At 41.8% G+C, this 103,752-nt stretch overlaps 3 protein-coding genes across 3 annotated transcripts; all 3 read left to right on the top strand.

The window, feature by feature from the left end:
* Positions 1-471: 471 nt before the first annotated feature.
* LOC139444228 (xanthine dehydrogenase/oxidase-like) lies at positions 472-35,607 on the top strand. Its single transcript, XM_071225150.1, has 34 exons — positions 472-510; positions 4,715-4,772; positions 5,261-5,357; positions 8,720-8,828; positions 8,932-9,058; positions 11,498-11,559; positions 11,739-11,804; positions 14,558-14,632; positions 15,094-15,232; positions 15,759-15,926; positions 16,760-16,836; positions 16,949-17,042; positions 17,448-17,560; positions 17,647-17,834; positions 18,010-18,157; positions 18,656-18,836; positions 18,960-19,138; positions 20,436-20,555; positions 22,617-22,847; positions 23,556-23,619; positions 23,755-23,824; positions 25,526-25,613; positions 26,097-26,183; positions 26,807-26,998; positions 28,365-28,510; positions 29,017-29,098; positions 29,792-29,887; positions 30,513-30,641; positions 31,068-31,142; positions 32,983-33,035; positions 33,512-33,629; positions 33,932-34,018; positions 35,090-35,257; positions 35,422-35,607. The coding sequence occupies exons 1-34, from the start codon at positions 472-474 to the stop codon at positions 35,605-35,607; spliced, it is 3,912 nt and encodes a 1,303-aa protein (XP_071081251.1).
* A 10,424-nt stretch (positions 35,608-46,031) lies between these two features.
* On the top strand, positions 46,032-76,799 carry LOC139444227 (xanthine dehydrogenase/oxidase-like). The gene is made up of 34 exons (XM_071225149.1): positions 46,032-46,105; positions 48,112-48,169; positions 48,321-48,417; positions 51,078-51,186; positions 51,290-51,416; positions 53,356-53,417; positions 53,671-53,745; positions 54,411-54,482; positions 55,402-55,540; positions 55,840-56,007; positions 57,260-57,336; positions 57,798-57,891; positions 58,186-58,298; positions 59,046-59,233; positions 59,728-59,878; positions 60,127-60,307; positions 60,627-60,805; positions 61,667-61,786; positions 62,795-63,025; positions 63,664-63,727; positions 66,653-66,722; positions 66,988-67,075; positions 67,650-67,736; positions 67,852-68,043; positions 68,914-69,059; positions 70,423-70,504; positions 70,683-70,778; positions 70,922-71,050; positions 72,035-72,109; positions 72,764-72,816; positions 73,258-73,375; positions 74,336-74,422; positions 75,229-75,396; positions 76,514-76,799. Exons 1-34 carry the CDS (start codon positions 46,067-46,069, stop codon positions 76,688-76,690), a joined length of 3,912 nt encoding a protein of 1,303 aa, XP_071081250.1. The 5' UTR covers positions 46,032-46,066; the 3' UTR covers positions 76,691-76,799.
* A 5,302-nt stretch (positions 76,800-82,101) lies between these two features.
* On the top strand, positions 82,102-89,391 carry LOC139444259 (proton-coupled folate transporter-like). Its single transcript, XM_071225182.1, has 5 exons — positions 82,102-82,180; positions 82,918-83,979; positions 86,394-86,477; positions 87,894-88,050; positions 89,355-89,391. The coding sequence occupies exons 1-5, from the start codon at positions 82,102-82,104 to the stop codon at positions 89,389-89,391; spliced, it is 1,419 nt and encodes a 472-aa protein (XP_071081283.1).
* The last annotated feature ends 14,361 nt before the right edge of the window (positions 89,392-103,752 follow it).

Below are 103,752 nucleotides of genomic sequence, written 5' to 3'. Positions count from 1 at the left end.
TTTATCAATAAGTATTATTTATCAGCGAGATGTTGTGATGGGACATATTGTGACATTGTATGGTTTAAAGATGATCGCAGTCCAGAGGTTGAAATGTTTACAACAGATGCTAACGTTACCCTGCTCCAGAAATAAGCAGGAAACACGGGGAGCTTGCATTGCACACTGTCCACGTGGGGTCTGAAAGCGACACTCTTCTCAATTACTCTATTAATGTAATAGAAAGACAATTGATGTACACCATCTGCTTTGATGAGAATAGATAATACTTCAATGGCAAGCAAGTATTGGTCATACAATAGATGTGTTGGTTTGAGGAACCAATAAGTGCATAGTATCATGGTAACTGTAATTTCTCGATTATTTACGTGTAGAACCCAATCGTGTAAATGGGCCTGTTGGCAGCTCACTCTGCAATCTGCGTCTTGAATTCATGAGCGCCACCACACGACGGGAGCACATCAGTACGTCATGGAAAGCACACTTGTATTGTTTGTCAATGGCATCAAGGTGAGTGCATAGCGAATACATACAGTACAGGGAATTCCCGTGCATGCAGTAAATTCACTCAATCCTCGCCCACTCGGCTCACGGCAGTACACTGTCGCTAGATATTAATACGAGTCGTGTGTCATGGTGATACAAACTACCCGTAAGCCAAATACTGGGTGGTTGGGTTGTCTGGAGGTGGAAACGCTCAGACCTGGCTCGTCATTGCGAGGATATGGCGTCGGTGCCACATGGGCAAAATGTGTGAAGCAGATTATTGGCGTACCCTACTTCTTTTGTACTGGACAAAATAGTAATTGCGGCGTAATCACCCACAATCCTTCACCCAGTTACCGGACAGGTGACCTGCCTTTTTGCATGCTAATTATTGCATGTTGCTACATGTGCTTTGTATGGCAGATAGCACTGACTGTATTACACTCAACAGCATTGCAGATCTTTAAAACTGTCAAAAGACGAATCACTTTTGACACAAATGCAAAAAATGTAACTTCGATGTCATTAAACATTTATCACAGGGGAGGCATGGGTGACCAAAGGGTCTTAGGTTAAAAAAATCGATACCCGGAGTTATGACCCTTAATCGTGACAGGATCCTGATCTTGGGTTCGAATCCAAGTTTCGTTCCGATTATGATGCCTGGCTTGTCTCCAAAGCTGGTGGGTTTCAGCAAATCTGTAATCATTCATGACCTGCCGAGTTTTGAGATTTTACCACGTTTAGGTGAGGCGAAACGGGGTTTAACTTCGCGTCCAAGATTATTTCACTTATATAGACGTGCATGAACGTGTGTCTGTGTACTGCTGCCTGTACAAGTCCAGACTGATGCCGATTTATAGTGCTCGCCAACTGCGATACCATACCAGTTTAACATGGATACCCCACTTAGACACCCCATACTGCATCCTCTCCGATCAGTCCTTGTTTTATCCTTTTATGCCGTGTTTGTGGTCGAATCCCGGATAACCCCGATTATGTTTCTAGGATTGTGAGCACCATACTCGTGCTCGTGGGTTTCACAGAAGTGGTAAACGTCACTTGGGGTTTATGGGGTTTTATGCATTGCTCGTCAAGTTAATGGTATAAAACCTCACGCGGGACGCATAAAACCACATATCATACCTCCATGTCAATATGATAAGATCTGATTGGTTCACCTGAACTTGATAAAATACTTTATCTCAAATTACATTATAATACTAGCTTCTGATTCGCAATTTTTTTCCATGCAGCCTGCTCATGTAGGCCGCTCATGTACCCCGCTGTGAAATAAATCGGATCACATCTAATGTAACCCGCTTGGGAGGGAAATGCATTTCTGAGCGGGAGAATAAATCCCTTATACCCCATCATGAAGAAGACAGGCTGCACGTGGATTTCGGAGCGGGAGAATAAATTTCCTCTACCTCGCTTCGAAGCGAAAGGCCGCACGCTTCCCAAATTTAAAATTGGTATAAAACAGCTGTTCGATTGATTTGAGGATAACTTTCGCTCAGTCAATAGACTTGAAGTTTTTTGTTCCGTAGCGGGCTTCAATAAATGTATTTTCCTGGTCAGATATCCACGTGCAGCATGTTTCGTTTGTGGCGGGGTATAAGAGATTTATTTATTTATTTATTTATTTATTCCCACCCCCCACCCCCACCCCCCACCCCCCCACCCCCCACCCCCCACCCCCCATTGTGAGCGTTCACTTTTAGGTGACAAAGATGTGGTACTGATAAACCATGATTCATAATCAGCGCAAATATAAAATTCTAACCAATTATCCCTGGATCATGGGATGTCTAATGGACGTAACTCTGCACTACTAATAAAGTAGTAAACTCGATATGAGATATACACTTTGACATCAGTTATTCAGCGAGAGTCCATTATTCCTGGTTGAAAATAATGTTTCAATAATTGAATAATGTTTTATCACTGTCGACACCTAATTGCTAAACAAGATAAAACTTTACAATGACAGTGGGCGGTTAGTGGCGTAACACAACAGTCACTCGCATAGAAATCTTCTATCCGCTGGTCGGTGTTTCAGATCCCCATAATGCACCGATTAAGATCTTTGATCTGTCATAACATTACCTGTGTTTTTTAATCTGGCACAAACCACGCACCAAGGCTATCAACTTCGCCCTTGGCATTGGATTCCACAGCTGCGTAAAATCCGTTCAGAGAGAGAGATGTATTGCAGGGTACATCGAATACGCTATTCTCCCTGTCTTAAAGATAATTATTAATTCAATCAAGGTGTGGTGAGATGAAGAGTGCGTGCGTGCGTGCGTGCGTGCGTGCGTGCGTGCGTGCGTGCGTGCGTGCGTGCGTGTGTCACGTGGCCGGGGGATTGAACCACCGACCTTCGCCCTCAGGACAGACGCTCTATCCACAAGACCATAGGGGTCAATTCTGTCAAAACATTTATTTTTTTAACAATCCAAAAATTGAATTAAATGTCTGAAGTTTATAGAGAATACAATATGTCTGGGGTACGATACTTGGAGGTAGGCATCTTCAGGGGCACCAACTGTACTCCCATCTGTAATGGTCTGTTTCTTTATGCCAATGAATCGGGAGTTACTTTTCGGATTGGAAAAAACAAAACGCGGAATTTGGACAAGCATTTAATTAAAAGTACAAGTCTCATGGAGATATACAATTTTGCAGAATTGGATAGATTGTAATTTCGTTAATGCAGCGCGTAAGCGGCGCGTAAATAAGATTGTTTTTTTTACTCCTGTCTATCAGTTTCAAAGACTGAAACGAAAATACAGCAGAGGTGGATATAAAGGCTACATATATGGTGATTTCCTCCAAAATTACACGCTTCAGTCGCACAACAACCCCTAAAGGAGGTATACACCGACTTGCAGTCAAATATATGGAGTCACAACTGACACCTTTCACAAAAACAGATGATGAAACTTGATGATGAACGCTTGCTTATCATGTCGGTGTTGGCATCAATAACTTCATTATGTTACCTCTTCCAGCGCCCAGACAGGCCCGGACACGACGCCTCGTCAGTTACGTAAGCCTCATGATGACGCAATTTGATATTCGGCCGGCACGTTCCAGCTGCTGTTCGGCAGTTCGGACGTTGTCTTTTTCCAAGATGGTCCTAGAGATGTTCTATGGGCGAGATGTCGGGTGAGCGTGGCGGCACAACTGCTACGTTATTGACGTTGAGAAAGTCTTGGATTCTCCGGGTTGGGTGAGCCTGGCATTGTCGTATTGTGGCGGTGTTCTGAGAAGGAGAACTGGCTGCAGAATGACATCACTGTACCGTTGGGTGTAGACATTTCCATCTCTCTGGAGACGTTATATACAGCAGGGCAACACCCAAGACCTGCACCTGGCCTGTCGTCCACGTGTGACGTCACATCAACAAGACAACCGAATTTGGTTGACACATCTACGGAATTGATACGACACCGTGACATAAATAGCTCTGACAATTCAAGGATTGAGACCAATTAGTAGCAGAACCGCATGCAACCGGTTGAGGGAGCACAACATCGGCTACCAGCGATACACCCAATTTTGCTTCCATGTCACCGTCAGGCACGCCCAGCTTGGTGCAGACAGCATCTGAGGTTTAGACAAGACTAGGACAGTATACTCTTCTCAGTTGAGTCTAGGTTTCATCCCGACAGCTCTGAGATAATCGTGCAAAGGTCCATGGACAACCAGGAGATCGTTTTTGCAACGCTTGCGCTGCTTACCGTCGTCAGTTTTGGGGTAGGAGTGTAATGGTATGGGGCGGCATCACAACTCATGAGAGAACACAACTCATTATTGTTTAATGGCAATTTGAATGGCGTACGCTAGCAGGACGACGTCGCTCGAGATCATGTTCCACCCTTTATACAAATGCAGGGAGGTAACGTCACGTGGTCCTCGGATAATGCCCGCCCACACGTTGCATGTGTTGTAGCCGACAACTTGAGGCAGCATAACATTGCTGTACTGCCACGACCGCCTGTTTCTCCAGTCTTCAGCCTCATAAAACATGTCTGGGATGAGATAAAGTGACGCCTACCGCAGGACCAGGGCCAGCCGGTAACATTAGCTCAGTTGGACAATCGTTGGTTGACATTTGGAACAACGGTTTCATTATTGCAAAGCTTTCATATTTAGCTTAACTGGTTGGATTAAATCACTTTCACTTATATGTATGTTTTACATAAAGATTCTCCTATTCCAGGTGACGGAGCCACGTCCCGACCCCGGGGCCAACCTCCTCCAATACCTCAGACGAAGACGTATCCTTCCTCAGACTGCCTCTGTTCACAGAGACACGTGTTTCTGTATCTGTGCCTCCTCTCTTAGTGCAAGCGAATAAGAAACAGCGACATGAATTAAATTCGAAAGCTCTCTTTGACGAATGAACGGCAAATCGTCAGACACATTCTTTGCAACATCTAGTCCTCGTTTTATCTTTTAGTGAATGACAAATAGACTTATCGAGAGGACTTTGGCAAATGCGTACTCTCGAGATGCAATTTTGGGATGTCATTGGGACTTGGCTTGGATACCACATTTTTATTTAGATGTCACGTTTGATAATTTTTTATCAGTCGAGTTCAGTTGTTACGGAATGGACGTGGTAGTCATCATATTCGGGCCTTTAATGCATGAATGGAATGGTGTTTACTTCTAACGACTATAAAATCTATGACAGTGTAATCATATATTTCAACCAGTATTAAGTGTCAGTATGAAACAGTTTGGGTTCCTCGACGATTGTCAGTACGTCTGACAGGTTCCAAGGAAGGATGCGGAGAAGGGCGGTGTGGATCTTGTACCATTATGCTGTCCCGTTATGATAGGAGGGAGAAGACTATCAGGTATGTAAGGACATTGCAGAGAAGTTGATATGTTTATTATTTGCACACACACACAGATGCACGCACGCACGCACACACACACACACACATCGCCAGACTCTTACCCCTTAAAAGACTTCATTATCTACACATGCGCTTTCACACACTCAACTAACTGTATCCCTCAATTAGAATTCTGCGCTTAAACAAAGGCTATGGCAATGTAACCTCACAGACACATTGAAATACAGGCTACCGCTATGCCTGTTGTCATCCTGCAGACATTTGGAAACATGCAATCTCTGAAACAACTCTGCAGAACCAGTTTTATGGTAGGCCTCTTTTGTCAAGCTGCAAACACACCATCGAACGCTATGCCCTCTTGTTATTTTGTTGATAACCATGTTAGCGATAATCGCCAATTGCTATGCCGTAGCCACACATTCTATATATACTCACACGCAAAAGAAACGCAAGTGGTTTTAAGCAAATAGGTAACAAACACGGAACCATAAATTGATACGAGTTTTAGCATGTAGTGAAGCCTGATGGTGTTATCAATATTGTTGGATGCATTTTGGAAGCCCCGAGTAAAAACGCAACATAAAAAACGAATCGCCAAAACGCACCATTTCAATGAATATGTGGGTATCATGCACCCATTTCTCGCGAAATCGAAAATGCACGAACTGTCACGAACTATAGTGGGTATAAAACTGGGGCCGATTCTTGGACCTACCACTCCTTGGTCAACAATGCCAGGCCTAACTCAAATTCAGAGAAACCAGGCTATCGGACGTTTGGAAGCTGGAGAGTCATCTTTGTCCAAGATGTTGCCCGTCATTTCAACGTTAACATAACCACAATTTACCGTCTCTGCATCGATACAATGCTACACAGACCACAGATGACCTTCCTCGGAGCGTTCGTCCTAGGGTCACCACACCTCGACAAGATCGGCAGATTACCCGTCAACACCAGCGACATCCGTTCCTAACTGCGAGTGAAAGTGCTCGACAGACCATAGGGACACATAATCGACACATGAGACGGGACACTGTGATCCGACGTCTCTGTTCCAAGAACCTCAGATGTCGCCGACCAGCACGTTGTCCTGTTCTCCATCCACGGCATCGACAAGCACGACTTCAGTGGGCACAGGGTCATCACAATTGGCGTCATCGTGAGTGGAGGCGGGTCATCTTCTCTGATGAAAGTCGCTTTTGTGTCTCCCATGCAGACGGAAGAGCCAGAATTTGGCGTCGTCGAGGTGATCGTTTCGCTGATAGAAACGTTGTGGAAAGGGATCCATGGGGTGGACCTAGCGTCATGATATGGGCAGGGATTGGACTTTATGCGAGACTTGGACCCATGTGCTTTTGAATGTTGGTCAAGGTCGGGGGCACGGCGTCACTGCTCAGTGGTATATCGACCAAGTGATCAGACCCCATGTTGTTCCATTTTTTGCACAACATCAACAACACATTTTCCAGCAGGACAACGCTCGTCCCCATGCTGTCAGAGCTACCATGGCCTTTCTGCAACAACACAACATCCGTGTTCTACCGTGGCCAGCCCTCAGCCCTGATCTGAACCCCATTGAACACTTGTGGGATGAGGTTCAAAGGCGTCTGCACAATGTGCGCCCAATCCCTACAACTGCCGATGAACTAAGAACAGCTGCTCTGAATGTGTGCAGGATGATACCTAGGGCCTTCACAAATCGTCTAATCCACTCAATGTACAGGAGATCAATGGCAGTGGCAGCGATCAATGCTATTGGTGGTCACACCAGGTATCGACTGACATTTTGGGTATCGAAGCCCTTAACATTTGAAAAAAACAATTATGTCATCTGCCTTTTAATCCATTAAACTGTCTTCGGTCAATTTTTTTTGTCAATCTTGCCCTATTAGTATTTCTTGTCTTTACTGTCGAAAATAAATAGCATGTATACTGTATACTCGATTTGCGTTTCTTTTGCGTGTAAGTATATTATAACGCGATGACTCTCTTACTATTTTGCAATCTACTAATATAACGCTATGGCTCTATTGTTTTTCTGCAGACAACCAAACTGACGCTGCGTCTCCCCTGTTATTCTGCATACAACCGAGCTATCTCTAGTTTCTCTTGTTATTCTATAGAAAATCAATATAGCACTTTAGCTCGCTTGTTATTCTGTGATATGACGCTCTTCTTTTTTCTGCGGACATCCCATCTAAAGCCAGATTTCCCTTGTTATTCTGAAGACACAATTTAACACTGTGATCTTTTTTATTCTGCAGACAACCATTCTCACGCGATGCCCCTCTTGCTCTTCTCCAGTCTAACGTTTTGTTATTCTGCAGACACACAATCTGATGCTATGCCCTATGTCCTCTTGTCATTCCGCAGATACTATATAAAGCTATGTGCTCTTGTTAACCAGCAGGCTCACTATATACAGCTATGTGCTTTTGTTAGCCTGCAGGCTCACTATATACAGCTATGTGCTTTTGTTAACCTGCAGGCTCACTATATACAGCTATGTGCTCTTGTTAGCCTGCAGGCTCACTATATAAATCTATGTGCTCTTGTTAACCAGCAGGCTCACTATATACAGCTATGTGCTCTTGTTAGCCTGCATGTTCACTATATACAGCTATGTGCTCTTGTTAACCTGCAGGCTCACTATATACAGCTATGTGCTCTTGTTAACCTGCAGGCTCACTATATACAGCTATGTGCTCTTGTTAACCTGCAGGCTCACTATATACAGCTATGTGCTCTTGTTAGCCTGCATGTTCACTATATACAGCTATGTGCTCTTGTTAGCCTGCATGTTCACTATATACAGCTATGTGCTCTTGTTAGCCTGCATGTTCACTATATACAGCTATGTGCTCTTGTTAACCTGCAGGCTCACTATATACAGCTATGTGCTCTTGTTATTCTACAGACGCAATATGAGGCTATGGCTCTCTTGTTATGTCCTGTCGTTATTCTGCAGGCACACAATCTGACGGTATGTCCTGTTGTTACTCTGGAGACGCAATATGAAGCTATGCCACTCTTGTTATTCCTCAGACACACAATCCAACGCTATATCCTGTTGTTATTCTTCAGACACACTATCTAATGCTATGTCTCTCTCGTTATTCTGCAGACACACAATCTAACGGTATGACCTGTTGTTATTCTTCAGACACACTATCTAATGCTATGTCTCTCTCCTTATTCTGCAGTCACACAATCCAACTCTATGTCCTGTTGTTATTCTGGAGACACACAATCTAATGCTATGCCTCTCTCCCTATTCTGCAGTCACACAATCCAACGCTATGTCCTGTTGTTATTTTGGAGACACAATATGAAGCTATGACTCTCTTGTTATTCCGCAGACACATGGCCGTGAACGCCTGTCTACTGCCGCTGTGTTCCCTGCACAACATGGCGGTCACCACTGTGGAGGGGGTTGGCGACACGAGGCGGGGACTGCACAAGATCCAGGTAGGTGATGAATGATATACTTCATATAACAAGTTATATTCGCATCAAACACAGTCAATGTAACCATTCCCGAGTTTCACCTCTAAGTCTCCCTGCATTCCAGGAGTGTCTCGCTGAGGCTCACGGGGTTCAGTGTGGATTCTGTACATCTGGCATGGTGATGTCCATGTACACACTGTTGAGGAACATCCCTCGGCCCTCCCAGGAGGACATCCAGTTGGCCATAGAAGGTATGTGGCATCCTGATCCTAAAAGAATGGTTTTCAAAAGTCAATTCAAGCTAGGTAGTCAAGCAATGTGATCTCTATGAACTTTGAAGAGGCGCCATTATTAATCCAGTCTTACTACATTGTACATATATAATATATATATTATAAAATATACTCTCCCAAATATAGGAGATCATGAAATAATTTTTTTGTTATCGCTCGTCAGAACAAAGAACAGCTTTGAAGAAATGACTGCAACAGATAGAACGGTAACCTATTAAACGCCCCCAACACACCCAAATCAAGTTTTTCACATTAGCTATACAGAATCATATCCTTGGATGCAACCCGTGCACAGGCAAACTGTTGAGTACAATGATTTCCCAATAAAAACTAATTGAATTTATCGTTACCTTTTATACCTTTATTTATACACTATTCATTTGTTTAACTAATTGGTCACTAATTTGATTTGGCGCAAACAGCCATTGAACCCAATTTCCGTGTAACATAAAACACTTTATTGTTTCGCTTTCGTGATCTAACATTTCAGGTTATAACTATCATCTCATACACAACAGCTGATGCCTAGACATGTACTCTCCCAAAATGGTAGGGGGACATGAAATATAAATATTATGATCCGTCGTCAGAAGATAGATAACATTTGAAGAATGACTGCCAGCGGTAGAATGGTTTCGGAACCAACTCTCCAACACATCCAAAACATTGCACGTGGGCCATGAATGTCCTACGGAGGGGAGGGGGAAGGTCATTCGTGACATGTCCGTCAAATCACTCTGAGCCAGTAATATTGTTGAAGTGTCTTATCGCCAGTAGCACGTAAGCTTTCATAGGATACCATTCAGTATTTGTTTGTTTGTTTGTTTGTTGTTTAACGCCGCACTCAGCAATATTCCAGCTATATGACGGCGGTTCTGAAAAAAAATCGAGTCTGGACCAGATAATCCAGTGATTGACACCAGGAGCATCAATCCACGCAATTGGGATGCCATGACATGCATCAACCAAATCAGGAAGCCTGACCGTACGATCACGTTAGTCAACTCTTACCACAAGCATAGTTGCCTTTTACGGCAAGCATGGGTTGATGAAGACCTATTCTGTTCCAGACCTTCACGGGTTGTCCCATTTAGTGATTTGCAGACTTTGTAACAGCTTTCTGAAGACACACGATGTTAATGGTCACAAACAAGGCTTTAGGACATCGGGCCCAAACAATCAATCAAATCACTGTTCACTTGCAATAGGCCAGCTGAGTTACCGACCCGACGATGACAAATCATCTGCATGCTCGACGACCACCGTTAGCATATCGACACATTTTAGCCCGATGCCTATGGTGTTACTGCGTAGAAACTGGGGAAATCGCCGATGATCTCGTATAATGTTTTCCAGATTCACTCTGGGCTTTCTGGATAGGTGTGGGCGTGTCTGGAGGCGTCCTAACGAACGTCATGTGTAAGGAAACATGGCAGATTTGGGCTTGGGGTCTGTAATGATACGGGGCAGGAAAACTATGACTGCACTGAAAGAGGGGAGGACGAGACTCCCTGAAATTGTCATTGGGATATTGATTCGGACCATACCACGCAGTATAAATGAAGGTTTGACAAATCGTGAGGGCATATAAAATATATTTTTGTCAAATCATCTCGAACGTTATTTTTGTGACTAAAGCTCCACCCCCTTCGTTTTTCACGGGGTAACTCCCACTCAGAGGTATTCAGGCACCTGCCAGGTGAGGTAATTCCCACTCAGAGGTATTCACGCACCCGCCAGGTGAGGTAACTCTCACTCAGAGGTATTCACGCACCTGCCAGGTGAGGTAATTCTCACTCAGAGGTATTCACGCACCTGCCAGGTGAGGTAACTCTCACTCGGAGGTATTCACGCACCTGCCAGGTGAGGTAATTCTCACTCGGAGGTTCTTACGCATAGTTCTCAAACGTTCTTTTTGTGACTACATCTTCTTTCTTGATTGTTTTCATCCTCATTCGCCAACATGTTCTGTACGTTGATAGTCATGTTACACCTAGTCCTTTTTCTTATCCACGCATAACCACTCGATACCTGCTGGTATTTCTGTAATCCTATGGGTTTTTCGAATACCCCCTACTATGTTTGGAGAGTATTATAATGTAATGTAAGACATTCGATTGTGCTGAATACGATATCCGTGAAGATCCGGGTTAAAATTGGTCTTCAGCAACCCGTGTTTGTCGTAAAAAGCGATCCGGATCGGGATCCGATGGTCAGCGTCGCTGACGTGGTTGTTGCATGTCATCGTATCCAAAATGGATAGATCGATGCTTAAGATGTCAATCACTGGATGTTCTGTTCCGGACCCGATTATTTACAGACCGCCGTCATGTGGCTGGAATGTTGCTGAGTGCTACGTTAAACAACTAGGTACAATGTTTGTGCGATTTTCATTAGGCAACCTCTGTCGATGTACCGGGTATAGATCAATCATAGACGGATTTACAAAGGCAGCACAGGTAAGTCCTTCCTCATATTTGCACACTGTGCCATCCATTGTAACTGCATACTGTTTTTTTCGAGATAATACGGCTTTTAAGATCACCTGTATTGAAACCACCAACTTGACTTAAGTATGAACATTCAAATTTTCCCACGCTGTGTTTGCACAATGTACAGAATGATGGCTCTTTTGCAGGCCAGGTGTTGTCAAGGTGACGAAGTCACGTGTGCATGTCGGTCACATGATGCAGAAGATTATCAGGTAGGAAGCAGTGTCTTCGTGCGGGAACAAATCACCTCAAGTCATCACGGTGATGACTGCACTGTGTTCTCAAGTTTTCTCATTTTATATTTAAACAGTTAGAACGAATGTTTAAATTAGGTTAACCTCCGCTTTGACCCGTGCTTCCGTTTTATCATGTGGTGTCGGCTGTATGATTGAGGAAAACCCGAGAATATGCCGGACCTAGTTAGGCATCAAAAACTTTCGTAAAACCCACGATCAGTGACATGGCTGGTAAATTAATCATCATAATCAGGGTGAATTAGGTATTGGAACATATGAGCAGAGAATTCTGGCACATCTAAGGGACGCAACTCTTCACAAAGAATTGTGGATCCTTAGGATATCCATCCCTCTCTCCCTTGAAATATAAAAAACCTTTGATGACACAATATGAATATGGGTGCCATGTGGTTTAAGACGTTTCAATTCGCTGTCCAGGGATGCGTTGCTTGGCAGTCGTAGGTTTGACTCCTAATTCACTCTGATGATTACTCTTGGTTTATCAGTACTTTGTCATTACTGTCTACTTTGAATACCCAACTACAACCCGTGTCACGTTGGATTTTCCTCACACATGTACCTGACACGTCCTGATATAACTGAAATATTGATCAAGGAAGCGGTAAACTGCCATCTTTCTCTTAAAATGCGGCTTATTTAAAGAGTAACCCCTCTCTACAGTAGAACAAAGCACAACCATATTTCTTCACAAGATGTCATTTATGCATTCGAAAATTCTGGTTGTGGTGATTTATTTTGGTGGCAAACGTGTTTTGGGGTGGTAAAATGCACATTTTTGTCTCAAAATTAAATAAATCAAAGAAATGACCGTAAACAAGTCAGTTTGCATTTTGGAATATTTATTTCATCACAAAGTCGAAAACATGAAAAAAGGAGCTACATCTGTCATGTTGTTGTCAAATATAAGACATGTTATTATCGCAGATGTTATATACTTTAAATAATTGCTGATAATATTGACTTACTTTGAAGAGGCAGTGTGAAGTACTTACCTGCAATGGGTTCAATATTGTCTGTAATTCATTAACAAATCCATTACTGTTCTCCAATATTGTAAGATACATTTAGTCACTGCCACAGTCACTGTCACTGTCACTCAAGTCTTCATGAATGCAAGTGGTATATCCTTGTAATTATCCATGATATGTAAGTTTCCCTGTGAGGCCAACAAACTCTTGAAGGTCTAGTTGTTATCGCCACTTTCACTACTGGTAGTTCTACTAAACAGTTCAGTGTAACTTTATCATTCATAGGATATAAAATGTCAACACCAGAAAACAACCGGTCTCGATTATCCGCCGATACAGACTACATTTGGCGTAACAGCAAAATAGCGGTGGAAAACTCAACATTACTACAGATTACTACAGATCACTACAGATCACTATAGATCACTGTAAATCAGTGGAAAATGCACGCATGTCATGCCTTACCGATAACACCTGCCGCTCGCACAATTTGCATAACAAGTAATCGTTTGTATGTTGTCTTCAAACAAACCAGAGAACGAAGTGATAGACCGGAAGAACATTCAGTGACCCAGTAGCGCATTTACTGTTAATTTTGAATTACGTCTATCGTGTACAAGTGCAGAAGTGTGTTTGGAAACGCAGCATGGCTACAAAGCCACAATATTCTTTTATGCCATGGGTAAATATATTTCTCGGTTATATCTCGGTCATGTTCATTTGTTCATTTCACTACCTTTGACAGTCTTGTCATACCTAACTGTACCCGTCGTGTGGTTTAAATGACTTTCTCTTATGAAGAATCAATGTAATTACAAATATAATGACCATAGTAGTGCATTCCTTGGGTATTGAGAGTGATAGTGTATTCATGTGTATCATCTGCTTCTCCATTTGTGATGTGGAGCAGTTATTATTTCGTTGTGCACATTTTTTCCCCCGTTTAATCTATATGGCTTTACCAAGCATACCCAGAACCAGTAATGATAGATGTAGGTGCATTTGTAGCATGTTTTATACTGTTTATGTGTTATTTTTAGAAGTTGGCCTTCAAAGGGATATTGACCTTCAAATTGACCTCTACGGTGGTTTGAAAAAATCGTTGATATTAGGCAAACCTTAACAATATCCTCTACATAAATAGTATTTCCAAACGGGCTAATAATTGGAAAACGAAAATAAAGCGTAAAATAAATTTCCTTGTTTTGGGCTTAGTCTCTCTAATAACTCAATTTGTGCAAGGCTGCATGTTTTAAAAAATGCACTAACTACCTTATTAGGGGGGGGGGGGGGGGTTATTTGATTGTCTCTATTGTTACAACAGAAATGTGCATTTTGAACAAGAAACAGTATCTGCCACCAAAACATTTGACCACAAACTACTATTTCGAGACTGCTGAATACAAAAATACAAAAAAACATCTATTTTATTTGTTCTACTATGGGGAGGGGTATGTCTGCAGTTTCGGGGTCTTGCAACTACTCACAACTCAATACACCCTCATTTCAAATACTGCTAATAGTACCACAACCTGCACATTTCCTCATAAACGCTTCCATATAAATGTGGATCTACTGTTTGCTTGTTGTTTGGCGCATTAGTTGGCATTATTCCAGCTATATGACGTCGGCCTGTGAACGATTCAGTCTAAACAGACCTGATCTAGCCTATCCATGTAGCAGGCTTATACACATGTACTCCTATTGTAACTGTTGGGCCAAACGTCATTGTATTGCCAGAAGGCCCCGGATGATCAGCACGCGTTCTGTACTCGAGAACCAACCCAGGATGTCATCTTCCCTCCACAGCTGATGGTTAGTGGTTGTGTTGCATGCAAGTCTACTTGATAAATCAGCAAACATTGTCACTTGATAAATCAGCAAACATTGTCACTTGATAAATCAGCAAACATTGTCACTTGATAAATCAGCAAACATTGTCACTTGATAAGTCAATTTGTTGATTGCTGGATAAATCAGCAAACATTGTCACTTGATAAATCAGCAAACATTGTCACTTGATAAGTCAGCAAACATTGTCACTTGATAAATCAGCAAACATTGTCACTTGATAAATCAGCAAACATTGTCATAAAACAATGGGCATCTATTGAATGTACGCATCCATTCAGTCATGTTATCATGTATATTATAGTTGATTTTAATTTAGCTATTTCTGTACTGTCTTAACATGTAACGTATAAATGTCGGGAATAGATTCAAATTTACTGTTAACTTACTGACACGGATGTTGTTTTTTAACTCATTAATGGCAGCTGGGTGAAGACAATGAACAATCCCTCACATTTGAGCACGAGGGAACCACGTGGATCCGGCCTCGTAACATGCACGCTTTGCTGCAATGTCTTGCCGAGAATCCCACAGCGAGGCTCGTCGCTGGAGGAACAACTATCTGTATGTTAAAACTTAAACACCTGTCAGTTTTGTGAATGAGTATGGGTTTTACGCCGCTTTTAGCAATATTCCAGCAATATCACGGAGGGGGACACCTAAAATGGGCTTCACACATTGTACCCATGTCGGGAATCGAGCCCGGGTCTTCGGCATGACGAGCAAACACTTTAATCACAAGGCTACCCGACCGTCCCGTCAGCTTTGTAAAGTGAAGCACTATTACTTCAGACAGAAATCTTGTTGTCGATTACTGCTAAGAAAGTATGTAATTCACAAATGGACACAACTCGTACTCATCATACCTTAATCTAGACACACTATTTCAATCTGGACCGTAGAGTCCTGATTAACTGGGTACAAGTACAGATTAAATATAGCATCTGATTCCGACGGCTATTCTGTCAAGTGAAGATTTAAAGAGATGAAATGGTATGATCTTGTTTAACGCCTGTTTCCCTTTGCTGTAATTTCTAATGTCATGAGAAAATCACCGTGAGCAGGGTAAATATCCATTATTGTTCTTCAGTTCTTGACTTGAAGCTGAAACACAAGCTGCCCCAGACCTTGGTGTCGACCAGTCACATCCCCGAGTTGACCAGGCTGACGGTGGAGGATGACCATCTGGTCGTTGGGGCCGGCATCACATTGGAGGAACTCAGGACCAGACTTCCGGGACTCGTCTCGCACCTGCCAGGTGAGGCAACTCTCCCTCGGATGTATTCACGAAAGTAACAGGTGAAGTAATTCTCACTCGCAGGTTTTACCCCACATGCCAGGTGAGGCAACACTCCCTCGGAGGTATTCACGAAAGAAACAGGTGAAGTAATTCTCACTCCCAGGTTTTCCACCACATGCCAGGTGAGGCAACTCTCCCTCGAAGGTATTCACGAAAGAAACCGGTGAAGTAATTTTCACTCCCACCTTTCCCCCCACATTCCAGGTGAGGCAACCCTCCCTCGGAGATATTCACGGATGTTCCAGGTGAGATGTACAGGTAACTCTCAATCGGAGGTATTCACGCACCTGCAAGGTTTGGTTACTCTCAATCGGAGGTATTCACGCACCTGCAAGGTTTGGTTACTCTCAATCGGAGGTATTCACGCACCTGCAAGGTTTGGTTACTCTCAATCGGGGGTATTCATGTGCACCTGCAAGGTTTGGTTACTCTCAATCGGGGGTATTCACTTGCACCTGCCAGATGAGGTAACTTTAACTGAGCGGTATTCATTGACCTATTAGTTGACATGTAACTCGGGTTACATTGTAAGATTCACTTGTGTGCTGCGTAACATTAACGAAACAAAGACAGACTGATATTCTATAAGAGTCCCAGGTAAGAGGTTATTCTTCGGAAAACAATAGTGTGACGTCACTAGAAGTTTACAATTCATATACCTGGCAGATGCATGTTATCATAGCCAGACATGGTACCATCAACAGATAACCCATGAGGATGGGGTCATATTTGTAAACGTAAATGTTCCCTTAAACAATGCTTCTTTGCTAATCTAAGCATGACTTTTGCAGGCTGGAGGACCCGGTCTGTGAGGGTTCTGGGGGATGCTCTCCGCTGGGTGGCCGCAGGACAAGTCAGAAACGTGGCGGTGGGTATCACTAAGTCGGTATCTACAGTATCATTGTTGGCCCATTACGTATTGAGACAGGGTAGATTTGGGCGTGAAGAAATGTTACTTATTATTTTCACTGTTGCTGCAGAGTGTTGGGGGGAATCTTCTCAACCCGGCCACAGTTTCGGATCTTCAACCGGTTTTCTTGGCCATGGACGCCATGCTGCACATCGACAACGCCTGTAAGATCCTGGTATCTCTGATATATTATCCAAAAGAATTACCAGTTCACTATTTAAACGGCAAAAATGAAAGTCACAACGACAACGTTTCCTTGTTCAGTTACGGACCGACCACATAATACTCCCAGGGAGAATGGGATTGTTTAAAAAAATATCTTATTGCCGAAGATCTTTGAAAAAAATACTTTTGCCTCGAGATTTACCTGAACAAATTTGACACTGGATATAACTGATATATAGAGAGGTTTTTGTTGGTCGCGAAAGAATGGTTTCGCTCCTACTGTCCAAAAAAAGAGTTTTATGTCTTGGAAACTGGAAAGAAAATGATAATGTCTCTATGAAGCCCAATCCCACTGACGCTTTGCTGTCAATATTTTGTTTTAACCCCAAACTTTCTGCATGCAGACAGCGGCGAGAGGACCATCCCGTACCGTGATGCAGTGATGACCTCACCACCACAGCAATGTCTGGCACCTGGCGACGTCCTCGTCTACACCAGCTTCCCATTCACTAAACAGGTGTGTCTTTGCTTGATCTTTTACGTCGGATATTTGTATTGTGATGAGGCAGACTTGACTTCCAAAACTCCTTTTCCTTTTCACAGGATGACCACATGATGTTCTTCAAGCAGCCAGAACGTCAAGGTTTTGATACAGCTGTTGTCAACACAGTTCCAAAGATAACCTTTAAACCTGGAAATAATACCATCGAGGAGCTTCATTTCACTTTCGGTGGCAAATGTTTCCAACCAATTGTGAAAACCCAAAACTGTATGCAGCACGTAGTTGGAAAGTATGTATCAGTGCTGATATTGAGTATATATACAGTGTTCACTCGAGAAGCAAGTTTTCTACATGTAAACTGTATGCTATTCAATAATTGATTTTTAATTTAGTTTTGTTAACTACCCATTGGCGGTTAATGTAATGTCTTAAATGGATATGCCCACTTTTCCGTTTATGCTCAGGATCTGGTCTTTGTCACTGGTGCCAACCGTTCTTGCCTCCCTTGAAAACCTCCTTGACAAGTCAGCCATCACTGACGACACCCGGCATGTCGCGATGGCCCAGGCTTTCAAATTCATGTTTGCTGTTGAGGAGACCCTCAGTGGACAGGTAGTCTGTTTGGATCAACCTTTGATATTGATGATGTATATTATTGAGTACATCCTAGCATAGATATTCAGTCACCCGTCATCACAAGTATTTGTGCAGTCCTGCACCTTGTCGAACATCTGTTTATTATGAAAACAAAACAAAACTAGATTCATGTAAAAGCAAGTCTATCAAGCTCTATTATGGAATCAGCATCAAGAAATTGTATTTCTAATAGCAATTAGGGGCGGTCGGGTAGCCTAGTGGTTAAAGCGTTCGCACGTCACGCCGAAGACCCGGGTTCGATTCCCGACATGGGCACAATGTGTGAAGCCCATTTCTGGTGTCCCCCGCCGTGATATTGCTGGAATATTGCTAAAAGCGGCGTAAAACCAAACTCACTCACTCACCCACTAATAACAATTAGATGAGAGAAATATATTGTGTAATAAAAACGTACATAGACTAAACGTTCGTCTAGTAATAGTGCAATCTGGATGTTAAACCTTCTCTGCCCAGACTGTCCGCAATGCTCCCTCTGCCCTGTCTACTGTCGACTTCGAGAGTACCCGATTGTTTGACAATGTCGGTCCAGGTCAGCTTCCGGAGGATGACATGCGTCGACCTATCCCACACTCCAGTGCGCTACAGATCACGTGTGGGGAGGCTGTGTACCTGGATGACATGCCGAGATGTGAAGGTAGTTATGGCAACATTTCTTCATTAACTGGAAAATTAATCACATGTACAGCAAAGATATATCTCATCTTAACCATTGCAACCATGAGAATAATTCTACCAATATGTACTCATATGATTGTAGAAGAGTTGTTTGCTGGACTTGTGTTGAGTACGAAGCCACACGCTCGGGTCGTGAATGTAGAAACGACGGAGGCTCTCGCGTTGCCAGGGGTGACAGGATATGTGGATCACCAGGATGTGCCAGGAAAGAACCTTTGGGGCTGTGTTGTGGAGGAGGAAGAAGTGTTTGCTGAAACAAAGGTTATTTCAGGATGTAAAGCGTTCTGACCAAACAAACTTAGTGATCATGAATATTTTTGGGATAGTGTTTTGCAGTAAAGACCGAACAATTTCATACATATATCCCAAAAAATATTCAAACTGTTTTTCTTGTATATATGTACATACGAATAGATATCAGAAAGTTTGAAGCCTGGTATAACTAGGTTATGGTTATGTTTACTGCATGTTTATTAGTATTGAAGTTTGAGTCATCTTTCACAATTTTGAGTGCTTCAACTGAGTGAGTGGCTGATAACTAACTTCTACTCCATGGTACCCTACTCTTTAGCATCAATGGACAAAACTGAATATAGAGCAGGCATAAATTGTTTTACCCAGGAGGGTCAATCACCAAGGATGTTTATGAACGGTTGTATACGGAGGTTGCACCATCATGTACAACAATGAATCGTTGGGTGCGACGTACGAGAGACGTACGTGAGAGATTGGAAGATGACCCTTGCTCTGGTATGTCCCCCCTCACCACCACCACAAAATAAAACATTGTTGCCAGTCATCACCTGGTACCCTAACAAGCGCACTACACACCTTGAGTAAGAAGAGACCACAGATTTCTTGTATGGATCAATGGAAACAGTCCTCCATGAACATTTTAAATGTCACGGTTTTGTGCCCGATATGTTCCTAGAATGCAAGTGATAAAATGACGGCTACGCGGGTCACTACCTTTAATGCCCTGTTACCAGATTTTAATTTCAACCCAGGAGATTTTGATTTTAGGCTAGTGTCAGGGGAAGGGGCATGGATCCATCACTGTGATCCCGGGAGAAAACATGAATCCATTGAGTGGAACCACTTTAGATCTCCAAAAACTAAGACGTTGAAATCACCCGGATCCACCTTTTTGGGACATCAATAGTACATTATACATCCGTTATTTACAACGGGAAACTGCTATGAATAATAAACATTATGCTCACATTTTGTGACTATCACCTGTTTTCAAATTTTGGGGAAAAATACTTGCGTGTCGGACATTTTTCAACGACCAAGAATTGTTTGCTGCTGTGGAAGACTGGTTGACAGACCAGTGTTCACTGTTCTGGAGGGAAGAGATTGAATAAATGTATATACTTATTATTATATACTACAAGGGACTATGTTGAAACATACTTCAATCTCACGACCATATTTAAGTTATGTTTGCAAAGTTCAAAACATTTTGATACCCCCTCATATGATTTTATGTTATCACTGTTAAAATATTTCAGTTATACAGCTTTTTTACAACCATTTCCACTGTGTAATTCTTCAGGTGAATTGTTGTGGTCAGATTATTGGCCTTGTGATAGCCGCAGACCGCCAGGTGGCCCTGGAAGCAGCAAGGTGTGTCAAGGTTCAATATGAAGATCTCCCGGCCGTTCTTACTATAGAGGTATATTCATTCAACTGCTTAATTGTAAATCTTACCAATTCAAAGTTGTGCTTGTTGATTCTACCTTTACATTCAGTGTATTTGCATTAACATTAAGACGGTAACGACATCGGTAGTTGAGTTCCAGTGCTTCAGTAATACTTACACGTTGGACAAGGTACATTCATTGACGATAAAAGGAAGAACAATAAAGTAAGGTCCTCTTTGGTCTACTGTAAATGTTATATTCCAATATTAGAAACACTCTTTATGAAAATCTTTATACGCCTCCTTATGGACATTTTATCCTTACCTATACACTTCGGGTCCTTAACATATATACTAGCCACATAAAGAAACTGTGCACGGAGAAAATATATTCTGGATTGAAATACAACACAGCAAGAACAAAATGATGCAGACGCTGTAGCAGCTGAATGATCGGACCATAAGAAAATGTCAACGGGACCTGAACAACATCTGTTACGATGACGTCAGAAGATCAAAATGGAGTAGGGGGTCAAACGACAAAGTCACAAAGTCAATAACGGGTATGACCACCCTGTGCGTGAATCACAGCAGTGCATCGGCAGGCCATGGCAGTAACATGACATTGTTATGGTGAAGGAAATCCATTGCGACCCTAGCCGTGTGAGGACGAGCGTTGTCCTGTTGAAGTGTTAATCCCGGGCCATGACGTTGCAGGAAAGGAATGACCACAGGCCTCAGAATCTGATCTCTGTAGCCAACACCAGTGTGATTGCCCTGAACAACCACCAAATGGGTTCGGTGCCGTGCTGTTATCCCACCCCAAATCATCACAGAGCCACCTCCAAAACGATTCCTCTCCACAATACAGTTGCGTGCATAACGTTCTCCCAAACGCCGGTAGACACGTTGGCGCCCGTCACTGTGGGAAATGTTGAACCTCGATTCAACTGTAAAGACAACATTTCTCCACCATATTCGAGGTTGGCGAACATGATTTCGACACCATCTTAGACGGTCGACTCGATGACGGTGTGTCAGGATGGGACGTATGGCAGGGCGTCGTGGTCGAATCCCGTACTGACGTAAACGATTCCTGACAGTGTTGGGATGGATACGGCGCAGTCCAGGAATTGTCTGGGACGTCGTTACTGCCGTTTGGAACCTGTGTCGGAGATGTGTAACTCGAATCCATCTGTCCTGTCTTGGCGTCGTTACTAGGGGACGTCCTGAACGTGGGTGGTCGGCAACGTCATTTGTGTTCTGATAACGCCTCATCAATGCCGATATCGTGTTACGATGGCATTGGAAATGTGTTGCCACCTGTTGTTGCCTCATTCCCGCTCGGATCATTCCAATGGCTTCATGACGCTGTGCAGCTGTCAATCTTGGCATGATTTGCTTGTGATATGCTTGTGTCTGCGCCTGAGAATTTTTGAATTTTTGAATGACCACAGATCATGCTTTCCAAAGTGATAGCGAATTTTGAGTTGCACATGCTATGTACAGCTGCACAGGATGCACGTGCAGTAACACATTGCACGTCCATAGGCCCCCATCAATGACGTCATATCGCATGGCACGTGCATGAGCGTTTGAATGTCTCCAGTAATTGCTGTGTTCAAACCTTTATTTCATATATGGACGGTGTGCCCTTATATCTATATTTTCTCCGTGCACAGTTTCTTTATGTGGCTAGTATAGTTGTTGAAATGAACAGTGTTTAGTTCTTATTCATAATAATTAGGATATTGTGTGATAACTGTTCATAATTTCTAAACGTTAAGCTCATTTATTAAAATTATGCAGATCCGTTGGGGCATAAATGACTCTCTTTCTACCTTGTCGTTTGTTCCCTCGGTAACGTCAAAGCAGGAAGACGAGTGTTGTTTTCTACTAAAATGTGATTTATGTAACCATCTACGGTAACTGTTCTCTCAGAATGTACCATATGTACACCCATTGAAAAACCTCATCACTCTCAACAAAAGGAATAAAGGTCGAAAATATTCCCATGTCGTTATTACCTGTCACAAGCGTGTGTACCATTCATTCATCATGCAGGTATGAATAAGACAGTAAATCGTATTCCAGGACGCCATTCGGGAGAAGGCGTTCTACACTGAGGAACCAGCCACGCCAGCCATCGTCTTCGGTGATGTTGACGCCGGGTTCGCTGCATCTGATGTGGTTATTAAGGGTCACGTGGACATCGACCCACGGGAACACTTCTACATGGAATGTCAGGGTGTTCTGGTGAAGCCAAGGGCAGAACATAACGAGGTGGATGTCTACTGCACGTCACAAAACCCATCTGGAACCCAGGTACACACTCGGAGACACACGTTGTAACAACGAGATTTTGTTTTTGAACTCTTCAAAGCAGAGCCATGATTTCCCTGACCGGATGCTCAGTTTTTGAGATGATGCGTGAATGTAAATTTTTGTTGTAATTATATAATGACTGGTCATTCTGACAACGAAACCAACAACATTACATTATTGTGCCGTTTTATAAACCATGACATAGAATTGACGTATAATCTGAACACCGTTGTGTCGGATCCTGTCAAACCGACTGTCTGGTCAAAGCGACTTCCTTCAATCTATATCATCATTTGACCTCTGATACGTTAAATCGGATGCGTCAAAAATTAGTTGTCTGAAGTTCGTGTATCGTGTCAAATGCATCAGGTTTGTTACAGTAACAACGTGCTCAAATATATGGTAACTTCTTAGCTGACATTCATGAGTTTTCATTGCTTTCACACAACAATTATCGCAACAAATGAAACATTATTCTCACACGTCAGTTTCAATGACCTAAAGGCCTGTCAAAGAAGCAAACTAAGATGTATTGAAGAAGACAGAAATGTGTATGCCATTAAATTTTGTCGCTCTTGCACACTGAACGTCTGTTTCAGTAAAAAGACAATGTACACATTTCAATATTTTTGGACACATCTCAGGTTTTCCTTTGGTAGGCTTAGAGTCGAGATGTTTGTCATCAGCCTTTTCTTGTATCACGTTCAGGGCAATGTTGCAAGGGTACTAGGGGTCCCCCTCAACCGCGTCGTGTGCCACGTCAAACGAATTGGTAAGTATAACAATGGCAACTTACTGATGGAAAGAAAGAGGGGAACGATTATGTGTCTTCAGCGGGTGTTTAGTTGATACGTGTTGATGTGCCTCTCTGTGGCGGTTTACTTAAATACATTTGTTGTACCTTCAGGTGGCGGTTTCGGGGGGAAAATATCGAGGGTTGACCTCCTGTCTCAGCCTGTGGCCGTGGCGGCGTACAAGTAAGTTGTCCAGTTGAGACTCGGACGCTAACTCTTAACCGAAGTGATAATATTATAAAGTATTCCCACACAATATTTGATTTAGAAACTCGGCAAGTGGCATCTGCAAGTCTGTACTAAATATACTACTTAAATAAATCGGGTATTCTTTTGGGTAGTGTACATAGAGTATGAGTGAATACTTTATCAGGATGTAACGGTACAACTGCGAGAACTCCTGTTTTTTCGCAGTTGTTCCTATATATACCTTTGAAGTACTGTCACGATTCCATGAAGTCGGCTGTGACGGACACTTAAAACACATCTGTGAGGTCATTCTATTGTTTGAACGCTCATTATTTTTCAGGAATGAAGAGTTGTTTGTCAACTGTACATTATTTTGAACCAACATGTGAATTAATTTCCACTTGGAACTATTTTTTATATTTATTGACAAGTGAATAATTTCATTTTCTTCCGAAAACATGTGTCGCCAGCGGCGTTCGAACCCGCATCGTTAGATGTGAGGACGTGTAATTGTCAACCTCAGCTGCGGCGGCACATGAAGGGATGGTGAGACATTAACTATTAAATATTTTGATAATTTTGCGTAATGCTTAAAAGCTCAAAACAATATGTATATATTTTGTGTTAGAGCAGGTTACCTACAACAATGTTCATATTTATTGCAATTAGATAAACCTTTGACGAGAAAAAACAAATAAGGTAATATAAATATCCCTTGTTCTGGGGTTTATATTTCCTATTATTCCCATCAGCATGTATCGACAGTGTGCAAGCGATTGATAAATATTAGTTTAGGACCAAGAGCCGTGTACCATGCATTGTAAATGTCAGCTCGTGACGGAGCTTGGGGCACGTGCAATAGCGGCAGAGACGCATTTCTCGTGCATCACGCAAAAGGGCGACTCACGCAGTATAAATATAGACAAGAAAGAGTTCTGGTTTATTTTTCAAATATATTTAACAACAGAATATTTTGTCAAAGTGTAAAAGCCGGGTTGAGTTTAAGTACGGGAATATCCTCGTAACTCTCCATTACTTACAAATAATGGGCATCGGTCCCTGCGCGGCCTCTGCTCCATTATTTGTAAGGAATGGAGAGTTACTCGGACATTCCCCTCTACGTCATCATCCAACCTTCGTGGGTCCAGTTGTACTAAACGATCTTAACTGTAAGGCTACAATAGGACCCTTACATTCACATGCTACAAACAGTGTTAGTCCTAAGATCGTCTTGTACATGTGGGTCCTGGTGGCCCTGTCAGGTCATCTCACACGTATTCCTTTACCCAATTACCAGTGATTATTGCACCTGTCTCTCTCAATCGTCATCACTGTGTTTTGTCATCTATCAAACCAGTTGAGGATTTGTTTACACCAGTTTCGCGATTAGGTGGTGATGTGCACTTCTGCCTTGAGTATGAGGCAGATCTAGTCGCCTACGCTGTAGCAAAACACTGTACAGATTTGCGTCCATTAGGCGCCTAGACGTGCCCGAAGTCTATACTCGTGAGTTGGAGTCTCAGATTCCTCCTCGTTGTGCCGACTGATTTGTCAGCACCATACCCGGGTTTGTAGGTTCACCAAAGTGGTAAACATCTTGCATCACCTCGGGCATTCTTCCATTATTATTCTGACGCCGTGATATGACCGAAAATGTCCAGACGTTGTGGTGATGCTGTGTTGTCGTATTTACAGGTACCGGAGACCGGTGAGGTGTGTGCTGGACAGGAGAACGGACATGGCAATCACGGGAAAGGCGCCCAGGTTTCACACGGAGTACAAGGTGGAGACTTCAGCATGTCAAGTTGTTAGGCAACATCTGTGAACTTCGCACATGTAGCTGTTTACAAATTATGAACCAATATTGTCCATTGGCGACGCTTGATATGAGATGTACATATCACGCACTGTATGTAACGAATCTGCCTTCTACTGTAGGTCTGACCGCCGCCTTGGTCTAGTGATAGAGCGTCCACCCGGAGAGCAAAAGGTCCGGGGTTCGATCCCCGGCCGCTTCGTATCAAAAGATGTTTTTTTGTTGTCACCCTGTCTGGCGCTCGGCATTAAGGGGCTAGAACAAGGACTGGTCGGACTTGGTTTACAGCCCTTGGACGTGACGTTAAAACCCCATTTCACTTCATCTCTACTGTAGCTCGATATTTCAGTTCAGCCCAGTAGTCGAACAAGGATCGGTTAGCATCAACGATTTTCAGAACAACGATGTGATCATACCTCCACATGATCAATGTGTCTGATGTTTCTTCAGATCGGCTACACCAAAGACGGTCGGATCCAGAGCGTTGTGATGGACATGTACGTCGACGGTGGCCATCATGCTGATGTTACCTATGACGTGAGTTGGAATGAAACGACATATGCTTACAGGAGATCTATTGAATCTAAACATTTGGAAAAAATGTTGGTCATACAAAGTACGTATTAACAACCTCAGAAAGTCATATGTGAGTTCATTGTAATCTAAAATCAGTTATCTACATGTCAATGAAGTGATTTTCCGTTATTCTCGGTGCATTGAAGATGCTTAATGGGGTATAGTGTTGCGTGTGTGTGTGTGTGTGTGAGGGTGTGTGTGTGTGTGTGTGTGTGTGTGTGTTCTAGTTCATTAAAGAATTTCCAAGCCTAAAGGAATTGAATCCGTCGGCCGTGTTTTGTGTTCTTTGCATTTTGAGACCTCTGTCTATGAGAGAGATCCAGACAAACTAAGGGAACTTGGCAACGGAAGTGCGAGAGCAAAATTGAATTTTGATATTAATATAACAATGGTTAATATTCACCACCGTAAGCATTACACACATTTTGGAGTGATGGGACGTCTTAATAGTTAAAGTGTTTGCTCATCTCGCCTTAGATCGGGTTTGATTATCTCTGCTCCAGCTATTGTAGTAACAGAAATTGTATAAAACCCATGACATAGTTTTATTACTGTTTTACGCAGCTAAATGTGATCGTTCTCAGGTTCTTCAACAATGTGTGCTGAGTTTCGGGGCCGCGTACCGCTACCCCAACTGCCGGATAACTGGCTACCTGTGTAAGACGAACACTCCCCCTAATACAGCATTCAGGGGGTTCGGTGCGCCGGACAGTTTCCTGGTGTCGGAGATGATAATGACGGAGGTCGCCAGCAGACTTAACATGACTGAAACTAAGGTATGTAATGATGCTCACTATAACGAGTCATAGATCTCTCGGACCCGTGAAGAACCGGGGTAGAATAGGTCTTCAGGAATCCATGCTTGCCGTACGAAGCGACTATGCTTCGAAAGAGGCGACTAATGGGATTGGGTGGTCAGGCTCGCTGACTTGGTTGACTTATGTCAACGAATCCCAATTGCGGGGACCGATGCTCATGACCTCAATCACTGGATTGTCTGGTCCAGACTCGATTATTTACAGACCGCCGTCATATAGCTGGACTATTGCTGGGTGCGGCGTTAAACAACAAACAAACAAACAAACAAACAAACAATAGACCTCTCGGGTTCTTTTAACGTTGAATTTGGCGTCGGGTCGCGCTTCTTAAGCGTCTGCTCGTTGTGTCAAGGAACCTGGTTCGATTCCCCGCATAGGGACAAGGTGTTAACCCCACTGGAAGATGGGTAAAGAGATTGCCAAGGGACCCGCCATGAGGTATTCTGGAGAGTGCTGGAATTGTTGTTAGAGAAGGGATATTAAATGGTCTACCCCTGTCAAAGGAGTCACACAAACATAATGACACAATGATGAGTGAGTGAGTTGTATGTACGCCACCGTTTACAATATTCCAGTGGTATCACGGCGTGTCAGCTTAATGTGAAAGGAAAACTAGAATTAATGCAGGTCTTAGACCTTTACCACTTTGGTGAAACCGATCACCATTGGAATAATGCTGACAATGTTGGTATCATAATCGGAACGACTCTTGAATTCAAACCCACCATCATCGGATCCTGGCACACCTAAGGGACGCAGCTGTAAAGTGCAAACTGCTGCTCCTCAAACGTCTGTATCCCACGTGTCGCCTTACACATCATAATATACGCGTGTGACACAAACAATTCAAGTAATCAGCATTTGGTTTGTTCTGCCGGTAATGGAAATGTGAGCTGATACAGTTGTACATTCTCAGTTGTAGCAGTATCACTTGGGGTACAAGTGGTTTTATTGGTCCCTCGTTATATTTTATGCGAGTAGTATAATACCTAACGAGTGAAGCATAAAACCACGTGTCTTACCGACAGGTTTAAATATGACATTGTAAACGAGTTAAAACAAAATCAAAATAGTTGTTCGATTGAGCTGAGGTTAACTTGTGCCATGTCATGTGACTTTCATGGACTCAGAAAAAGCGTGCGGCTGTTTGCTTAGAGGCGGGGTATAAGGGATTTATTCTCCCTCTCAGAAATCCACGTGCCGCCTGTCTTGTTCCTGACGGGGTATAGGGGATTTTTTTTCTCCCGCTGATAAACATTATTGTCCCACTCTGTCCATGAGTATGACTGTTTATGCATGTTGTGTTGCTTACGGTACCCACCAGGTGCGTGAGATGAACATGTTGAGAGAGGGAGACGTGACGGTGACGGGGATGTTGATCGACAACTGCATGCTGTCCCGGTGTTGGCGTCAGTGTCTGGAGGAAAGTCAGTATGAAGTCCGGAAAACAAAGGTACAGGAGTTTAACAGGTGAGTCAGGTGCAGGGGTTTAATAGATGAGTAAGGTGAAGGGGTTTAACATGTGATTCAGGTGCAGGAGTTTAACAGATGAGTCAGATGGATAAGGTTAACAAATGGGTCAGATGGATAAGGTTAACAAGTGGGTCAGATGGAAAAGGTAATCAAGCGGGTCAGGTGGATAAGGTTAACAAGCGGGTAAGATGGATAAGGTTAACAAGCGGGTCAGATGGATAAGGTAATCAAGCGGGTCAGATGGATAAGGTTAACAAGCGGAACAGATGGATAAGGTTAACAAGCAGGTCAGGTGGAAGAGTTTTACAAATGAGTCAAGTGCAAGATAAATACCGATGAATCGTATTAAGTGTTTAACAGATGGAGCTGTTACATGAGTTTTACAGGCTAGTTAGGTGAAGACTTGTAACAATCTGACCCAGCTGTTTAAAGTTGATCCCATTCGTTGTAAAAGTCCAACTTGAATGTACAAATAACATGTAAAGTCCTTATATGTGTTACAGACACAATGAGTGGAAGAAAAGGGGTATTGCCATTGTTCCGTATCGATTTGGAATCGGCTTCAATGAGAGATTCATGTGTAAAGTAAGTGCCGTATTTATTACATCAGTCATAATATTGTTATTGATATTTATATCGACAACACTTCTAAACATGTCTGTTGCACGACATCTATTTACGTCTTCTTCTGAAACTGTGGTGAGAATGAAATATCTACAATTCATGTATTTTCCTTCAATTAGATGAGCACAAAAATCATAACCGGCATATACTTAGAATGTTGCGCATTTGGAAGTGTTTTTGTATGTTTTACATCTCTGCACCTACACATTGACCCAAACATGTTTGCTCTTGTTTATATAGCGTGGTAGCCTATTTTGTTCATTTTCATCACCAGAACATACCTAGTCACTTTGATGTCTGCCGACATATAATGCTTGGTTGTGTATTTGCTATAGTAAAGCTTGAAAAATATTGTACATCCAAGCTGTTAAGGATGTACTATACATCCTTTGTATTTTATCCCTTTGTCGGAAAAATGTTTCAAAAATTTTGTTTTCATTTTGTTTGTTAGCTTGTAAGGGTTATTTGAGACATTATTTATATGTGATTATAATAAAATTGAGATCTATCTCGAACATAAACCAAACTGAAATATTTGTCCTATAATTAACTGATCAGTACACTAATCACGATGTATGTCATTGCGATGAGGTGTCTGTTCTGTGAGCGAGACAGCGAGGGTAACGTCTTGGAGTACGTGTGTGTGTGTTTCAGGCAGGTGCACTGGTACACGTGTACGTGGACGGCTCGGTGCTGTTGACCCACGGGGGAACGGAGATGGGTCAGGGACTCTATATCAAGATGATACAGGTGGGTCAGCACCATCATATGAACTTTTTCCTATTGATATCTGAATGTGTAATCACCACGAAGACAGAGTTCTTTATGCAACTTCTTTATTCGACGCGACGTTGCGGTACATATGCTGCTCCTACCTTTAACAGTTTATGTGTTTTAAATTCTTTATTCTTCCAATGCGACATCGGGGTACATATACTTGTACCTTTATCAACTATTTAAGGGTTTCAACGTCTTTATTCTTTCAATGCCACGTTGGGGTTCATATACTTGTACCTTTATCAACTATTTAAGGGTTTCAACGTCTTTATTCTTTCAATGCCACGTTGGGGTACATATACTTGTACCTTTATCAACTATTTAAGGGTTTTAAATTCTTTATTCGTTCAATGCGACATTGCGGTACATATACTTGTACTTTTATCAATCACTTGAAACTACAGCTTCTACAATGTCACATACGTCTAGGGGCACGGTTGGCCAAGTCGTCGAAGGTCCCTCGCTGTCTTGGCGGATTGCGGTGGAAAGGGTTTCTGTTATGAACATGTCTACTCACTGAGAGGGCGAGTTTTGCATTGCCTTCCCGATGTTATTTAATGTAACCATTCTTCAGCGTCTTGGTTCCTCAAATATACAGGTAGCATCCCATGTTCTTGGAGTGCCAGCCACCAACATCCACACCGCCGAGACGAGCACCGACAGCGTCCCCAACACCGTGGCGACAGCAGCCAGTGTATCTTCAGACCAGAATGGCAAGGCAGTAAAGGTCAATTCATATTATCACATTTACCCAACCTAATAATACAATTAATGGAGTGATAATTCGAGAAAAAAACCTGATGATAAACCTCGGACATTTTCGGCAATGTAATTTGTTTATACATCAGTAAGGAGTAGTGCAGTTTTATGGTACACGTCTCCAGGGTAACGTCATACGCATCACTATCATTTGCTGTGCAGAGTTGCGTCCCTTAGATGTGCCAGGAACAAATGATCTTGGGTTTAAATCACAGATTATGTTTCTCGGTTTGTAAGCGCCATACTCGTTCTCGTGGATTACAGGAAAATGGTAAAGGTCTTAGACATGCATAACTCTTTTTTCACTCCTACATTAAGGTGACACGTCGTGATATAACAGAAAGTGAAACATCATTTTCAAACACACTTAAACAGTCTCACCCGGTTGTTACAGGCTGCGTGTGAGGAGATAATGCGGCGGCTGGAGTCCATCAAGAAGAACAACCCCGACAAGACCTGGAAAGACTGGGTAGGTCATCCTGATCAATAATCTGAAGTTCCATATAGTCATGTAAGCGATCAAACTCGATAATGTCCTTATCGGTTTGCATCATAGACTCATACGGACATTAAACCCGCTGAGAACTTAAGCCTGCTTCAATCAAGTACGACCAACAAGGTGTCCTCGGTCTACGTTAAGCATTGTATGTTAAGCTGTTTAGTCAGGTGTACATGTTGTGTCACGTGTCAGGTGTGTGTCAGGTGTATAGTTTGAATCATGTATAAGATATGTGTCAGATGTATATGTTGTGTCATGTGTCAGGTTTATGTCAGGTTTGTGTCAAGTGTAAATGTTGTCAGGACTATGAGTTGTGTCATGAGTCAGGGGTATGAGTTGTGTCATGAGTCAAGCATGTATTGTGTCATGAGTCAGGGGTATGTGTTGTGTCATGAGTCAGGGGTATGAGTTGTGTCATGAGTCAAGTATGTATTGTGCCATGAGTCAGGGCTATGAGTGATGCCATGTGTCAGGGGTATGAGTTGTGTCATGAGTCAAGTATGTATTGTGCCATGAGTCAGGGCTATGAGTGATGCCATGTGTCAGGGGTATGAGTTGTGTCATGAGTCAAGTATGAATTGTGCCATGAGTTAGGGCTATGAGGTGTTTCATGAGTCAAGTATGTATTGTGCCATGAGTTAGGGCTATGAGTTGTTTCATGAGTCAAGTATTTGTTGTGCCATGTGTCAGGGGTATGAGTTGTGTCATGAGTCAAGTATGTGTTGTGTCATGAGTCAAGTATGTGTTGTGTCATGAGTCAAGTATGTGTTGTGCCATGAGTCAGGGGTATGAGTTGTGTCATGAGTCAAGTATGTGTTGTGCCATGTGTCAGGGCTATGAGTTGTGTCATGAGTCAGGGGTATGAGTTGTGTCATGAGTCAAGTATGTATTCTGCCATGAGTTAGGGCTATGAGTTGTTTCATGAGTCAAGTATGTGTTGTGTCATGAGTCAGGGGTATGAGTTGTGTCATGAGTCAAGTATGTATTCTGCCATGAGTTAGGGCTATGAGTTGTTTCATGAGTCAAGTATGTATTGTGCCATGAGTCAGGGGTATGAGTTGTGTCATGAGTCAGGGGTATGAGTTGTGTCATGAGTCAGGGGTATGTGTTGTGTCATGTGTCAGGGGTATGAGTTGTGTCATGAGTCAAGTATGTGTTGTGCCATGAGTCAAGTATGTGTTGTGCCATGAGTCAGAGGTATGAGTTGTGTCATGAGTTAGGGCTATGAGTTGTGTCATGAGTCAAGTATGTGTTGTGCCATGTGTCAGGGGTATGAGTTGTGTCATGTGTATGTGTTGTGCCATGAGTCAAGTATGTATTGTGCCATGAGTTAGGGCTATGAGTTGTGTCATGAGTCAAGTATGTGTTGTGCCATGTGTCAGGGGTATGAGTTGTGCCATGTGGTATGAGTTGTGATATATGTCAGGGTTTATGAGATGTGCCATATGTCAGGGGTATGAGTTGTGTCATGTGTCAGGGGTGTGCGTTGTGCCATGAGTCAGGTATATATTGCGCCATGTGTCAGGATTTATGAACTGTACCATATGTCAGGGGTATGTGTTGTGCCATGTGTCAGGGGTATGAGCTGTGTCATATGTCAGGGTTTATGAGATGTGCCATATGCCAGGGGTATGCGTTGTGCCATGAGTCAGGTATATATTGCGCCATGTGTCAGGGTTTATGAGCTGTACCATATGTCAGGGGTATGTGTTTTGTCATGAGTCAGGTATGCGGTGTGCTATGTGTCAGGGGTATGAGCTGTGTCATATGTCAGGTATGTGTCAAGTGTAAATGTTGTGTCATTCGTCAGGTGATGGAGGCCTATATGACCAACGTCAACCTGTCAGCAGTAGGACACTATGGGTAAGTACCGCTTCATGTTCTGTCAGTATTGGCATAACCAGCTGGCTGTTGCATTTCAAGATAACTGATGCCATACCATCAGGATGCTGGAGGCTTGAACCCTATGGGTGGAACCATCAAAGTTCGATCATGTGTTTTCCTGTGGGATCAGTCCAGCAGTACCGGAACATGTTGACACTTAACTTACTCTTAATAACCACGTAAATGAATTCAGAGAAACCCTTTAAAATATATGGACACATCATTCTAAAACACACATTCTTCATTTATAAAAACAATCGAACGTGTATTGCGGACCTTTTGTTTCTGAGTAGTACATGTATACCAGATACTTCAATACTTTGGACATCGATCCCGTGGATACGCCGAGATAGCATTTGGTACCCAGTAACCTATTGGCCCCGATCATGATATATCTGTAGAAGCAGGCAAACAGTGACACGTTAGGTCTTTGTGACTGTTACTCGTTTTCTCAGGTCAAGTGAACTGAATGGCTTTGACTTCAACACCCTCAAAGGGAAGTTATATGACTATACGACATGTGGTGCTGGGTGCTCCGAGGTAGAAGTGGACTGTCTGACTGGAGAATGCCAGGTATTTGTCATGCAAAAGATCATGTCAGATGTTCTTTAGAAGGGGGTCAGATATGTACTGTACAAAAGAAGGGTCAGGTATCTTCTTTACAAGGTGGTCAGATATGTTTGTTCCAGAAACTGCTGAAATTTGGTCTTACAATTTAAGAAAATAAAGTATTGTTCTCTGGGCGTGTTGGATGTTCTAATGAGTTGTGCTTAATGCACATGTTTGGCTGTCACAAAAATTTCCGGCCACATAAAAAAATATAACATGGTTAGTTCCCAACTGCCATAGTTGAACCTCATAACCTATTTGGGCAGATCCTCCAGGCGGACATGGTCATCGATGTGGGCAGGAGCCTGAACCCGGGGATCGACATCGGACAGATAGAGGGCGCTTTCCAACAGGTGAGTATGTCTCAGACGTGACAGACTGTATTCAAAGCGAACGTCTTGATAAAAGACGCTCTCACTCACACTTCCACTGGTTCTCATCTCAGCCTTAGTCATGCAAGATCCTGTGTTACTATCAAACATTGTCTCGTACAGACGTTGATAATAACTATTTGTTGACGAAAATAGGTGTGATTGTTCCAGACCGGTAGTGAACACATCAGTAATCTGTCCATGTTCCATGCTTGTTATACTGGATACATCAGTAATCTGTCCATGTTCCATGCTTGTTATATTGGACACATCAGTAATCTGTACATGTTCCGGGCTTGTTATATTGGACACATCAGTAAATTGTCCATGTTCCATGCTTGTTATAGTGGACACAACAGTAATCTGCCCATGTTCTAGGCTTGTTATGGTGAACACATCAGTAATCTGCCCATGTTCCAGGCTTGTTATAGTGGACACATCAGTAATCTGCCCCATGTTCCAGGCTTGTTATAGTGGACACATCAGTTATCTGCCCATGTTCTAGGCTTGTTATGGTGAACACATCAGTAAACTGTCGATGTTCCAGGCTTGTTATATTGGACACAACAGTCATCTGCCTATGTTCCAGGCTTGATATAGTGAGTGTATCAGTAATCTGCATATGTTCTATGCTTGTTATAGTGAACACATCAGTAATCTGCCCATGTTCCAGGCTTGTTATAGTGGACACATCAGTAATCTGCCCCATGTTCCAGGCTTGTTATAGTGGACACATCAGTTATCTGCCCATGTTCTAGGCTTGTTATGGTGAACACATCAGTAAACTGTCGATGTTCCAGGCTTGTTATATTGGACACAACAGTCATCTGCCTATGTTCCAGGCTTGATATAGTGAGTGTATCAGTAATCTGCATATGTTCTATGCTTGTTATAGTGAACACATCAGTAATCTGCCCATGTGCCAGGCTTGTTATAGTGGACACATCAGTAATCTTCTCATGTTCCAGGCTTGTTGTTGGGGGGCACATTAGTCATCTGTCCATGTTGAAGGCTTGTTATGGTGGACACACCAATAATCTGACCATGTTTCAGGGGTGTGGCCACATGTTGCTGGAGAGGGCCGTTGTGTCGGAGGATGGATGGGTGCTGCAGGGGGGGCCTGCTGAATACAAGATACCCACCGTCAGGAACATCCCCCGCAAGCTCAACGTCTCCTTGCTCAAAGACAGCGCCAACCCTCATGGTATTTTTTCCTCTAGGGTAGGTTCAGCCATGGCATACCAACATGTAATCTACCAAGTGGCGTTCTCTTTGTGACTGACTTAGTACAGAACAGTGATCAGTATCAATATTTTTAACTGTGACGCTTAATCAACACTGGCTTCTACAACATCATTTAACACTATTTTTATATTTCTCCACAGGGAATCGGCGAACCTCCAATGTGCACAGCTATGTCAGTATACTTCGCTCTGAAAGCCGCCATATTGGATTGCCGCGTGTCAAATGGCTGTAGTGGCCATTTTGACATGCACGTTCCGGCAACTGCGGAAAGGATACGCGAGGCTTGCCGCGCGTGTATCTTCAAGTTAACGGATCAAAAACATTAACTTGTTCGTATCTTCGAGAAGATACTTCGAAGGGGAACAGTATGTACTAAAGCAGGTTGTCTTCGTGGAATAATACACGAATAATGGTACACGCATGGTTGTCTACAGGTATCGTGTAATATATAAAAGATAAATCAGCAAAGACAATAGCTTGTGTCTAAATACTTTTACTTGTATATTCACTGGTTGTAGACCGCTATGGTTAATTATACATTGGTGGTGTGGTGGTCGGGCCACCGTCCTGTTTACATTGTTGGTCACCTGAGAATAACCACCACAGATTTAAAGATAATCTTTCATGACAGAAATCTGTCAACTTCTGCACTCAGCATGATCAATCTGTGCTAATAAGGAGAAATGACACAGGCTAAAGTAATCTGACACTGTAACTATTGACAAATGCAGAGAGAACATAACCAAATTTAGATTTGTAACCGATTTAAAATTTGTAAAGTGTGGTTCTGTTAAGCGGTATTTTGAGAATCAACTCGCTTCGCAGAGATACAGCTGTGCACGACCAACCCACACAAAAGACCAGGGTGAATAAACAGTGAGTTTATTCGTCTTTATTCGTTTATAATTATAAAGGATATCTTATGAATGTGATATAGGAGGGTTGACAACGTACAATAGCTACATTTGCTACAGAATAAAATATACCCGACACATTCCAGCTAATCCATTTCCCGAGTGGACATTCACACAAGATAATGCTATGTTACAGAACATATTCCAAGGTAGCCAACGTTGTACATGTATACAACAGTTTATATATGACTGGACACAATATACCCGATACTCTATAACTAATCCATTACCTGTATAGGCATTGACACAAGACAATACTATTTTAGCCACAATATATATTCCAATGTAAAGGACGTAATAAACAGAATTGACATACTGTACTCACAGCAAATTACAACCAGAATAAAGAATATACCCAAACGTATGACGTGTTCCAATTACCACATAAACTTGCCGGTATCGACAAGGGTAAAAAACAGAGTACAAGATAGTAACGTTTCTCGCCTGAGTGAGTGGGCACGGGTGGCCCAGTCGTCTAAGGCGCCGCGATTCGCTGTGCAGAGTTGCGTCCCTTGGGCATATCAGAAACCTATGATTGTGGGTTCGAATCCTGGTTCGCCCCGATTATGTTTCTAGGTTTGTCAGCACCATGTCCGTACTCGTGGGTTTTACCGAAGTAGTAAACGTCTGAGACTTGCATCAGCTGACACGCCGTGGAATACTGTTAAAAGCGGCGTTAAACCCAACTAACTCACTCACCTGAGTGAATATTATTGGTCAGCCACAGAGTGATGTGTGACTGACTGTCGTCCGTATTTATACCTATTCTAGCTACAACAGATAAAGTTATTTTCTAATTAAAATATCAATAAAGTTGTTATTGCGAAGTTTAGTGACGCTATCTCGACATGAGTACATAAACCAGTTTGACGAAGACATTGGTAATAACAATGTTTAGGAGAGAGTTTAATATGAAGAAGAATAGCTGGCCAGCTAGCATACCACCGATTGTATACGTGGTACATGTGATTTCATATGGATGGATGGTAAACATCGCCGTAGATATATCTGACCAACATGATAAGAGATACTGGTCCTGGAATATGTCCAATTAGCGAACTCAGTTTGACCCTCCTCAGCTTTAAGATACTGGACCATGGTCTGTTAGCTTAAATATTTCCTTATTTCCCAGTTTGTAATCCTTAACATGTCGCAAGTCACGTGATAAAATATTTGTTACTGTGTCTGTTTTCTTTGTTGATATATGCCGCGGTAGCAATGTTTCAGCTATATGCCACGACGTTTGGTCATTGTATAGAATAAATATATTGTTGTCAACACTCTCTTATTCTCCTTTATCTCATCCAGCACGGTCTGGTCTACTATGTTTCTGAAGGGGTCTGGGGCGGTCGCGTAGCCTAGTGGTTAAAGCGTTCGCTCGTCACGCCGAAGACCCGGGTTCGATTCCCGACTTGGGTACAATGTGTGAAGCCCATTTCCGGTGTCCCCCGCCGTGATATTGCTGGAATATTGCTAAAAGCGGCGTAAAACTCACTCATTCATTCTGAAGGGGTCTGCTCATTACCCCTGTAATCGCAGCTGGGGGCACGGGTGGCCCAGTCGTCTTAGGCGCCGCGATTCGCTGTGCAGAGTTGCGTCCCTTAGCCACGCCAGAAACCTATAATTGTGGGTTCGAATCCCGGTTCGCCCCGATTATTTTTCTAGGTTTGTCAGCACCATACCCGTGCTCGTGGGTTTCACCGAAGTGGTAAATGTCTGAGACCTGCATCACTTCGTGTTTTCCTCCCACATTAAGCTGACACGTTGTGATATGACTGGAATACTGTTAAAAGCGGCGTTAAACCCAACTCACTCACTCACTCTAATCACTGGTGCATAGCTTTGTTTTGATAGCATTGTCAACGAAACGAACAGGGGACGAAAGTGGGTGCCCCTACGATGGTCTGTAGATAATCGAGTCTGGGCCAGATAGGGTAATAACAAGTACCATCTTTTTTTACGTCTTTTGGTATGACGCTGACGAGGATCGAACCCCAACCTTCCGCTCTCCGGGATTCCACCATTCCCAAGCATCAAGAGCTGGTGACAGGCCACCTGGAGTTACTTCCCTTTATTTGAGACAGTGGTGTACATCCCGACGCACTGTATTGCAACCACTGTGGGTAGTGGCCTCCTGTAAACTTAAAGCGGGGGTGTTTCTTCTCTGTCTAGTAAAGGGTGCATGTTCACATTGGAAAAGAAATGTTTGTATTTCCTTAAGAATTAAACAAAAGCACCCAAAATTGAAACATTAACGATTAGTAATTAGATCAAATATTGTTGATTTTCTTCACCCAAATAAACTGCACAGCAAAAGAAGGTATACATCCATGTTTGACGGTAGCTAAAATGAAACAAGCAAGAAATGATTATTCGATGGTGATGTATTTGATACGGGGCTCATTGTTGTGTTTTGGAGTGTTTCGGCGACTGTTTTCGGCCTTGTAAAGCGGTTTTGGTCAAAGCCAATTTTCAGCATCTTCCTGGGGCAAGGGCGTTAACTGACTATAAAAATCCAGTTTCCACTCTTGTCGAACTTGGCTGGAATTCCGGAGCTACATTTTGGCTGGACTAACGAGTCTATCGCTTGATGAACAACATGGATTTCAACGTGCAGATTTCGATCGACTGCAAAGCATGTGTACCGCCAACTGGGCGTCGATATATATTTTGCAAATCGTTTCATGTTTTTTATCAAGGTGCTCAAGTGATTTGGTTATATGTTAGACAAGGCTGGGAACCCATGATAGCATATATCGTTTTACTGTGTATAAAACTAAGTATTCTCTTCAGATGAGTATCATTATTTGTAATGATCACAGTGTAAGTAAAATGATTTTCTTTCTCTATGGTTGTTTCACATATATAGGCAAAACCATAATATCATCAATATCACCCTATTTCCCTTCGTTTACCGTTATAAAAAGTCGTCGTAGCCATAACATCATAACATTTCGATATATTATTTCAGCAATACGAGAAGGGTTTTTTTGGTTCCATGAGACTTTTAAACTCTTCATACAAGATGTACCAAGAACTAGCATTGATGTTACTGTTCCATGTTTGATAGAACATATACACACAAGCATACTATATCAGATTCTCTTGGTCTCCTGTCTTCATCCATTTCGATCACTTTTAGCCAATACTTTACAGAACGACACATAGCATTTACCTAGAGTTGATATCGACCGCATTCCGCATACACAACTGCACTTGGTGTTTGCAAACTGACGTTAAGAAATTTCTTACAAGCCATAAAATGCACGTTCTACTTATTTCAAATCAGTCTATTCCCCGTATTTCAGCACCATATAAAAGAATAGTTTTAATTTGAGGACTAAGTATTTTAAAGAAAACGGAAGTAGATTGCGAAAGATTTCCATTAAAACTCGTTTACCGCTTGATGCTAGATGAACATACTACAATATGTCATTGTTAAAAATAAAATTGGACCCGCTTGGGGTTTCTGTCGCCGCGTCGTGTCATTCAACCCATAAACTTTTACTTATAATTTTCCCGTAATTTTTAGGGTAAAAGGCTTACAGTCATACTACCGTGAATCTTAAGGTGTACTGTTAGATGATATACCGTAATAATTACGGTTATACGTTGACAGACACGCTTCAATTACATGGGGTTGTTCATTCAAAGGCCAAAGAAGTCTTAAGCAAGTTGTGTATGGTCACTGCCATATTTCCAAATTGTCATCATCATAATCATATGTATCATTCATTGATCATGGGGATACAAACAAACAGAAAATACAACAAGTAATGAAAAGTATGTGTTGTTCACCACGAACTGAAATTGTTCAACACGTCCAGCTTACCACTACGTGATATTTATAACCTGCTATAACAAGATCATACTCCACAGGGAGCTACTTCAACAAATCAAAGACATGTATATCATCCTTTATACTTGCAGTAATGTTATCACGAATATTATATTTCAGCTTTTCTAAAATATGTTTTGTTTTCATGCTGAAATTGAAATTCCAACATGAAAACCCATCGTTTTTATAGCCCAACAAGTGACGTTGTACGTGTATGTCATGTGTTGGTGTGTTTCGGAGCCGGGCTCTCACATTGTTGTGTTCGCTCTGTCAGATATTTACGATTTTACAACTTTTGCTTTTAACACGTCCCATTTTAATTCTGGAAACCCAATAGTCCAGAAGCTCTACGGTCTTTGCCCAGTCTCGGTCAAAGGTATTTACAAAATTAAACATGCTGTTTTCATGGGATCATACTAAGGAAGAAAAAATGAAAAAGAAAATGTTTAAAAACTCAATATTTACACTGTCACCCATGGGCCTGCCCTGGTTTTGCCCAATAAAACACCTGCAACCCGACCCAGATCAAACGCAACTTACAAACAAAATCATAGTCTGGTTAATCTATATCACTCAACCAGTTGGAGTAACTTACTCTGCCCACAGTATGACAGTATTGGGCAGCTGAGTAATTAGTAGGTTAGAATATATTACGGATTATTCAATCATTGTCTCTTTCTATCAGCCGCTACGTTTGTATTGTTTGCATTGTACAAAGAAATATTTTGTCTGTCCTTTTGCAAATTTAGCCTCAGAATGTGCTCATTCGAATTAGGAACTTAAATAATTGCTTATCCTGGATGTATATGATACAGTTAAAAGTTACTTGTACACTGGAGATGTATTCACTTTAAAGTCGTATACGACCTTCGACCTTCGCAAGAGAGTTGAATTATCAAGGTTAATTGGAACGAAGTGTAGAACGGGTTATAAAGTTTTGTATTTGGTAATGTGTAGGTTTGTTAAATATGATTTTTTAATTCCTTTTATTCAAAATGTAAAAAAATTAATTATGCTCGAAAAATAGAGCTGACTTGATAGGAGATATGGCGTTAGCCACCTGAGATTGTCTGGCGGACACGGTTTAACCTTTCTGTGCCCTCACCCTGGGTGCTGGTGGTGGTGTTGTTGTTATAAGGGATTAAGAGCTACAGCTCATTGCATGATTTGGTTATAGTCTGTCTGACTAAAGTGGACATGTGCAGGTGAACTCTGTTCAATTAGTGTCTGAAATGCCCAAAAATGTGAACTAATAATAACCTAAGAGTTAATCCACGTGCGTCTGCCTTTCCCCTCGTTCACATCGTAATCCTTGACCATGCTAGAGTTCTAAAACTTGTTTGAAGACGTATGTTGACCGTAATCATTAAACATGCTAATTAAATCCATAATCATATAATTATTTTTAATAGAAACCGTATCTTAATTTCTTCTTGCACTGTATCATATCGTGTATTTCATCTGTATATGTGTAATGTGTATATATATAAATGACTACACTTATACCGCATATTCTGCAACAGATTATAATTAATCACCTTATTATTGTCTCTCCATTAACTATAGCTGACTGCACTAATACTCTTTTAACAGTGGACACCGATTACAGTACACATGGTAGGCTTTTTGTTCAAAAAGCAACATGCAGGAAATTAGATGTAACAATTCACTGTGTACTACATGTTTGAATGTGACCAGTTTTGCGTTCTGAGATACAGAGATGTACGTATCTTCTACAATTAACAATACATGTATATAATAAAAAACCAAACTCTCTGCTGGAATGTTTCGTGGAAATCATTCGATCAAGTACAAATGACTGCGTGACTAGGCGAATCACCCCTTTATACCAGATACAAGAAACTGCCTTATTTTAGGAACAGTGCTTTAACATGATATTTGAAATTTCTAACTAGCAGATACATTAGAGACAGTGACTACATGTACGTAATCCGTACCAATCAAAGGTGTATCAAACTGAAAATCATATCTGTCGGAGACCCACCAAATTACCAAGTTTTATTAATTACTATATTTATTACAATGCAAAAATGCGTTAGTGATACATTTTACAGAGGAGAGGGCATACACACAAGTATATTACTTCCGTGTGTGAATGCAGGTTATACTTGGCCTCTCAGTTCTCAGCTTCATGTCGGTTGTATATCTGAAATTGTCTATGGAAACATGCGTACAACATGACAATTACTTGTCAGTCGTCAGTCTCCAACACACAAAATACGGTCAAACAATTTTGGGCACCGCTTTTGCAAGTTGTTTAGTACAATAGTGTTTTATTAAAATCTATTTCAATTTGTTTTCACCATTTTCCCTTTTCCATTCCATGCATGCATGTTTATGTTGCTACATCATATTGCTCATATATTCCCAAGTATTATAAAACACTTTAATGTTTCCTCTTCCTAATCTAACGTTTAATAAACCTACTGGCTGTTTGTGTAACTTGATATGGAGTTTTTGAAATTGTGGTAACACCTCGCAGGATGGCTTACAATCATTATAACTTCCGTTCAGATTGTAACATGTAATGAAATGTAAAATCAAATGACAAATGTTTTCTATATATTCCCGTGGATCGAAATCGCAACCTTAATATCTGTAGCCCAGTGAGTGTACCACAAGGCTACAGAGGTGTTGATAAGTATAACTGCTTTTTAGAATGTCCTTTTCAAGGTCTGTACGCCAGCAACAGGCTGTACAATGAATGAGCGTCAGTCAAAGCAAAACGTGTTATAGTCTCAGCCTACGAGAGGCACGTGCAGATTTCGTGCCATTGCGAGACGCACGTGCAGATTTCGCACCGTTGCTAAACCCGCGTGCAGAGGTCACCGGTTTCAGTGAACCGAGTTCACGACTGCAGGCGATATTTCATCTCCGATACAGGTTATACATTTGATATTTTTTATTACAGTTATTTCATTAAAATCGTTGTCTATGCGATGAGTCGGTTTATAAGTTGGACAAACCATGACTCCGAGGGATTACCAGAGATTGTAAACCCTCACATGAGGAAACGTCCCGCTGGCCTACGGTCCCCTCGGGACGTTCGCTCATGTGAGGGTTTACAATCTCTAGTAATCCCTCGGAGACATGGTTTCTCCTACACATAACATTTCAGGTCGTTATCATCATCTAATACACAAGAGATGATACCAAGACATATTTTATTCGGTTTTATGGTCTATTAGGTCTTTAAATTGATTTTATTAGTCTTAATTAAATCTTATGTCTAGTGCATATTTACACAAACAGGGCCGTTAGCTGATATAAGTAATGTAACATCCAGTTGAGGACTGTATACGGCATGCGTTAGTCTGTTAACGAACATTTACAATTAATATTTTGAATAAGCCGTTAATACGCCATTTGTGACAGGGATGATGGTATGGTAGCTGTAGCAGACAGATTGCCTGCCGTTGTTACGTGCGTCACTAGGTTATAAGTATAGCATTGGCCTTGTTGATTGCTGCTATACTTCGAGGATTTCTGTGGCCACGTTTTCCTCAATCGCCTTTAAACATAATTCCCATTGGTCAGTTCGACACCGCATATAATTGAATAATTATTTCGAGATTTCGTCAGAATGTGAGATATTCAGCCAGATGTTATGCAATGAAAGACGAATCGGGTTTTTTTCCATTAAAATACGCGCACGCGTACGTGTATATTGCAAACCCCTGTCACTTAATTGCCCAGTGTGATGCAACAACGAGACATAAAATGGGAAATGAAAAAGAAACTAAACTTTAATGTTGTGGAAAATAACGCCAATGAATTGTAGTACACGCGCATGAATTTGTATGATAAATTAGCAAAACGTTTTGCGAGGTAAGGCCGGGTTCATAAAAGATCGTTACAATATGTACAAAAGGTGAAACATCCAACCAAAGGCCCTTTTTAAATAGTAATGTAATGATATAATATAAAGTATATTTCACATGATACGATATATTTTGCACACTTAGATAATGCTTTAAAGAGATTGACGAAAACATGGGCGAAATATTTAAATAACGCCACAAATTAGTTGAATTAAGTTAAAAAGAGTTGAATCATGTGTCGTGCTTGTAAACACACCTTTATGTATTTGGGAAACTAAAACAGTTTAGCAAAGGAAAATATTCTCGCCCATGGGCCAAGCCTTTTTCTCGCCCGTGGCGAAATATTTCAATATCGCTATAAAATTGTTGAATTTGGTTAAAATGATTTAAATTTTGTGTCAGGATACTTGTAAGAACACCTGTATGTATTTGCGAAACAAAAACATGAGTTTTAAGTACAGGAACATATTCTCGCCCATGGGGAACGTAGTGTAAACATTGAGTTTTGGAACAATTTATTTTCATTTTCTCTTCCTTAGTATGTTCCCATGAAAATAGCATGTTTAATTTTGTAAATACCTTTGACCGAGACTGGACAAGGACCGTAGAGTTTCTGGACTATTGGGTTTTCAAAATATTAAAATGGGACGTGCTGTTTCTTTTATTGAAGAGAAAAAAATATTTATATAAGCTTTTGATCACAAATTAGATAAGTCCAGGTTAAACTTAAACTCTGCATTATGCATGAGGTGCGAGGTATTTCAGACTGGCCACACATGTCAGGTAGTAACACGATACATGGCAGTCTGACAGGGGTTCACCCAGAGATCATATTATATGGTCTCTGGGTTCACCTGAGGGATAATTATAGTACGCTTTCTGTTATTGGGGACTTGACTCTCGGACAGCGGCTGGGCAGGTTGGTTGTCTGTCGCCTCCAAGATGCCGCCTGGTTATTGTTGTACTACTGTGTGGTGATATATTAGATCATAGAAGAAAGTGTTTGTGGACCCAATGCTGGACTGTGTGTTTCAAAGACAGATCTCCCAACAAAAATGTATTTTGTTTCAGGCTGACAGTGTCAAACAAGCAGCAATGGCGACCGATACTGGCAACAGTTTTCCCTCTCCTCATAAACACATGTTTACTGTTAATGAACAGTGTAAAGCTATTTAGTGGCACTGGAATACATCGCCTGCATTACACATCGGCTATATGACTCATATACTTGCGGATGACTCAGATGTCCAATGATTTACATTGAGAGATGCACTTCCATTCACACTTTGCTTTCTTATAATGCATCTATAACACGGCTAATATACGCTAAATATACTCCCAGGTTTGACGTCAGCCATTGTGTCGGATATTGTTCAAATGTGCCTGTGTGAGCCTTGCAGTAGCGTGTGATTCCTCATCTAAACATTTGAACTAAAGGTCTGACACCCTATTATAGAATAGGAAGTCAGTATACTGCGTCTGAATGGGGTATTCATTTTAAACTGCGGCTAGTATCTCAGTGAACTAGCACTAGAAAATGCCATCAGTCAGTACTAGTACAAACACGCACGCGCGCTATATAAGTGCAATAATCATGGACGCGACGTTAAACCCTATTTCCCCTCACCTCACAATTCCATCGCAGGCCGTATTGCGCAATGCGTTTCTGAGAGAGGAATCCATGTTAAACTGGGCTAGCACTGTCAAACCGGACAAGTACAAGCAGTCACACACACACAAACACACGCACACACGCACACGCACGCGGCGCTGTATAAGTGCAATATTCTTGAACGCGACGTTAAACCCCATTTCACCTCACCTCTCCTCTCCTGAGTGAGTATGGTTTTACACCGCTTTTAGCAATATTCCTGCAATACCACTGTGGGGACACCAGAAATTGGCTTCACACATTTTACCCATGTCGTGAATCGAACCCGAACGCTTTAACCACTAGGCTGGCTACCCGGCCGCCCCTCTCCTCCAATGAAACGACACATAAAGCTGCTTGAATACAGAGTAGTGAGCATTGCATCCCAACACCAAAACAACGTCGACGGGGTGAATCACTTATCAGCCCACTGAGTTATTTCACCACAGCCTACAACTTCATGTCAACCTTGACCTTTGACCTAAAGCCTGTCTGTATCAGCGGTTACAAGTTGTGCTGCAGCAGCGCCCAGTCCTCGTCATGCAGAATAATCTCATCTTTTTCGTCAATGGTGTTAAGGTAGGTGACAATCTTGCTCGATCTGTCATTTCAACCACCGTGTAACCCTATCATTGTAGAAGAGCTCTGCATTAATTGTTGACCCGGGCCTCGTGGGGCCTGTGGTAATCCTAAACAGCCCACTGAGATCAAATTTGGATTCAGGTGTTATTACTTTGCAGTTATAAATACCTAATGAAATGCCCTTCGATGTTACACGGCATGTCGGAATAAAATACAATTACAACAGACGAGATATTGATCACAGGGTTGAAAACCAGATAGTATTCGTTGAATACAAACAAAAAGACGAATTCGGAATATAAAACGAATCACGACTGAATTAAAACATCACAGACAAAGATGTGTAATATTTTCAATAATTTTCGACTATTTCGTAAAAGTCTTTTTATTTAAATATTTGTGTATTCATAGAATATAGGTCAGCGAGGAAGACTATAGACCCAACTAGACCCGTCCAGGGAGTATGTGTAAACAAGCACCGTATGAATAATTGTGAAACTCAGTCAACAAGTAGCTGTAGCCATTGTAGGGACTCTCGTGTGACCCTTTTGTGTAGGTGATCAAAATTGGATTCAGGTGTTATTACTTTGCAGTTATAAATACCTAATGAAATGCCCTTTGGTGTTACACGGCATGTCGGAATAAAATACAAGTACAACAGACGAGATATTGATCACAGGGTTGAAATCCAGATAGTATTCGTTGAATACAAACAAAAAGACGAATTCGGAATATAAAACGAATCACGACTGAATTAAAACATCACAGACAAAGATGTGTAATATTTTCAATAATTTTCGACTATTTCGTAAAAGTCTTTTTATTTAAATATTTGTGTATTCATAGAATATAGGTCAGCGAGGAAGACTATAGACCCAACTAGACCCGTCCAGGGAGTATGTGTAAACAAGCACCGTATGAATAATTGTGAAACTCAGTCAACAAGTAGCTGTAGCCATTGTAGGGACTCTCGTGTGACCCTTTTTTCTAGGTGAAGAATATGATTCAGCGTTAGCATGTGACACTACTTAAAGAGTTATAACCTTCAACGGTATCCCTCTTGATCGGTGTACTTTTTAAAACCGTCAAATTTTAATATGAATTATTTTGCAACAAATTGTACACATTCCGGACGCGATCAGTACACAAGACTTATCTAAGTGTGGAAAAGCAAAAATAACCTATAACAAAGAAACAGAACGGTATTTCTCTATCCTTCTCTAGCACACATATCAATTGGTACATGCTGAGTCACTTGGATAACTTGGATACACTGGATAACTTTGGAGCAAGTAGTTATTTAGCCCTAACATAGTAAACAAAGTAAAAGCTTAATTCTGAGTCACAGTCCGGCGTCCGGTCGACAGTGGATAATCATGTAGCACATAGCTGTCGTCGGGGCCCATTAAAAGACAGGGTGGTCACAATCACTGACCCGTAGGACCCACTTGCACAAAGCGATCTTAGCGCTAAGATGATCGTAGCTCCCATGCTTTAACATAGGCTTACAATAGTCGTAGCGCTAAGGTCGCTTTGTGCAAGTGGGCCCAGCTGGCCAATTCCTGGTCCACATTCTTTATCAGGCTGCCATAATGTATCTGAGGTTATCTTCTCAATGGATTTGAATTTAAATCTTCTCCAAAACAACTGCACATATCAAAATCATAATTAAATATTAATAAATAAGTAAAGTTAATTGTTGTGTGTTGGCAGATTTGATTAATTATTATTAATTATAATATTGTCCGTCAATACATTCCGAACTCATTTGAATTGATCAGGATGCCGTAGGTATAATGAAATACACCGTCAATCATTATATACTACTCAAAAGAAGTTAAGGAACCTCCGATTCTTTCTCATTGCCTTAGTTAACCTGTCAGAGCATGACAGTTTAACTACAGTAATATAAAATAATCTGGTGTTCTTTAACTTCTTTTGAGTAGTATATATGAAGTAAGCAAGACTACAGCAAGTCCGCAATACCACGCTATACATTCCAGGTGACAGAGTCAAGTCCCGACCCCCGGGCCAACCTCCTCAACTACCTCAGACGGACACGTATCCTTCCTCATACATCGGAAGGGGTAAGGTGTTTACGCGAGACAAGGTCAGCTTTGTCTATGCTAACGTACGTGTAGTTCGACATGAAACTTTTGATAGTTTTGAATTTGGGAATGTTAAAGATCGTAAATTCCTTGACGTTAGGCAGTGCGTCTGACAGGTTCCAAGGAAGGATGCGGAGAAGGGCGGTGTGGAGCTTGTACCGTCATGCTGTCCCGTTATGATAGCGGCGAGAAAACTATCAGGTGAGAACACTGCAGATGAGTTGAGGTTTTATCACAAAAATAAATGGATCAAGGTTCATTGGCATAATCTTGCGAATCTCCCGAAATAATCTCCCGAATCTCCCGAAATAATCTCCCGTACATTTCACCGACAAGCAATCTAACGACACCCATATCTTGTCATTTTGTTATTCTGTTATTAACCAACATGATGCTCTGAACCTCTTGTTATTCTGCACACAACAAATATAACGATATGCACCTATTTCTATTCCACAGGCACACAATATAATATTTGCCTCTTGTGTGGTTCTGCAGAGACATAATCTAAAGCTATATCTTGTTATTCTGCAGACACACGCTTTTATACTGTGACTCTCTTGTTATTCTGCAGACACACACTCTATTGTCATTTGTCCCTTGACTGGTAGTAGTCTTTATTCAAATGTATTGAGCATGTCTAAATTTCTTTTGTTTTAACATAGTGATATGTATTTCCAGGCCAAACGTTTGCTTATACAACGAATAGTTATATGATTTTGAGCTCTCCGAAAGAGATGCATGCCAGTCTTGTTCATATGATTTTAATCTACTCTTCGTCATACATTTGTGCTCCCACACAAGGCCAAAACCTGTTAGCTGAATAATACTTCTATTTATTTAATCCCAATTAATTTTATCATTTTGGAGTGCCTGAAGTTGCATGTTATAACATTTTTTTACATATCGTCAGTGTGGCATTTTCAAAATATTACACCAGTACTTAACAGCTCTTTTGTATGCATAAAAATACAGCGAATAACGTCCACATTCACCTCTCACAACATCATTTGATGTTGTGTTTCGAACTCCTGAAACTCGTTTACAAGCAATCATAGGTACGCTCTCACTTTCGTTACAAATGTCAGGACTCCAGCCCCATATTTCTGACCCTTATAACATTATAGGAGTGATTCTGGTATCAAATATTTTAAACAAAATATCAAAGGATAACGGCTTCAGTTTTGCTAAAGATTTACGTAATCCATATAACACTTTCTTTGCTTGTAGCGCTGCATCATTTACATGTTTACGCCATGATAAAGACCTGGTAAATGTTAAGCCAAAATATGTATAGGAGTTTTCACAATCGAGCTTGACTCCATCAAAAAATCATTTCTCATGCCTTGATAAGATACCACCTCTTTTAAAAACAACAACCTTGGTTTTCTCTAAATTTACATAAAAAAATTATTCATCGCCAAACAATTGTATTGTATTAATACGTTGCTTAAGTCCATACACACCATCAGAAACCAAAATGATATCATCAGCAAATAATAACAAAAAAGTTGAAGAAGATCGGGATGTAGTTGTATTTCATGCGAACATGATAACTCTATATCTCTTGATGAACATAGAAAACAACAGTGGGCTTAATGCACAACCTTGTCTTAAACGAAGAGTACAATTAAATTCCTCCGAAAAGATGTTACTGGATCTGTCACTGGCCTTGACACGTTCATAGATATATTGTAAAGACTTCACTGATTGAGGAGAGACTCCATGCTGCAATGAGATTCCCCATAATTTAGATCTATTTACAAGATCAAAAGCTTCCTTAAAATCTACAAATAGTGCCAACATCTTGCCATGCTTTTTTTGACGTTGAATAACTGCTTGTATTATGTGTATATTGTCTGTTGTACTAAACCCCTTACGAAAACCAGCTTGTGATTCAACTATCTTGTCATAGGCACTGGCCCAATACTCTGTAAATATTGGGAGAGGATACATCATCCTTTTTATACAAAGGGGTTATTACACCTAAACACCATACCTTTGGAAATTTAACAGTATCAAAATAATAGTAAACACAAGTTCAATATAAGGGAACAGAATATCCCAACAAACTATGGGATCATATTATCCAATCTATATTTCTTCTTGTGAAATAGGCGAGTCCTAGATAGAGGTAGATATATCATCAGGTTCATGAACAGCTTCATATACATAATTATCCTCCTCATCATCAACAATATGTTGCTTATCAGAAATATCAAACACATTTTTAAAGTGCTCGTAACAAGTGTCATTTGTTTTTTATCACTTCTACATACACGTTTTTTCCTTCCAGTGTACATACATATTGCGGGCTGCAATGAAGTTCTGTAGATCTTTATCAGCTTTAAAATGTCATAATGTCTTTAAAAGTCTATATCTCTCCATCCTATAAAACGCACATTCCTTATCATACCATGGCTGGTATACGTTGTGTGTGTGTATATATTTTCATATGTCTGCTGACATACAAATTGCTGAAGTAAGTATACTTAAAGCGAGTCAATATCATTCAATGCTTCATCACGTCATCCCTTGTTATTCTGCAGACACACAATCTAACGGTATGTCCTGTTGTTATTCTTCAGACACACAATCTAATGCTATGCCTCTCTCGTTATTCTGCAGGCACACAATCTAACGGTATGTCCTGTTGTTATTCTGGAGACACACAATCTGATGCTATGCCTCTCTCCCTATTCTGCAGTCACACAATCCAACGCTATGTCATGTTGTTATTTTGGAGACACAATATGAAGCTATGACTCTCTTGTTATTCTGCAGACACACAATCCAACACTATGTCCTGTTGTTATTCTGGAGACACAATATGAAGCTATGACTCTCTTGTTATTCTGCAGACACATGGCCGTGAACGCCTGTCTACTGCCGCTGTGTTCCCTGCACAACATGGCGGTCACCACTGTGGAGGGGGTTGGCGACACGAGGCGGGGACTGCACAAGATCCAGGTAGGTGATGGATGATATAATTCATATAACAAGTAATATTCGCATCAAACACTGTTAATGTAACCATTCCCGAGTTTCACTTCTAAGTCTCCCTGCATTCCAGGAGTGTCTCGCTGAGGCTCACGGGGTTCAGTGTGGATTCTGCACATCTGGCATGGTGATGTCCATGTACACACTGTTGAGGAACATCCCTCAGCCCTCCCAGGAGGACATCCAGTTGGCCATAGAAGGTATGTGGCATTCTGATCCTAAAAGAATGGTTTTCAAAAGTCAATATAAGCAGGGTGGGGATTATCCTTCACAAGTCATACAGCAGGTCATAGTAGGTTTGTTGTTGTTCTCTTGGAGCAATGTGATCCCCATGAACATTCCATGTGAAACCAGCCTGACTGGATGGTCTTCCATAGTCCAGCTAGGTAAGGAACATACTTCACATGAAATTCAGTGAAAGGCCACAGAAGGTATATGACAGCCATGACTCTAGCAAGATGTCATTCAGTAAAAGGCCACAGACGGTATATGGCAGCCATGACTCTAGCAAGATGCCATTCAGTAAAAGGCCACAGACGGTATATGACAGCCATGACACTAGCAAGATGTCATTCAGTGAAAGGCCACAGAAGGTATACGACAACCATGACTCTAGCAAGATGTCATTCAGTGAAAGGCCACAGAAGGTATGTGACAGCCATGACTCTAGCATGATGCCATTCAGTGAAAGGCCACAGAAGGCATATGACAGCCATGACTCTAGCAAGATGTCATTCAGTAAAAGGCCACAGAAGGTATGTGACAGCCATGACTCTAGCATGATGCCATTCAGTGAAAGGCCACAGAAGGCATATGACAGCCATGACTCTAGCAAGATGTCATTCAGTGAAAGGCCACAGAAGGTATATGACAGCCATGACTCTAGCAAGATGTCATTCAGTAAAAGGCCACAGAAGGTATGTGACAGCCATGACTCTAGCATGATGCCATTCAGTGAAAGGCCACAGAAGGCATATGACAGCCATGACTCTAGCAAGATGTCATTCAGTGAAAGGCCACAGAAGGTATGTGACAGCCATGACTCTAGCAAGATGTCATTCAGTGAAAGGCCACAGAAGGTATATGACAGCCATGACTCTAGCAAGATGTCATTCAGTAAAAGGCCACAGAAGGTATGTGACAGCCATGACTCTAGCATGATGCCATTCAGTGAAAGGCCACAGAAGGCATATGACAGCCATGACTCTAGCAAGATGTCATTCAGTGAAAGGCCACAGAAGGTATATGGCAGCCATGACTCTAGCAAGATGTCATTCAGTAAAAGGCCACAGAAGGTATGTGACAGCCATGACTCTAGCATGATGCCATTCAGTGAAAGGCCACAGAAGGCATATGACAGCCATGACTCTAGCAAGATGTCATTCAGTGAAAGGCCACAGAAGGTATGTGACAGCCATGACTCTAGCAAGATGTCATTCAGTGAAAGGCCACAGAAGGTATATGACAGCCATGACTCTAGCAAGATGTCATTCAGTAAAAGGCCACAGAAGGTATATGCCAGCCCTTATTCTGCCAACACGCTATTGACACATGTGACCTATACCATCCCTACCTCACGGGACATTCAATTTGGCATACTGTGTACCTCATTCAGCAATCACCTGAAGACATTTGGTTGGCCATTGAAAGTGAAGAACATCATCGTTACAAGTGGACAGTAGTTTTGTCATAGAAGACAAGGAAATTCATCAACCACCATTGGAGGACATTAATTGATTATTCAAACACCATTCAACTTTTACAGGAAAAAACGTTTACTTGGTCATTGAAAGTAATGCCACTGTAAAAGATGAAAATCCATATAAATACTAAAAAACCCATAATATTTGAACGTTTTCTGTGTCAAACTTCCGTCATAAAATTTTGATGTCTGATATCTTAAAATGGATGTCATAAATGTTAATATACTAATTTCTATCAAGTCGAAGTTACACATGAGAAGTTTCTAAATCTACATATACCTCGTATCGGATGATAGAGCTAATTCAGCTTACACCGGTGGACTAAAGTGAGATAAATTCATGTTTGTTAGGATGAATTACACTTATGAGTTCCTCAATACTACAGAATTGAAGTTTTCATAATGTTATTGACCCATATTTCCCCACTTTAACCTAGGCAATCTCTGTCGATGTACTGGGTATAGAGCCATCATAGACGGATTTACAAAGGCAGCGCAGGTATGTTGATATGTGTTTGTGTTTTTTAATCATACAATTATAACCAGAATATAGTGATTCATAGGATTCGTGTACGTCCAAGGGAAACAACCCTGCACATCGAATACAGGCGCCTTCGATGAATGGGCCTCCCATGTCTCCTCGTATAACTTCAAATACAGGGCACAAACCTGTGCTAAACTTTTATGAAAATACTATGTCCTGTAATTCTAATGCTAAATGAACTACAATGTACTTATTGTTGATCCAACAGAACACGTGTTGCCGAGGCGACAGTTCAACGTGTATATGTAGGTCTGAAGACGCCGAGGAACAACAGCCGAACAAAGTAAGAAAGAATACACCAAAAACTACATTGTAAATTAGAAATGTGTGCATGAATTAATGAAAGGATATTAATATCCATGTGACTGAGGGACGTACATAAAATATCCCTGAGACAGAGGGTCTTTATAGGATATCCCTGGGAGAAAGGGACGTCTATAGAATATCCCCGGGACAGAGGGACTTTTATTGAATAACCCTGAGAACGAGGAACTTCTATGGAATATCCCTGTGACTGAGGGACTTTCAGGGATTTTCCCTGGTAACGAGGGACTTCTATAAAATATACCTGGAACAGAGGGACTGCTATATAATATCCTGGGACAAAGGGACTTCTATGGAATATCGATGGAACCAAAGGACTTTTATGGAATATCCCTGCATCAGGGAAACTCCCATATATAATATCATTGGGGCAGAGGGACTTCTATAGAATATCTATGTGACAGAGGGATATTCTGTAGAAATATTTGCCGAGAGGGTATTCTACGAAACGAATGCTCAGTTAAACAATAGTATGACGTCACTAGAGCTTATAAGCACGATATGTAATCGGATAATAAACCTACCTTTGCCAATAGATGTGTAGGAATGTATGCTTGGTTCTGAAGTTGGAAGATATAAATCGACCATACCTGTATGTGGTTGTTAATCTGTATGTTTTTTCAGTGCAAGGATGAAGGATGCAGGTTTTCCCCTCCATCTCCCTCTCAGGATGTCATCTTTCCTCCGCAGCTCCTGGTCGGTAATCATTACAGCTGTAACATGTGAAGTGAACTTGTCCGCCGTATGTCCCTGCATCCACCCGTAAAGCTCTCCGTCCTAAACGTTTACATTTTCTGAAACAACATGAGGCTTGATGAATGACCACTGTAATTGTCCCCTTGATATTGCTCAAATAATTCCGATTTTATATATGGCCACCCGAGAAGCCAAATTGTAATAATCAATGACAAGCTATTTCTCAATATCATAATGAAATTTGATATGCAACTTTATCAAGGCCCTTGGTCATCCTATTGCGCGCTTTACATGTATATATATATATATATACATGTACCGACATTGTATTAACTTCTTAAACCTCTGGCATTATGAAACTGCAATTTTCTGCATATTATCCCAACAAGGGCGTCACTGAAAAGTGTTTTACGAATTCAGACCTAAATTCCCAAATAGCTATTTTCAAATGTCATTTTTGGTCTGTTCAGCCAATTACTATTGTGTCAGTAGATTTAGTGTACATGTTGATTAAATGCCTGAAACTTAGTTTTGCATGTTCTTAATTGCCATTATATCATGACCTTTATAATCAAATGTAGCAAATATTCCAGCCAATTCAGGTGAGCTACAGAGCAAAACTACTTGTAACACAGAACTCTTAATGGGGAAACCACAAGTCGACTAGAATAAGTAACGGAATGTAAATGCTGTGTATAGTTACGTCCCTTAAGCGCACCAGGATACACTGGTCATTCGGCCCGAATATTATCCCTAATCGTCACGTCCTGCGTGACGTGGGGATTTTATCCCATACTGACCTAGCATGCACCGACATTGACATTAGATTCAAATTTCTCACTCACAGCAACATTAAGATCATTTATATAATTTTGTATATTGATTTTTAAAGCATTATCGTTTTATAACATCACTACAGGTGAAAGAAGAAAAGGAGCTGACAGTGACATTCGAGCACGAGGGTGTCACGTGGATCCGACCTCGTGACCTGCCTCATCTGCTTCAGCTTCTGGCTGATAATCCCACATCAAGACTGATCTCTGGGGGCACAACTATATGTAAGTTTAGAAGAACCGGGGTAGAATAGGTCTTCAGCAACCGTAAAAGTTGCCGTAAAAGGTGACTGTGCTTGTCATAAGAGGCGACTAACGTGATCGGGTGGTCAGGCTCGCTGACTTGATTGATACATGTCGTCCCAATTGCGTGGATCGATTCTCATGATGTCAATCACTGGATTATCTTGTCCAACCTCGATTATTAACCCGAAGTTAATAAGCTCCGTATGCCAAGTTTGCAAATCAAGAGTCCATTATATCATCGGGAAATCTATTCATTCAGAGCCTGTTTCATTCCTCAGTTCTCGACTTGAAGCTGAAACACCAGCTGCCCCAGACCTTGGTGTCCACCAGTCACATCCCCGAGTTGACCAGGCTGACGGTGGAGGATGACCATCTGGTCGTGGGGGCCGGCATCACATTGGAGGAACTCAGGACCAGACTTCCGGGACTCGTCTCGCACCTACCAGGTGAGGCAACTCTCCCTCGCAGGTATTCACGAAAGTAACAGGTGAAGTAATTTTCACTCCCAGGTTTTCCCCCACATGCCAGGTGAGGTAACTCTCCCTCAGAGACATTCAAGCATCTGCCAGGTGACGTAACTCTCAACCGGAGATATTCACGCACTTGCTAGGTGAGGTTACTTTCACTCGGAGGTATTCACGCACCTGCCAGGTGAGTTACCATTCACTCGGTATTTACGCACTTGCCAGGAGAGGTACATCTCACTCGGGGGTATTTAGCTGCCAGGAGAGGTAAATCTCACTCCGGGGTCTCCAGACAGCTGCATCGTGATGTAAGTCTGTGTCGGATGTATTTAGCTGCCAGGTGAGGTAAATCTCACTTGGAGGCATTTAGATGCCAGGTGAGGTAAATCTCACTCGATGGTATTTAGTTGCCAGGTGATGTAAATCTCACTCGGAGGTATTTAGCTGCCAGGTGATGTAAATCTCACTTGGAGATCTTCAGACAGTTGCAAGGTGAGGCAAATCTCACTCGGAGGTATTTAGCTGCCAGGTGAGGTAAATCTCACTTGGAGATCTTCAGACAGTTGCAAGGTGAGGCAAATCTCACTCGGAGGTATTTAGCTGCCAGGTGAGGTAGCTTACTCTCACGCATGTTATTCATTTACCAGTCGGTTTAGATGAAAGTAAGGTCAAAAAGGAAACATTCTCTTATTAGTGCGATAATACCGGGTAGTTGTAGTACTGTTAATGATATAGAAAGACCAATTGACCCGTGATATAATGTCAGGGTGTTATAGTAGTGTTAATGATATAGAAAGACCACTTTACCCCTGATAATTTCAGGTTGTTATAGTAGTGTTAATGATATAGAAAGATCAATTGACCCGTGATATAATGTCAGGGTGTTATAGTAGTGTTAATGATATAGAAAGACCACTTTACCCCTGATAATTTCAGGTTGTTATAGTAGTGATAATGATAAAGAAAGATCAATTTACCCGTGATATAATGTCAGGTTGTTATGGTATAGACAGGAGGCCATCATATAAGAGGTCATGTCAACAGGGAGTATATAGGAGGCCATGTCACTATTTGTAATTTAATAGAAGGTCTTGTCACCAGGTACAGATTAGGAGGCCTTTTCACCAGGGATCATATAGGTGGTCACATCATTAGGGACTACAAAGGTTTTATAGAGGAGGCCATTTATCTAAAGACCAGTAGCTGTTACATTGTTACTACGCGTGTCTTGCAGGCTGGAGGACCCGGTCTGTGAGGGTTCTGGGGGATGCTCTCCGCTGGGTGGCCGCAGGACAAGTCAGAAACGTGGCGGTGGGTAGTCACTGCCTTATTTGTCAACAAAAAAGTCGGAAAAATACCACACTTTGCCTGTTTGTTTTTTCTTTATGTTTCATAACAAAGACATTAATTATGTAGTTCATGTGCTTTAAAATTTGAAACCTGATAGCTCGAGATACAAAGTTCCCCCTTACTTGGAATGTTAATAGGAAATTATAAGTAGAAGAATTATCATTTGTCTGTGTTGGTTAGTAATGAAAGTACTTTATACGTCAACTGTCGCTGCAAGGTGTAATCTTCTCAACCTGGCCAGTTTGGGATCTTCAACCATCTGCTTTGGTTGTATACACTCCAGGGAATTCAGAATAATAACTAGAATGCAAACGGATCCACTGGTCGGGGAACAAATAAAACCTCATTTTAGCAGACACTAGTACCTGGACACCTGCGGCATAAAAATGTATGATATAATAATACGTCAATTATCGCTGCAGAGTGTTGGGGGCAATCTTCTAAACTCGGCCACAGTTTCGGATCTTCAACCGGTCTTCTTGGCAATGGACGCCATGCTGCACGTCAACAACGCCGGTACGTTCAACTTCTGGGTACATCACACACGCATCTACACAGCTCTGGTTTACTTTGTTTGCACGTTCCCGTGTGTGAATGTCAGCCTCGAATAATACTGCCTTGGGCGAAGGTGGCCATAGTGTGTTTTAGCACTTCAGCGTTTTATGTACTATTGGATTAAACTGTTGTCATCCAAAGCTGTGCTATAACATTCTTCAACAGGCAGAGGTTGGGTTTATTTTGTGTCTAATGTAAAATACATTTATGTTTCGATTAGAGTGTATGGTATGACATCTGTATCTTCTTTCCCAGTCAAAGGTGAACGCACTTTCCCGTACCGTGAGGTGATGAAGTTTACGCCGCCTTTAAATGGCCTTGACCCCGCTGACGTCCTCGTCTATGTCACCTTGCCCTTCACAAAACAGGTGCGTGTTCATGTAGGGATGATGGTTTTGTTTATATTATTATCTCTCGCCACGAAGTGGGGCGGGGGATGTAGGGAATGAGTCCGTCCGCTTCTCAAAGAGGACAATTTTCTCAAAAACTATTAAATTAGTAGAAATGACATTTAACACACTGATATTACTGGTCATGATCTTAAATGAGTTCGAAGATTGGTGTCTTAAATTCATTTATGGTCTTTGCTCCGTGCTTTTCAACTTAGTGCACATTGTGGGAGATGGGACATGTTTTCACAGAAAATCCTTAAATTACACGAATGAAAGTTTACGTTCTTTTTTAAGAGGTACTTGTCAAGGACGAATTTTTCGAAAATTGGTGTCGTAAGTTACTTTGTATTACCCTTGCTCCATGCTTCAACTTTCGCGCATAGTGTCTGCAATGAGGACAAGTGTCCACGGAAACTTTTGAAGTTAGCTTATCAAAGAGATACTTATCAAGAGTTCGAGAATTGGAGCCATAAGTTATTTTTTCCAGAGAAGGGGCCTTTTGGGTGTATTATTTTTTACATCTAATCATTTTTGTCTGATGACATGAAACGACCCTAGTGCCAATATATTCTCAAGGATTTATGGAACTTTTTTCCTGTTTCCATTCACTACTATATTTACAAACAAAATTCTAAAGTCCTACATGGCGGGGGAAAAGTGATAACGCTCTTATGTTTAGCATAATCGCGTGTTGTCCTAATTTGATGATGTTTGTGATGACAGGGTGACCACGTGATGTTCTACAAGCAGCCACTGCGGCGAGGCTTTGACACGTCATATGTTAATGCCGTTGCGGGGATATCATTTCAACCAGGGAGTGATGTTATTGACGACATTTATTTCACTTTTGGTGGGAATTGTTTCCAGCCGGTTATGAAAATTCAGGATCTTCAGCAGGAAATGGCAGGGAAGTGAGTAGAAGAAGTGATGGCACTATCAAGCCACAGAGATATTTCTCATAGGCATCCACAGCGGACCAGCATTAACATGCTTCTGAAGGAACTATGATGAGATATTTGTAACTGAAGTCTATGTGTTGGAACGGATCTTTGGTATATAACTGGGATCGAACGTCACTGAACTTTTGTCATTTATCTGACTATTTTGATGTAAAGTATATCTGCCTTCTATTGATATTTTCCAGCGACGTATATGTTATGTGCCTTAGGTGATGAATGTTTCTGACGCCGATGATGATTGTTTCTGACGTCGATGATAAATGTGTCTGACGTCGATGATAAATGTTGCATGTTATGTGACTTAGGTGATAAATGTACCTGACGTCATTGATAAATATAAAGGACGTCTATGATTGTGTCCATATCTGACGTGAATATATAAATTCCACCTGGCATCAGTATTATTTTCATGTTGCTAATCTGACTTGCGCTTCTGTCTTTATCAGGAGTTGGTCCCTATCGCTGGTGCCAACCGTTCTTACCTCCCTTGGCAAACTCCTGGACAACAAGATGGCCATCACTGCCGACGCCAAGCATGTCGCTGTGGCCCAAGTTTTCAAATTCATGTTTGCTGTAGAAGAGGCCGTCAGTGGAAAGGTAGTCTAAAAGTGACATGAGTGAGAGTGAGTGAATTAATGCTGTTGTCAGCACAATTGACCAGGCAAAGCAGTGTCTGACATTGAGGCAGCAACATGACAGGCAATCAGATCCTGACCACCACATTCAATTTAGTTGATAGCGTGATGTATCGGGGTCCAACTGAGGGATGCTTCTGTTCTGGTTCTTCTCTCTGAACGGTGCCGAGAGTACCATTTATATGATCATACTGTTTCTTTTCTCTGAAGACTGCCCCCAATGCTCCCCCTGCCCTGTCTACTGTCGACTACGAGAGTACCCGAGTGTTTGACAATGTCGGTCCTGATCAGCCACCGGAAGATGACATGCGTCGACCTATCCCACACTCCAGTGCGCTACAGATGACGTGTGGGGAGGCTGTGTACCTGGATGACATGCCGAGATGTGAAGGTAGCTATGGCACCACATTTTACGTTCTTGATCCTAATTTCACAAAGCGATCGCGGTTCTAGGATTGCTTCGTGAAACGGGCCAGATATATAACAATGCATATGTCGAAGCTATGAAGCTATATCATTTGATGACACGCGGGGTGTGCTGAGTTGCGTCCCTTGGGTACGCCAGAAACCTATGTTCATGGGTTCGAACCCCGATTCCCCTTCACTGTGTTTCAAGGTTTGTCAGTACCATGCCATTGTTCTTGGATTTCACCAAAGGGGTAAACGTCTCTCATTCTAATGTATGGTACAAATGTGTGCATACCTTGTAGGTGAATTGTATGCTGGACTTGTGCTGAGCACGCGACCACACGCTCGAATCAAAGAAGTGGACGTAACAGAAGCTATTGCGTTACCAGGGGTAACAGGATATGTGGATCACCAGGATGTGCCAGGGAAGAACATTTGGGGCTGTGCTATACAGGGCGAACACGTATTTGCTGAAACAGAGGTTAGTTACGAAAAGTTATCTTAAATGTTATCATTAATTCACAAATGGCTATGAAAATTCGTTTATCAGGATGGTACAGTTCCGTAGAGTACAGGAAGACAGTGGTCAAGGTCAAATAAAACGTTGGTTAGAAATGCATGTGCAACTCACTCACTAACTCACTCGGAGGATAATATCAATGGTCAAATGGGCCCTTATTCAGGAATAGGATGTAGATATATTATTTGTTATGGTGTTTTTAGTTGCCGTATACGGTGTCATATTAGCTGACGCCTCGCCCAATATTTGTTCTGCTAACCACATACGACAATTAAAGACACCATTACGAATTTATTATGCCGAACAGTTTACATCTGGTATCCATATCGCACATGTCATGTTGAAATGAAAACTTGACACTTTCAACCGTTGACTTTAAGGGGCAAAGGGAGACTACTCTTTAAATCTTAGAGACCAAACCTTGTTGATAATTTTAACTATAATCTTTATCAATAAAGTCACGAAAGTGATCTAGAAAAAAATAATAATGTCCTTGCACATCAGAATTAATGATAGTAAAACACAAACAGTGTCGAATAACGAATTTCTATTCAAGAATTTTCATGTGAAATATGTGAGGTGGGTATTAGAAAATCCAAAATGGCTGTTACTGACGGTATATTCGGTCTCATATTAGGTCAGAAACAACCATCTTGGATTTTTACTGACGGTATCCGGGATCATATGGGGTTAGTTGTTCTGCTCTGATTGGTCAATCTCACTTTGAGGCATAAAAAAATACATTTAGTGTCCTGAAGTGGAATAATGATGCATATCATTCGTAGAGATTTCTTCATTAATATCATTTGAGTAATTTTTCAGGTCAGATGTTGTGGCCAGGTAATCGGCCTTGTGCTTGCTGAAGATCGCCAGGTGGCGCTGGAAGCAGCCAGACACGTGACTGTGACATACGAGGATCTACCTGCCGTTATTACTTTAGAGGTACTACGTCTGTGCCGTGGTGCACGGTAACTGGTTTTGGTTGTCTTAAGAAGAACTGTGCTTCGTGGTAGAGAACCCAATTCCAGTGTCGATCTGAACGTTGTTATTAGTTCCCGGGGTGACATTGAGACACGGGGCATCATTAACTGTTTGAGTGATAGGCATAACATAATGAGTAAGAAGCAAAACAAAACGGTATCAGACCTACTTGATTCCAACAGCTAGGACTGCCGTATTTCTCGAACGAACTCCGCCTTTAATCGTTCCGTTGTAAGGTGAGGTGAAATGGCGGTTTAACTTTATTATTGCACTTCTTATATTGCGACGTGCGTGCGTGCGTGCGTGTGTGTATGTTGGCGTGATTTTATATCAGCATTTTTTAAATGTTTTGGAAATCATTTATGTATTCCAAAATGCTCTACATATTGTTCCAATATGTTCCATTTATAGAGAAAATATTTTTTTTCTGATGTAATTCGTAACTAAATGTAATTGGAATTAAAATATTCATAATATTTTCCTTATCTACAGTATATCAAACAGTAGACGTTTACGTGTTAGACTGAACACTGACAGCTACATAGTAGGCTTTTGTGACGTAAGATAAACGTACCCATCAAACCCATCTGACATCTGAGATACCATGCCGCAGTTCAACATGACACAGATTCAGACACAGTATACTGACTCCGAGACGACTAGTCCCTGTTTAAACCCCTTAACAACAAGTAGCACCTTTTTCCGTTTGGTATGACTCGGCCGGAGATCGAACCCCCGACCTTGGTACTGTTGTACGAACATCCCGTCATGGACGAAAGAATTATCGCACTCTGAAGATTAACTTGCTTGACTTAAAACGTCGAAGATGGTCTCTACCGTATTAATTTCAATACGGTTTAACTCTTGGTACATCGATATCTGTAAGTTACATGTTCTGTAATCATTCTTCCAAGTACTTTAACACATATCAAGCCACCATCTGTCTCCCAACAACACCTTGTATTCCAGGACGCCATTCGGGAGAAGGCGTTCTACACTGAGGAACCAGCCACACCAGCCATCGTCTTCGGTGACGTTGACGCCGGGTTCGCTGCATCTGATGTGGTCATTGAGGGTCACCTTGACATCGACCCCCGTGAACACTTCTACATGGAGAGTCATGGTGTTCTGGTGAAACCAAGAGCAGAACATAACGAGGTGGACGTCTACTGCACGTCACAAAACCCTTCCATGGCACAGGTATAGTATATTTGTGTCTTCTTTGATTATTATGTTTCATTACATTGTCTATGTTGACCAACGTTGTCTGTGTCAAGTATGTGTCCACAGAGCAATATGTAATTGTTTGTAACGCCGCCGCACACAGCAGTATCCCAGCGGTCTGTAAATAATCGAGTCAGGACCAGAACGCCAGTGATTGACATCATGAACATCGATCTACGCAATTGGGATACGATGACATGGATCAACCACTCTGCGAGCCTGACCGCCCGATCCCGTTATCTTCTTGATCTTCACTAGTCATAATATTGTACTGTTATGGCATTCAGATATTAGACTCAGCTTTACTAGCCGGCAGAACTGAGTTGTATGAATAATATCCAAATCTGTGGTCGTATATATTGTGCCAAGTTTGGGTTGTATACTCCCCATGGAGCTGAGAATGCAAAATGTTTCTTCGCTGATGCATTGACTTAGGTAATACTCATACCTTGTGTAGAGTTTGTGCTGTTTAAAAGTACATATTATTGTTGTTGCTGTTAAATATCAGTGTATAGTTTTGGCATCTTAAGTCAAATATTATTGATCATAGCACATGTATCAGTTATTGCAACCGTTATTGATACATATTTCAATCCTAATTATCAATTTTACAGAAAAGTGTAGCTCAGGTACTGGGTATTCCGCTCAACCGCGTGGTGTGTCATGTCAAGAGATTGGGTAAGTTCTAGTTTTATACAAATCTGTATAGGTCACACAGACATTTGATACATCCAGCGAAGGTCAAACATTTTGAGTCATACATTCCAATTGATTGACGTTACGTACAGATGTTAGTACCTTTATCAAGCATTTGATTGACGTTACGTACGGATGCTAGTACCTTTATCAAGCATTTGATTTACGTTGCGGTACTGATGCTAGTACCTTTATCAAGCATTTGATTGATGTTACGTACAGATTCTAGTACCTTTATCAAGTATTTGATTGACGTTACGTACAGATTCTAGTACCTTTATCAAGCATTTGATTGACGTTACGTACGGATGCTAGTACCTTTATCAAGCATTTGATTGACGTTACGTACATATGCTAGTACCTTCATCAAGCATTTGATTGACGTTACGTACAGATGCTAGTACCTTTATCAATCATTTGATTGACGTTACGTACAGATTCTAGTACCTTTATCAAGCATTTGATTGACGTTATATACATATGCTAGTACCTTTATCAAGCATTTGATTGACGTTACGTACAGATGCTAGTCACTTTATCAAGCATTTGATTGACGTTACGTACAGATGCTAGTACCTCTAAACAATGTATTTTGCGAGTCTAGGCAATTTAGATACATAGTGTTTATTCCTAAAACAGGATATTTACAATCTCAAGACTCTCAAGCGTGATAACCTATTCATCATATACTGTCATTCGTAAATTCTTTTGTCGACAAAACTTTACTCATCTCTCACAAACGGTGCCTAAGCATTCTAACTTTTCATGGAAAGTGCTCATCTCAGTGATTTGTCAGTCCGAAAACCTATTTGCTTACTACATATTCATATAGTCCAAAAGACAATTGCCTTCACATATTATTTTCACTAGCCGTTCATGGTACTCCATCGATTGATCAAAGAGGGGCCACTCAAGTCTATAAGACATCACGTTTGTTTGCCTGGTCTGTCATAGTGTTATGGAATTCAGTCAGATGGCAATACAGTGACACAATGAATTTCGGTCAAATACGACAGTTTAAAATTCGGATAAACAGCCGCATTCGCATCGGTCAAAAAGTACATAATAGAAACTGACCCCTCTCGGATAGTGTCCTCGCTAAATAGTTTCGCAGTATATAGCTCAAAAGTTGCCAAAACTTATAAAAGTGTGTGTTACCGTATCATAAATATATACCAGGAAAAAAATTTGTATTATGCAAGCCTAGGCGAGCATAACACATATCCGTTATTCCTAAGGTATGATATTTTAGGATATGGATACACACGAGGGTAATGACCTCTTTAATATTGTCATTCTTACAATAATCGATGTTACAGATGACAGTTTCACTCAGTGAAGACGCTTCAAAAAGGCGTGTGAATATGTTTGAATGTTCTGCCCACTGTTTAATATAATGGCAATGAACCAGCAACCATGCAGTCGTGTTTATTTTTTTATGTCCAAATTATCACCCTGTATGTTTGGGAATAATTCGGACTATTCAGTGTGTGTCCTTTTATGGACTCATAACTCATCATGTACCGTAATGTACTGAAAACTTCTGTATCTCGTTGTGATCAATATTAATGCATGTCGATGTTTATGCAGCGAGAGTTAGTTGATGCGTGTTGGTTTTTCTGCATCAGGGTTAGTTGATGTGTATTGGTGTTTCTGCAGCAGGGATGAGTTGATGCGTATTGCTGTTTCTGCAGCGGGAATTAGTTGATGCGTATTGCTGTTTCTGCATCAGGGTTTAGTTGATGTGTATTGGTGTTTCTGCAGCAGGGTTTAGTTGATGTGTATTGGTGTTTCTGCAGCATGGATGAGTTGATGCGTATTGGTGTTTCTGCAGCAGGGATGAGTTGATGCGTATTGCTCTTTATGCAGCAGGGATGAGTTGATGTGTATTGCTGTTTCTGCATCAGGGTTTAGTTGAAGCGTATTGGTGTTTCTGCAGCAGGGGTTAGTTGATGCGTATTCGAGTTATTACAATGGGGGTTTAGTTGATATATTGCTGTAGGGGGTTAGTTGATGCGTATTTGTGTTTCTGCAGCGAGAATTAGTTGAAGCGTATTGGTGTTTCTGCAGCGGGGGTAAGTTGATGCGTATTGGTGTTTCTGCAGCGGGGATTAGTTGATGCTTATTGGTGTGTCTGCAGCAGGGGTTAGTTGAAGCGTATTGGTGTTTCTGCAACAGGGGTTTGTTGAAGCGTATTTGTGTTTCTGCAGCGGGGATTAGTTGAAGCGTATTGGTGTTTCTGCAGCAGGGGTAAGTTGATGCGTATTGGTGTTTCTGCAGCGGGGATTAGTTGATGCTTATTGGTGTTTCTGCAGCAGGAATTAATTGATGCTTATTGGTCTTTCTGCAGCAGGGGTTAGTTGAAGCGTATTGGTGATCTGCAGCAGGGATTAGTTGATGCGTATTGGTGTTTCTGCAGCAGGGGTTGGTTGAAGCGTATTGGTGTTTCTGCAGCAGGGGTAAGTTGATGCGTATTGGTGTTTCTGCAGCGGGGATTAGTTGATGCGTATTGCTGTTTCTGCATCAGGGTTTAGTTGATGTGTATTGGTGTTTCTGCAGCAGGGTTTAGTTGATGTGTATTGGTGTTTCTGCAGCATGGATGAGTTGATGTGTATTGGTGTTTCTGCAGCATGGATGAGTTGATGCGTATTGGTGTTTCTGCAGCGGGGATTAGTTGATGCTTATTGGTGTTTCTGCAGCAGGAATTAGTTGATGCTTATTGGTCTTTCTGCAGCAGGGGTTAGTTGAAGGGTATTGGTGATCTGCAGCAGGGATTAGTTGATGCGTATTGGTGTTTCTGCAGCAGGGGTTGGTTGAAGCGTATTGGTGTTTCTGCAGCAGGGGTTAGTTGATATGTATTCGGGTTATTACAATAGGGGCTTACTTGATATATTGCTGTACCTGCAGGTGGTGGATTCGGAGGGAAGGAGACGAGGAACGACCTCCTGTCTCAGCCAGTGGCCGTGGCTGCTTACAAGTAAGTTAATGCATGTTAGACACAACCGGAAAATGAAAACTGAATAATAGAAACGAGTTACCCTGAAACGTTAGGAGTATACTGTCAATTGCTTTGAACAACCATATCGCAGCGGCGGTTATCATTGAGCTTCTCATTGAAATCCACCTTGAGAATCGAACCCGGGTCTTCGGCGTGACGAGTAGACGCTATAACCACTAGGCTAAACAACAACCGCAGGATCGGAGACAGTTCTGTCATGAAGTTGTGGTTGTCGAATTTGCAGGTACCGGAGACCGGTGAGGTGTGTGCTGGACAGGAGAACGGACATGGCAATCACGGGAAAGGCGCCCGGGTTTCACGCAGAGTATAAGGTGGAGACTTCAACAGTTCATGTTCTAGGGTTGTGTCATTGGCTGCTTGACTAAACTACTTAGGATAAAGGTATTTCGGTTGTTTAACGCCGCACTCAGCAATATGACGGCGGTTTGTCAATAATCGGGTCCGGACAAGACAATCCAGTGATCGACATCATGAGCATTGATCTACGCAACTGTGATACGATGATATGCATTAACCAAGTCAACGGGACTGACCACCTGATCCCGTTATTCGCCCCTTACGACAAGCATGGGTTGCTGAGGACCCTAGCGAATATTTACATAATGGTGTACCAGTGTCGAGCTAAAGTTTGCGGTTACGACAAAACAATTTAAACCAAGCATTACGCACGTGGACATACGATGTCTTCTTGTTTTCTATCCCGCCCTAATGTCGTCCCCGATTCAAATTATATAAAGTTTCAATTTATGACAGCATATTTCGAAATGCCATCTGAAGATGCTGTGTAATAAGATTCAAAATCGTACTTCAATCTTTACTTTACGGATCACGTTTGTGGGACAATTGAAAACTACCTGTTATCAACAGTCACATGTGTCTCTTCAGATCGGTTGCTCCAAAGACGGCCGGATCCAGAGCGTTGTGATGGACATGTATGTCGACGCTGGCCATGCTTCTGACATCGCCTATGCCGTAAGTATAATATATATTCTAACATACGATGTAAGCTCCTACCCTACATAATGGGCAATAGTGTTCGCCATCGCCATCACACATTCTACAGAAGTTAAGATTCATCTGTTCACAGTTCCTGGAGATATGTGTGCTGAACTTCGAGGCCGCGTACCGCTACCCCAACTGCCGGATAACTGGCTACCTGTGTAAGACGAACACTCCCCCTAATACAGCGTTCAGGGGGTTCGGTATGCCGGACAGCTTCCTGGTGTCGGAGATGATAATGACAGAACTCGCCAGCAGACTCAACATGACTGAAACTCAGGTATATAACAATAGGCCCCATGTAGGGCTGAGTTGCCTGGATTATTACCATGGCAATCATCTCAGTAAGTAGCTGGCATTATAAACCTCTAATGATGTCACTCTGTTATAAATTTAGATTCGACTTTTCTCGGGTAAACCCGTACAGGAGTTATTCCCTCAGAATGCCCAGGTAAGCGGTCATTCCAGCTTACGTATGCCCGGATAAGCGGGCATTCCGTGAAATTTAACGTTTTATAAACTTGCCTCTCGATGTAGACACAATTGTGTTTGATGATTGGTTAAAAGTCAGAAATTTGTTTTAAAATTCCATAACGTGAATCGAACCTGCAAACTCACATATCGTGTTAGGTTTTGTAAGCCGGTGATGAAAATTTATTCAGATTATCATGTCATGACTCCATCTAGCCCAGGCTGCACGTGTGTTTTTTTCTCGCACACTTTGAGGGAATTCCTTTTATGCCGTGATACACTGTATTGTTTTACTGTAAGGCATTTCGTGCATTAAGACGGTTCATAAGAAGGATATAACACACACACATCCCCCCCCCCCCCACCCCCTCCCCCACCCCTCGGTCTTGACCAAGAATGTAAGCTCGGGGAGTCGGCCTTACCCTATTTCCCTCCTCCCCTGGCTTACATTCTCCGTCGAGACCTCGTGGGGAGGTTATATCCAATACTTACGGCAATATGTTTACATGCCTAGGATAGGATTCTCTTTGACAAACACTAATTTGTTACAGAAAGGGTGTTTTAGTATTTGTTGATGTGCTATCTAAAAAAGAGAATACGCACCCGCACCCCCGTGCCCAAGCAACCCTCATCCCATCATCACACTATATACTGACTTATGTAGTATGCCTTTCAACAGGTGCGTGAGATAAACATGTTGAAAGAGGGAGACGTGACGGTGTCGGATATGTTGCTGGACAACTGCACGCTGTCCCAGTGTTGGCGTCAGTGTCTGGAGGAAAGTCAGTATGAAGTCCGGAAAACAAAGGTGCAGGAGTTTAACAGGTGAGTCAGGTGCAGGGGTTTAATAGGTGAGTATGGTGAAGGGGCTTTAATTGTGATTCAGGTGCAGGGGTTTAACATGTGTACCAGGTGCACGGGTTTAACATGTGAGTCAGATGGATGGGGTTAACAGGTGGTTCAGGTGCAGGATTTTAATAGGTGTATCAGGTGCAAGAGTGTAACAGGTGACTCGGAAGAATTAAGTTAACAGGCAAGTCAGATGGATTGGGTTAATAGGTGGTTCTGGTGCAGGAGTGTAACAGGTGTCAGGTGCAGGAGTGTAACAGGTGTGTCGGGTGCAGGAGTGTAACAGGTGTGTCGGGTGCAGGAGTGTAACCGGTTGGTCAGGTGCAGGAGTGTAACAGGTGTGTCGGGTGCAGGAGTGCAACAGGTGTGTCAGGTGCAGGAGTGTAACAGGTGTGTCGGGTGCAGGAGTGTAACAGGTGTGTCAGGTGCAGGAGTGTAACAGGTGTGTCGGGTGCAGGAGTGTAACAGGTGTGTCGGGTGCAGGAGTGTAACCGGTTGGTCAGGTGCAGGAGTGTAACAGGTGTGTCGGGTGCAGGAGTGCAACAGGTGTGTCAGGTGCAGGAGTGTAACAGGTGTGTCGGGTGCAGGAGTGTAACAGGTGTGTCAGGTGCAGGAGTGTAACAGGTGTGTCGGGTGCAGGAGTGTAACAGGTGTGTCAGGTGCAGGAGTGTAACAGGTGTGTCGGGTGCAGGAGTGCAACAGGTGTGTCGGGTGCAGGAGTGTAACAGGTGTGTCAGGTGCAGGGGTGTAACAGGTGTGTCAGGTGCAGGAGTGTAACAGGTGTGTCGGGTGCAGGAGTGTAACAGGTGTGTCGGGTGCAGGAGTGTAACAGGTGTGTCGGGTGCAGGAGTGCAACAGGTGTGTCGGGTGCAGGAGTGTAACAGGTGTGTCGGGTGCAGGAGTGCATCAGGTGTGTCGGGTGCAGGAGTGTAACAGGTGTGTCGGGTGCAGGAGTGTAACAGGTGTGTCGGGTGCAGGAGTGTAACAGGTGTGTCGGGTGCAGGAGTGTAACAGGTGTGTCGGGTGCAGGAGTGTAACAGGTGTGTCGGGTGCAGGAGTGCAACAGGTGTATCGGGTGCAGGAGTGTAACAGGTGTGTCGGGTGCAGGAGTGTAACAGGTGTGTCGGGTGCAGGAGTGCAACAGGTGTGTCGGGTGCAGGAGTGTAACAGGTGTGTCGGCCGTGACGATCAGACTAGGTACTCTTTCCTTATGAAGAAAAACAAATGATTCATTCTGAAGGAGTTTTTTCCAATAGTATACACATGCCAATGACTTTGCAATACACGTATATTCTTAAGGCTTGTATGATCATTGAACCTTGGTGTTTGCATATTACAGACACAGTCGTTGGACGAAACGTGGCTTTGCGATGGTTCCCTATCGTTTTGGTGTCGGCTACAGAGAGAGATTTATGTGTAAGGTACGTCGACAATTTAGTTCTATTGAAGAAATTCGAGACAATAGGGCCACTCCAACAAAACAGTTAAGGTTCATACCGTTCTGGTTTGATGTCCCTTATATTATCAACCCGTTTATGAAACCTTCCTAATATCAGAAATACGGGAACGTATCTATACGGGAGCGTGTGTGTGTTTCAGGCAGGTGCACTGGTGCACGTGTACGTGGACGGCTCGGTGCTGTTGACCCACGGGGGGACGGAGATGGGTCAGGGACTCTACATCAAGATGATACAGGTGGGACTAAAACCACGACTAGTCTCATATCCGCAAACACCTACAGCAATTTGTCTACCAAGATACCCATATGTATGTTGTGTTCAAGTGTAATCACATTGTGTCAATCGTCACGTTAATACCGTGGTCCGATCATAAACCAGGTGGCGTCCCATACCCTTGGGGTACCGGCCAGCACCATCCACATCACCGAGACCAGCACCAACACTGTCCCCAACACATCGTCGACAGCGGCCAGTATCAGCACAGATCTGAACGGCATGGCGGTCAAGGTCAGCGTCTCATGGTTCTTTTATGGTTTCTGAAAGTGTGCTAAATTGTTTCTAAAGTCAGTACAAATCTCAACGGCGAGGGCGGTCTAGGTCAACGTCACATGGTTCTTGTATGGTTTCTGAAAGTGTGCTAAATTGTTTCTAAAGTCAGTACAAATCTCAACGGCGAGGGCGGTCAAGGTCAACGTCACATGGTTCTTGTATGGTTTCTGAAAGTGTGCTAAATTGTTTCTGAAGTCAGTACAAATCTCAACGACATGCATTTCATAGCTCCTGTATGGTGTTCAAAATCCAATTTTACATCAGTGCAGATTTTACTCATGTAAGTTTGACGCACGTGCGTTCGTTCTGCTATCAGTGGCGTTACAATGAAAGTTCCAAGCAGACTGTTACATGCACCACATTAAACCTGATCAAATTAATAATCTCTGGCGGAGCACGTCTCGGAATCATACATTACCATTTCCGCCTGCCCCCTGTTATTGTGTCAAACGTGGCCGATTCCAGAAACTTGATTGATATATCCGACCCATTGCAATATTGAGTGATACGTGGTGGCACAGCGCACATGTCTCAAATCAGTTAGCACCGCAGTTCGCGGATAGTAGTTGGATGGGTGAGACTTTCCACGGCTTCGGCCCTGCCCAACACAGAACCACATGCAGCACACGTGGCGTCTCGGCAAGTGACTCTGTTAACCCAGCATTGAATGGACACCCGGTACGATTAGATGGTAGTTTGGCTGTTAACCATCTAGTGCCTCACAGGCAAGCTTGGGCTGTATACTCACCAGGGAACCGAGAATGAAAATCGAGTGTACACTGATCCATTGACCAGGATAATAATTGTGTAGCGCTATGAGCACCCGCTTAGTGAATGTAATTTGGCGCATTACAAATTCAAATTTTGTTTTTTAACAAAAATGACCTATACCCTAGTTAACTAGTTGACACGACCCATGCGCTCAATCACTGGTTGTTGCAGGCAGCATGCCAGGAGATAGCACGGCGCCTGGAGCCCATCAAGAAGAACAACCCCGACAAGACCTGGAAAGACTGGGTAGGTAGCCAAACCTTAAACATTTGGGCCTCATGTCTGGGGTTAATTGGACGATTGTGAGGTCCGTCTACTACTCGGGTTCCATGCCCCTCATGGTTACACATCGTTCTTGGTGGCTATGCCGTGACATAGCTGGACTGTTGCTGAAATCGGCATGACATTATTCCATCCGTTCTCGTGTTAACTGCTTCAGGGCCTTTTTACGGTTTTCTTGACCAGGGCAAAATTCAGCGGTTCTTTGATTTTATTGTATGGGCCAACCGTAGGTTGGTAGCTGTGGTCCGACAATGCATGTTGTCCAGAGTCGATCATTTCGGTTGCCGTCTTCAGTTGAACGCGAAGGGGTTACCTAGGTTCTCGATGCGAACTCATGATTTGTGTGCTTTAGATGTCCATGAGGAGCCACGTGCTCGATGACCAAAGTTGTGAGGTGAAACGCCCTTTAGTCCTTCTAGTTTAACAATTTGAGTCAAGATGTCAGTTAAACATTCATATAGGTGCGATGTAATCAGCACAGTGGCTTCCAATGAGCATGTGCTTCAGACAAAAATCTTCATAGTTGGGGAAAACATAACTATATTAGTGAATGAGTACAGTCTCAATATCCTGCTTTTAGAAACTAAACATCAGTCTGTCCTCGTGTCTATCTTGCAGGTAACGGAGGCATTCATGACCAATGTCAATCTGTCGGCAGTCGGATACTACAGGTACGAGCGTCTGTTCTTCAGGTATTCCCTGAAAATCCTGGCCAGAATAGGTCTCACGACGCCACCCCCCCCCCCCCCCCTCTTCTCACCCTCAACCCCCCCCCCCCCCCCTACCCCACCCCAACCCCCCACACCCACCCCACACACACCCACACCCAACCCCACACCCCATTGCTACACACGAATACAGATTATCTGCAACAAACAAATACTGGCAACAGATTACCGTGGTATAGCTGGAACATTAACCTTCGCTAACAGTTGTATTAGGTAGTATCTTCCAGTTCTATCCTTTAAATTAACCTTAATGATGAATGTTCTTTATAGTAATGTTTCGCATTATCAGCAAAAGTACTTGCAGAACAAAGATTGATTGTACATTACTGACATAGTATAGATGTAATTCTATATACAATTATCATGTAATGTCGTGATTGTTAGTTCACGTGAACAAGGCGGCTACGAGTTCAAAACCGGCAAGGGCCAGCCGTCCGAGTATACGACATATGGAGTTGGGTGCTCCGAGATAGAAGTGGACTGTCTCACGGGAGAATGTCAGGTATGTCCACTTGCAGGGAAGCGTCAGGTATGTCCGCTTGCAGGGGAGGGTCAGGTATGTCCGCTTGCAGGGGAGGGTCAGGTATGTCCGCTTGCAGGGGAGGGTCAGGTATGTCCGCTTGCAGGGAAGCGTCAGGTATGTCCGCTTGCAGGGGAGGGTCAGGTATGTCCGCTTGCAGGGAAGCGTCAGGTATGTCCGCTTGCAGGGGAGGGTCAGGTATGTACGCTTGCAGGGAAGCGTCAGGTATGTCCGCTTGCAGGGGATCGTCAGGTATGTACGCTTGCAGGGAAGCGTCAGGTATGTCCGCTTGCAGGGAAGCGTCCGGTATGTCCGCTTGCAGGGGGAGTTTGAGGTATGCCCACTTGCAGAAGAGTATCATGAATGTATACGTGCAGAAGAGTGTCAGGTATGTCCGCTTGCAGGGGAGAGTCATGTATGTACGCGTGCAGGAGAGCGTCTGTTATGTCCGCTTGCAGGGGAGAGTGGGGTATGTCCGCTTGCAGGGGAGCATCAGGTGTGTCCGCTTGCAGGGGAGTGTCATGTATGTACGCGTGCAGGAGAGTGTCAGGCATGTGCGCTTGCAGGGGAGTGTCATGTATGTACGCGTGCAGGAGAGCGTCTGTTATGTCCGCTTGCAGGTGAGGGTCAGGCATGTCCGCTTGCAGGGGAGAGTGAGGTATGTCCGCTTGCAGGGGAGAGTGGGGTATGTCCGCTTGCTGAGGAACATCAGTTGTGTCCGCTTGCAGGGGAGCGTCATGTATGTACGCGTGCAGGAGAGCATGTGCTATGTCCGCGTGCAGGGAAGGGTCAGGCATGTGCGCTTGCAGTGGAGCGTCTTAAAGCTGATGCGGCATAAAGCAACATTTACTCATTAGTCATTACTCTTCATGACCATTATGGCATGACACCATCACAGGAGATGAAGATTGTATATTTGTGGTGCGTTATTTCACGAACCAGATCCTCCAGACGGACATGGTCATCGATGTGGGCAGGAGCCTCAACCCGGGGATCGACATCGGACAGATAGAGGGCGCTTTCCAACAGGTGAGTTTCAACGAGCATAGCCAAGGGAAAAAAGAACATCGAAAAGAAAACATCGAAATATAAAACGTCAATGCAAGAGAATAACAAATCATGATTATCTTCTGAAACAGATTCCATATGGTCAAACGGTAAAAGAGCTGTGGAAATTATATTAATGGACCACTGAAAAGCAGATGTGGCACCAGGTGTTCAGATATGTTTTTAGTAAATATAGTTAATAACCGTATTGAACCTCTAAAGTTTCGGGGGCGGTCGGGTAGCCTAGTGGTTAAAGCGTTCGCTCGTCACGCCGAAGACCCGGGTTCGATTCCCGACATGGGTACAATGTGTGAAGCCCATTTCTGGTGTCCCCCGCCGTGATATTGCTGGAATATTGCTAAAGCGGCGTAAAACCATACTCACTCACTCACTCTAAAGTTTCACCTGTTACACATCAGTAATCTGCCCATGTTCGATCCAGGCTTGTTATTGTGGACGTTTCAGTAATCTGCCCATGTTCCACGCTTGTTATAGTGACCACATCAGTAATCTGCCCATGTTCCAGGCTTGATATAGTGGACACATCAGTAATCTGCCCATGTTCCAGACTTGTTATAGTGGACACATCAGTAATCTGCCCATGTTCGATCCAGGCTTGTTATTGTGGACGTTTCAGTAATCTGCCCATGTTCCAGGCTTGGTATAGTGGACACATCAGTAATCTGCCCATGTTCCAAGGCCAGGCTTGTTGTCGGGGGCACATTAGTCATCTGTCCATGTTGCAGGCTTGTTATGGTGGACACACCAATAATCTGACCATGTTTCAGGGGTGTGGCCACATGTTGCTGGAGAGGGCCGTGGTGTCGGAGGATGGATGGGTACTGCAGGGGGGGCCTGCTGAATACAAGATACCCACCGTCAGGAACATCCCCCGTAAACTCAATGTCTCCTTGCTCAAAGATAGCGACAACCCGTATGGTATTTGCTCCTCGAAGGTAAGTTCTTTGTTTCACATTCTTCTAGGTTTCTAATGACCTTTTCACCACATGAAACGAACATCCAGTTGGTCCATATATTTGCTTTTAAAAAACTTTCAACTTTTGTTCTGATAAAGGTTATTTTTTGTTTTGTTTTTGCTTTGTTTAACATCGTACTCTTCGCAATATTCCACGTGTATGACGGCTGCTTGTAAACAATCGCGTCTGGATCAGACAATTCAATGCTTGTTTGTTTTTTGTTCAACACCACACTCAGCAATATTCCAGCTATACGACGGCGGTCTGTAAATATTCCAGTCTGGACAGAGACAATCCAATCATTGATATCATGAGCATCGATTAACGCAATTGGGATACGATGACGTGTATCAACCAAGTCAGCGAGCCTGACCACCCGATGCGATTAGTCGCCTCAGCATAGTTGCTTGTTACTGCAAGCATGGGTTGCTGAAGACTTCTTCTTACCCGGATCTTTACAGGTTTACAATTCAATGATTGATATTATGAGCATCGATCTACGCTGTCGGGGTACGATGACAACCAATCAACCAAGTCACCTTGCCTGACCCCACCCGATACATTAACATGCCCCTTAAGGCTAGCCTTGGTTGCTAGGGAACTATTCTGACCCGGAATCCCTACGATGTCTTCCAAAAGAAGGAACCAAACCGGTTTGGGTTTTTTGAGGACTCGCATCAGTTAAACACCGTTGTGTACAAGTTAAAGGGACCTACCTAAATGGTTAGAGTTATACGAGGTTCGACACAACCGAAAAAAACGAAAAACCATAAGCTCGACACTTCAAAGTTCGACACAACGGAGTTTGATTGTAATTGTTGATTTCAGTACATCTAACTTCCAAATCCCCCATCCCCGAATATGAATGGTTGGCTCCTTACAGAAAATGATACTTATTTAGTTACCCTGCATATTCATGCACGATTGTTAACCTGCGCAGTTAACCTCTCCCATTCTTTCTTTGGCGTTCTATCTCAATGTGAGCTTAGGTACTTAAAGTTTGACAATTAACATTTTTTTACGTTGACAGAGCTTAAGGTCTCTGGCTAAACTTAAATGTACGACAACACTAACTATTTACATGCTTTTATCACAGGGTATCGGCGAAGCGTCAATATGCATAGCTATGTCGGTGTACCTCGCGCTGAAAGCCGCCATCTTGGATTGTCGGAAGGAGAATGGCTGTGACGGCAATTTCGATTTGCGCGTGCCAGCTACTTCGGAGAGAATCCGTGAGTCTTGTCGCTCATGTATCTCCAAGCTAACAGACTGACGTTTCTTACATCGGATGTACCTGGGTGAATTGACACATCGCTGTCTCTGCATGGCTGGAGGGACTAATTCTATTCAACCGCAAATGATTCAAATTGCTTATTGAGCGGTGGTGGTGTAGGGTGTGGAGGGGGATAGGGGTCTGCCACTTTGGTGGAACCCACTTCATCAACTGTTCCCCCATCCCCCCACCCCCCACCCCTGTGTTATAAACGGGCATCACTTAAAATACTAATTTAGTATGAAAATGTATCTTATCATATCATAATTATATCTTAAGAATTTGCAAGCACCGCATCTGATGAACTGAATTGTTTATCTACGTTAGTATTTCGTTTGTGCATTCATTTTGTCACAAGTGTACTTGGAACAGGTACACATCATTCAATTGTCACATAATTACAAATATGGCGAAATATTACAACTGTAGATGTTCTTGTTAATCGGATTTCGGATATATTTTTACGGATGTTAATGTTGTTTTATAACTAGGATCTTCCATTAAAATGGTTAGTCATTAGGATGTGCAATTTTGTGTGGCGTTTTTCCCATTATTCAGCAAGCATATGTAAATATCATTCCTCTGACAATGCATTTATACGGAGGCCGTCCGGTGCACATATCTTCTCACGTGTCCTTCATTCTTCCCTGCTGTCGTGGAGTCGTTTGGCGATGCTGAAGAATGATGAAATCCATTGTTCACTGATCTACAATTGGCTGGAATGATCACAAAGGAAATGTGATAATATTATTGCCTGTGTTTGGGCAGCCCACGAGGAACAAACACGAGATGGCTACGCTCAGTATTGCTGCCACTGCCAGAACAACACAATGTTTACTCAAAACAGAGGCGCTGCAACAAAGGGTAGGATGAGAGCGAGTACAATGAATACAAAGCCTGGACATATCACTAATTGTGCCTCGTAGATCAGACATCTCACTATTGTAAACACTGCAGTGGAGACCAGTGAAGATCAATCACACAAAACACGGCACCTGAAACAGACTGAAACTGCAAACACCCTTTTGTAGGATTCTAGGCTCTTTAACTATCAGTGTGCAGCCCACAGTTCGCCCTGAGTCAAAAGTGCATCAGGTGGTTAGAATGTGTGACCTGGATGGACGTATGTCATCGTGCCCCAACGGTGTGGAACTTTCCTCTCTCAGTCAATCACTAGTTTGGCTGGTCAATATTCGATTAAGGACAGACCAGAAACAATCTATGTATGTGTGTTTAATTTGAAATTTGAATTAAATTGTAAATGGCAGATAAATGATCGTGCACTCGTACTCTTCAGAACAGCTATGACTTATGTACAATTAGTCATATTAAATCTCACTATTATAACATGCGTGCGGTGGGGCACAGTGGTTACAGCTATCGAGAAAATTATGGAAAATAATGGAAAATAATGGAAAATAACGAAGTATCGATAAGGCACACGAAAATATAATCGAAGTAAAAAGAAAATTATCGAAATTTCGAAATATGAGAAAATTATTTTACATAAGAAATTTCGATAAAAATCCATTATGCAACCAAAGTGGCACCATTAGTGTTTCGTACCTTACGGGACATGTCAGTCGCTTTCGACAAAGCAGCATAGCGTTTTACCTTCTTCAAGTAAGAGATCAGAGATGTTGGACTAACGTGGCCATTATTATTGTATTATAAGAAGAAATTTCGATTAAAAATTCGATATATATATAGTCAAAGTTTTCATTTCATCTTTAGAGCCGTTGAACGACGAAAGATCTTGTGTGGATAAAAGAATTTTTGACAAGCACGAATATCTGTATATTTTCTGTATATTTAATTCTTGTACACCTGATGAATATATAAATATCAGCACCCCATGTGCGTGTGTATGTGTCTGTGTTTTCATTCTTATTACGTCATCAAGTTGATGGTGTTACTGCGCGTAATGGTGCTGTTGAAAGTGATTGTTTAACCTCCCATAGTAACAGCTCAGAGAGAGTGGTTTCTGAGGAAAGCAGACACATTTGTTGTTGGAAAAACTGTATTACCTTGCTAGTAAACAGAACATATTGATGTTAGCATATGGATGTTTATGTAGCTTAGTGGCAAGGTGTATTACCATTATCAGCTGCTTCACGTCACAGAATACATCACTTGATGAATATGAAGATACCGTGAGATATGAGTGAGTGAGTTGGGTTTTACGCCGCTTTTAACAGTATTCCAGTTATATCACGGCGTGTCAGCTTAATGTGGGAGGGAAGCCCGAAGTGATGCAGGTTTCAGACGTTTACCACTTCGGTGAAATCCACGAGCACGGGTATGGTGCTGACAAACCTAGAAACATAATCGGGGCGAACCGTGATTCGAACCCACAATCATAGGTTTCTGGCGTGCCCAAGTGACGCAACTCTGCACTGCGAATCGCGGCGCCTTAGACGACTAGGCCACCCGTGTTATGATGTTACGGAATCAAGCAAGTCACTGAGACTGACCAACCGATACTTCAAGCCACCTCAAACGAAAAGCAGAGGTTGCTGGGGACGTATTCTAACCCGACATCCCCACGGAAGAGATATGTGAGATCCAAGTGGGGTCGATGTCCTATGGATGCGAAGGGTCGGAAGGACAGGGAACGACAAAAAATGTCTCCCACTATGTAATTCCCAGTGGTTCAGTAGCATAAGACCGTGGAGACCTATAAGACCCCACACATTTTAACTGCAAATGTCATAACAGACCACACATAGATCAACCAACAAACACAGAAGGACATCATAATGACGACTTCAGCTTACAAATGATAACCCAGTACATAAGAATTTCTCATCAATATTGGCATTACAAACGGTTTTGAAAAAAATAATGTGCCCCGACAAATGCTGGAAAAAATAGCAATGCTCCATGTTGTTGAAATAGAAAGAAATTGTCTGACACAAACATCACATTGTTGAGAGTTTTGGGGGGTTGTCTTTTTGACAAAATATCTGGTTATCAGCTGTAGTTAGAAGAATATCTGTTCTCCAGACAAAGTTGCAGCATCATTACCAGAACCAAGAATATCAAATGGTCGGTCCCCTAGATAACATCATTCAAGCTCTTCTTTATAAATCTCTGATCAGAATTTGACAAAGGATTTAAACTAACCCGAACTACAACCTTGCCTCTAAAATCACAGATTGGTGTATTCATATGTGTTTGCTGTGATTGGGTGATAAAACGGTGCAGGAAAAATGATTTACCCGTTTCTAACAGCATCATTTTAAGTTGTAAAATCTGTCTCCTGTACAGCAGAGTCATCATGTGCTGGCATGACTTCAAGGTTTGAAGAGGTCTTGTCTTTGAGAACTGCAACAGGTGAAAGGGGGTATAGTTCAACTAGTTGAGTATCGATCTTGTCGAGCATAGCTTGCAAACGTGTTTCCTGAAATCCAGTTTATAATGTTCCCGTACAATCGTGCTTCAGTTTCAAAATACGAAACCTTGCCCCTTGGAGAGAGTAGCAATGGCTTATCAAAACCTTAACAATAAGAGAATGATGGCACATCATTAAATCTAGGCTAGAAGATGAGTAATGTCCTAGCCTTCTATATATGAGTTTTGGAAACAGTTGTGGTCTATACCCGGCAACTGTAACCTTGAGGAACCATGGGTAGAGGATTACAATGATTGTATACACGAAAAAATAAGGTCACAACTGATTGCCTGAAAAAGTGTGGTGACTTCGGAACCTATTTCGATTAGAAGAGGAATATTTCAGGGCGATTCCTTTAGTCCTTTGCTTTTCTGTTAGTCACTCAATCCTCTAAGATTTTGTTTCAGCTTTTTTGTTATCATTCGGGACCTCATCAGCACAGATCCCCAACACCCTTTTCTCACCTCCTTTACATGGATGACCTTGAACTGATAGCCAATGGAGGGTTCATACTAAAAAACTCGACATATCAAGGAAAAACTTCGGGCAGAGTACAAATATAGACTTCAGAAAATCTGTGTAATGCAGTGGGATGCAGTTGCAGTCTTCAAATTCTCCAAAAAGTTCTCGGTGGGTTTGCCTAGGCAGCGCTTCCTAGGGGAAGTCCCTTTTACTGTCTTGGCTGCGTGTAGACGGGGGAAGGGCCCTTACCTGATGATGAACCTAACCAGCCTAACTTTGCCAGGATCATCCAGACCCTCTTTGCTGCATTTTTGTAATTCAGTATTTTTGTTGTCAATCCTCCATTTCCATTGGAAGATGCTGATGATACTGGACTGGTCTTTACACTAAGGACAGAACGATTTCTGTGAGCATGGTTATCAGCTACCAAAGAAAAATGAAGTATTGAATATGTTTATTGTTTCCTTGAACCTACATCAATAAATGCCTATGTCACATGCAGGCGAAACGATGCAAATCTTAGGTTCTACAACTCTGTCCACGTACATAGTAGCAGGACGGAATCCTTCTTAGAAGTCTATTAGAAACATCAGGGTCCAGGTCGGGTACAAACTATGTTAGGACGTCCTGACTTGTTATAACGACAGGATCATCATGACCACAATTATAGACCGGCATCAGCTGCTGTAATGTCCGAAGATAGTAAGTCAACAATATGTGCATGTTTTATATCAACAGTGTTGATGTCTGCATCATTTTATAGCACTACCCGCTTCTGTTTGTACAGAAGTAAGGCGACGCCAAGCGTGCACGGTGTGTCGAACTTTGTTAAATCGGATAGTGGCAACGCCTGGTCGATATTCTAGCAATAAGAGAACACCAATATTAAATGTCTGTGTCAGATAATATTCTGTACAGCAAACATATGGAAACCATTACACCTACATTGTTCACACAACAATAGAACTCTAACTGGTGACTTGCATAGGACTTGCATGCGATGCATTTGATGTATACACGCATGTAGTAGGTACGTGTAAGCACTTCGATACTTCTTCTCTGGGTACTTGCTCGAAAGAAACCAATTCGTCACATCTGTTGAAGATAAGGTTTCGAGGGAAGCAATTCGTTCCATCTCTGTCAGATTAGGTCTCGAAAGAAGCAAATCGATCTATCTGTCGCAGGTAAGGTCTCGAGAGAAACAAATTCGTCACATCATTGCAGGAATGGTCTTGATGGATGCAATTCGTTTTTACGTCTCTTGCTGTTAGGGTGATGAGAGATCAATTCACCATATTTCATATTTATATAAGGCCAAGACATTACTCATCTTCTAAGCTAGATTTCAGGATATGCCATTCTTCCCTTCATGTTAAGGTATTGGTATAAGTTTTACAAACTGGACTTCAGGAAACACGTTTGCAACTCAACTAGTTGAACTATACCTTCTTTTAATATGTCACAACTTAATGAACATTTGTGCATGTGTTGCAGTTCTCAAAGACAACATCACTTCAAACCCTGAAGAAACATTTGCTTCTGTAACAGCTAAGTCATGCCAGCACACGATGACTCTGCTGAACATGAGACAAAGTTAACAACTTCCACTGATGCAGTTCCTAAACAAGACGCGGGTAAGTCATCTTCCCTACACTGTACCATCACCGAATCACAAGAAACACATTTGAATACACTAATCTGTGATTTTAGAGGCAAATTTATGTTCATAGTTAAATATGTACTTCTGGTTCGTTTAAAAAAATTCATCAGAGATTCATAAAAAAGAGTTGAAATTAGAGACCGACCATTTGATATTCTTGGTTCTTGTAAGGGGACTAGGCCTTTGTCTGGAGACCAAGTTTTTTTTCAGCTACAGCTGATAACAAAAAAATTTGTTTATTCCAACTGTGAGTTTATATATGTATTTTTTTTCTAGAAACACCTTGCAACAATGTAGTGTTTACCAATATTGATGAGGAATTCTTATGTACTGGCTTATTAGTGTTAAGCTGATGCCGTCATTATGATGTCGTTCCGTGTGGCCCTGCATTTGCATCCCTTGGGCACGTCAGAATCATTGTCGGTTCGAATACCGGTTCGCCCGATTATGTTTCTAGGTTTGTCTGCACCATACCCATTCTCGTAGGTTCCACTAACGTGGTAAACGTCTTAGACTTGCATCACTTTGGGCTTTCCCCCCACACTGAGCAGGCACGTCGTAATATAACTAGAATGCTGTTGAAAGCAACGTTACACTCATACCCTGGCCCTTAATCATTTACAGACGAAGGGATATAGCTGGAATATTTCTGCTACCTGAAACAAACAAGCAAAACTGATATGTTTTACAAATTGTACACATGCGTTTCAGATTACGGCAGCATGGACCGCATCAGACCTACTCCTAGACGACATGGCTACGTTGCCGTGGAGGTCATCGCTCTCCTGTACTTCGGAAACGCATTCTATCTGATATCCCATCAACAGTTCTACCTCCATGAGAGGGCAAAGCTCGAGTACGATATCAATCATCTCAATGAGAGTCACAAGAGCAACAACACAGCCCGAGAGAACGCCATACAAGCCAAAGCTACTACTGATTTGATGATCATTACTCTATGCATGATTTTACCTGCTAGTCTAACTGCTCTCTTGATGGGTGGACTCTCGGACGTGTTTGGGCGGAAGATGCTTATGTATCTCTCACTAACTGGGTCAATGATTTATTGTATCAATGTTGTTATTGTTGTTCGGTACAGTTTAAGCGTCTACTTCTTGTGTATTGGCGTAGTAGCATATGGATTGGGAGGTGCCTTTGCAACAATGATGACAGCTTTGTTTAGCACTGTAGCGGACATCACTGAACCAGGGGATAGGAGATCATGGCGTATGATTCTGCTCTCCTTCATCCTGTTCCTGGCCTCTGCTCTTGGAGCGTCTATTAGTGGAATCTGGATTGACAGAGCCGGCTACCTACAACCACTATATCTTAGTGTTGCTCTCGACATTGCAATGTTTTTGGTGGTCATACTGTTAATTCCAGAAACGCACCAGACAGCGAAATCAAAACATGTACTGAAAGAAAATTTATCGATTATTAAAAAAGGATTTAACTTTTACTTCGCCCCGTCAAAAGACCGCACATTAGTCAATTTGTGCCTCGTGACGTTCTTCACTTCCTTTGCTGTGGATTATACGAAACAGATGATCCTGAACCTGTTCCTGCTCACCCGCCCCTTCTTCTGGTCGACGACCCATATCACTCTGTACTCTGCCGTTAGGGTGTTGCTGTCTTGGTTCATCATTTTATTCACCACGTGGTGTCTCAGACGATTCATGTCCGGCCTCAGCATGGCTCTCGTTGGTGTCCTGTCAAACATCGTGTCACTTCTCCTCACCGCGGCCAGCACCAACGACGCCATGATGTACGTAGGTGGGTATGCACGACAACTCTATGTCACATTCATCAAATATGGTATCATGGTATTCTGTCTCGTCACATACATCTAAACGCCGCTGTGGCCTAGTGACATACCAAAAGACTAAAATATGACACTTGCTGTTACCCTGTATTTCGCTCGGGTATGAAACAAAGACTGCTCGACACTCAGTATAATGTGTCTGGTTTGGGTATCAATGTTTAACTGTATCTCGGTGGTCCAGCACTACAAACCAGATTAGGTCCGGACTAGAACCAGCAAACACACACACACACGCACGCACTCGCGCGTAATAATCTTGACAGCGACATTAAATCCCAATTAAACTCACCTCAACTTTCGGTCTCATCCTGTCAATCCATCCAACCCACGGTCTCTTCCTATCCATCTACTCCAACCCACGGTCTCATCCTAACCTTCTACTAATTCCCGAGGTCCCTTCAGATACATCTACTCCAAACCACGGTCTCATCATATCCATCTACTCCAACCCAAGGTCTCAATATATCAATCTATTCCACCCCGAGGTCCCTTCATTTACATTTACTCCAACCCACGGTCTCATCATATCCATCTACTCCAATCCACGGTCTCATCACATCCATCTACTCAAACCAACGGTCTCTTCCTATCCATCTACTCCAACCCACGGTCTCATCATATCCTTCTACTCCAACCAAGGTCTCATCATATCCTTCTACTACAACCCAGGTCTCTTCCTATCCATCTACTCCAACCCACGGTCGTATCATATCCATCTGCTCCAACCCACGGTCTCTTCCTATCCATCTACTCCAACCCACGGTCTCATCAGATCCATCTTCTCCAACCCACGGTCTCTTCCTATCCATCTACTCCAACCCACGGTCGTATCATATCCATCTGCTCCAACCCACGGTCTCTTCCTTTCCATCTACTCCTACCCACGGTCTCATCATATCCTTCTCCTCCAACCCACGGCCTCATCCTAACCTTCTACTCTAACCAACGGTCTACTCATATCCATCCACACCAACCCACGGTCTCTTCATATCCACCTACTCCAACCCACCGTCTCTTCATATCCATCTACTCCAACCCTCGGTCCCTCCATATCCATCTACTCAATCCAGAGATCACTTCATATCCATCTACTCCAACCCACGGTCTCATCCTAACCTTCTACTCAATCCCGAGGTCCCTTCAGATACATCTACTCCAAACCACAGTCACATCATATCCTTCTACTACAACCCACGGCCTCATCATATCCACCTACTCCAACCCACGGTCTCTTCCTATCCATCTACTACCAACCAACGGTCTCTTCATATCCAGCTACTCCAACCCACGGTCTCTTCATATCCAGCTACTCCAACCCACGGTCTCATCATATCCATCTACTCCAACCCACGGTCTCATCATATCCATCTACTCCAACCCACGGTCTCTTCCTATCCATCTACTACCAACCAACGGTCTCTTCATATCCAGCTACTCCAACCCACGGTCGTATCATATCCAGCTACTCCAACCAACGGTCTCATCATATCCATCTACTCCAACCCACGGTCTCTTCATATCCATCTACTCCAACCCACGGTCTCATCATATCCATCTACTCCAACCCACGGTCTCTTCATATCCATCTACTCTAACCGACGGTCTCATCATATCCTTCTACTCCAACCCACGGTCTCTTCATATCCATCTACTCTAACCGACGGTCTCATCATATCCTTCTACTCCAACCCACGGTCTCTTCATATCCATCTACTCTAACCGACGGTCTCATCATATCCTTCTACTCCAACCCACGGTCTCATCATATCCTTCTACTCCAACCGACGGTCTCTTCATATCCATCTACTCCATCCCGAGGTCAATTCATATCCATCTACTCCAACCCACGGTCTCATCCTAACCTGCTACTCAATCCCGAGGTCCCTTCAGATACATCTACTCCAACTCACAGTCTCATCATATCCTTCTACTCCAAACCACGGTCTCATCATATCCTTCTACTCCAACCCACGGTCTCTTCATATCCAGGTACTCCAACCCACGGTCTCTTCATATCCAGCTACTCCAACCCACGGTCTCATCATATCCATCTACTCCAACCCACGGTCTCTTCAAATCCCTCCACTCCAACCCACGGTCTCATCATATCCATCTACTCAAACCAACGGTCTCTTCATATCCATCTACTCCAACCCACGGTCTCTTCCTAGCCAGCTACTCCACCCCTCAGTCTCTTCCTATCCATCTACTCCACCCCTCAGTCTCTTCATATCCATCTACTCCACCCCTCAGTCTCTTCATATTCATGAAATGATGTATTCTGTGATGTGAAGTAGCTGATGATAGCATCAAACCATGACACAAACCTATCTCAAAATGCTAACTACAATATGTTCTGTTTCAGCGGGTGTGGCTAGCTTATATGCCCAGGCAACGGGCCCTATAATGAGAGGGTTTATGTCTAGTCTCGCAGCACCTGACCAGCAAGGTAAGCCAGTTGTTCCAACAACAAATTTGTCTGTTTTCCCCAGAAATCACTCTTCCTGAGCTGATACTGTGGGAGACGAAACATTCATTTCAACACGCGTGGTAACACTGATGTAATATGATGCGGAACATATAGGTAACGAGGTTATTGTCACATTGCTCTTTGTGTTCAGCTGTTACAAATGTCCTGTTTTTTTTCTGGAACAGTAAAGATGTTTTGTATCGGAAATGAAGCCGCCTTGTTCTAAAATTGTAATTGAAATAATTGCAATCCGAATATGAGGTCGTTCATATCGCGGTGATAAAACGAACAAACGTTTCCACCATCTCTATTGTCCAACCCTTCAACTCTTAAACTGTCTAGTTGTTGAAAATTGGTTTGCGGATCTCAATGAAAATAGCGTTGACCCCCGTCCTCTAAAACAATATGAGCGTATGATCTCTATCTTGAAAACCCCAAAACGCTATGCTGTCTTGTCTAAAATGACTGACGTGTTCTGTAAGGTACGAAAATCTGATGGTGCCACTTTTGTAGCATCTTTTTTTTATCGAAATTTCTTTTCTTTTTTTCAGTTATTTGTTTATATTTATGATATTGCGTTTTCTTCTTGTGATTTTGATTTTATTGTCGTTATATCAAATTTTCAAAATTTCTATAAAAAAATTATCACATCTCGAGGGGCGGTCGGGTAGCCTAGTGGTTAAAGCGTTCGCTCGTCACGCCGAAGACCCGGGTTCGATTCCCGACATGGGTACAATGTGTGAAGCCCATTTCTGGTGTCCCCCGCCGTGATATTGCTGGAATATTGCTAAAAGCATACTCACTCACTCTCTCTCATATCTCGAAAAAAATTCAAGTTTTTGAAATAACGAGAAAATAACTGAAATTACAAAAGAATAAACAAACTACTGAAATAACGAGGAATTAAATAAAAATAGAATTATGCTTCAAATGTGGTACTATTAGACTTTCTAGAATTGAACTGGAATCGTCTTCGGCGTGACGAAAGTTTCTCACTATGCCTCACCGCCCGATGTATGTTATTAATGCGAGACCTGTGCCTGTAATCAAAGACCTGTACTTGTCATACCTGTTCTGAAGAGGATGATTGCACGATGCTATGAACGATTTTGTAAATGTATCTGTTATTTTGAATTGTAGTTCAAATCTCAATGTAAACACGCAAACACAGATTGTGTCTGACCTGTCCATAATCGAATCCTCACCCGCTAATCCAGTGATTGACTGAGCGAGGAAATTTCCACACCATAAGGACACGATGACATGCGATCATCCAGGTCACACAGATTCTAACCACCGATGAACATTTGACTCAGGGCCAACTTAGACTGAATGTCGTTGGTTAAAGAAACTAGGATCCTGCAAAAGAGTGCTTGCAGTTTCAATCTGTTTCAGGTTCCGTGTTTTGTGTGATAGAGCTAAGCGAGATGGTCTCCACTGCAGTGTTAACAATGGTGGGAGGTCTGATCTACGAGGCAACACTAGCGATATTTCCGGGCTTTGTATTCATTGCACTCGCTATCATCCTACTCTTCGTTGTCGTGGCTCTGTTGTGAGTATACATTGTGTTTGTTCTGGTAGTGACATCACTATTGATTGTTGTCATCACGTGCTTGTTCCTCGTGGGTTGCCTAAACACAGGCCACGCTCCTGGTAGTGGCAGACCTAGTGTGAGTAAACACAGGCCACACTCCTGGTAGTGGCAGCTCTAGTGTGAGTAAACACAGGCCACACTCCTGGCAGATAGGGTGAGGTGAATATCCACAGGCCATATAAACAGAGGCCCGGTAGAGGCAGCTCTGGTATAAGTAAACACAGGCCACGCTCCTGGTAATGGCAGACCTAGTGTGAGTAAACACAGGCCACACTCCTGGCAGATAGGGTGAGGTGAATATCCACAGGCCACATAAACAGCGGCCTGGTAGTGGTAGCTCTGGTATGAGTAAACACATGCCACACTCCTGGTAGTGGCAGACCTAAAGTTAGTAAACACAGGCCACGCTCCCGTTAGTGGCAGGCATTGTATGAGTAAATACAGGCCACACTCCTCGTAGTGGCAGGCCTAGTATGAGTAAACACAATACCACTCTCCTGGTAGTGGCAGGCCTAGTTTGAGTAAACACAGGCAACGCTCCTGGTAGTGGCAGGCCTAGTATGAGTAAACACAGGCCACACTCCTGGTCGTGACAGGCCTAGTATGATTAAACACGGGCCACACTGCTGGTAGTGGCAGCTCTAGTATGAGTAAACACGGGCCACATTCCTGGTCGTGACGGCTCTAGTGTGAGTAAACACAGGCAACACTCCTGGTCCTTGCAGGCCTAGTGTGAGTAAACACAGGCCACACTGCTGGTAGTGGCGGCTCTAGTGTGAGTAAACACAGGCCACACTGCTGGTAGTGGCAGATCTAGTGTGAGTTAACACAGGCCACACTCCTGGTAGTGGCAGATCTAGTGTGAGTAAACACAAGCCACGCTTCTGGTAACGGCAGATCTGGTGTGAGTAAACACAGGCCACACCCCTGGTAGTGGCAGCTCCAGTGTGAGTTAACACTGAAAATATTCAAGTAACATTTCTTGACAAATGTAATAAGGTTTCTGGAGATGGAGGTTTCAGTGTGACACAGACCTCTTCTAGATAGTGTCATGCCATGCGTCTGATTGTGTTTGGTGTTGAGACTCCAGAGGTATCCCGGGTAATCAAAATTGTATGAGCATATGATTGATAACTATAAAATGATAAAAGTTTTAACGATAAGTGCTCTAAACAATCGACATTGTTGATATTATCACATTTCCTTTGTGAACATTCTAGCCAATTGTAGATCAATGACCAATGGATTTCATCATTCTTCAGCATCGCCAAACGAATCTACGATCGCAGGGCAAAATGAAGGGCCGATGAGAAGATATGTGCACCAGGCGACCTCCGTATAAATGAATACTTAGAGTAAAGATATTCGGAGATGTTGAATAACGGGTAAAACGCCGAACAAAATTGCACATCCTAATGACTAACCATTTTAATGGAAGATCCTGGTTATAAAACAACATTGACATCCGTAAAAAGGAAATCCGATTAAAAAGAATCTCTACAGGTCTTGTAATATTTCGCCTGTCGTCATTAATCAGTTATACTTGACATTTGAAAATAAAGTAGACAATCGTGAAACAAAATAGCATGACAGTTTAATGATGTGTACCTGTTCAAATTATAATTGTGACAAAATAAATGCAGGTTACATGGTAATATATGCAACATTTACAAAGATACGATTTGTTAAAAGGAATCTTGATAATTCTATCCAAATAACGTTCTTTGGAAAGTATAACTATCTGACTTAAGTAAACCACGTTAACTGTATCCGACCATAATCATTGTCACTATCCATTACTGGGATAGTGGAGTGTGAGTTATCTCCCTTTCTGTTTTCATTCTTTGTGAATGATATTGTTGATTTTCTTAATTCAGACGGGCAACGTAATATCCAATTAGGAATGACTGAACGTTTTATTCTTATGTTTGCAGATGATATGGTCTTATTCGATAGTACAGTAGTGGGGTTGCAAAGACGCCTCGACAAAATGAAGATTTATTGTCATAAATGGAAATTGTCTATTAATATATTAAGCAAAAGTAAAGTTATTGTATTTAGACGTAGTGGTCATCTTAGAAGATATGAAAAGTTTTGGTTTGGCACTGACATTATAGAAACTGTTCCTACTTATAAATATTTAGGTGTTCATCTTTCATAATCTGGTAGTTGGTACTTTACACAGAAGACACTAGCTCTACAAGAGACGAAATATCTTCTCGCTTTAAAATCAGGCTCAAGGGATTTTATGAAACTTCCTTATATGTACTTTAACAAATATATGTGATGTCAAAATACTACCTGTTGTTCTCTACTGCTCAGAGATATGGGGCTTTCATCCGTCTCAGGATGTCATCAATGTACATGATAGATTATGTAAGAAAATTTTACAATATGGGAGATTTGCCCCAAATATAGTTGCTCGTGGTGAGCTTGGACGTTATTCACTTAAAGTCGATCAACATGTTCGTATTGTCAAATATGGGCTCCGACTTTTTTCTCAAAAAACTAATATGATCCTTAGCCATGCTTATTTATATCAATGCAATCTGGCAGAAAAAGAAATAAATTGCTTGGCACTAAAGCGAAAACAACTTCTTTATTCATATGGTTTTGGCCATGTTTGGAATAGTCAAGGAGTAAATCATATTGGTTTTATTGATAACTTTAAAACAAGATGTATTGATATAGATAACCAACAATGGTCTAGCAGATTAAGAACTTTCTCAAAACTTTCTTTTTATTCTTGTATTAAGCAATATAATGTATTTGGAAATTATCTAGATTTTATTTCCAGTAAGTGCCTATCGTATTGCTTTGAGTAAATTTAGATGTTCTGGTCATACTTTGCAAATTGAAAATGGAAGGAAGTACAATATACCTAGAGCTAAGAGACTATGTCCATTTTGTGTAAGACCTGAAGTGGAATCTGAATATCATTTTTGTTCCCAATGTCCATACTATGACAGTTTGAGACGTAAGGTTTATACAAATGTAACTTTTGATAAATTTGTAACACTCTGTACTTCTAAAATGCATAATTAATGCATAATTAATGCTTTAACTAAATTTATATTTCTTGCTTTTACAAAGCGTAATAAATTTCTCACTGGTGCTGAAATTGTCTTACATTGATATGTGTGTGTTTATTCAAGTCAAAAAGGCCACTGGCCCACAGGACATACATTGTCAATATTAAAACAAAGTAGATAGTAACAATATACACGAGAGGATTAAAACAATATATCATATAACACTGATATCATGTATTGTATAATGGGCCGGTGGCCCCTTTGCTGAAATAAAGCTCCCTCTCTCTCACTGGGATATTGGAAAATTTTAGTTTCTTGTGAGATGCGTGAAATATCAAGGGAACTGCAAAATAAACTGTTTGAAAATAATGCGATTTTAAATTAGTTGTACTGGTTCAAACTCAAATAGTCACAATCACATAGCCCAAACGCATCATTGTTGTACCTGTAGTTTTTACCGACAATGCACATGTGTTTTTGAGATAATGCGAAAAATGTGAAATCACGTGATGTCGTTGCTGGTAGAAATGCACGTGCCATAGGGGTATAAAAACTGCAAAGTAGCAATGTCAAACATCCATATTGTAAAAAAATATATTTGAAATGCCAAGATTAACATCAGAACAACATGAACGAGCAATTTGGGTGGTCCAGATGGGGGACACGTATACCCACGCTGCAAGAGCCTTTGGCTGTTCCCGTGTTGTCGTTGGAAACTTGTTGCAGCGTTTCAGACAGACTGGAAGGACATCGGACAGGCCCAAAACAGGGAGACCACGGGTCACTACGCCACAGGAAGACCGCTTCCTCACAGTGACGTCATCGGCAGTGTAAGCTTTTGGGTCGGCGGGTGAGCACGGCAACAACCACGAGGTGTTCTGTACACGACAACGTCAGGACCCACACAGCTCGTATCGTTGTGGACATCCTTGCCAACAACAACGTCAACGTCTTACCCCGGTCGGCATGTTCTCCTGACTTACCATCCAAAGAAAACCCCTGGGACGTCTTCAACAGGCGAGTTAGAGTCCGACCACACCCTCCCGCTATCAGACAAGAGTTGGCACAAGCTCTACAAGATGAATGGAACTGCTTGGCACGTGACCTCATCAGACGTTTGACATTTTCCCTTCGACGTAGAGTCTTTGCATGTATGTAGGCACGGGGTGGACACATTCGGTATTAAAGTGACACATTTTGTGTCTGTGACTACTTTCCGTGTTTGAATGAATTGCAATGAAAATCGGGACAACTGAATTTTCAAGTCCCACTGATTTTGTCTGTCTGGTACACAATATTTAACCACGAAATGTCAAGTTTGAGTTGTTCAATACTTTGTGGAATTGTTGGTTTATTAAATATACTTTACCTCAAACTTTTGTTGTTTTTAGTTTATTAATAACAGTCACCTCAATCAGGTGCAAAGTGTCTTTTGCCGTTTAGTTTACTAAGCAGATACTGCTAAAAGTAAAAAGATTACACGATGCACGTAAATGCCAGTCAGAGGCATATATATAGCTCATGTCTATATTTTGATCCTCTTGATTGCCTTGCACATTGCAGCCAGTCACAGGCGTATAATACTACATTTTTAAGTTCTCTTGGCATAATCCTACATAACACGCGAATAGCAAAAATTACTCAACTTGTTATATTAAAAGTAAAACATTACGCATTGCAAGTTAGTGCCAAAGTAGGATAACATTTTTAAATACTTGTGTCAACGCGCATTTTGACGGGGAATTAGCTCTTGGAGAATAAAGGACAAAATCGACATCACTGTCCCGGAACGCTTTATGCACAACATGTAAACAATAAACAACAATTGCACAATGGGCGGAATATCTGCTCTGAAAACACAAACACAGCGATGAGCGGACCTTCCAGCTCAGGCATACATGAGGTGAGCGGAGCTCCAGCTCAACCTCAGGACGTTTCCTACGAACGGCACATCCTGCTCGAGGTCGTCCCTACGCCAGCACTCGGAATACCAAGCTTGACTAACACCCAAGTAATAGTGTAATGGTAGCACATATATAGTAATGAACAACAATGGAAATTCAATGACGTTGCTCTGGACATGGGACTTCTGGGGGTGACACAGCTTAGGGGATGAACAATTAAGGCAATAAATGTCATACTATAAATAACAGTAATGAACGCGAAGTGATATAGCAGCCCAGGTTGGCTGACAGTCAATATACAATGAAATGTTGGTGAGGATTAACAACTGGGATTAGCGCCTTAAACGTAATGACAATTAAGTTATGGAGACATGGCTACAGGGTAAATTGCCTTTGGAGTAAAATGTACTGCAGACAATGGTAGTCATAAATCAGTCGCTATGACACTTGTATAAACACAAATATATGCATTAATTTGTTCTCACCCAATAATGATTACTATACTACGTATATACAAACACGTTGCAGCTTTGTGATAACTTCAATACATAAAAATGACTTTTCAAGAATAGTCAAGATATGACTCAAAATCACGAAATTGTAATTATTATATTTTAACAATTGAACAAACTCGAGACAAGTGTCTAAATCGCCTTGCGTTGCTCTCTACATCACGAAGCTGACGGTCACAAAAATAATAATACGTCAGTTTCTTGAAAACATAATTACTTTGACTATTCTTAAGTAAACATATTAAACTCTTTACATTTTGTAACATTAAAGAATCTGATAGGTTATTATGGAAAGGTTCATATTCTCGCGAAACAATTTTCATGATTAAAACAAATGTCGAAGAACTTTAATGTCCAGTTTGCACTGATGATTGCAGGCCTGTTGCATGGTAGTTCTACTGTAGACGATGTTGTAGTTGACAGTGGAGTCCTATACTGTTTACAGGACAGTAGACGTCAGACACAGTGTCAACACTGGTATCTAATGACCGTTCGCCCTGTTACATATGTATCGTGAGACAGCGAGAAGAAGATCCATATACTTGGATCGAGGTTTTCCGAACAGTCTGTCTCGTGGAGGCAGCGAAGCGAAACCATCATCAGCTGGGCGACCAGGGAGTAGTTTACATTGTGATACATTGTAAATATGTATACATAAAAAGTAGCTGTGTACTAACGTCGAGACCCGTGAAGATCCGGGGTGGCATAGGCCTACAGCAACCCATGCTTGTCGTAAGAGGCGACTAACGGGATCGGGTGGTCAATGTCACAAGAACGTTTGTTGTCCAGTATATTTATATATTATATATTTATATATTACTTGATAGGCCCTGTGTGATTATAGTCAGTGTCAGCTTCTTATTGTTGGTAGTTTTGACATGGATTTGTTGGTTCATAAGCTTGGTGCATGCATCTCCCTTTATATTGATTGTTATGAAGCTTCGAGGTCCACTATAAATGTTTAATTATACATGGAAATAGATCCCGAATATCACTGCCATTTGCCGTGCTATCTAAGGATCGATCACGAAATGTGTATGTTAGATTAGGCTGGCGAAATTATATGCTTTGCATTTACTCACATATAAATTGCTTTCCAAAATAAGTAATTTGTATTCCTCAACACTTCATATAAAAATCCATCTGTTGAGGCTACTATTAGGATAATGGCTTTTATGCTTGACGCTTCAAGCATTAACGATACTATGTATGTAGTGCAATAGAATTCCATTTTTTTTAAATACAGCTTACAACCGACTGGTATTCTGCTCAAACAGTGAAAAACATCTTTCACACTTGGTGAAAGGAACTAAGGAAATGTTCATACTACTTACCGTCGTACACACATTCTGCTTTGCAGGTAAGTAAGTTTGCACAGTTGATTTACGATTTACTTACGGGTTTTGGGATAACAACTATATTCATTTATGAGTAAGGGAACTGATCATTTTCACGCTCTGCATTTCAGGAATATATTTAAAGCAAGGTGACAGAGAGCATGCTTCAAATGATAATTCCATACTGTATATACTGTTTAAATGAGTAGCGGATATAAGAAAATGTAACAAAAAAGCTTCTTCAGAAAAACCAGAGATTGTAATCTGGAAAATCCTACCACTGGTCATGTGGTGATAATGTCTTAATATGCCCCTTCCACTTTGCGTGCATCGTGATGGGTGTTATGAGGATTGTAACACTTTTATTGAATGTTAATGTGTGTTAATTCAATAAATATCTCGCACAACTGTTTCAAACACACACTGTACATTCATTGCTTGGTATCATTGCAAAATCTGAAACAGGACGAACGTCTTCAGGCCATAGACATTATATAAATTGGTACAAGTCTTCGTATTGTTGCGAATACACTTAATTTGTCTTTGATTATCTCATTGAGGAATAGATTCCGCCCAAAACAAAATCTTGATCCCGATCACGATGCCCTTGATTCACAAGATCCGTCCAGGATTGATTCACGGAGATCCAGTTCTTGTGTCCTAGACAGCCACGTCTAGTATGACCGATCGCCACCCAGCAGTCTAAGACCTATGGTGCATACAACGTAGGGACTGGAGGAATAGACGATGGTCACATGTAATGTGTGTGTGTGTGTGTGTGTGTGTGTGTGTGTGTGTGTGTGTGTGTGTGTGTGTGTGTGTGTGTGTGTGTGTGTGTGTGTGTGTGTGTGTGTGTGTGTGTGTGTGTGTGTGTGTGTGCTTGTACTAGTCCGGACTGATGCCAATTTATAGTGCTAGCCCACTGAGAACATGAATACATGAATACCCCACTCAGGAATGTACACTGACTCTGAGCCGACGAGTCCTTGTTTAAGCCCCTTAATGCTGAGCGCCAGACAGGATAACAACAAGTACCATCTTTCACTGCAAACACGAAATCGTCGTTTTTTTCCGTATATGGTCATTGGACGGAAAAACGACGTTATTTGGACGTTTTCAAACCATCGTTTTTCCGTCCAAATAACGTCGTTATATGACATCGGAATTTACTGGGAGAGAACGATAGCGTTAAGCTCCTCCCTTTCTTGATTGACATTGTCAATCAAGCAACAGCGTCTACCGGTATTTCTACTTCTCAGTTTTCATTGGTCAGTCCCCGCGTGTTAGATTACAGGCCCGCGTTTGACGCTGCACTCGAAGCGCTTAGCGGAAGCACTGAAATCAATCGTTCTGCGCATGCGGATTACTTAATGCCTTGACCAAATTTTCCGTTCTGTGCATGCGCGATTTCGCGTATTGTTTCTTAGAATTAATGTCACCACTATTTTTACAATGGTTCATAAACACAGTCACGTGAAGGTTCGGAATCGTAACGAGTAACTCCATTTAAATTGAAGAGTATCCCCAGTGATATGGGAGATTCCAAGATGAAACTATTCTATGGCTATCTAGGCTGCCACCCAAACCGATCTAAACGGGACCCGATAGCTTATTGTATGCTATATAGTCATATGGAAGTGGACAAGAACTATACATTGTATGCCGGCCGATTGTTCTTGCATTTACTTATAAGTCAGGAAAATGGACTTAAAAGGGGAGTTGTTGAATGTATTTTTTTTAAATATTAAATGTTGCCTATACACTAATCTGGACGAACTTCTCATTGTTCTGTTTATGTCATCCTATATACTATTAGTATGTTACCGTTCTAAAGTCATCCTCTCACATAACATTATATTGTTCATAGTATCAAAGTTTAATCAACAATATCAAGAGCAGCGATTTAAACCACTGAAACACCCAAACACAAGGCTGTTATCAAGCGCTAGTGCAGACGTGATGCATCGTAAAACTGTATCGTGATGTCTTCAGAAATACAATTATACTTCGAGATAGTACGGCTAACGCGTGACTCACCGGTGGAACAAAGACAATATCGCTAATACAGATATAACGTATTTGAATGTTAATACTAAAGACAAACAATCATTATTTTTGCAGTGACGATATAACACGTATACACGTTTATTGTTAACTTTCATCAGTTTTGCTCTTCATTTTAATAACTTTGTTTTCACATATATATGTAGCAATACCCGACAAGCATGTCATACATAATTATGGGGCAGTTTTCAATCTTGCACTGACTTACTCTGGTGTTAATGAGCGAAGTTTATTGGCTTGTGTATAAAACCCCGTTTTTCTGGTAATCCTATTATTACTTAGTTTATTTCTATCTAATGACACCCTGTACTCTGGATCATGGCTCCGTGACTATCCATAACAATTAAGATGAACATTCAGTTCAAGTAAATGAATGAGTTTGTTTTGACGCTACAGTCAGTCAAAAAACCAATGCTGTGAGGTTTGATAACACACTTCCACCAGGTCGAACATTTTCTGCCTAAAGAGAATCATAGTTCATATGCTAATCCATCTGCGAATACCCTCCCACTCAAGATGACCTTACTTGTTGCTGAATCTATCATCTATCCCCCCAATCTCACCCCCCCACGCCCCCCCCCCCCCGCACGCACGCACGCACACAAGCACACACGCACGCACACACACACACACACACACACACACACACACACACACACACACACACACACACACACCGCGCCACCGCAGAATGTCCGTCCAACTCTGCAGGGGGCATTCTCAGTGGCTTCAAACGCGCTGAAATGTTTTCGCCTTGCATTCACGATGGTGGACAAGTGAAATCGTATGAAATTTGGCTATTATAGGTCTTATCTCTTTTTTGATTACCCAATAAAGTCAATTCATAGTTACACGGTTGTGAAGCTTACAACTTTATAAGACTTATTCATCTCATTCCAAAAAAGCTACTCGCGCTCACATAAAGTTGTAGTTATTATGTCACTGTTTTATTTCTTTAAAAATATATTACATGTTCAACAATAACAATTAAGATGAACATTCAATTTCCGATATTAGTAAATGAATAAGACATTAGTGTGTTTTACGCCACAATCAGTCAAAGACCAACGTTGTCCTGTCTGATGACACACAATCTACCAGGTAGCACATTGTGTACACCCTATCCCCATTGAAGCCTCCACTGTGGGTATTCCTGGGGACGAAAAGGTCCCATGTACCTAGGAATTTCATCAATACATTCATGCGCGGCATTCTCTGCCTAAAGAAGATCATATAGTTAACATGCTAATCCAACTCGAACTACCATCCCGCTCAAGATGAATGTTTTATGTAACATCCAACAGGCCCACATTTACGCACGCACGCACGCACGCGCACACACATATTTGGATTTACCAATCCCTGAATTGAGAAGACGTGCGTTACGAAGCTCCTCCAAGTCATCATCAATATCCGTATATGTCTGTGATATCATTACCCATCCAAAGCCGAATATACATTTATTGTGTTTTCTTGACAACAAATGTTATAATTGGGATAACACTTTTGAGTAAAGTACAGATTCTCGTACTTTCTTTGGTTGAGTCCCGTCCGGGATTTGAACCCACACTGTGAGTGAGGCACCCAATCGCCAGAACACAATGTTGGCGATCTAACCCAGCCACCGAACCAAAAATGTTAGTCCAGATGACGTATACTTTGTGTACTCCTCTGACAAGAGAAAAATGGCACGGCTTCTATGACCGAAAGCTTTGAACCAACAATGCCTTTAAGAAAGTGGTCAACAGTAACACACATTATATTTGGATACCACTTTCTCAGTAAACTACATATTTTTAGGGTGGAGATAATAGACGTTGATGGTTGATTATCAATGGACAAATTAAAGCCAAAACTAACTTATGAATGATTGGTAATGGGAAATGGACAATGGGCAAACGGGAGGCGGGGTAATCAGCGCCATGCCAGTTATCTGTTGGCTTCCCTTGTTGCGTTCCCATCTTTGATATCTTTTTACTTTTGTTGTTCTTACAGGTACAAAAATATGTTCTCTGCCTCATAGCATTTAATAATATGCACCTGATGAAGGAGAAAGTATATATTCCGAAACGCAGTGTTCCTCCGTTGACATCCATAAATATTTTTCCTTGTGTGTATCAGTTCTTAATGCCCTTCAAAGACTCAATCTAGCTTTGTTTTTAAATGTGGTGATATTTGCGTAGAATATAATATGGTCATGCCTATATACATTTGGGTCTTTGTCTACATAAGCATTTAGACATACAATTTAAAGCTAAGGACATTGCTAATTCTGCAGGCATGAAGTACACGCCATAGCAAGCTGTGATCTTTATTCATACTTTAGATATTCGTAATGGAGATCTGTAACTGAAGTTTACCGTAATCTTCCGCAACTCTCACCTCCTGACCAGTTGAACGTCTTAGTGCATTCAGATGCCATTGTAAAATTCCAGGCTGCCCCTCTTTCTGTGATGTTTTGACGGGTGAAATCTATTGCGTTATAATAATCTCTGTTTGCTGATATATAATATGTACATGTTGTAAAATATTTACGATATTTTAAACGTGTAATTCGATGCATATGCAATGCAGTGTGAACATAAGTGCGGATGCACGAAGGCGGTTATAGTCATAGTTATACTGCGATGGATGTAGGGGAATGGTAGGGGGGTGTATGTATGTATGAAAGCACGAATACCGATACATGAGGGCGGATATAGTTATAGTTCGATGGATGTTGGGGAATGGTGGGAGGATGGATTATGTATGAAAGCATGCGCATGGATCCATGATGGCTGACGTAGACATAATGGTGGGTAAAGAAGAATGTGTGTGTGTGTGTGTGTGTGTGTGTGTGTGTGTGTGTGTGTGTGTGTGTGTGTGTGTGTGTGTGTGTGTGTGTGTGTGCGTGCGTGCGTGCATGCGTTGTGATACGAGGGTTGGCGAACATGTTGTCAGATGATTATGTGAGTAAGTTAAGTGGTTGAGGATGTGGCGGGTATGAGTATTCGTACATGCAGACTTGGGGTTGGGTGACTGGGTGTGCCTGTACTGAGGTCTTTTGTTTCACTCACTTATAGTGTTTTCTTTCACTCAAATACTGTTTTACGCATTTTAATGACTGAAACTGTAGTGACTCAAAGGTCATACTGGCCGGGCATTCAACATATCTACCCCAACTACATACGTAGCCATTTTTATGGTGTACAATTCTTCTTCTACCTCTCTCTCACACACACACACACACACACAAACACACACACACACATACACACACACACACACACACACACACACGCATTAATTGTTTTATTAAATGTATCTTCGAGAGTCAGTAAGAAACTAGAAATAACTGCCTTTGTTCTGTAAACCTCACCAAGTTTCAGCTTTCGCCTCTTCCTTTGTGGACTGAGGTTTCACATTTGTAAAATGATCTCTCTTATCTGTCTGTGCCATCAACTTAACTGCCCTCACCCCCTGCAGTTTTCCTGTCCCATATTGCCAAGCAGGTGACCCACAAGGAGGAATACCGCCCTCCCTCAGTCCAGTGATACTGTTCCTAGCACAATATGTTGGGGAAACGTAGCCTTGCTGTGGGCAAACATTTTGTAACAATTTGGCAAACTTTGATATGTAAACAGCAAATATTATTCAGTTTTATTTCAACAAAAACGGAAAAAATCGGATCCTACTTATTTTGTGGATACCATAACAATAAATCAAGCCAATAGATCGTTTGAGCTGGCATGAATATAAAAAATAATTAGCAAGTCGATAGTCATAATTCCCTCTGTTGGTCCCACGTGAAATGTTCTTCACGAATAGAATAGATGGCTGATAGACGTTCGACCGAATAATATCATTTGCTAACTTCAACTGTTCATCTAATTTCCATGAATGTATGTTACATAGTTCATATGTTCATGGGCTTCTACACTGAATGTATAATGTGGAGGACTACTTCGCTTGAGGATAAGTAACATAAATAATGATGATAATTATGATGGTATTGCCATTATTATTCCTTCAGATTATTAAAAAAAAAGTTATTATGTTTTCATAGAGAGAAAGAGGTATGGAGATTGTGAGATTATTTTTAGCATCGGAATTGTTAACATAATTCTTAAAGATATTATGTTTTGTTTGTTTGTTGTTAAATGCTGCACTCAGCAACGTAAGGATATTAAAACATTACATTTAGGTTCAGTTGTATTTTTATATTTGTATCATTTTGCAAATGTTACATAGACCTGATAAGGGATATATAATAATGTATAGTCGCTATTCTTAAAGTAAGAATATGTTAGATTTATCAACCAGAAATATTGCACACAAGAGGATAATCATATTTCATGACACTATTCAACGTCGAAGTCAACGATATTTGTGTATGTTATTGCTACATGACACGGATACGTCATGATAAAGCAATTAGAAATTGGCATTTGATGATATAAGATAGCTACGCGATAAATCACAAAGAACAAAGAAGGAAGCGATATTTATTTCACGATAAAAATTGTTCTATCATGACGTCATTTATTGAGATTCGAACATGCACTCGCAACTTGAAAAGTAAAATTTGTAAATTTGACCTTATTTTTGAGAGGTATGTGTCTAGTGAGTTGTTCCCAATAAATGTTGCTGGAGAATCCGAAAGTGAGAGTGATATGACAATCGGTATTGGGAGAAAAGGTACAGATGATTGACGAGAAAATTGTGAGAATATGCGGGACCAAACTCAAATCCTAAAATGGATTTATCTAGCATGGCCGCTGTCGGATTCTATTCAAGGAATCATCATTATCTAAGTACGGGTAAATATTGTAAAGCGTGTATTTTTTCCTAATTTAACACCCTAAAAGAGGCTGTACGTAATGTTGATATCTCATATAGAAATAAACGAGTCTCGGTCGTTGTTTATCGTACAATAAACAACTCCCACTCGCCGTTTGTTTCTTAATTACATGACCATATACACTAACTTTATATCTTTTCATGTTTATCGGTCAACAAAAGCGACATAAGCATTTCCATTATCATGAGAAACCCTTGCCAAAAGTAGCGCCAACTGCACCATTGCGACAACATCAGGAGCATGTTTCATGATTCACCATAATAAATGATGACATTGGATGCTCGCAAAAACGCGAGCTCATTCCGATCCACTAGTGGCACCCGCCACAAACACATCCAAAGGCAAGCCAATTGTTCACCCGAAAAGGCAGAGAATTGCATCTGACATCATTTTTGTCATTGATACGTCAAACCTGGAAATGCCGTCTACACGTCCAACACAAAGCCCAAGCCAGGACCCAAATCCTTCAAACCGGGCCAAAGTTTAATTAATTACATACATTTCCCCCTAACCTTAAATAATCTCTACTAGTTCTGAAGTAAATCGTATTTACCCGTATGAATCGTCTTATGTTATTTATTGCCGATAAACAGAATATGCACACTTTCTGAAAGTACTGTGTGATAAGTCACGCACCAAACCTATACTCTCGATATACATGCTGCTCTTACTTAAAAAAGAATAACAAGGGTTAACAGGATACGTATATTAAAGTACCATGCTTTCCTGATGTGCTCTCATTCTAATTTGAAATAATGGCATAAATAGTTACCACTCATCTTTCAATATTTTTCAAGGTTGGGTTAATCACGAACATATTTGAATATGTACAACATCTATACTTACTTATCTTTATACTTAAAGGCATCAGGTTTGTCTGTCATAAGACCCCGAAACAAATATGTCCAACACAGCCCAATATTTGGCTCTTGGCTCCTTGTTCTTATATTTTATAAGTATTGTTTAAACAACTGTTTTTTTCTGTAAAATATGTTCATTTCAGAAATTAGATGTTATTCTAGCATCAGGTCTGTGGTACGTTTACTGCATCAGCATTACATTAAAACGATATTACATTATATAAATTCATACAGAGGAAATGCTTAACATTTATCTTTTAGGGAAGAGTGCAGGACGACTTGCTTTATACATATAAATGTGGACATATATGTATGGACATTTGGATGATACAGATATACCTCCTTAAAGATAGTACAGTGTTCGTAGATGACTGTAGACAATGGAATAATTATGTGAGTAATCGGGTTAATACCACGTTCAGCAATATTTAGCTATATTGCGATATTGTTTCCAACATACAAGACGGACCATGAAATTATTACTTGAATTTGGACCTGGCTTTCTGGTGTGATGTAACACCCCAGAATCTCCGGTAGAAAAAGGGCTCAAAGCACGAATTAAGATCACGAGATGATACTGATGTATGCATCTGGACACATATTTGCGTAGTATTACTACCTTAATTCATCAGTATATATGTATTTTGCATAAAAGGATATTATAGGATCGACGCTGACGCTGACGCGCATATAACCTATTCACCAGTGCTGTAATATTTCATTTCTTCTGACACATATCGACACGAGAAATTATATTTAAATTTAAAAGGAGCCCAAGTGGGATAGAAATTTGAGTCTGAACCTGTTGAACAAGGCTTGTTTCATTTTGGGCTATAGCATTGCCGCAAGGTCTGGGCGGAAGGGAACACCTGTTTGCACCCATCAGATACCAATCACAACTTCTCTCTCCAAACGAAAACAAAATACGAAAAATGTCGGAAGTGTATCCTTCTAATTTTCTATTTAGATACATGTTTTAACTTTAAAGTAATTATATGTATCTCATGTATTATTGGTATCTGTGATGCTGGTACCGTTTTGTTGCCATTGTGTAGCTTTTGTGGAGTTATTATGAATATCAAATACATGCCTTGAAATATGGACTTCCATG

This window comes from Haliotis cracherodii, unplaced genomic scaffold (assembly GCF_022045235.1).
Source record: "Haliotis cracherodii isolate W230 unplaced genomic scaffold, xgHalCrac1.p SCAF_5, whole genome shotgun sequence".
Classification (NCBI taxonomy): Eukaryota; Metazoa; Mollusca; class Gastropoda; order Lepetellida; family Haliotidae; genus Haliotis; species Haliotis cracherodii.
Note: the sequence above shows the minus strand (reverse complement) of the source record. Positions and strands in the feature narration are given on the sequence as shown.

What these genes read in the sequence shown, in the direction of transcription:
- LOC139444228 (XM_071225150.1), top strand. Translation starts at nt 472, where the DNA reads ATGGAAAGCACACTTGTATTGTTTGTCAATGGCATCAAG. An exon ending in CATCCAGTTGGCCATAGAAG is followed by an intron (nt 9,059 to 11,497) that starts GTATGTGGCATC and finishes GATTTTCATTAG; the next exon opens with GCAACCTCTGTCGATGTACC. An exon ending in TCAGCAGTAGGACACTATGG is followed by an intron (nt 33,036 to 33,511) that starts GTAAGTACCGCT and finishes TCGTTTTCTCAG; the next exon opens with GTCAAGTGAACTGAATGGCT.
- LOC139444227 (XM_071225149.1), top strand. Translation starts at nt 46,067, where the DNA reads ATGCAGAATAATCTCATCTTTTTCGTCAATGGTGTTAAG. An exon ending in ACGTATTTGCTGAAACAGAG is followed by an intron (nt 60,806 to 61,666) that starts GTTAGTTACGAA and finishes GTAATTTTTCAG; the next exon opens with GTCAGATGTTGTGGCCAGGT. An exon ending in AAGGTGCAGGAGTTTAACAG is followed by an intron (nt 69,060 to 70,422) that starts GTGAGTCAGGTG and finishes TGCATATTACAG; the next exon opens with ACACAGTCGTTGGACGAAAC.
- LOC139444259 (XM_071225182.1), top strand. Translation starts at nt 82,102, where the DNA reads ATGCCAGCACACGATGACTCTGCTGAACATGAGACAAAGTTAACAACT. An exon ending in AGTTCCTAAACAAGACGCGG is followed by an intron (nt 82,181 to 82,917) that starts GTAAGTCATCTT and finishes CATGCGTTTCAG; the next exon opens with ATTACGGCAGCATGGACCGC. An exon ending in TTCGTTGTCGTGGCTCTGTT is followed by an intron (nt 88,051 to 89,354) that starts GTGAGTATACAT and finishes ATCATTCTTCAG; the next exon opens with CATCGCCAAACGAATCTACG.